Genomic DNA, 120,657 nt, shown 5'->3' with positions numbered 1-120,657 from the left:
GGAAGATGATGTCCCCTCTCTCTGGTCAGTCTCACCGGAGGAAAGGAGAGAGCAAGGACTGTGAGAGGTGGACCATCTACTGCTCTCTCCCTCCTTCCTCTGATCATTTGCAGGTACCATCAGTCCAGTAAAATAAAATACAAAATGATCAGTAAATTACTTCAATTTATGCTCAGTTGTACCTTGCAAGTGATACAACAACTGATCTAGGCCTATTTTGTTATCAAAGCTTGAGTGTTGAAGTATAATATGGTCTGAGATGAACAGAAATGTCAGGCCAAGCATAGCCAATATACTGTGATAATGTATTAGGCCTATTGCACAACCCACTGGGCACACACTGATTGAATCAAATCAAATGAAATTACGTTGTACCAACGTGGAACAGATGTTGAATTGATGTCTGTGCCCAGTGGTAAACCTCATTCCTACAGAACTGTTTGTATTACGTTAATGGGCTTACATTTTTTAATTCATGTTTTTTTGTTTTACCTGAGCGGTAGATCTCAGCTTTTGACTGAGAAAGTGATCTTGACAACACAAAGTTGGAAAGTTCTGATAGAAAATGTTGATTCTTTTGCCTACCACTGAATGCCTACATTCATAGAATGTTTTGAGACCCCAAAATGATTGTCTGGTTTGTAAGGCATACAGAAGTTGATGCATTGTTGGAACTAGCAGTTGCTCTCCAAAGTCACCAGTGGACACAAAGCCATGACTGGGGGGCATCATTAAGCTACAAAACTCAAGCCTGAGTAGGAACTGTTGTCTGAGAGCACTCTGTGGTAGCCTACATAGTCTGTGAGGGACAAGGCTGTGAGGGACAGGCTGAAGAATTACAAGAGAAAAATCTAAGTATATCAACTGTTCTGCCCACATTTTCATGATGAACAATTGGGCCCAGGTAAACACTTTGATGTACTGTATGATCCAAACCAAATTGCCCCTTTTTACCAAATGCATGCTGGATAGTGGTGCAGGGTACAATTGTCCTGGCAGCTTGTGAATGTATAGCCTATAACCAACAATATTAAGATTCTAATTAAAAAATATATTTCTGCCGTAATATCAAACAATAGGTTCAAAAGATAGGCCTATTTCTTTTGAGTAGGACTTCTGATTAATTGTTTGCCATTTCTGAATAAGAATGTGTTCATGCTAGAACACACTATTTCCCCTTGTGTCATCTCAGCACACACACACACAGAACAGAAAAATGCTGCGCTGAGCAGATGCTGCTGAGTACGTGTCTGATCTTGTGCCTTTAAATAAAGTCTGGTGAGGAAAAGTGACACCTCAGAAAGCTGCTGCAAATTGGTGGCGTGTGGCACTGTCTGGGTAGCTCCATATCAGCACGGCCTAGGAAATACATATGAGCATAGAGGACTGGAATACTAACATAATATAATACTGATGAACATAATATAATGACTGAATCAGCCTTCGAAGAAGAAAATACAATCCAGCTACACTGCAATAATGTCCTTCACACACTGTACACTGCAAAGACGCCATAATAGACCTACATTTTTCACAACCTTTAATAACAGCAACACACCTTTTTTACCACCCGTTTGCACCTTATTGATAGGATTATGGATTTGCTGTTTAAAAAGCAGACTGATAGTGAGGGGAAAAGCCTGATGCATGGACAGAAGGTGAAGCCCTGTCATTGACAACTACTGAGATTGAACAACCATCCAATACAGATGTATCTGCTATAGGCACACATTGATTTGATTTTGTCATTAACTGCAGATAAGTAGCTTGCAACAACACTTGACACGTGATGGGACACACTTGAAACAGATTTACATCAGTTTGTCTGATGTTGCTCACTCTACAGTTTACAAGAAATCCAATTAGGCTAACGCTCAAATTTCAACTACAGTCTTAGAAGAAAAGGTGCTACCTAGAACCTAAAAGGTTTGTTCGGCTGTTCCATTACGAGAACCCTTAGAATAATCTTTTTTGGTTCCAGATAGAATTTATTTTGGGTTCCATGTATATAGAACAATTCCCACGGAGGGTTCTACATGGAACCCAAAAGGGTTCTACCTGAAATCAAAAAGGGTTCTACCTGGAACCAAAAAGGGTTATCCTATAGGGACAGCCGAAGAACCCTTTTTTGTAAGAGTGTACAGCAGGATTCCACAATTGGCCCGTGGATGGTTTTATTTGCCTCCCAAATTTTGGGGGGTAAAAAAAATAAAACAAAAAAGACTAAAAAACACAGGAAATCAGCTCCAAGTGATTTTTATTCAGGAAATCTATTCCCAAGTATTCCCACGCATAATAGAAAGATACACGATCGTATACAAATGTAAGTAAGGTTTAAAATGATTATGTTTAAGTCAAACATTATATCTCTTTGGGCTTCTTGTGGTCAATTTGCAGCCTACAAATTATTAGTAAGTCTGTTCCGGCCCCCCAACCATCCGCTCAAGAAGAAGAAGAAAAAAAGACCAGCGGCTGAATCTAGTTGATGATCCCTGGTGTGTACAGTATGTGGTTTTGCCCAACATCCTGCATGTTGCCAACGTGTGACCCTTTAGGGGCTGACAATGTACAGATAAAGCATGCATCATGTTAAGATAATAATAATTACAGACAGTGAATAAGGTATACTATACAAATCCCCCTGACTGAAGAAAAAGAAGAGCCAAACAGGTGGAGGCTGGGGTGCTGGTGGGATAACAGAAAACAGACATGCATAGCGAGTAACGCATGTTAACTTCTTTGGTATAGGGGGCAGCATTTTCACTTTTGGATGAATTTCGTGCCCATAGTGAACTGCCTCCTAATCTGTCCCACATGCTAATATATGCATATTATTATTACTGTTGGATAGAAAACACTCTGAAGTTTCTAAAACTGTTTGAATGATGTATGTGAGTATAACAGAACTCATATGGCAGGCAAAAACCTGAGAAAAAATCCAAACAGGAAGTGAAAATTCTGAGAGTGGTCGATGTTAAAGTCATCGCCTATTCAATTCCCTGTAATATATGGATCTATTTGCACTTCATACGCCTTCCACTAGATGTCAACAGTCAGTAGAACGTGGAATGAAGCTTATGCTGTGTTGTGGGACTGGATGGGAGGTGAATGAGTCAGTGGTCTGGCAGATTGCCAGTTCTTGGTCGCGCGCTTTCCTCATTATATCGTCTTGCGTTCCATTACTTATAGAGACTGAAAAGAATTCTCCGGTTGGAACCTTATTGGATATAAAGGATAACAACATCCTGAAGATTGATTCTCTACTAAGTTTGACCAGTTTATTCGACCTGGAATATAACTTTTTGAAGTTTTCGTCCGACGTTTGCCTGCATCTGCGCGAGTGTTTGGACACGTGTACTACACATGCTAGCAAAATTAGCTAATTGGACATAAGTAATGGACATTATCGAACAAAACAACGATTTATTGTGGAACTAGGATTCCTGGCACTGCATTCTGATGAAGATAATCAAAGGTAAGGGAATATTTATGATGTAATTTCGTTTTTCTGTTGACTCCAACATGGCGGAGAAATGTTGTTACTATCTGAGCGCCGTCTCAGATTATTGCATGGTGTGCTTTTTACGTAAAGTTTTTTTTAAATCTGACACAGCGGTTGCATTAGGAACAAGTGTATCTTTAATTATATGTAAAACATGTATCTTTCATCAAAGTTTATGATGAGTATCTGTTATTTGACGTGGCTCTCTGTAATTACTCCGGATATTTTGGAGGCATTTCTGAACATGGCGCCAATGTAAACCGAGATTTGTGGATATAAATATGCACATTATCGAACAAAACATAAATGTATTGTGTAACATGATGTCATATGAGTGTCATCTGATGAAGATGTTCAAAGGTTACTGATAAATTTGATCTCTATTTCTGGGTTTTGTTACTACTATCTTTTGCTGGGAAAATGGCTGTGTTTTTCTGTGGCTATGTACTGAGCTAACATAATTGTTTGGTGTGCTTTCCCCGTAAATCCTTTTTTAAATCAGACATGTTGGCTGGATTCACAACATGTGTAGATTTAATTTGGTGTCTTTCATGTGTGATTTCATGAAAGATTGATTTTTATAGCAATATATTTGAATTTGGCGCGCTACATTTTTTCTGGATTTTGGCCAAGTGGGACGCTACCGTCCCACCTATCCTAGAGAAGTTAAAGCAACAGCATGGCACCAATAAACTCCAGCGCATGGCTTGCGCGCGGCAGGTAGTGAATGTAATTGGTGCAATATTAGCTGATGCTATCACTCTGGTTTCTTGCATGAACTGGCTTCTCTTGATTAACGAGTGACAAACTTCTTCATTGCTAAATGATTTGTGTGACCTAGACTAGAGTCCCTGCCTGCAACCATAAAAACCAACCAAAACTTGGAGTCTACTGGCTTGTGCCATTGCCTTAGCAACAAGAAGCCTTGTTTTTATGCATTCACGGCATGTTACTGTACGTGCATACTGGTGTGATTGGATTTCTTTCTCTTCCCCTCATGTCTGGCGTATTCTGACATTCAGGAAGTGTGCCTGGGTTGACAGGGTGCTACAGGGCCAAAGACGTGGCTTTGAACTCCTCAGAGTTTCTTCCACCACCTCCTCCTCCACCTCTCTCACTTTCTCTCTCTCGTTCCCTCCCTCCTTCTTGCTCTCTCCTGTGGAATCATCTCTGGTACAGTCACCCCGGTAGAATGCAAATGAGAGCGTGAGTGAAGCGTCCGTGCTAGTGCGGGCTCCGCCGTGGTCCCAGATCTCGTTAGGACCCGGTTTGACATTTACCCAGGGAGTGTGTTGATTTGCCATGTGTTGCACAAAAATGTGACCACAGAAAAAGCTTCTGATAGACTAGAATGGTCATATCTTTGGTTGCATTTGGCTTCCATTTCATTAATATGATTAAAATATATGCCAATCTCTCAGCCATAGTAATAACAGACAATACCTGCTCTGTTCCATTCAGAATAACTAGACGTAGCAGGCAAAGTGATCTGATCTCACCTCTGCTATTTTTGTTGTCTATGGAGCCCCTGGCCCAAGCAATTCGACAATCAAAATAAAATACACTAATTTCTCAATTCTACGGATCCCATCATCTCATTATATGCAGACAATATCTTACTAAGACAATGTCTCTCAAACCTTCCCAAAGACTTTGAAGATCATAGACAAATTCATCGCCATCTCAAGTTATGAAATAAATCTAACCAAATCTGCCCTGCTGCCTCAAGACCATGATGGAATCTACTGAATATTTGGGAATAGATATATTTCCTTCCTTAAATACAATCATTGCCAGAACCTTTAACAGAAAGCTCAAATCAATTCAATCCAACCTCAGTAGATTGACTAATATCCCAGAATGTCTATTGTCAAAATGAAAATATTGCCATGACGGAATTTCTGTAGTTTGCTTCCCCTTGTCTCTCCCTTCTGGCTATTGGGATGAAATCCATAGTGTCGATTAAAAATATATATTGCAAGGTAAGCGATCCTGGATAAAATTAACAAACTTAAAAAGAGGGAGGACTATCCGTACCAAACTTTAAATTGTATTTCCATGGACTAGCATTTCGTCCCATCTTAAATTGGTTTCGACATGATTCTTCCGCCCCCTGGCTGAGTATAGAGGGAAATATGGTGTCTTCTACTGACCTGTAAGAGGTGGGGGGTTTTTTCGGGCCCCCGAAAGGACTGATCTCTATAATATATAAACAACTTTTGGAAAGCTCATATTCTGAGCTAGCCATTAAAAAAGTATGGTCTACAGATCTAAGTGAAATGGAACAACTCTTTAAATGGAAAAGAATATGGAAAAATATTACCTTGGCATCACGTAATCCCAACCATCAATTTATACAAGTTCGTTCACAGACTGTATTTAACACAAAGGAAACGTTTTACAATGAAATTGGCCCCAACTGCTCACTGTGTCCCCTAAATCAGGTAGGCACTTTCCTTCATATGATGTGGGAGTTTCCTGCAGTTAAATGCTTCTGGGCCAAAGTAAAAAAAAAAAAAAATTGAAGTGCATGAAGGTAAATATTCAATGCGTTGCATCTACTATGTGACTTCACGATGATAGCTCCTTGAATCTCTCAATCAATCAGAGAAGATTACTGTTGGCAGTTGCCTCTTAGATGGCAATCACCCCACTCTCTCCCAATTTGCCAGTTACAATTATAAGTTAGAACATTAGAATTATCGACAGCGAGAATTAATGGAGCTAGTAAAGGAACAATTGAGGCCTGGACAAATATACTTGACTCCATAGAGAATAATCTCAGCTAAAGCCTAGCACATACAACTAGACAATCCATGAAGCCCAACACATACATGCAAACAATATACATGCAAACACTATACAGCTCTGGAAAAAATGAAGAGACCACTGGAGCACCCCCAGATCATCACTGATCCTCCACCAAATTTCACAGTGGGTTCGAGACACTGACTTGGTGAAGGATCGGTGATGATCTGGGGGTGCTTCAGCAAGGCTGGAAATCGGGCAGATTTGGCTTTGTGAAGGATGCATGAATCAAGTCACGTACAAGGTTGTCCTGCAAGAAAACTTGCTTCCTTCTGCTCTGACAATGTTCCCCAACTCTGAGGATTGGTTATTCCAGCAGGACAATGCTCCATGCCACACAGCCAGGTCAATCAAGGTATGGATGGAGGACCACCAGATAAAGACCCTGTCATGGCCAGCCCAATCTCCAGACCTGAACCCCATTGAAAACCTCTGGAATGTGATCAAGAGGAAGATGGATGGTCACAAGCCATCAAACAAAGCCGAGCTGCTTGAATTGTTGCGCCAGGATTGGCATAAAGTCACCCAACATCAATGTGAAAGACTGGTGGAGAGCATGCCAAGACGCATGAAAGCTGTAATTGAAAATCAGGGTTATTCCACCAAATATTGATTTCTGAGTTAAAGTTAAAACATTAGTATTGTGTTGTTTAAAAATGAATATGATCTTATTTTCTTTGCATTATTCGAGGTCTGACAACACTTTGGTTATTTTGACCAGTTGTTATTTTCTGCAAATAAATGCCCTTAAATGACAATATTTTTATTTGGTATTTGGGAGAAATGTTGTCATTACTTTATAGAATAAAACAAAAATGTTAATTTTACCCAAACACATACCTATAAATAGTAAAACCAGAGAAACTGAATGTTTCTCTTAATTTTTTCCAGAGCTGTATATACAAAAGTATGTGGACACCTATTTAAATTAGTGGATTCGGCTATTTCAGCCACACCTGTTGCTGACAGGTGTATAAAATCGAGCACACAGACATGTGATCTCCATAGACAAACATTGGCAGTAAAATGGCCTTACTGAAGGCTCAGTGACTTTCAACATGGCACCGTCATAGGATGCAACCTTTCCAACAAGTCAAATTTCTGCCCTGCTAACGGTCAACGGTAAGTTCTGTTATTGTGAAGTGGAAACGTCTAGGAGCACACAAGCTAACAGAATGTGACCGCCGAGTGCTGAACCGCACAGCACGTAAAAAAAATTGGCTGTCCACGGTTGCAACACTCCCTACCAAGTGCCAAACTGCATGTGAAAGCAACGTCAGCACAATAACTGTTCGTCGGGAGCTTCATGAAGTGGGTTTCCATGACCAAGCAGCCTCACACAAGCCTAAGATCACCATGAGCAATGCAAAGCGTTGGCTTGAGTGGTGTAAAGCTCGCTGCCATTGGACTCTGGAGCAGTGGAAACGCGTTCTCTTGAGTGAGGAATCACACATCACCACGGACTAATCTGGGTTTGGCGGATTCTGGGAGAACGCATAGTGCCAACTGTAAAGTTTGGCGGAGGATGAATAATGGTCTGGGGCTGTTTTCATGGTTCGGGCTAGGACCCTTAGTTACAGTGAAGGGATATCTTAACACTACAGCATACAATGACATTCTAAACAATTCTGGGCTTCCAACATTGTGGCAACAGTTTGGGGAAGGCCCTTTCCTTTTTCAGCATGACAATGCCCCCATCAACAAAGCGTGGTCCATACAGAAATGGTTTGTCGAGATTGGTGTGGAAGAACTTGACTGGCCTGTAAAGAGCCCTGACCTCAACCCCATCGAACACCTTTGGGATGAATTGGAACGTCAACTGCGAGCCAGGCCTAATCGTCCAACATCAGTGCCTGACTCAGAAGAGTGGAGGCTGTTTTAGCAGCAAAGGGGGACCAACTCCATATTAATGCCCATCATTTTGGAATGAGATGTTCAACGAGCAGGTGTCCACATACTTTTGGTCATGTAGTATATACAGTGCATTCGGAAAGTATTCAGACCACTTGACTTTTTCCACATTTTGTTACGTTAGAGCCTTAATCTGAACTGGATTAAATAAAACAAAATCCTCAACAATCTACACACAATACCCCAAATGACAATGCAAAAACAGGTTTTTATACATTTTGCAAATGTATTACAAATAAAATACATAAGTATTCAGACCCTTTGCTATGAGCCACGAAATTCAGCTCAGGTGCATCCTGTTTCCATTGATCATCCTTGAGATGTTTCTACAACTTGATTGGAATCCACCTGTGGTAAATTCAATTGATTGGACATGATTTGGAAAGGCACACACCTGTCTATATAAAGGTCCCACAGTTGACAGTGCATGTCAGAGCAAAAACTAAGCCATGAGGTCAAAGGAATTGTCTATAGAGCTACAAGACAGGATTGTGTCGAGGAAAATATCTGGGGAAGGGTACCAAAACATTTTTGCAGCATTGAAGGTCCTTAAATGGAAGAAGTTTGGAGCCACCAAGACTCTTCCTAGAGCTGGCCGCCCGGCCAAACTGAGCAATCCAGGGAGAAGGGCCTTGGTCAGGGAGGTGACCAAGAACCCAATGGACACTCTGACAGAGCTCTAGAGTTCCTCTTTGGAGATTGGAGAACCTTCCAGAAGGACAACCATCTCTGCAGCACTCCACCAATCAGGCCTTTATGGTAGAGTGGCCAGACAGAAGCCACTCCTCAGTAAAAGGCACATGACTGCTAGCTTGGAGTTTGCCAAAAGGCACATAAAGACTCTCAGACCATGAGAAGCAAGATTCTCTGGTTTGATGAAACCAAGATTAAACTCTTTGGCCTGAATACCAAGTGCCATCTCTAGAGGAAACCTGGCTCCATCCCTACGGTGAAGCATGGTGGTGGCAGCATCATGCTGTGGGGATGTTTTTAAATTGTCAGGGACTGGGAGACTATTCAGGATCAAAGTAAAGAACGGAGCAAAGTACAGAGAGATCCTTGATGAAAACCTGTTCCAGAGAGCTCAGGACCTCAGACTGGGGCGAAGTTCACCTTCCAACAGGACAACGACCCTAAGCACACAGCCAAGACAACGCAGGAGTGGCTTCGGGACAAGTCTCTGAATGCTCGAGTGGCCCAGCCAGAGCCCGGACTTCAACCCGATCAAACATCTCTGGAGAGACCTGAAAATATCTGTGCAGCAACACTCCCCATCCAACCTGACAGAGCTTGAGAGGATCTGCGGAAAAGAATGGGTAAAACTCCCCAAATACAGGTGTGCCAAGCTTGTAGCGTCATACCCAAGAAAACTCAAGGCTGTAATCGCTGCCAAAAATGCTTCAACAAAGTACTGAGTTAAAGGTCTGAATAAATGTGATATTTCCATTTTTTTTTTATATATATAAATTAGCTTCAACCTCAACCTTTTTTTGCTTAGTCATTATGGGGTATTGTGTGTAGATTGATGGGGGGAAAAAACAATTTAATCCATTTTAGAATAAGGCTGTAATTTAACAAAATGTGGAAAAAGCCAAAGGGTCTGAATACTTTCCGAAGGCACTGTATATACACCATCGTTCAAAAGATTGGGGTCACTTAGAAATGTCCATGTTTTCCATGAAAACATACATGCAATTAATTGGAAAATGATTTGGAAATATAGTCAAGACGTTGACAAGGTTATAAATAATGATTTTTAATTGAAATCATAATTGTGTCCTTCAAACTTTGCTTTCATCAAAGAATCCTCCATTTGTAGCACTTACAGCCTTGCAGACCTTTGGCATTCTAGTTGTCAGTTTGTTGAGGTAATCTGAAGAGATTTCACCCCATGCTTCCTGAAGCACCTCCCACAAGTTGGATTGGCTTGATGGGCACTTCTTACGTACCATATGGTCAAGCTGCTCCCACAACAGCTCAATAGGGTTGAGATCCAGTGCCTATAATGGAGTGGCCAGCACAGACAGAACACCAGCAGACTGCATTTCCCTAAATAGTTATTGCATAGTTTGGAGCTGTGCTTTGGGTCATTGTCCTGTTGTTGGAGGAAATTGGCTTCAATTAAGCGCCGTCCACAGGGTATGGCATGGCGTTGCAAAATGGAGTAATAGCCTTCCTTCTTCAAGATCCCTTTTAAGCTGTACAAATCTCCCACTTTACCACCACCAAAGCACCCACAGACCATCACATTGCCTCCACATTGCTTGACAGATGGCTTCAAGCACTCTTCCAGCATCTTTTCATTTTTTCTGCATCTCACGAATGTTCTTTTTTGTGATCTGAACACCTCAAACTTAGATTTGTCTGGCCATAACACTTTTTTCCAATCTTCCTCTGTTCAGTGTCTGTGTTCTTTTTCCCATCTTAATCTTTTCTTTTTATTGGCCAGTCTGAGATATGGCTTTTTCTTTGCAACTCTTCCTAGAAGGCCAGCATCCCGGAGTCGCCTCTTCACTGTTGACGTTAAGACTGGTGTTTTGCGGGTACTATTTAATGAAGCTGCCATTTGAGGACTTGTGAGGCATCTGTTTCTCAAACTAGACACTAATGTACTTGTACTCTTGCTCAGTTGTGCACCGGGGCATCCCACTCCTCTTTATATTCTTGTTAGAGCCAGTTTGCGCTGTTCTGTGAAGGGAGTAGTACACAGCACTGTACGAGATCTTCAGTTTCTCACATGGAATAGCCTTCATTTCTCAGAACAAGAATAGACTGACGAGTTTCAGAAGAAAGTACTTTGTTTCTGGCCATTTTGAGCCTGTAATCAAACCCACAAATGCTGATGCTCCAGATACTCAACTAGTCTAAAGAAGGCCAGCCATTGGTCATCCTTCTAGACCTATCGGCTGCCTTTGATACAGTGAACCATCAGATCCTCCTCTCCACCCTCTCCGAGTTGGGCATCTCCGGCGCGGCCCACGCTTGGATTGCGTCCTACCTGACAGGTCGCTCCTACCAGGTGGCGTGGCGAGAATCTGTCTCCGCACCACGTGCTCTCACCACTGGTGTCCCCCAGGGCTCTGTTCTAGGCCCTCTCCTATTCTCGCTATACACCAAGTCACTTGGCTCTGTCATATCCTCACATGGTCTCTCCTATCACTGCTATGCAGACGACACACAATTAATCTTCTCCTTTCCCCCTTCTGATAACCAGGTGGCGAATCGCATCTCTGCATGTCTGGCAGACATATCAGTGTGGATGACGGATCACCACCTCAAGCTGAACCTCGGCAAGACGGAGCTGCTCTTCCTCCCGGGGAAGGACTGCCCGTTCCATGATCTCGCCATCACGGTTGACAACTCCATTGTGTCCTCCTCCCAGAGTGCTAAGAACCTTGGCGTGATCCTGGACAACACGCTGTCGTTCTCAACTAACATCAAGGCGGTGACCCGTTCCTGTAGGTTCATGCTCTACAACATTCGCAGAGTACGACCCTGCCTCACACAGGAAGCGGCGCAGGTCCTAATCCAGGCACTTGTCATCTCCCGTCTGGACTACTGCAACTCGCTGTTGGCTGGGCTCCCTGCCTGTGCCATTAAACCCCTACAACTCATCCAGAACGCCGCAGCCCGTCTGGTGTTCAACCTTCCCAAGTTCTCTCACGTCACCCCGCTCCTCCGCTCTCTCCACTGGCTTCCAGTTGAAGCTCGCATCCGCTACAAGACCATGGTGCTTGCCTACGGAGCTGTGAGGGGAACGGCACCTCCGTACCTTCAGGCTCTGATCAGGCCCTACACCCAAACAAGGGCACTGCGTTCATCCACCTCTGGCCTGCTCGCCTCCCTACCTCTGAGGAAGTACAGCTCCCGCTCAGCCCAGTCAAAACTGTTCGCTGCTCTGGCACCCCAATGGTGGAACAAACTCCCCCACGACGCCAGGTCAGCGGAGTCAATCACCACCTTCCGGAAACACCTGAAACACCACCTCTTTAAGGAATACCTAGGATAGGATAAAGTAATCCTTCTAACCCCCCCCCCCCCTTAAAAGAGTTAGATGCACTATTGTAAAGTGGTTGTTCCACTGGATATCATAAGGTGAATGCACCAACTTGTAAGTCGCTCTGGATAAGAGCGTCTGCTAAATGACTTAAATGTAAATGTAAATGTAAATGTGTAGGCCCACCTCTATTTATTTTTCTTTAACTACCAATTTTACTAGTACAATATCCTCAATATGGTAATTTCTATATATGTATTTCTTACTATTGTTTTTCTTTTCAGTGGCAGCCAAAATATATTAATTTAAATTTATATTGTACCTGCAAAACTCAACAAATTACGACAAAACAAATTAAAAAAGTGGTCGAATTTTTTATTTTTTATAATAATACACACACAAACACATGCATGCACGGCACGCCTGCACACACACAAAACATACAAACACTTAACTGTCAATTCCATTGACGGCTATATCACAGCATTTGACTACCAGATAGTTCATGCTATTCATGCTGGCTCCCGGAACCCAAGGAACAATGTTAGTTTTAATTAATTGAATGGGGTCTCCTTATTAATATTTCGCAGCATTCCTGAGGCCAGTGTTTTCCCTTGAGGAAGACTCAACCCCCGTTTTTCTGTGGTCGTCTTATCCTGTTACTCACGCCTGACTCCATGTCAGCCTTATCTCCATCCTCACTACACTCAGCTGCCTGATAGGGCACTGGCTGTAAGCTATTAAAATGGCCTCTTCACCAGACAAGAGCAGGAAAGTGGTCAGATTGGAAGCCACAGTCTCTGAGGGTAAAGTCTTTAGGTTACAGTCCCCGGGTTAAATAGCCCTGTTTGTGTGTGTGTGTGTTGTGTGTGTGTGTGTCGCATCTTAGGGTCACCAAGTCTCCAAATCTACAATTAGACGCCACCTCCATGCCAATAGGCTAGTATTCAGACCCGTTGAATTTTTCCACATTTTGTTACGTTACAGTCTTATTCTAAAATGGATTTGAAAAAAATTATCCCTCATCAATCTACACACAATACCCCATAATGACAAAGCAAAAACAGGTTTAGACATTTTTGCAAATTTATACATTTAAAAAACGGAAATAAGTATTCAGACCTTTTACTCAGTACTTTGTTGAAGCACCTTTGGCAGTGATTACAGCCTTGAGTCTTCTTGGGTATGACGCTACAAGCTTGGCACACCTGTATTTGGGGAGTTTCTCCCAGTCTTCTCTGCTGATCCTCTCATGCTCTGTCAGGTTGGATGGGGAGCGTCGCTGCACAGCTATTTTCAGGTCATTCCAGAGATGTTTGATTGGGTTCAAGTTCGGACATTCAAAGACATGTCCTGAAGCCACTCCTGTGTTGTCTTGGCTGTGTGCTTAGGGTTTCTGTCCTGTCGGAAGGTGAACCTTTACCCCAGTCCTATTGCCTTAGTGCTCTGGAGCAGGTTTTATCAAGGACCTCTCTGTACTTTGCTTTCCCTAGGTGAAGCATGGTGGTGGCAACATCATGCTGTGGGGATGTTTTTCAGTGGGAGAGACTGGGAGACTAGTCAGAATTGAGGGAAAGACGAAGGGAGCAAAGTACAGAGAGATCCTTGATAAAAAACCTGCTCCAGAATGCGCAGGTACTAGGACTGGGGTAAAGGTTCACCTTCCAACAGGACAAAAACCCTAAGCACACAGCCAAGACAACACAGGAGTGGCTTCGGGACGTCTCTGAATGTCCGGACTTGAACTCGATCGAACATCTCTGGAATGACCTGAAAATAACTGAACACCTCCCTCTGCAATTGTATTCTGGTCTTCCTGATGGGCTTGGCCCCAGGTGGTGAGGGTAGGCAACAATACATCCCCCAAACTGACCATCTACAAGGGGGCCCCTCAGGGGTGCGTGCTTAGTTCCCTCCTGTACTCCCTGTTCACCCACGACTGCGTGGCCATACACGACTCCAACACCATTATTAAGTTTGTCGACGACACGACGGTGGTAGGCCTGATCACAGACGACGATAAGACAGCCTATAGAGAGGAGACGTCTTGCTGACGTCTCCATCAACGTCAGCAAGACAAAGGAGTTGATTGTGGACTACAGGAAATGGAAGGCTGAGCATGCCCTCATTCACATCGACAGGGCTGTAGTTCTAAACAAGGCTGCTAAACAGCTAATCAGATGGCTATCCGGACTAAACGCATTGACCCTTTTTTGCACTAACTCTCTTGCACTAACTCTATGGACACACACTGGCCACTACCCACACATTCATACATACATACAGTACTTACACTGACACCCCAAAACACACACACACACACACTCACTGCTGCTACTGTCTATTATCTATTCTGTTGCCTAGTCACTTTACAAATACCTATACTGTATGTAGAGTACATAGCTACCTCAATTACCTCGACTTACTACTTCTACTCCCTGTATATAGCCATGTTATTGTTCTACTCCCTATATATAGCCATGATATTGTTCTACTCCCTGTATATAGCCATGCTATTTTTACATGTTATTTCTATTCCTTATTCACCATGTATTATTCCTTTATCATATTTTTAACTCTGCATTGTTGGAAAAGGACCCGTAAGTAAGCATTTCCCTGTTAGTCTACACCTGTTGTCTACAAAGCATGTTACAAATTCTTTTACTTTTATTTTACTTGAACAGGAAGTAAGCCATCTGCTAAACTATTTGCACTGCCTAGTTATGTTGAAGGTATGTGTGATGCCAGACATTTGTAAAGGGCGCTAGTCTACATCTCTAGTCAGGCATTGACAGTCAGGTTGTGATGTCACCTTGCCTTTGACCTAAAGACAGCAATTGCCTCCTGGAGCTACAATCTTGGCTTTAGCTCAAAGGGTTAACACGCTGTCAATTTTGAAGAGCCAGAGACCTACTGGTAAACAACAGTTTGATGTAGCTACAGATTTGCCCCACAAACCAACAAAAAGCAATGAAAAGAGTTTTCTTCCTACTGTCAAAAGAGTATTGGTATTTGTGGAGACTTCTCTGGGCCTTGCTGGCAAGGCCGCATGTTTTTAAGCCACACGCAGAGCCCTGCTAAGACCCCGCAGGAGAGATAAAACAGCCTTGGTGGGGAAAAGGCGGACGCAGACCAGCGGTGTGAAACAGGATCACAGACGACTGGAGGACAGCCCATGAAGGAGGAGGTGGAAGAGGGGGTAGCAGAGGAAGGGGCAATTTTGGACAGGGGATGTGAGAGCCAGCGCACCAGAAGAGGATTCTGGGATAACAATGGCTGCCAGCCATCTTCGGAGACAATCACAAGTATAGAGAAAGAGAGAAGTTATAGTTATGTTCGATTGGTATGCACACATGGAGTACGCATGTAATGAGCATGGAAACCGTAACAAAGCATCCCACTGGGCACAGACGTCAATTCAACGTCTAGTTTTGATTTGCATTTGGTTGAGTTGTCAACTAACGTGAATTCAACCTGAAATCAACCAAACATGTCACCCTGTCATTAGATTTAGGTTAAAAGTTGGGTGAAAAAAATAAAAAAAGACACTGATGACTTTTTGCAAATCCAATCAGTTTTCCATGTTGATTCAATGTCATTTCATTTTTGGTTAAAAGTACGTGGAAACAACGTTGATTCAACCAGTTTTTGCCCAGTGGGCTTGGTCAACAACATGGAACTTAGAAGAGCATCAAGTTCAATAACCTACTCTTTTATAATTGTGTAATTATTGTTGTCTGTGTGTCTAAAAAGGTAGTGGCTGTCGACAACGGCAAGTACCTTCTCGGCCACCCACTTAAAACCATCACATTCCACAGTAAACAGACGATTCACAGGGCCAGTTTGATAGGCCAATATAGTACCCTTTAGTCAGTAGAACACACAAACAGGAAGTGACTCAATGCATGGTGAAATGCTCTATATTTCCCAATAGCTAATCCTACAATAAACCTCTTTCCTCCTACTAAATTGAAACCACCACTTAACAGAAGCATGTGATGCACAACACAGTGCCAAACAGCTGTGCTTCACTCAGTATTATTTGATGGTGAAATATACAATGTACCTCTCCAGAGACAAGAGGGAAAGAGAGAATGAGAGAGAGAATAAAAGAGTGAGAGCGCACAAAAGAGATGGAGGGAGGGGAAGGCAGAGAGATGAGAACATTGTCGAAAACACCACGGACAATGTGTTAAATTGGAAAAGGAACAAAGCCTTCAGCCTCTAAACAAAGACTAATGAAGGCGGACATGATGCTAATGAACGCGTCCGCACGGCATTGGCAAATGGATCCTGGGAGGACCTAGCAAAACCCTGGCACTAGAGTACCAAAGCCCATTTGATTGGATAGAGAGCAAGGCGGAGAGAGTAGGAGAGAGGGAAATAACATCTATGAGGTGTATGTTAACAGTGTGTGTGTGGGGGGGGTTGTGTTAGATAGGTGGTGGTGAGGGGCGGGACTTGCTGTTATTTTGGCATTTCTGCTCTCTTATTTATTCTGCGGCTGGTGAATTTGTTTAAACTCCAATTGGAAAAGGCTGATCAAAAAGAATGGGACAGGCAGAGAGAGAGAGTGGGAAAAAAGCCCTCGCTTCCGACTTACATCAAACGCAGGCACAGCGGGTGACAATCAACTACCAATTTTTTTCACACATTTCTATAGTTTCTGGAGAAAGGAGCGAGAGCTTGGCCTCTGAAGTCTTTTGTTTTGATCACACAGAAAATGGAGCCCAGAACAGTCGAGAGCTACAGTATAGGTTCTCTCTTTGCGGAGTAATATAAAATGTATCACATTCCAACGCCTTTCAAGTGACACCAAGGATATGTCACAATGATATTAAAAGTTGTGACAAAAGTACTTAAGGTCATAGGCTACATCTATTTAGTTTGTCTGTGTGTCCTTTTGAAGGATATTCTACCCATGTAACCTAGGCCTGATAAGAGAAATGGTCTACTAGATTATATCCACAATGTATTGATTTTTATAGAATCACCATTAGGAGTATAGGTCATGTACCTCCGTGACCCTTATCAATCTGTGACCGTAGAATTAGTTTACAACTCAGAAGTGTCAGCTGAACCACCAAAACTAAACATCGGCACGTCGTCAAAACAAACTCATGAACTAGGAAAAGGGTTTCCAAACTTTTTTGCAACAGGGACACCATTTGTGATAGCAAATATATTGGGGACCCTCTCAGAATATCAGAACACAACTCTTATTTAGAGTGAATAAAATAGCATACAAGCAGTTTTACTATGACTTCTGCAGTGCATGGCTGGACTAATCAAGTCTCGGACCCTGAGAAAGAGAAGCTTTAGACGTTTTAAAGCTAATTTATTGCAATTCTACACATTTTGCCATACGGCAGAGTGAAAGAGCTGCCGTTTTAAAGCTTAAATTACACTGCATTATGTTCAAAACATTTTGGGGGAATACAAGAAGAATTGAGTAGGAAATAAATGTGTCAATGATGGAGTACTGTGGATACAAATATCCCTGTGAGCCTCCCAGGCCCGTGTTGGGCATCTAAAAGGTTAAGAACGTAAATTGTGGATGAATAATATTACATTACACAAAAAAGTTTGGTACACTCAACTTTTTCCACGCATCTCATACAAAATGTATTAAACTGTTCTTGCTAGCAATATTCATAAAAAGGGTATTACAAAAAAAAATATAGACATATTGAGGTCTTGCCATGGACCCCCTGCAGTACCTCCTCAGACTCCACTTTGGGAACCCCTGAACTAGGACGCCTCATTGACTCTTACTGAAAGGTCAAGCCAGACATTACAGAAAAGCTCCAGAGGGACTTGAACCACAAGGGTTTATGTGTTAATATAGCAGCAGGTCAATGTAGGGTTCATAACATTTTGCTCATTTAAAAGCCTAATCTGTCATTTCAACAGCCTAACACCTGCCACTTTGTTTGATAATTTAAAGGAATGAGCTGAGAGCAATGTAACCACTCTCAGATTCATAGATGGATGGATCAATGGTAATGCCCTGAATGGGAAAGGGCACAGTACACACCAGGGATGTGACATTGGAGAATCATCATCCGGCTCTGGCCAGACAGCTGCCGACAGTTGGCACCAGGTCACCCAGCTGGAGAGGGCATTCCTCTGTGTTATGTCCCCTCACAGTGTAGCCAGTCTGCTAAGAGCCAGGGATGTGCCCATCAATTGTCTGTCTGAGGGAGTTGGGGCAGTTGTCAGTAGATGTTATTGATGTTGACTAACTACTATGCATGCACTTGTGTGTGTGTGTGCTCACTACCGTGCGTGTTCGCTCTCCTGTGAGTGCAAATTCTTCCCGTCTTTGAAATCCATATGCCCTCTCCATGAGGTGTAATATAATTGTCACTGGTGACAAATGGACAAATGCTCATGTCATCTGATTAACAATGTCAGTGTGACACAAGATGAGCAGGAGAGATACAAACATGGGATATTTTAAGAAGTAGCAGCCTGACAAACAGCTTAGATATTCTATTGACTGAGATTTATGATAACGTCATACCTGAACTCCACAATGCTCTTCAGACTCCACATTTACTTTGTATCATTTATAGTGTATCATGGTATGTATCAAGGCTGTCATTAACTTGCTCTGACTGCCAGTAGGATGAGATCACATTTTGCAGTCTATTTCATATCAAGCCTCTCAAATCTTTACTCTGCTGGTGGTGATGCAAGAACACCTCATGTGCCTCTGAATTGGTATAGGTAAGGTGCAGGCATACAGTAAAATAGAAAGAAAGAGACAACCTATTTATTGAAAACCCAGGTTTTGATCAGACCAAAACACATTTAGCTTCTCCACAGTGAGAGAGCATGTTTGTAGTATTGCATCCCTGTTGTTTTAAATGTTATCATAGATTTCAGTTGGCCTACATAAATCCCCTATGGTTTTGTTCTGGTATACTGTCTTGGGTTGAACAGCTAGTCATTAGGTTGCATGACTATCCAGAGGACACACTTGCCCTTCTGATGCATTTAGCCTGTTAATTTACAAGCCTATTTAGTATTGGACCTTGACAGTGGACCAATGTTGAAGAGGCAGCTCTATCTTGTATGGCAGCCCACTGAATAAACAATGGTTGCACTGTCGGCAGACCAATGGATGTCTGTGTATAAAATGAGTGGATGGAGAATCACCATATATGGTTTTCCCTTATTAACGGCCCCAAGACCAAATAGACTACTAACTTGACAGTTGAACCATATTTAGGGGACAAAAGATAATCTAAATAGTTACAATGATGTCAGAAATTTCAGGGGTTAAACTTTTGATCGAGAAAAAATAAATAATGAGCAGATGCAGTTGGCATAGCCTAATAAATGCAGGTCCACACATCGAGGTGCACTTTCTCGAGATGAGGGCGATTGACTGGCAATTAAACTCATGCTGTGACCTAGTCTGATCAACATCAAGTTTAAAACGAACACAGTCATTAATGCGCTAATTATTTCAGACTTGATTGGATTTTGATGAGATTCAAGTTAAGCACTTTTTGAGAAGGGCCACTGGGCAAAAAGTGGTTGAATCAACGTTGTTTCCACATAATTTCAACAATAACTAATGTGATGATGTTGAATCAACGTGGAAAACTGATTGGATTTGCAAAAAGTAATTAACTAAGGAAAGGTCCTCTTTTTTCACCCAACTTTGAACCTGTTACATTGATTATTTCACGTTGAATTCACGTTAGTTTACAACTCAATCAAATGTAAATCAAAACTAGACGTTGAAATGGCATGTACCTATTAGGTGAGCTCCTTGTAGACCAATTCTCTTGTAGCACGCAATAAAAAAAAATGGTGCTCGACTGCGCACACTTTTTTTAATAGAAATAAAAGTGTCAGTAGCGATCATTATAGGGCGCACAAAATTGACCAAGTATGCTAAAATTATGCTTTCATACCTGCTGCCCCGCTCCCTTCGCGCCCTCCAAAGGTTTTAAGGTTGCCCTTTAATCCATCGGCACTGCTACAATCCAGCGGTGCGTCTGTCCGCGGGCGACATCAGCACAGCCTAGATTTGTGTAGGACGGGTCCAATATTGCTTGACAGTGATAGATATCCGGAAATTAAATCCACGCGCACACAAATGAAACACTGCTCGTTTTCTTGGAACAAATACTTGACTGTAGATTGATAGAGCACAGAAAATTATTCAGGTGCTTTCTCGTCCTATTATGCTTTCTGATAGTCAGGCTATTTATTGTCCAATGTGTGAATACACTGTCATCATTTTTTCCCCAGTCTTAACGGAGTGTGATCACCCTTGAAGTGAGAGAAAATAAAATATAACCTAATAAAAATAGTAATAAGCTCAAAATTGAAGTTAAATTGTCCCGACTTCTGCCTCAGTTGCGGCACCAGTCTGTATTCCACGGAGTTCCATCAGAGACTGACTGTACGCACGCGGTGCGCACTAACTTATCATACAAACAAACACCTACCGACCGCTGCGCTCATCACAGACTCGGGAATAACCCATCATAGTCGCACAAGGCCACTAACACTATCCATCGCCACTGGCGTAAACACACTAATAAGCCTACATTGGTTAATCATATCAAGAGACTACACAAAAAATGTCTTTGCTCAGTTTTGCGCAAATACGATCAATGGGATTTTCGATTCATGACATTGAATTGCATCATGATATCGTTAAATATGATTTTTGAAAGTTGTAAGAGACATGACATTATAGCTTAGGGGTATTATTTGCATTGGTCTAGTAATGTGTAAGATTTAATTTAACTTTGGCAGATGTGAGCCTTAGGGGACCCAGTTTTGCATAAGTAGATATATTGTATACCTTTTAATTGTCTTATGTGAGAACAGGTGTGGTTGTATCACACACAAACTAATTAAAACCTTTTAAAGGCGCAGTGCAGTCAAAAATGTGAATTTCTAGTGTTGTATATATATTTCCACACTATGAGGATGGAATAAAAGTGTGAAATTATGAACATGATAATGAGAAATTGCTCTTTGCTAAGTTACTATTTTTGTTTATTTTTGACCATTTTAATTGAAAACAAAAATCACAGTGAGGTACTTAATTGTTACCCGGAAATGATTTGACATTGAGATAATAAAGGCTGCATTGGACTTTTAATTCCTTGTGAACTTCAATAGAGCTGGACTTGGACTACAGTGCAGTGAACTATGTTGGTTTACAGTCAAAAGTGGTGCAGCATTGCCACCATGTGGATTGTTTCAGAATAAGGTCCAAACTTGATGTTGGCAGTTATGTTAAAAAAAAAAGATTTAGAAAGTCACCATACATTTAGCCTACATATCACTTCATTCAATCGTTTCAGGAATGATTGCTAGACGTATGCTTCAGGCAATAAGGTCAGATGCATTTTAAAGAGGTCAGCCATACAAATTATTAAAAAATATTTATTCGGTGGTGAAAACATTCCAGCTACACCCTCCCATTATTTGCACAAATTGCAACATTTTCTTATACTTAATGCACACGTGGGGAAGAAAAATCAACAATATGACATGACAAGCATGAAATGATTGATTTGCTGTGGCAGTTCAGGGAAAAGGAATGTCTTATGAGATATACTTTTCACCAGGTCCTTTGAACTCCTTGAATTAAGACAGAAAACTGATAAGATTTGTCTGGAAAGAAAATCTTATAAAGTTTTAAAAGGCAGAGAGACGTCACCATCAAGTTCCTCTGAGTTTTGGGTAGAGTGAATGTCCGGGCACTCTCGGTTTGAAACGATTGTTCGAGCTGCTTTCCGAAAGGCATCAGCGGCTGTAGTAGTTAATCGCTTTAGTGGACTCCATTTCCCAGAGGCCTTAACACTCCTCTTTGATGTAGATTTGATCATCTGTGTCCGACTCTATGTGCTCCAGCCTGTCAGTTTGTCCACTCATAATCTCATCTGGGGTTTTCATGAACCTGAACCACACATACACACAGTGGTTAATCATTAACTCAAACTGGACAAGTGTGTGTGTGTGTGTGTGTGTATATATATATATATATATATACATACATACATACACATTTTTTTTTTTTTTTACTTCAAATAATAATTGGGTTTTAACTAAACCCTACCATACCTGAATAAGAGTCTCTGTCCTGGCTCTTTCCTGATAATGTTCAGTTTGTAGTAGTGTCTCAGTGCTCGTGACATCTTCTCGTACGTCATATTGGTCCTGTTCTGTTACAACCAATGGAACAAGATAGAATGTTAACACAGAACTTCAAGAAAACCAGCACTGCGGGAAAATGCCTTTTCCAATCAAACACTGGGAGGTGTAGTTCGTTACCTTGTGGTTCCCCCACAGGCGAGCCAGGCCATTGGGGTCCATGATGCGGAAGACTTTGGTCTCTGTGTCCTCCCAGCGGATGTAGTTCTCGTACCGGCTGTCTGAGAGGAGCTGGTAGACGTAGTCCCATAGCAGCCTGCAGTCTGGGAACACAAACACGTTAGAGGTGTGACACATTTCAGACAGTACCTGTTAACTTCAACTGTTTTCTAGCCACACTTCCTCCAGAGTTGGTTGAAGCCGTGACCACCCCCCTCTAAGATGAACCCTGAGTAGTTAGGAGCGTTAGTTACCTGCTATCCGTCCAATGGGCATTGCCTGCTCCTCTGGTGGCAAGACGGGCACGATGACGTGGTGGTTCCTGTAGAGCGCCTCCTCCTGCTGATGCAGAGTGTGCTGCTGGTGGTGGGCCAGTACCAGCTGGATGTGGCCCTTCCCCTCACGCCCATTTTCATGGGGGGCCTGAAGTGGTGGCCCCCCACGGCCATGCCTGAAGTCTCCAGCACCACCTCCTCGCCCTGGGCTGAGCAGCAGGGGGTGCATGGTGGCGCTGGGCATGAGCTGGATGACACGAGGGGGGGCAGTGTCCTGGCACCCGGGGCTGCCTGGGCAGGGGGCCTCGCGGGGTGTGGTGCAGCGACCATTAGGGGCAACCGGGGACACTGACAGAGTGTACAAGTCCTCGGGCAGGTGGTGGTTGCTGTCGGGCAGCTGGGAGGACGTCTGGAGGTGGTCCTCGGCACCAGGGCGTGGGTAGTTGGGGTCCAGGGGGGAGAGGCGTGGAGCGGGGTGGTGTGGCGAGCGGGAGCGATGTCGGAGCTCAATGGTGGGTGGGTGCTGGGGTTGGAGCTCTGTACTGCGTGGTGTCCGCCGTACCGTTTCTGCAATAAAGGGGATACCTAGTCAGTTGTACAGCCGGATGCCTTCAACTGAAATGTGTCTTCCGCATTTAACCCAAGCCCTCTGAATCAGACCGGTGCGGGGGGCTGCCTTAAATCGACATCCACGTCTTCGGAGCCCGGTGAACAGTGGGTTAACTGCCTTGCTCAGGGGCAGAATGACAGATTTTTACTTTGTCAGCTCGGGGATTCGATCCAGCAACCTATCGGTTACTGGCCCAATGCTCTAACCACTTGGCTACCTGCAGCCCCTAGGGTATATGTTTCAAAACATATTTACATTATGTCCAGTAGATGTCACTACACACATTTACAAACTTCATCATGTCTCAATGTATGTGGGTGGTAGATTATTAGTGATTAATTTGGACTGCCCTCTACTGGGTAGGACATTACAACATGTACAGTACACATTTACTTAGTGTTTACATGTGAATAGCTAGTATTCTTTGCCTCTAAGCAAGAAAGAAATATCTTTGCTTCTGCATACCAAAACTAGCATACCGAACAACAAGGAAGTCCTGAGCATCTTAATCGTCTAACCCAATCACTTCCCCTATTAAACATGTAGAGATGAGGAACTGTAGATATTCAACTCCTATTCAACTCCTAGATATTCAACCTCCTAGGTTGTTTAAATATAGAATAATTTCCTTGTGGAGCAGGTTTCACTGTCAACACTCCAACCCCACACCTCTCCTCCCCTCGCTCCTCCTATTTCCTTCTATCCATGCAGGGAAAGGAGTCCAAAGTGTAGCACGAAGAAGGTGAAGTCCCTCCTCTTTTCAGGTGGATAGTAAACAGACTTAAACACCTCTCTCTAGAGTAGACCATTGAACCACTTGTTACTTTTGTCAGATTCACTTAAAGCATACTTGAGAAGCTTTCTCGCAATTGTATTGCTACATGACCAACTGATTTTCGCTAATCATGTGTAATTAAATACTTGAATTGAAGCCACCGTCTAAGATTGTTGAGTAACTCCTGTGAAACAGAAGTCAGATCAGTTGGGTTCTTCAGGGGGAATTACATACGACAAATTCCCCTAGGCAAGAACAGAATTGTGAAATCCTTCTGGCAGACAAGATTGATGAATAACAAAATAATATTGTCAGGAAAGTAACGCAATGGTGATGCGTTCAATATTCCACTCCATAATGGGCCTCAAATGCTGTTGTCTTTCCCCCCATAGGCTAATAAGTTGATTTCATATTGGTCTGGAAATGCTTTCCAAGTGGACTGGCTCTCTAAGATCACATTACAATAATCAACAGCCATCCTAAGGTTATTGAACTCAACGCCACCACATTCCCCCCCATTCAATTCAACGCTTTCCTGTAATCATCGCTCTCCATTCTTCCTTCAGTAAGTGTGATCTCAAGAACACCATCAGGCTGGTGTTCAGTAGGGAGAGTGAAACGCAATGTACAACATGAACTTGTCTGAACACAGATTTTAATTTGCCATTACAAAGCCTTTTGCTACAGTGTGCCCTAATGAACATCACTGACCTTCCAGTTTGTGGTGCTGGAGAGCTCCCTCTGGCAGAGGGTGGAAGGAGTTGCCGGGGAAGTAGGTGGAGGGGTAGGAGACATGCGGCTTCCTTTGCTTCAGGATGTTCTGCAGCAGCTCGTACAGGACGTCCCCTGCAGAATACACAGGTCAGTGGTTAGAGGTCAGACGATACCGTATGAGCCCCTCAAATGAAGCAGCCCATAGACATGGCAGCAGCTGTCAATCAATGTCATCAAAAGGATTTTAAAAAGTTTTAAAATATATGTGTGGACCAAACAGATGGTAAATGATGCCAACAGATCAAGACAAGAGTCATAGTGTTGCTAATGAGTCAGCCTGCCAAGAGACCGTTTCAAGATGTGATATTATTGCCTAGCAACTTCCGTACCTCATCCGTTCTCCTACAAAGCAGCCTACTTGAGGTGGTCATGGATGTGACAGAATCCTAATGGCAAGTCTAGTCATAAACCAACCATGTGACTCACTCCTAGATTCCTGTGTTAAGGCTAGGTTGATTGTGTCAGACGATAAGAAAAAAAGCCTGTAGTATCTTCTACAACAGAGATTGCATTAGCATAACACCGTTTAAAAATTGTGTAAAAATTGCATTATTAGGCCACCCTGAAAGATTTAACTCGCTACCTGTATATGAAGGGCTCTGAGAGAGTATTTCCCTCAAAGAGAATCAAGAGAATGGAGGGAGTTTTTTCACTTCAATTTGAGAGGCTTCCCGTCAGAACATCAAGGAAATGGTTCTCATAAAGGAAGTGAAGACGCCACAGGGACACACACTTGCACACATAAACCCCTTTCAGTTCTCACTTTCTGGCCCTGCTGTTTAACACGGCACTGCAGGGGAAATTCCTGGTGTTAGCAGGTGACGGTTGAGTTCGGTTTGCACTTCCTGATCGGCCGTTTACCCAACCAGTCTCCTACTTCCTCCCCCCAACAATAAAGACAGACAGCAACTCCAATAAGGCAGCTGCTAAATCACCTGATATTGCTCTTCATCTGCTTTCTTCCAGCTGAGCAGATCTATCGACATATTTTACAAATATAGGCTAAAGGTCTATCAAAGACATTCAGTGAATGCCCTAAACACATGGCCATTATCTTAGGTCAGTGTGCCATTTCTCCAATATCATTCCCCCTTCAGTATTAATTATTGTTAAACATGAGCATGTTGTTAGAAATATGTTCTAATAACATAGCAACCGTTTGAATTAATAAGAGCCGTGGGAGGTGGGCGTACCGGAGTGGGGCGAACGGTAGCGGAAGTCCTCCTTGGTGAGGAGGAGCAGGGCCTTGCCATTCATCTGGAAACTGCCGCTGGTGTTGGGCCGCAGGGCAAACTCCCTCTCGGCCCAGCGCAACCACTGGCCCACGTCCTCCCTGCTCCAGAACACCGGCTGCAGGCCTGGGGGTGGAGGGAGCGAGGGGGGATAGGAGGGAGAGATGAGTGGTAGAAGAGAGAGAGTAAAAAGTGTTGGGGAGGAGGGAGACCGGGGGGAAGTAAAGGAAGGAGCAAAGGGAGAGAGGGAGGAAGGAGACAGAGGTGGCAGTAAAAAGGGAAATGAGGGAAGGAGATCAAAGTAAGAGGGATTGATTCGAAGATTAGCAGAGCGGGCGGGGAATAGAAGGGGGGAGGGTATGAGGTGAGATAAGCAGAGTGCAGGAATGGAGGTGTCGAACAAGAAAGATTCATCTTCAGTCATGCGTCCTCACATACAGCGCGTTCATTTCATATTTGCTTAATGTTTGTCAATATCTGTGAGTTAACCTTGGTAGATTTATTTTGCAAAGGAAAGCCTGTGGCTTTCTCTCAGTCAGTCTAAAACATAGTGTATAACTACATATGTATTAGACTAATCTAATGCATAGTGCATAAATGGCAAGGACACACTAAGGAATACCAGAGGAAACAGCTCTGACATTTTTCACCCTTCAGGCTCTGAAATATTTTTCACTGCCGTGGGAACTTACGAGAGCGAAACATCTGCACTGATGGATCGCCCAAACGCATTAGTGACTGAGCAATAGCCCAGAAATCAACGCTCAGGGACCATGACTTTGAAAATGTAACCTTGTTCCTTGTAACCTAAGCAATAACAACGTGGTTAAATCAAACCTTCAGGTGCATTCTATACATTCTTTTAGGAAATGTCATAAAAATCACATTACATTTTTCGTTATACCCACACATGAACAATAAATAGTATTCAAAGGGAAAACAATGGTGTGTGACCGCGGGAATCGGAGAGCACTAGATGTCTAGAAAGTAAACAGCTTGTAATTCATATCAGCTATAAAGCCTTACCATGGGTTTATACGGCATATGAGTCAAGTCGTATTGTTTTCCCAGTCTTGCTCATCGTTTTGCAATTGAGAGTACGAGATGTTTAGCACATAAACCATTGACGGAAAAGTCATTGTTGTTTGTCAGGAACTGTTTTCTTTCGCGTCTGTAGCAAGAGTCTCTCCCCAGGAACAGCGTTGGAGAGCCATGATCTAGATGACGTCATTGGGTACTGGGTGGCCTATATTTACATTCATACATCTATACATTTGTACTAGGCTGTAACCTGTGAACAGATTTACAGTATCGTTGTGCTTCACCACACACACAGCAAACCACCAGAGCTGCATCCATCACACCTACACCAGACAAAGAGCAGCAGTTTCTACGTCTCACTTATCGCCAGGCCTCAAACACTTCCTCTTGGAATGGGACAGCTGTTATCTTTGCCCGGCGGCGCGCGCAATGTCACTGTCACAGGAGTAATCTGAACCCGTGCGCGGTTTCAGAGCGATCGCTTCCCCCCCGCCCGTCAAACAAAGGACGTTTTATACAGGGAACAATCAATATAAAAAGAAACGTCTCTTAGACTGCCAGTTTCCCATTTCTCTCTTCCCTTCTATATTGAGATAGAGAATAGAGATTGGCAGGGTTTGTGAAGGGAAAGTTTATCTAGAATATAGTGTATGGACATAACTAAACTCAGCAAAAAAAGAAACATATATTTTCAAAAATAATTCTAAAAATCCAAATAACTTCACAGATCTTCATTGTAAAGGATTTAAACACTGTTTCCCATGCTTGTGCAATGAACAATAAACGATTAATGAACATGCACCTGTGAAACAGCTTACAGATGGTAGGCAATTAAGGTCACAGTTATGAAAACTTAGGACACTAAAAAGAGGCCTTTCTACTGACTCTGAAAAACACCAAAAGAAAGATGCCCAGGGTCCCTGCTCATCTGCGTGAACATGCCTTAGGCATTCTGCAAGGAGGCATAAGGACTGCAGATGTGGCCAGGGCAATACATTGCAATGTCCCTACTATGAGACGCCTAAGACAGTGCTACAGGGAGACAGGACGGACAGCTGATCGTCCTCGCAGTGGCAGACCACGTGTAATACCTGCACAGGATCGGTATATCTGAACATCACACCTGCCGGACAGGTACAGGATGGCAACAACAACTGCCCGAGTTACACCAGGAACGCACCATCCCTCCATCAGTGCTCAAACAGTCTGCAATAGGCTGAGAGAGGCTGGACTGAGGGCTTGTAGGCCTGTTGTAAGGCAGGTCCTCACCAGACATCACCGGCACAAACCCACCGTTGCTGGACCAGCCAGGACTGGCAAAAAGTGCTCTTCACTGACGAGTTGCGGTTGTCTCACCAGGGGTGATGGTCGGATTTGCGTTTATCGTCGAAGGAATGAGCGTTACACTGAGGCCTGTACTATGGAGCAGGATCGATTTGGAGGTGGAGGGTCCATCATGGTCTGGGACGGTGTGTCACAGCATCATAGGACTGAGCTTGTTGTCATTGCAGGCAATCTCAACGCTGTGCATTACAGGGAAGACATCCTCCTCCCTCATGTGGTACCCTTCCTGCAGGCTCATCCTGACATGACCCTCCAGCATGACAATACCACCAGCCATACTGCTCATTCTGTGCGTGATTTCCTGCAAGACAGGAATGTCAGTGTTCTGCCATGGCCAGCGAAGAGCCCGGATCTCAATCCCATTGAGCACGTCTGAGACCTGTTGGATCAGAGGGTGAGGGCTAGGGCCATTCCCCTCAGAAATGTTCGGGAACTTGCAGGTGCTTTGGTGGAAGAGTGGGGTAACATCTCACAGCAAGAACTGGCAAATCTGGTGCAGTCCATGAGGAGGAGATGCAGTACTTAATGCAGCTGGTGGCCACACCAGATACTGACTGTTACTTTTGATTTGACCCCCCCCCCCTTTGTTCAGGGACACATTATTCCATTTCTGTTAGTCACATGAACTTGTTCAGTTTATGTCTCAGTTGTTGAGTCTTGTTTTGTTCATACAAATATTTACATTTGTTAAGTTTGCTGAAAATAAAAGCAGTTGACAGCGAGAGGACATTTCTTTTTGTGCTGAGTTTATATAGCCAGTGAACAACTTGATGTGTAATGGAATGTTTTATGCAGCCTATTCCATCACTACACAGGGTCTACTTAGATAGTCTCCACAAACAGTCAAGCCAGAACCAGAGTCTGTGAAAAATATTACAGATTGTCACAGGGGCCATGCATCTGGTTATCTAGCTGAGCTGGATTTTCATTCAGGGGCCAATTGGCCCCCGATGGGTCACATATGACAAGTAAAGAGCCCTTTTATGAGTAAAGGTGTAAATCATACAACAGTTGGATACCGGTGTTCAAGAATAACATGAGGACTACATCCCATTGTTTGTAGAGATTTTAGAATGTCCCAATGAAATATGTTTTCATATCCTTTCATTCTAATGCCAGCTCTAGATTTTAGATTGAACAACCGAACAATGCCATTGACTCCCATGAACAAACACCATCAGTAAGGTAGCACCTAACAAGAGAACAGATCTAATTACCATATGCTCAGCATCCACCAGCTGTGTCGCCTACGGGTGACCCCTTAATCACATAACCTTAGTGATGCGTACGGCGTGCAGGGAGGCCCTGGTTGTGAGGTCACTGCCATGGTATGTTCTCTCCAGGGCTGGAGAGAGAGAGAGGAGAAAGAGAGGGAAGGCATAACGCTGCCAAAACTCCACTGAGATCCGGCCTGCTGGACCCAGCCATCTGAACAGGGCCCAGCGGAGGGGGGGAGGGGGCAAACACGCTTGGGCAGGAAGCGATCCAGCATGGGCTCCATTTCAGCACAGGAAACTTCCTACGGTAAGGTTAGGGAGCGACGCTGTGAGGTTTATCAACAGTCAGCAGCAACGGAGAGAGCAGACAGAGAAAAGGATAGAGCAGGGGAGGGGGGGATAGAGAGAGTGATGGGAACCAGAAACAATAACGGAGAAGTGGTAGAAAAAAGAAGACCAACAGGAAGAGAAACGGATATTAAGACTCAGCAGACAAACACATGGTGAGAAAGAGAGAGAGGAAAGAGAGACGCTGAGGTAGCCAGAAAAAGATCAGGAGGAAAGAGTGGCAGTGCCTCTTTGATTAGCCCCACATCTTACTCTGTCCCTCACAGGCTCAGAGAAGTTTCCCCTTTCGCCCAATCCTTTTCACATTTCAGTTGTGTAAGAACCTGCAGATTTACTGTTTCAGTGTTCATGACCAAATCAATTTCAGCCCCCGCTCTCGTTTCACCATCCGTGTCTTTGTTGGACACCATCTCGGGTTTCTGGTGTGCAGTCTGTTTGTGTATGGGATGAAACACTCTCGAACACGACCCGAGGATCCAACCGAAAGGCCCTTGACTAAACCGTGGGCTACTAATCCTCTCTGATGACACACAATTTTCACTCTGTGGATTTGCAGGCCCCCGCACACACACACACAGTGATGCACGCTGTTGCCGGGGAAACTCGGAAGCGCATGGGATGAATGAAGGAGAGAAGGGATGAGATCACTGGTATCTTGTTTCGTTGTTACCCTCCACAACCTCTTTAACTCCTCTCTCAGCAAAACAGAACATACATATGTGAAATATGTGTCCATTCTGTAGACCTCTAAAGGTCAGACCAGTAGTGTGTGTGTACAGTTTTACCTGGAATGAATAAGAAAATATTTTTTCTGAATGTACTGTAAATGCTGTAGAAGTTGGCAAATGCTTTTGACAGCTAAGGACTGGTCAAAAGTATGTTTCCTGAATCAATGATCTCTATAGTCATTCACCTTTGCTGCAAATGTTTTCTTTCCTTCTTGAATGAAGAGGCAGATATTGTCTTCCATTCTTGATTGAAAATAGCTTTTCTTCATGCAGGGTAGGAGGGAGAAGAGGCCTTTTGACCTTGTGAGTCAGACATGAGGGTGTAACACCTTACACATTTCCCTTACTCACACCCTCTTCTCTCACTCTCCCCGTTTCTGTCCTTCACTTTATCCCCCCTCCTTTCTCTCGCTCCAGGTCAATATGCAAACTACATACTTTACCTCATCGGAAACTGTGTGTTCCAAATCCAGCCGGATTGGACTCCATCCAGTCAAAACAAGCATAAAACAGATTACCAATCAAACGCTTGGTTTATGGGCAGGAAGTAGCGCAACCTGTTTGATAGTATGTTGTGCATTGGGGGCAAGCTGGCTCATGTACTGTAGTTTGTTTTCAACAAGTTCCTGCCTTCACTGATTCTATTTATGCGTTTTTATAAGAGAAGGCCAACCCTCTTTTAGAAAATGTAGGAACGAGTAGTACTGTACTAATGCTGTACCTAAAAAGCTACACTTGTGAATCTTAAATGCACACCTACCATGCTTTCCTTCTCTTTGGGAAAACAGACCACAGAACGTGTACATGCTAGATAGAGGTTATTGTTCAAACATTTCATTTATTCTAAGTTCTTGGTTGGTATTCTATGGCTCTAAGCTCTCATTTGTTAACCAGTGTGCTCAATAAGATTTTAAAAGGTAGTCTGTTGAACCATTTTAAGGGCATAGCTAGCTCTGTTTTGTCTGTTTGAACAATAACAGATATATATATATATATATATATATATGACATGTTGCATACGAAATTATGCAGATGTATTAGGAACAAACATCAGCCCAGCTAGACGTTTCAGAGATGTTCAAGTGAATAGCTGTTCTCAATTTGACCTCATTGTTCAATCCAGAATTATTCTGTACTAAACCACAATGTCATGGAAATTAGCATGTCATCTATGCTAATGACATCTGCAGTAGGCCCTTCACTTAAAAATGTCAACTGCCCCTTAGGCCGTTTAAAACCAGAGAAGTTGGTTATATGTTGCATCGATATGAGTTAGAAACATCAATTGTAGGGTCAACATTATCTACAACGTGTAAATAGGATAATTTTGGTCATGAAGTCAGTCTCATCCAAAACGGAGTTCTGTAAATGAGTTTGTCGCGACTTACTGGGGGGCTGGGTATGGATTACGGTCATGCCCACTAACACGAGAGAAGCAGCTGTACTGATTTGCCTCCATCAGCTGCACGCGCTCTATCCAATCGTAGCAGCCAGAACCTCCAGACAGTAAAACAGATCTGCCCATTACACAGCACCTCAGACTTGTTTACATAAGACAACTGATTCGCCAACGTTATGTTGAAGTAACCCTTGACCCTAAGCCCTTTATGGAGTGGCCACTTGATTATGTTTGATAGTGTCAATCACTCGAGTCGGACACTTTTTTGGGGCAAAATGAGACGATCAGAGAGCACTTCTCAATATTCCAAAACCCATTCCAAGCATCTTGTATCCCCCGCGATTTGTTTTGTAACATGACTCCCTATTAAACACTGCCAGACAGACTCACATTCTGGTAATAGATGGTGAGAAAGTAAAAAAATACAAATAACAGCACCGAAGCACACAACTCGCCACTGACTTAATAAGCTGATTGTGGCCTGGCTGCTCAATGTGCCTGCTAGCTTCTACTTATTAGCTTAATTCACAAACACAGAGTTGGAACTTTGCTAGCTAGCAAGTGATTTTGTACACTGATAAACAGTGTGTTGCTTGTGTTTTATTTACAATAGTTTGACAGTTTACAGATGTAAAGATATTATTGTTCTCAGAAATCAGTCCTGAGCTCGGAGCCAGACTTTCCCGGCTTGATAGACTGTATGCAGTGCACAGACTAGTTTTTCATGCAAATGTTTTTACTTAAGAATTACTGCACCAAACAGCCTAGCTAGATAGAACACGACTAAGACCTCCGCTGCAAAACCGTCTAAATTAATTAATATTTTGAGGAAGTGGTTGTTGTTGCAACAGTCACTCAGGAGGGACAAACACCTGCCAAGGTACAATAGACCCATTTCTGTGTTTGCAAACATTGCCTCACGAGAGCGATACGCACAAGTTGGTGGCAGAACACGGGGAAGTTCTTATAGAAAGCCAGCAAAAAAAGCCTCTATTTACATGTTGCTTTTGATAGCATTTCACACTCCTTTTGGATTATAATGGGACATTAAGGCTCGTATGAATGTTTGTGTCATCATCGCAAATCAACTGCATTTTACTTTAAAAACACTTGAACTTCTACCAGTAAAATTACTCTTTGGCTAGCTTTTGCTACAGACTATGTCAATGAGCATTAGCATTCTAGCTAACAACTGTGGCATCCAAAACAGTTATTTTGCAAAGATCACATCCAAATATAATCTTATTGACTATAACTATAATCAAAACATAATTGTAAGTGTATGAGAAGCCCAAAAAGTTATTTTGTTTAGAAGTAATAAAATCTAAATCTAGGCTATGTTGAATGGGCACAGATGGTGATGGCTTTCTTACTGCAGCGTGCATCTGTCAGTGTGTCGTGTACTGGAAAGGGTCTATATACAAACATAACACACCCACATCAAACCACACCCCCAAGACAACTCTGGTTTGGCTTCAGTTATGGTCTCTAGCATTTCTTATTGAGCAATCTTCAAAACAAAGCCAAAGGAACTGCAGTCGCCCTTTAAAGGCAGAATGGGCAGCATTAGCAACATAGCGATGTCTTTTAAGCATCAATCAGTCTGGTGGGCTCAGTTTTCTCCCTGCCTGGTTTAGGGTGGGGAACTATGCCCCCCACTTTCCTCTTAAACCCCCTTCCTTCCATGATGGCATGTGGAGTGTTTCAAACAGGAAGAGAAGGGGGCTGCTCTCCACTTGGCTGTTGGCATGTGAGAACAGTTTCCCTTTCAGAGGGAGAAAAGGGAACGAGGGGGGAAAAACAACAACATTTATTCAGGAAGCGCCGTCTGCCCACTCAGGAAATTCCTGAGGATGAGAACGGCTTCCAGGGGCAGGAAATTTCCCCTCTGAAAGGCACTGGCGTACACACAGTCACACATATACAATGACTGCACACACACAAGACACTCAAATACCCTTCTGTGTGTACTGTACCGTTGATATGCACGCAAACATCTTTACACATACAGAAAGACTCCACAAACTAGTATGCAGGCACACACACACAGTATACACAGTACAATTACACAGTACAATTACACAGAGTGATATGTGGACATGCACACACAAGGAGATCGATTAATACACAAGCACACACCAACTCCAACATGCATGTGCCCAAAGACAGTCTCACACACACACACACACCCACACTCTCAGCCACCCACCCACACACACACAGTAGAAACCCAGCTGTGAGAAAAGCAAACACAATCTATTGAGAAAGGTTTACAAAGAAAAACAGCAGCAAGTCAAGTATCCAAGAGGAGGCTTCTTTCTCTGTCACCCAGCAAGAGATTTCTCATGTTCAATAAGCTTCCATGTTTAATGTAAACTGTACTCTCCATACAAATTCCCATAGACACTCACTCCATATTCTTTGAACTTGTCACAGGTGTCTCAATGTTACATCCCCATCAGTGCCCACTCGACTTGTCGTGACGTCAGTAAATAGCGTGAATCCCTTATTGCAGTGAGCCTGAATGCTATGCTTCTTAGTGTCTGCTAGGCGGGTGACCTTGAGGCTGACACATTGCAAGACAATTAAGTAAACACAATTAATGTAATGGAATTGAGGGTTGAAAAGCCATCCACTTCACTCAAGCGGTGACATCTAGTGCAACCAAACAGTAGAATTAAGTGTTTTACAGCTGTGCTTATTTTCTTTTCATGTGCATGTTCTATAGTTCAACAATGAGACAGCTAACAGACAGGAAATTGGAGGATTAACGTGAAAATCCGCCAATGTGATGGAGAAATGTAACCCTAACTTCACCACTTCAAGAACATTCACCCAGACACACAGGGAGAGGCAAACCTCTCCCATTCAGAGTGGGGTGGTTTCTAACACTCCTGGCTAAAAGGGTTAAAAAGAAGAGTAGCATTCTTTGAGAGTGAGGAGAAGGCTGCAACTCTCACCCTGATCTAATCCACTTCCTCCTCAGGAAATGGAGAAGGCGGATTTCTGCCCAATGCAATTTCCTCTCCCTCTTTTTTCCCCCTCTTTCATTCTTTCTTTCAGGAAGAGCGATGGCTTTGAGCCAAAGAAGGTTCCAATAAGAGGTTTGAGTACTGAAGGCCTACAGGTGAAGGGTAGTTTATATATTTCACAGAGTTAAAGACAGAGTCAACATGTAGAATGGAGGGAAATCTTGCCTAATCTAAAGATTCAAACAAAAAGTTGAATCGAAGCCCACAGTCCAGCAGACCACATTCACCACGCCCAGATAAACGGCCCAAACAGACAACCTCAGGCCAAAACAGACATGTTAAACGTTCTTCCTTTTTCTATGGCAATACAGAAGGGGAAGTAGAAATGGGGAAATTCCTCTATATGGTCCACGTGCATGGACACTACAGGTCATTTCTATTAGATATTGAGCTTACCACAAAGTGTGTTAATATACTGGTATAATTTATGAGTACTGTACCATATCTTTGCCAAACACACCAACAAACCGCCAATATTTAGGTCAATTAGCCTCAAAAGTTCCCACGACAAATCATTGGGCACAAACTGGTAGAATTAACGCTGTTTCCACGTCATTTCAATGAAATTGCGTTGAACCAACTTGGAATAGACGTTTAATTGACGTCTGTGCCCAGTGGGAAGATTTATATCCAAACTCACTGAAGAAATACAAAGACGAATCTCACTACTTTCTAAGCCCTAAAAGTCATACATGTTAAAAGGTGCCTGGTTAAACATTAATAGTTTTTCACACAGAGCAGGCCCAGTGACTCTACAACTCTATAAACACCCAGTCTATATCCTGGCCGTGATCCAACCCCGCCTGTTGTTTTATTGGCTCAGGCAGTGGCCGGTTGAGACCTGCCATCAGCTCCACCAGACAGTACATGGTTGTCATGTTCCCTCCTCTCCTTGTCCCTCTTCCTTCCCTTCCCTACTCTCTTTTTTGAGGCACTTGGGTATTTTACTGGTCTTAAGAATAGGTAAAAAAAAAAAAAAACATGGTTTCCACCAATGCTCTCACTTTTCCAACCATGTCAGGTCAATAAACACCTCAAATCGAAGTTTATTCGTTACGTGCACAGGATACAGCGGGTGTAAATGATACAGTGAAATTCTTACTTGCTGCTCTTCCTCATCAGTGCACAATAATGTAAAGTAGCACAGTAAATCAATATACGCATCTGCCCTCTCAATACAAATCTTCTCTTTACCTTGCCTCATATTTACAGCCTTCTCCCTGCTTTCCTTCTTGTCCGTCCTGTCCTGTAATACCTCACTCTCTCTCCTATTTCTAGACTCTCCCCAGCCCAACCCATCTCCTACTTCCTTTCTTCTCCTAAACTCTTTACATGTTATACTCCTCCATTACACTGGGCTATTATTCTGTGCTGTTCTCTATTCTCTTGTACTGAGCTACGTTGTGTTGTGTGCTGTCCTTCAGTACCCTGAGGTGTTATTGTACTGAACACTGCGGTGCTGCTGTGTACTGAGTTGTGTTGGCTGTCACTGTCCTGCTGTGTTGCATTCCACTGTGTTCTACTGTGTAGTGTTCCAGTACAGTGATTCTGCTATGGTTCAGTAAAGACGTCTTGTGTTGGTCCTTGACCCTGGGTCTGCTTCAGCACCTCAGAGGAGGGATACATGAGTAGGTCTGTCTGTCTACATGCGGAGAGTGATGCCAGTTGGAGTGATGACGTGACATGCAAGTAGCTATAGTAAATCATGGCTTTCAATCTGCCATTTTCTGAGGTCAAATGCTCTCAAAACAAATGTTTATGGGATAAAGAAAATGTAGGCTGAAATGACAAAGAGATTTGTTTGTTGATTATGACTGTCATGTATTCTCTGTGTGCGCCTGTGGGTGTCATGAGTTGTGTGTGCGTGTGCGTCTGCATGTTTGTGTGAGTGACTCACGCAGGTGCACGGGCAGCCTGGCAGGCTCGTCCTCCATTCGGCTGGCTGGCCTGGCCGTGGGAGCATGGACGGGGGAGGAAGTGGAGTTTGGCAGGGGGCTCACGGAGGAAGGACTGAATGAGCGCCTCTCCTGCTATGAATAGATACACAGAGACACAAAGCATGCCTTAGTTACAAACCTCCCCGAAAACCATCCTTAAACCCAAACAGCCTGAGAATCACCACACCGAGAAACTATAACACCATTTACACCATTTACACATTCTTTATCTAAGTGATAAGGGCCAATCTTTTTATTCATAAAATCGTATTAGACTTATTTGGAAAAAAGATGCTGGTGTGTTTGCATGGTCAATGCAGCCAGTCACAGGAGGTTGAACTTACTGGTATTTGTGCACATTTACTTATACAAAATGTAACCTGTCAACCTGACAATGTATGCATGTGCTGTTGTGTACAATGGTATTCTAACATCATTAATTTGCCTCTTTCTACTCTGCACCGTCTATGGACAGCAACAGTTAACAGGTGAGTATGTATGGGCCAATCAGTGCTGCTGAATGTGATGTTTATAGGCTCTCCGTTTGCCAACAGCAGCATCTTATAACATGGATTGGTGATTCATTCAACCAGTCAATCTAAAATGGCTAGTTCCTATTAGCATACTGTACTAGGAACTCACTGTGGCATATGTAGCAATGAGCTTTTAATCTCATTTTATTATACAGACCGCCCTACTCTTCAAGAATACTTAATGCATTTTGGTAGCCTATAGCCAACAATAATACACTATATCAAGTCTTACTTTTAGAAGATTTTGCATGTGTACAGCCCAGATTTGACAAGGTTGTGTACGGTCAAAAAGGGGTTCAGGTACAGATGGGGCCGAGGGGGGGGCAAGAGAGTGAGTTTGTGTGTGAGTGTGTGTGTTTAGGGGCATACATATAGCCTACAATAACTCTGCTACTTTTCTCTGCAAAACAATATCATTCCAAAATATCTTTAGGCCTACTCTCCTAGGGTGCATCCCAACAATCCCAAATAGTTTCCCTGTCACCTGAAATTTGAAGAGACATCTTTAGACCTTTACTGTAATGTAATAACATGATAACCACCATGCATTTAATAATGATAACCACCAGCACTGCAACTGTTTTACGCCTAAAAATGTCAGGTTTACATATACAAAATGTATTCTATAGAAAATGAATTACCTGTGTATATGCTATATAATTGTGACAGATACATTTATATTACCATGAATAGTTTCAACCAATAACATTAATTGTAGGCTAATATGATCCATAAGGATAGTCACATTTCTGGTGGTTTTCAAACAAGCCATATGGCGCGTTCAAAACAACTGGGAACTCTGAAATCTCCGACTTCTGACTTCAGTGCGTTCATGACAACTGGCAACACAGAAAAAAAAACAGCCCCAGCTGGGAAAAATCTTTCAATGGTCATCCAACTCGGGATTTCCAAGTCGGAAACGGGGGCATCTTTCTATAGCTCCGACTTTCCGACCTCAAGATCACTGACGTCATGATTTGACCTCGTTTTTTCCCGAGTTCTCAGTTGTCTTGAAAGCACCAATAGCCTATGAAAACGAACGTCGTGACGAAAAACGTTTATCTCAGGTGTGCTGCGAAGTCGGTAAACTTGTAGCGCAGCATGGATGGACTTACCAGGCGCTGCTGTAGTCTACAACAGAGCGGCGAAACGTTCCCCTCAGCAACAGATGATTACCAACACACACGATGCAGTTGTCAACAACACGACTGCGTCAAGCGCATCTCACCCCGGGGTCCTAGAACTTGATTCTGCTTTATAAAATCAACAAATACCTTTGTTATGATCTGCGATGAGGATTCTGACATGTCTCGCTAAATTCAGGAAGTTCTCCTCTTCCCACTTTCCTTTTCCCGTTCTCCTCTTTGAAATAAACCAGAAAAAAACCACTCACACCCGACTCCCTGACTTGGGGAGGGTTACAGGGCCACGTAATAAATACGTTTAAGGTTTGTTATCGATCCATTATATAACCATGTTTATCATAAACGCTTGAAAGTTCTTTGTTTTCTGTTGGTGCTGTGCTCTACATTTCGGCGACGCGTTGGTTAATTCTCTTCCTGGAAGACAGGACTAAATGGCAGACATCTCGGTTGTGCTGCTCATTGACTTGGACGTGTAAACGGCGAAATGACGTGAATTTCAGTATTGAGCCCAGCCCCCTTGTTACAGAGGGTTTGATTGCAGCCTGGATAAAAAAAGGCGTTCCTTGCATATAATTATCTTATTGGCTTCCCGAGTTTCGTAGGCGTTTCTTATTGGGGAGAAAGATCTCCAAATGGTTCATTGCTAGAAAGAGACGCCTACGAGATCCAGGTAGCCAATTACATAATTATATTCAAGAAACACACTTTAGTCTAGCCTGCAGCCAGACTCTCTTCTGCAGCCACTTCTTTCTTAAAGGTGTACCCCATATCGGGATATTGCCGATTATGTTTACACACGGAGGGCTGAGTGTCTGCGTGTTATGCTCCACCCTTGTACTTGAGCGATGCATTAATTATGGCTGCAGGGGCAGTATTGAGTAGCTTGGATGAAAGTTGCACAGAGGTGCCCATAGTAAACTGCCTGCTCCTCAGTCCCAGTTGCTAATATATGCATATTATTATTCGTATTGGATAGAAAACGCTCTGAAATTTCTAAAACTGTTTGAATGATGTCTGTGAGTATGACAGAACTCATATGGCAGGCAAAAACCTGAGAAGAAACCCAAACCGGAAGTGGGAATTCTGAGGTTGGTCGATTTTCAACCAAGACCCTATTGAATACACAGTGGGATATGGATGCGTTTGCACTTCCTACGGCTTCCATTATATGTCAACAGTCTGTAGAACCTTGTCTGATGCCTCTACTGTGAAGTGGGGCCGAAGGAGACAGGAATTAGTCAGGTCTGCCATGACCTGACCATGCTCTGACTATGCGCTTTCACATGAGAGGGAGCTCTGTTCCATCGCACATCTGAAGTCAATGTAATTCTCCGGTTGGAACTATATTGAAGATTTATGTTAAAACATTCTAAAGATTGATTCAATACATCATTTGGCATGTTTCTACTGACTGTTACGAACTTTTTGACATTTCGTCTGCTTTTAGTGAACGCGCTTCCTGACTTTGGATTTGTTTACCAAACACGCTAACAAAAATAGCTATTTGGACATAAATGATGGACATTACCGAACAAAACGAACATTTCTTGTGGAAGTGGGAGTCCTGGGAGTGCATTCCGACGAAGATCAGCAAAGGTAAGTGAAGATTTATAATGCTTTTTACGAGTTTTGTTGACTGCACAATTTGGCAGGTAACTGTATGGCTTCCTTTTGTGGCTGAACGCTGTTCTCAGATTATTGAGTAGTGTGCTTTTGCCGTAAAGCTTTTTGAAATCTGACACAGCGGTTGCATTAAGAACAAGTGTATCTTTAATTCTATGTAAAACATATATCTTTCATCAAAGTTTATGATGAGTATTTATGTTATTTGACGTGGCTCTCTGCAATTTCTCTGGATATTTTGGAGGCATTTCTGAACATGGCGCCAATGTAAACTGAGGTTTTGGATATAAATATGAACTTTATCGAACAAAACATATATGTATTGTGTAACATGAAGTCCTATGAGTGTCACCTGATGAAGATCATCAAAGGTTAGTGATTCATTTTATCTCCATTTCTGCTTTTTGTGACTCCTGTCTTTGGCTGGAAAAATGACTGTGTTTGTCTGTGATTTTGCGGTGATCTAACATAATCGTTTGTGGTGCTTTCGCTGTAAAGCCTATTTGAAATCGGACACTTTGGTGGGATTAACAACAAGATTACCTTTAAAATGGTATAAGATACATGTATGTTTGAGGAATTTTGATTATGAGATTTCTGTTGTTTGAATTTGGCGCCCTGCACTTTCACTGGCTGTTGTCACATCATCCCGTTAATGGGATTGCTGCCATAAGAAGTTTTAAGGTCACTAATTAGTAAGGAACTCCCCTCACCTGGTTGTCTAGGTCTTAATTGAAAGGAAAAAACAAAAACCTGCAGACACTAGGCACTCCGTGGAATGAGTTTGAAATGAGATGTCCATTCATAGCCATCAAAAGTGGGCTCAATAAAAATGTGCCACTGGGGGCCCCTGGTGGTTCAAGAGGTCCCAGGGGGTCCTCCAAAAGGTGCATATTTTAATAAAACTCTCATAACAATATTTTCCCTCTATAACATTTGTCAATTATACTATGTATGTAGGCCCCTCAAACTCAACTCGGGACCTCGAAGCCAGTTCCATGGCATTTTGAGGGGCCGCTTTAGACCTGGGACTTAATTAATAGGTAGAACAGAAAACCAGCAGGCTCCGGACCTCGTATCCGGACCTCGTAGGGTAAGAGCTGAGTACTCCTGATGTAAGATATTATATGCCTATTATCAGCAAATTAGCCCTACTCTCCCTATGTGTACTTTTGCATGAAGCCCAACATGGCGTTCAATGGTACACTTACAACATAGGCCAGAGACAACAGGGGCTATCCCACCTCTGCCACCAATGTAATATGAGAGAGTTTCAATCTTGCTGTACAGCCGTGAGTGTAACTCCCTGGCATATGGTAACGGCAGCACAATCATCAGTGGAGGCTGCTGAGGGGAAGACGGCTCATAATAATGTCTGGAATGTCGACCGTGGAAACCACGTGTTTGATACCATTCCATTGACTCCATTCCAGACATTATTATGAGTCATCCTTCCCTCAGCAACCTCAACTGGCACTCACATAGTATGCAGCGTAACACTATAAACAATTATGCACAAATGTAAGGATGCAAATTGCAACAAATTAATGGCAATATATTGATAGTTACATGTTTAAAAAATTCTGATCACTGTAGGTGATTTGACTGACATGAATTTCCCCTGGGCCTAGAGTTTGGATGGGATGCATCTGACATCTACTGGGAATAGTTGGTATTTTTTACAGTAGACAGGCGATGGTAGACCTCCATATTTACACTCCAATGATAAAGATTCCAGGCCTATTTATATAAATACTATAACACATTGGCTAGTGTCAAGATCTTGCTAATTATTTTGTGCAATATGAACGCTTTATTGCATTGCAGAAGAAGGAATGATCAGTAAGGTTATACTAAGTTTCGTTTTCGATTCATTCACCAGCTTCCTTCTCAACACATCATTTCCTCGTCAGAGTTCCGAACCATATGGAAAGAATATAGCTGTGTTTAACGGGTTGAAGAAATGACGGAATCGACAATAACTAAACTTATTTGTGCTAATCGTGGATCAATGAACGTCGATGAATTAGATGCAAATTTTTACAGTGACTTGCAAGGCTCGGTGCGGGATGTAATTACGAATAGAGCGAAATTTTGTTTTGTTGATTTTAACGGAGAGGAAAGGGTGGTAGCCAAGACTGGAGTTCGACTGTGCAAATCCAAAGATTGCCAGGGATGCCGAAATTTACATTTTTGTAAACGATTCATGCTTGGGGATTGCCCATTCAGTCGGAGAAGGTATGGAACTTCAACGCTTCCCAATTTTGTTACTGTTGTTACCGTGACGCTATTTTAATCACAAGGCCTGCTCTGGGGAACTTTTGGCACATAGCCTTTCCCTTTGCTTCATGGCAGGGATCATAATTACAAATCTTTTGACTGCAAATTGACCGCAAGAATCCCAAACAGATATAATATTTCACTGAAACGTAATGATTTCAAATCTTGCTTACATTTGTATACGATCAAGTCTCTCTATAATTATGCTTGGGAATAATTGTAACAGATTTCTCAAATTAAAATCACTTGCAGCTGATCTCCTGGTGTTTTTAGTATTTTATGTCCAAATAAAAATTAACAAAAATATTCGGGTTTTTTTGCTCAGAAAACTTGGGGAGCAAATATAAAACAACCATTGCTGCCAGTTGTGGAACCCTGCTTTATGGCGTTATTGATGTATATTGAGAGCCACCAGGGTTGTCAGGTGAAGATCATATTTTTAACCAATGACCCCTCAAAACCCGCGCACAAGGCCGGAGAACTATTCCCCCATTTTTTTTCACACAGCAAGAGAGGAGTTGCCACATTTATCCAATAAACCCTTTTTTCCATAACGTCATCTAGCAGTTAGGAAGGAATATTGCCATAATTTGTAACGACATGGGCTGAGGTAAAATTCGGTTTTCCATCAAAATAATGATCCTTCTGAGCTTAAGAATATGTCGCAAGAGAAAAGATAATTCACCCTTGTTAAACATTTTCCATCAATGGATGTCGATTTAACTTATTTTGACTGCTATAATTAAGCAATAAGGCCCAAGGTGGAGTGGTATATGGCCAATATAGTACGGCTAAGGGCTGTTCTTAGGACACAGCCCTTAGCTGTGGTATATTGTCCTACCACAAACCCCTGAGGTGCCTTATTGCTATTATAAACTGGTTACCAGTGTAATTAGAACAGTAAAAATAAATGTTTTGTCATAACCTTGGTATACAGTCTGATATACCACAGCTGTCAGCCAATCAGCATTCAGGACTAAATAAATCCAGTTTGTGCATGTGCATAACTATAGATAAATCCGACAGGAGAGTTTGAGTGATGAAAGTTGGACAGAGGATCTCAAAATCTCTGTCCAATAAACACTATTTTCTGGCAATTGTGCCATTATTATGTGCCAGATGTTAAGTCTACGAACTGTTATAAATGGCCTATTTGCGAGCTTGACATGTTATTTCAATAGGAATAGGCTATTGACTAAAATCAGTGTTTATAATTGCAATTCAACTTTGCCTTGTTTTGCTGAACTAGATGCAGGTAGCCCATAGCCCCTGGTAGGCCAACATCTAAATTCAGGGAAAAGTCCTCAATGAAACTGACATTGAGCTGTGACCATGATTACAATTGATAACTTCCAATTTAATTAACTAAACATTGCCATTAATAATTGCATAATAACATAAGGCTACAACAACAAACTGAAGTTATAGGCTATTTATTAAATACATTTGCCAGCTCCAGGTAGGCTACACAAGTGGCACAAATTGATATCGTGATTTCAACGTATTCATTGTATCAAATGGTAGGCTACAGTAGCCTACAATGGCATAGAAATTAATAGCCTACTTGATGGCCAACATATGCAAATCTATCATTCTCCACATTTAATGTCACTTTTTCCCTATAACAGAAGCATGCGAGGGAATTCCAAAACGTCCATTTCAAATTTCCACTTGCGCAGTGCTCGAGACCCAAAAACCCTTTGCTCGATTTGATTTTCCATAAGAAAAGTTGACATTAGAATGCAGTTGACTTTAAACCAACTATCTAAAGCGCTCTAGTGTGCCTAAAGTATTTTTACAATGTTTTGTCTCCGTCATATCAGTTCTAGCACATTAATGTTTTATGGAAAAAGGTTTGGAAATAGGTGTTTCCATAATGACCAATCTAAATAGTCTACCTACAACTGGTAAAAAGTTGTCTCCATGACTCAGCTGCATGCTGCAGCGCTCTCTCAACCAGTGCTCTCAACACACACAAGCACCCCCTTCCCACCACTCACTCAGTAACAGCCTGCTCACTGCCTGATAGTCAGCAGCAGGTCACAGTGAAAGTTCCACCATACAGTTTTCCCACAGGGGATTTTAGAAACATTTAAAATAAGGGCTGTGTTCTATGTACGCTTACCCTGGTGTGACGTTTTGATAACCGTGTAAATCTCTCTAGGATGACTTTTATAAATATATTCACCTACAGTTGAAATCGGAAGTATACATATACTTAGGTTGGAGTCATTTAAACTCGTTTTTCAACCACTCCACAAATTTCTTGTAAACAAACTATAGTTTTGGCAAGTTGGTTAGGACATCTACTTTGTTCATGACACAAGTAATTTTTCCAACAATTGTTTACAGACAGATTATTTCATTTATAATTCACTGTATCACAATTCCAGAGGGTCAGAAGTTTACATACACTAAATTGACTGTGCCTTTAAACAGCTTGGAGAATTCCAGAAAATGTCATGGCTATAGAAGCTTCTGATAGGCTAGTTGACATAATTTGAGTCAATTGGAGGTGTACCTGTGGATGTATTTCAAGGCCTACCTTCAAACTCAGTGCCTCTTTGCTTGACATCATGGGAAAAGCAATTTCCAAACGCCTGAAGGTACCACGTTCATCTGTACAAACAATAGTACGCAAGTATAAACACCATGGGACCACGCAGTCGTCATACCACTCAGGAAGGAGACGCGTTCTGTCTCCTAGAGATGAACGTACTTTGGTGCGAAAAGTGCAAATCAATCCCAGAACAACAGCAAAGGACCTTGTGAATATGCTGGAGGAAACATCTCAAGACATCAGTCAGGAAGTTAAAGCTTGGTCGCAAATGGGTCTTCCAAATCGACAATGACCCCAAGCATACTTCCAAAGTTGTGGCAAAATTGCTTAAGGACAACAAAGTCAAGGTATTGGAGTGGCCATCACAAAGCCCTGGCGTCAATCCTATAGAACATTTGTGGGCAGAACTGAAAAAGCTTGTGCGAGCAAGGAGGCTTACAAACCTGACTCAGTTACACCAGCTCTGTCAGGAGGAATGGTCCAAAATGCACCCAACTTATTTTGGGAAGCTTGTGGAAGGCTACCCGAAACATTTGACCATAGTTAAACAATTTAAAGGCAATGCTACCAAATACTAATTGAGTGTATGTAAACTTCTGACCCACTGGGAATGTGATGAAAGAAATAAAAGCTGAAATAAATCATTCTCTATACTATTATTCTGACATTTTAAAATAAAGTGGTGATCCTAACTGATCTAAGACAGGGAATGTTTACAAGGATTAAATGTCAGGAATTGTGAAACTGAGTTTAAATGTATTTGGCTAAGGTGTATGTAAACTTCCGACTTCAACTGTATATTTACCCCCCCCAAAATTAATTTAATTAAATGCTAATTAGTTGCTAATGTGGCTATCATAAAGAACTACAAATGCCATGATGATCTAGACGAGACTACCGAATCGAGGCAAAGGTAGTTAATTCAGAGATTCTTATCTAATGTTAGCTAAATTTACGAAAGAATAAATTGACTACATTTCTTTAAATTTACAGTTCTATGAACTGTCTTGTCTAAGTTTTAAATGGACACAATACCTGTTCGCAAAGGCGTCAACTAGAGATGATGTGCAGGAGTTTGCTGTAATTTGTAGTCTTGCATGATGTCTACTTTGATGCTAATTAGCATTTTTGAATATGAGAGTAAATAGAGCCGAATATATTGATAGAAGTCACCTTCTCCTAGAGAGATTTACATGGTTATCAAAACACAGCCCTTATTTTAAGTGTTTCTAAAATTCCATATGGGCAAAATTTAATGTTGTTTGACCGCTGTTTGACCGCTAGGTTTTTTGGGGGAATTATGACACCTCCACTGTGGAGCTCTTATTAGGTATTTACATTTAGATAACATGTTGTGCCTAACCCAGGCAAAAAATATAATCTGTATCCTACTTTCTGTAGTCTACTTTTAGGGTAAAGTGAAGAGAAAAAAATAAATAACTGGTGATGGGTGGTGGCACTTTGATTTTGCACGGATAGTACTTTAAAAACGTACATTTTGTGAATAAAGTCAAAATTACATTTTGAGAGTAAAGTGGCAATATTTTGAGAATTGTCACATTCTGACCTTTATTTCCTTTGATTTGTCTTTATTTAGTATGGTCAGGGCGTGAGTTGGGGTGGGCAGTCTGTGTGTTTTTCTATGTTGGGGTTTTGAGTTCGGCCTGGTATTGTTCTCAATCAGAGGCAGCTATCAATCGTTGTCCCTGATTGAGAATCATACTTAGGTAGCCTGGGTTTCACTTTTGGTTTGTGGGTGTTTGTTTCCGTGTTAGTGTTTGTCGCCACACGGTACTGTTTCGGATTCGTTCGTTTCACGTTTATTGTTTTGTATTTTGTAGTGTTCAGTTTGTCTGAAAATAAACATTATGGACACTTACCACGCTGCGCATTGGTCCTCCGATCCTTCTCGTTTCTCCTCATCAGAAGAGGAGGACGACAGCCGTTACAGAAACACCCACCACAACCGAACCAAGCAGCGTGGTAAAGGACAGCAGCAGCAGCGGCAAAGAACACAGGACTCCTGGACATGGGAGGAAATTCTGGACGGTAAGGGACCCTGGGTTCAAGCTGGAGAATATCGCCGCCCTCGTGAAGAGCTGGGGGCAGCTAAAGCCGAGAGGCGGTGGTATGAGGAGGCAGCACGAAAGCGCGGCTGGAAGCCAGAGAGGCAGCCCCAAAAATGTATTGGGAGGGGGCACACGGGGTGTGTGGCTAAGCCAGGTAGGAGACCTGAGCCAACTCCCCGTGCTTACCTTGGAGAGAGAGGGACCGGACAGGCACCGTGTTATGCCGTGAGGCGCACGGTGTCCCCGGTGAGCAGGCATAGCCCGGTGCGGTACATAGCAGCACCTCGTATCGGCCGGGCTAGAGTGGGCATCGAGCCAGGTGCCATGAAGCCGGCTCAACGCATCTGGTCTCCAGTGCGTCTCCTCGGGCCGGGGTACATGGCACCAGCCCTACACATGGTGTCCCCGGTTCACCAGCACAGCCCAGTGCGGCCTATTCCATCTCGCCGCACTGGCTTGGCTACGGGGAGCATTCAGCCAGGTAGGGTTGGGCAGGCTCGGTGCTCAAGAGCTCCAGTGCGTCTGCACGGTCCGGTCTATCCACGAACCAGCCCTCCGGTGGCAGCCCCCCGCACCAGGCTGTCTCTCCGTCTTCTCCCTACAGGTGCTTCCGCCTGTCAAGTGCTGCCAGAGCCTTCCTCCTCTCCAGCGCTGTCAGAGTCTCCCGTCTGTCCTGAGCTGCCAGAATCTCCCATCTGTCCTGAGCCGCCAGAGCTGCCTGTCTGTCCAGCGCCGCCTGAGCCGCCCGTCTGTCCAGCGCCGCCTGAGCCGCCCGTCTGTCCAGCGCCGCCTGAGCCGCCCGTCTGTCCAGCGCCATCAGAGCCGCCCGCCAGTCAGGAGCCGTCAGCCGCCCGCCAGTCAGGAGCCGCCAGAGCCGCCCGCCAGTCAGGAGCCACCAGAGCCGCCCGCCAGTCAGGAGCCGCCAGAGCCGCCCGCCAGTCAGGAGCCGCCCGCCAGTCAGGAGCCGCCAGAGCCGCCCCCCAGTCAGGAGCCGCCAGAGCCGCCCCCCCAGTCAGGAGCCGCCAGAGCCGCCCCCCAGTCAGGAGCCGCCAGAGCCGCCCGCCAGTCAGGCGCCGCCAGAGCCGCCCGTCAGTCCTGAGCTACCCCTCAGTCCTGAGCTACCCCTCAGTCCTGAGCTACCCCTCAGTCATGAGCTGCCTTTCAGTCCGGAGCTGCCTTTCAGTCCGGAGCTGCCCCTCAGTCCGGAGCTGCCCCTCAGTCCGGAGCTGCCCCTCAGTCCGGAGTTGCCCCTCAGTCCGGAGGTGCCTTTCAGTCCCTCAGTCCTGTGAGCCCATTTATTGGGGTTCCCAGGCCAAGGTCGGCGGCGAGGATCGTCGCTCGTAAGAGGCCACGGGGGCGGTTAAGGAGGCGGACAAAAACTGTGGTGAAGTGGGGTCCACGTCCCCCGCCAGAGCCGCCACCGCGGACAGACGCCCACCCAGACCCTCCCCTATAGGTTCAGGTTTTGGGGCCGGAGTCCGCACCTTGGGGGGGGGGGGGGGGGGGTACTGTCACGTTCTGACCTTTATTTCCTTTGTTTTGTCTTTATTTAGTATGGTCAGGGCGTGAGTTGGGGTGGGCAGTCTGTGTGTTTTTCTATGTTGGGGCTTTGAGTTCGGCCTGGTATGGTTCTCAATCAGAGGCAGCTGCAATCGTTGTCCCTGATTGAGAATCATACTTAGGTAGCCTGGGTTTCACTTTTGGTTTGTGGGTGTTTGTTTCCGTGTTAGTGTTTGTCGCCACATGTACTGTTTCGGTTTCGTTCGTTTCACGTTTATTGTTTTGTATTTTGTAGTGTTCAGTTTGTCTGAAAATAAACATTATGGACACTTACCACGCTGCGCATTGGTCCTCCGATCCTTCTCGTTTCTCCTCATCAGAAGAGGAGGACGACAGCCGTTACAAGAATAAACTTGCAGTTGTATTAATTTCATGCCTCCATGGCTCCCTGTTGCTGTGCGTGCCACCTTAGTAGATGACTGTTAATTAAAACTATACTTTAGATGTGGCTTTAGTAACAAGGAAATACTTGCTATTTTAGTACATAATAACCTAATAATTAGGACCTGGAAGCGGTTTTGCCACAGATTGGGTCTTTTCAAAAGGAGGAACCACACAGACTAATCTGTGTGTTTACATACAGTGCCTTCAGAAAGTATTCATACCCCTTGACTTATTCCACATTTTGTTGTGTTACATCCTGAATTCAAAATTATATACAAAAATAATAATTAGCACCAATCTACACACAATACCCCATAATGACAAAGTGAAAACATGATTTTAGAAATGTATTTAAGTATTCCCACCTCGGAGTCTCTAAGAGCTTTCCACACCGGGATTGTGCAACATTTGCGTATTGTTCTTTTCAAAATTCTTAATGCTCTGTCAAATTGGTTGTTGATCATTGCTAGACAACCATTTTCAGGTCTTGCCATAGATTTTCAAGTAGATTCAAGTCAAAACTGTAACCTTGGCCTCTGCACGCCTATGTAGATATTCCATAAAAAATCTGCCATTTCCAGCTACAATAGTCATTTACAACATTAACAATGTCTACACTGTATTTCTGGTCAATTTGATGTTATTTTAATGGACAAAACATTTGCTTTTCTTTCAAAAACAAGGACATTTGTAAGTGACCCCAAACTTTTGAACGGTAGTGAACATATGAGATGAGTAGAGCAAAATATGTAAACATTATTAAAGTGACTAGTGTTCCCATTATGAAAGTGGCCAGTGATTTCAAGTCTATGTATAAAGGGCAGCAGCCTCTTAAGGTGCTAGTGATGGCTGTTTAACAGTCTGATGGCCTTGAGATAGAAGCTGTTTTTCAGTCTCTCGGTCCCAGCTTTGATGCACCTGTACTGACCTGACCTTTTGGATGATAGCGGGGTGAACAGGCAGTGGCTCAGGTGGTTGTTGTCCTTGTTGATCTTTTAGACCTTCCTGTGACATTGGGTGCTGTAGGTTTCCTGGGGGGCAGGTAGTTTGCCCCTGGTGATACACTGGGCAGACCGCATCACCCTCTGGAGAGCCCTGCGGTTGCGTTCGGTGCAGTTGCCGTACCAGGCGGTGATACAGCCCGACAGGATGCTCTCAATTGTGCATCTGTAAACATTTGTGAGGGTTTTAGGTGCTAAGCCAATTCTTTTCAGCCTCCTGAGGTTGAAGAGGCGCTGTTGCGCCTTCTTCACCACACTGTCTGTGTGGGTGGACCATTTCAGTTTGTCAGTGATGTGTATGCCAAAGAACTTGAAGCTCTCCATCTTCTCCACTGCGTTCCCGTCGATGTGGATAGGGGGGTGCTCACTCTGCTGTTTCCTGAAGTCCACGATCAGCTCCTTTGTTTTATTGATGTTGGGTGAGAGGTTACGCACCCTTGTGGGGGCCCTGTGTTGAGGATCAGCGAAGTGGAGGTATTTTTTCCTACCTTCACCCCCTGGTGGCGGCCTGTCAGGAAGTCCACGACCCAGTTGCACAGGGCAGGGTTCAGACGCAGGGCCCAAAGCTTAATGATGAGCTTGAAGGGTACTATGGTGTTGAATGCTGAGCTATAGTCAATGAACAGCATTCTTACATAGGTATTCCTCTTATCCAGATGGGATAGGGCAATGTGCAGTGCAATGGCGATTGCATCGTCTGTGGATCTATTGGGGCGGTAAGCAAATTGAAGTGGGTCTAGGGTGTCAGGTAAGGTAGAGGTGATATGATCGTTGACTAGTCTCTCAAAGCATTTCATGATGACAGAAGTGAGTGCTACGGGGTGATAGTCATTTAGTTCAGTTGCCTTTGTTTTCTTGGGTACAGGAACAATGGTGGACATCTTGAAGCGTGCGGGGACAGCAGACTGGGATAGGGAGAGATTGAATATGTCTGTAAACACTCCAACCAGCTGGTCTGCGCATGCTCTGAGGACGCGGCTAGAGATGCCGTCTGGGCCGGCAGCCTTGCGAGAGTTATCACGTTTAAATGTCTTACTCACGTCAACCACGGAGAAGGAGATCCCACAGTCCTTGGTAGCTGGTTGTGTCGGTGGCACTGTGTTATCCTCAAAGTGGGCAAAAAATGTGTTTAGCTTATCCGGAAGCAAGACGTCGGTGCTCCCGACGTGGCTGGTTTTCCCATTGTAGTCCGTGATTGTTTGTAGACCGTGCCACATACATCTCATGTCTGAGCCATTGAATTGCGACTCCACTTTGTCTATGTACTGATGTTTTGCCTGTTTGATTCCCTTGTGGAGGGAATAATTACACTGTATCTGGCCATATTCCAAGTCACCTTGCCATGGTTAAATGCGGTGGTTCGTGCGTTCATTTTTGCGCAAATGTTGCCATCTATCCACGGTTTCTGGTTTGGGTTGGTTTTAATAGTCACAGTGGGTACAACTAGGGTTGCACATTTTGGGGAATATTCAGAGGTGTAAACTTTACTTGGGAATATATGAGAAATAATGGAAATATATGCAAATGAATATTAAATCCATTTAAATGTAGATTTTTTTGCATTGGATATGTTTACCATATCATATGGAAACTGAAACATCAACCTTTTACCTTATCATAAGTCGACATAATTGCAAATGATAAAATAATTGCAATAGAAATAAAATAACTATTTAGTTATGAATTGAACTTTAATTAAATTAGTTGACTCTTCACATGGGATGATTTCACTGAACAACAAAAGAAAGGGAATTTTGAATGATCCCCAATGAGCCATCGCATCTCCCAAAAACATTTTCAACATACATCTGTAAAATGATAGCCTAGAAACTAAAGCTTTGGTTGTCATCCTCTCAAGCTTCCATGTCTTCTCCCTGGACCTCCTCAATGTCCACCTATTGAACATCAGACTCTGAGGCCTCATCTTCACTGTCACTTTCCAACCTTGTTGAGGATAGCTCGTTGTCAGGCACAAAAAGCCTCAAATTTGCCCGGATGGCCACCAATTTTTCAAGCCTGTATTGGTCAGCCTGTTGCGTGCTTTAGTGTGTGTGTTCCCAAACAAGGACCAGTTGCACTCTGAGGCGGCTGATGTTGGTGGGATTTGGAGGATGATGGAGGCAACAGGGGAAAGAGCCTCAGATCCACAAAGTATTTTCCATCAGGTGGCTGATGAGATATGTTGGCACGACTGCCATTTTGCATCTCCATCCCAAAGCCCTTGCTTGGAAGTGTACTTCGCCAGACTGCCAAGAACCTTGCCCTCATCCAGGCCAAGGTGGCGAGACACAGTAGTGATGACACCATAGGCCTTGTTGATCTCTGCACCAGACAGGATGCTCTTGCCAGCAAACTTGGGGTCCAACGTGTACGCTGCGGCATGTATGGGCTTCAGGCAGAAGTCTTCACACTTTTTGATGTATTTCAGAACTGCAAATTATTCTGCTTGGTGTAACAGTGAATTGGGCAGGACAGTATGGATTTCTTCTCTTACATCTGCAAGCAGAGTCTGAACATCAGACAGGATGGCATTGTCTCCCTCAATCTGTGCAATGGCTACTGCTGTAGGTTTCAGGAGTTTCAGACTGCTTACCACTCTCTCCCAAAATACATCATCCATGAGGATCCTCTTGATAGGGCTGTCCATATCGGCAGACTGTGATATGGCCATTTCTTGCAGAGACTCCTTCCCCTCCAGGAGACTGTCAAACATGATAACAACACCACCCCAACCGGTGTTGCTGGGCAGATTCAATGTGGTGCTCTTATTCTTCTCACTTTGCTTGGTGAGGTAGATTGCTGCTATAACTTGATGACCCTTCCCAACCTAACCATTTCCTCGGCTCTCTTGTAGAGTGTATCCATTGTTTTCAGTGCCATGATGTCCTTGAGGAGCAGATTCAATGCATGAGCAGCACAGTCAATGGGTGTGATGTGAGGGTAGGACTCCTCCACTTTAGACCAAGCAGCCTTCATGTTTGCAGCATTGTCTGTCACCAGTGCAAATACCTTCTGTGGTTCAAGGTCATTGATGACTGCCTTCAGCTCATCTGCAATGTAGAGACAGGTGTGTCAATCAATCAATGAAATGTATTTATAATGCCCTTCTTACATCAGCTGATGTCACAAAGTGCTTTACAGAAACCCAGCCTAAAACCTCAAACAGCAAGCAATGCAGGTGTAGAAGCACGGTGTCTAGGAAAAACTCCCTAGAAAGGCCGGAACCTAGGAAGAAACCTAGAGAGGAACCAGGCTATGAGGGGTGGCCAGTCCTCTTCTGGCTCTGCCGGGTGGAGATTATAACAGAACATGGCCAAGATGTTCAAATGTTCATAGATGACCAGCAGGGTCAAATAATAATAATCACAGTGGTTGTAGAGGGTGCAACAGGTCAGCACCTCAGGAGTAAATGTCAGCTGGCTTTTCATAGCCGATCATTGAGTATCTCTACCGCTCCTGCTGTCTCTAGAGAGATGAAAACAGCAGGTCTGGGACAAGGTAGCACGTCCGGTGAACAGGTCAGGGTTTCATAGCCGCAGGCAGAACAGTTGAAACTGGAACAGCAGCACGACCAGGTGGACTGGGGACAGCAAGGAGTCATCAGGCCAAGTAGTCCTGAGGCATGGTCCTAGGGTGGTCCTAGGGCTCAGGTTGCTTACCACTTGTGTCTGTGCTCTTGGAGAATACTGGTTGAGGGGGTTGAGATGATGTAGTTAATTATTCCTTGCCCACGAACATTTGACTACCCATCAGAAATTATTGCAATAGTCTGCTTTCTCTATGATTTGCTTGACCTTCACTTGAACTCTGTTGAACTCTGCATCCAGCACATGAGTAGATAAAGCATGTCTGGTTGAAGGGGTGTATGCTGGGCGAAGAACATTCAGAAATCTCTTCCAATACACATTGCCTGTGAGCATCAGAGGTGAACCAGTTGCATACACAGCTCGAGCAAGACATTCATCAGCATTTCTCTGACTACGTTCCTCTATTGAGTCAAAAAAACGTCTGATTCCAGGAGGACCGTTACCTGTTGCTATCGATAAGGTGTCTGATTCATAATTTTCACCTCAAATAGAAGTAGAGGGACTTTTGTCAGAGATTGCTTGTTGTGAGCACTGAGGGAACTTTATGCACTTGACCAGAGGATTCTGCATCTTTGTTGCATTCTTCACATATGATTTGGCACAGTATTTGCAAATGTACACAGCTTTTCCTTCTACATTAGCTGCAGTGAAATGTCTCCACACATCAGATAGTGCCCGTGTCATTTTCCTGTAAAGATTAGAAAAAATGAGTAAAAAACAACAAATACAATTACACGTACAGTTAAATAGTTAAGCAGTTAGATTAACCTGTTTGGGCTGCAGGGGCAGTATTGAGTAGCCGGATAAAAGGTGCCCATTTCAAACGGCCTCGTACTCAATTCTTGCTCGTACAATATGCATATTATTATTACTATTGGGTCGAAAACACTCTCTAGTTTCTAAAACCGTTTGAATTATATCTGTGAGTGAAACAGAACTCATTTTGCAGCAAACTTCCTGACAGGAAGTGGAAAATCTGAAATCGATGCTCTCTTCTAGGGGCTGCCTATAAATGCCCTTCATATATATCAGTATACATGCAATTCATACGTCTTCCACTAGATGTCGACAGGCAGTGAGAGAAGAAATTGAGTGTGTAACTTGATCTGGGCTCGAATAATAGCTCTCGGCATGACGTGTCACCAGTTTCCTGTTTTCTGGAGAGCTCGTGAAGGGACCTGGTATTGCCTTCTGTAAAGCTGTCGTTATGGACGACTAATATCTCCGGCTTTGATTTTATTTGATACATGTGACAATATCATCGTAAAGTATGTTTTTTCAATATAGTTTTATTAGATTATTGAAATTTTTTCGGGACGTTAGGCGTGTTGCTTTGTCTGCGTATGTTAAGGAAGGAGAGCTTAGCGCCACTTTGCTAGCTTTCCGTGCTAATTGACTGGAGAAGAGGACATTCTAAATCCAAACAACGATTGTTCCCGACAAAGGACCCCTTGTACAACATTCTGATGAAAGATCATCAAAAGTAGGACCCATTTTATGATGTTATTTCATATATCTGTCGAACATGTTGTACTAGTAGGTTGCGGCCAGGTTTTGGGCACGCTCTCGCCATAACGTAAACTGCATATCGTAATTAAGTTATTTTTAGAATTCGAACACGGCGATTGCATTAAGAACTAGTGTATCTATCATTTCCTATACAACATGTATTTTTTAGTTATGTTTATGAATAGTTATTTGGTCAGAATATGTGAGTGCCAGAAAAATATCCGGACGTTGTGGGAAAAAGATGCTACGTTAGCACAATGTATAACCACTCTGATTTCAGCTCTAAATATGCACATTTTCGAACAAAACATAAGTGTATGTATAACCTGATGTTATAGGACTGTCATCTGATGAAGCTTATCAAGGTTAGTCAAAAATTATATATCTTTTGCTGGTTTGTTACGATCGCTAACTTTTGCTGCTGGGGAATGGCTTGTGTTTCTGGCTATTGTGGTAAGCTAATATAATGCTATATTGTGTTTTCGCTGTAAAACACTTAAGAAATCGGAAATATTGGCTGGAATCACAAGATGCCTGTCTTTCATTTGCTGTACACCATGTATTTTTCAGAAATGTTTTATGATGAGTATTTAGGTATTTGACGTTGGTGTCTGTAATTACTCTGGCTGCTTCGGTGCCATTTCTGACGGTAGCTGTGATGGTAGCTGCAATGTAAAACTGATTTATAGCTCAAATATGCACATTTTTCGAACAAAACATAGATTTATTGAATAACATGTTATAAGACTGTCATCTGATGAAGTTGTTTCTTGGTTAGTTTGGTTGGTTCTTGGTTAGTTAGGTTGGCTTTGTGCATGCTACCTGTGCTGTGAAAAATGTCTGTCCTTTTTTGTATTTGGTGGTGAGCTAACATAAATATACGTGGTGTTTTCGCTGTAAAACATTTAAAAAATCGGACATGTTGGCTGGATTCACAAGATGTGTACCTTTCATATGCTGTATTGGACTTATTAATGTGTGAAAGTTAAATATTTCTAAAAAATATCTTTTGAATTTCGCGCCCTGCACTTGAGCTGGCTGTTGTCATAAGTGTACCGACGTCGGGCTTGCAGCCATAAGAAGTTAAACTCCTTTGTAAGATACATGTTTTAAAATGAAACATGTATGGAATCAGGTGAATTAACACTCCTCAGTTAGCAGGCTCAAGCAAGCTAAAACCCACATGGTAGCAAAAACTAACAAGCAGAAATTGTTAACAAGTTAGAAATGATTTAACAGAAAATCATGTATGTCATATAAAATATATTCACCGCACCCAGTATTGTAATCAAAACTTACCAGAAAGCATGTTGTCACGCCCTGGCCTTAGTTATCTTTGTTTTCTGTAATATTTTGGTTAGGTCAGGGTGTGACAGGGAGGATGTTTGTGTGTATTTGTCTCGTCTTGGGTGGTTGTATTGTATAGGGGGTTTTGTAGAGGTTATGGGGTTGTGTTTAGTGTAGGTGTCTAGGTAAGTCTATGGTTGCCTGAATGGTTCTCAATCAGAGACAGCTGTCTTTCATTGTCTCTGATTGGGAGCCATATTTAAGGCAGCCATAGGCATTAGGCTATTGTGGGTAATTGTCTATGTGTAGTGTTTAGTGTCAGCACTATTTGTTTGTATAGCTTCACGATCGTCAGTTTGTTGTTTTTGTTCGTTTGTAAGTGTTTGTTTGTCTTCATTAAAGAAGATGTATTTCTCTCACGCTGCGCCTTGGTCCACTCTTCTTCCAAGTTACGACAATCGTGACACATGTAGTCCTTGGCTCAGACAGTGTAGTAGTGTGGGCTCAATAGCATCTCATTAGTGTGTAAGATCTTGAGAATCAGCTGTTCATGTGATGGAAGAATGCACTGTGCATGCAGAAGGTTGCAATTCCATTGCATTGGGGATAGTTTAACCAAAATATGCCAGAAGACCTAGAATTGCCTTGTGTATCCCACAAAAAAAGTTCACTGTTATAAACTTACTTTTTTGATTAATCTAAGCAAAATCCCCAAAATTCCCAGGCTTAACTTCCCGTGGAAAATTTCTGGAAAAATGATGGTAATTTACTGGAACGTTTCCAACCCTTTGCAACCCTAGGTACAACATCTCCTATACATTTCCTGATAAACTCAGTCGATATTTTTGTAAAGGCTACTTGGAACATATCCCAGTCCGCATGATCAAAACAATCTTGAAGCATGGATTCCGATTGGTCAGACCAGCGTTGAATAGTCCGTAGCACAGGTACTTCCTGTTTGAGTTTCTGCCTATAAGAAGGGCTGAGTAACAGTTGTCCAATGTTTTCTCAGAGTGAGTGCTACAGTCAATGTGTTGGTAGAACTTCGGTAGAGTTTTTCTCAGATTAGCTTTGTTAAAATCCCCGGCTACAATAAATGTGGCCTCAGGATATGGTTTCCAGTTTGCATAGTGTCCTGTGTAGTTCTTTGAGGGCCATCGTAGTATCGGCTTGAGAGGGAATATACACATCTGTAACTATAACCGAAGAGACTTTTCTTGGGAGGTAATAAGGACAGCATTTGATTTTGAGGTATTCCAGGTCAGGACTTGAGTTTCTGTATGTTATCACAATCACGCCATGAGTAGTTATTGATGAAACATACACCCCCGCCCGCCCTTCTTCTTCCCGGAGAAATCTTTATTCCTGTCAGCGCGATGAACCCAACTGGCTCTATGGACTCAGACAGTATATCCAGAGAGAGCCATGTTTCCGTGAAACAGAGTATGTTACAATCCCTGATGTCTCTCTGGAAGGAAATCCTCGCACTGAGCTTGTCAACTTTATTATCCAGAGACTGAACATTAGCGAGTAATATACTCGGAAGCGATGGGTGGTGTGTTCGCCTCATAACCTAGAGCAAACAATACAATTATCACAACACAGGTTGTGATATGGATTTTTTTCTGGCTTCCCCAGTGATTTTACCCACACACCGCTGCTGTTAGCGATTGGCCGTTAGCAAGTAGGCTACTAATGACCATCAGCGTCATTAGAGCGCAGTTTAGGAGAAGCCTAGTTACCGTGACTCAACAGTCACGTGGAATTTGACTGCAGTCATGACTCGTGACTGTCGGTGCAGCGGTAAAGCCCTATCTGAAACAGCAATTTTGCATTCCATTATTATAACCTGACAGATGTAGCCACTAGTCTTTATAAGGTGAACAAGTGATAGCCTAAGCTTTATAGTTGAAACAAATAACCTATAACAGAGATGATGCCCCTGTTTTGGGATAACCTATGCATCTTTCATTCCTCCCATCCTTGAAAGGAGATATTAGCTAGGCTACCAACCAAGTCATGTCAGATCAATTATTATTTATTTATATAGGCCTAGCCTATATAGCCCTATCATCATTGATATCTAATAGGCCTATATTTAGATCAATCAATCAATCAAATGTATTTATTTATAAAGCACTTTTTACATTAGCGGATGTCACAAAGTGCTCATACAGAAACCCAGCCTAAAACCACAAACAACAAGCAATGCAGATGTAGAAGCACAGTGGCTAGGAAAAACTCCCTAGAGAGGAACCAAGCTCTCAGGGGTGGCCAGTCCTCTTCTGGCTGTGCCGGGTGGAGATTATCAGAGTACATGGCCATTTAAGGCCAGATTGTTCTTCAAAATGTTCAAACGTGACCAGCAGGGTCAAATAATAATCACAGTGGTTGTAGACGGTGCAACAGGTCAGTACCTCAGGAGTACATGTCAGTTGGCTTTTCATAGCCGAGCATTCAGAAGTCGAGACAGCAGGTGCGGTAGAGAGAGAAAGAGTCAAAATCAGCAGGTCTGAGACAAGGTAGCACGTCCGGTGCACAGGTCAGGGTTCCCTTGCCGAAGGCAGCACAGTTTAAACTGGAGCAACAGCATGACCAGGTGGATTGGGGACAGCCAGGAGTCATCAGGCCAGGTAGTCCTGAGGCATGATCCTAGGGCTCAGGTCCTACGGGAGAGAGAGAGAATTAGAGGGAGCATACTTAAATTCACACAGGACACCAGATAAGACAGACCGACCCTAGACCGCCGGCACATAAACTAGTTCAGCATAGATACTGGAGACAGAGACAGGGGTGGAGTTTGGGGGACACTGTGGCCCCGTCCAACGATACCCTCGGGCGAGAGCCAACCAGGCAGGATATAACCCCACCCACTTTGCCAAAGCACAGCCCCTACACCACTAGAGGGATATCAACAGACAACCAACTTACTACCCTGAGCCAAGGCTGAGTATACCCCACGAAGATCTCCTCCACCGCACGAGCCAGAGGGGGTGCAAAACCGGACGGGAAGATCACGTCTGTGACTCAACCCACTCAAGTGATGAACCCCTCCTAGGGACAGCATGGAAGAGCACTAGTAAGCCAGTGACTCAGCCCCAATAACAGGGTCAGAGGCAGAGAATCCCAGTGTAGAGAGGGGAGCCAGCCAGGCAGAGACAGCAAGGGCAGTTCGTCGCGCCAGTGCCTTGCCGTTCACCTTCACACCCCTGGGCCAGACTACACTCAATCATAGGACCTACTGAAGAGAGGAGTCTTCAGTAAAGACTTAAAGGTAGAGACCGAGTCTGTATCTCTCACATGGATAGGCAGACCATTCCATAAAAATGTAGTTCAATAGGAGAAAGCCCTGCCTCCAGCTGTTTGCTTAGAAATTCTAGGGACAATAAGGAGGCCTGCGTCTTGGGACTGTAGCCTACGTGTAGGTATGTACGGCAGCACCAAATCGGAGAGATTGGTAGGAGCAAGCCCTTGTAATGCTGAAATTGCCAGATGGAAACTTGGTGTGTGTGAGGGTGCGTGCGAGTTATTAGATCATTAGATTGATAAGCGTGAGTGCGCAGTGACGCCTGTTTGAACAATGTATTTGATTATTATGGCCGTTTGTTTGTTTTAACCTGCTCATCTCTACCTATTTATGTAACCACACTGACTTAAATACCTCATCCAAGTCTGTGTTGTTCCTCCTTCTGAAAAGACCCAATCTGTGGCAGTCACAACCTCTTCCAGGTCCTAATACTTGGTCCTAATACTTATAATAATTTGGTTATTATGTCGCAGCAACAGGGAGCCAGGGAGGTATGCATTTATTAACCAAATCACCTACTTTAATCTTGAAATACAACTGCAACTTTATTCTCAAAATATTGCCACTTTATTCACAAATTTAAATATTGACTTTATTTAAAAAAACTACATTTCAAATTTATGTTCGAATTGTCTCGACTTTATTCTCTAAGTTTTTAAAGTTTATAAAGTACAATCCGTGCCCCAAAAAATCCAAGTACCACCACTCAAAGTATTTTTTATTTTTTTGGTCTTCACTTAAGCCTAATAGTCTTCCATATCATGCATACCAAAAATCTGAGGGGGCACAAAGTATGTGAGGATATCTCTGGGGTGGTCTGAGGGGGGCTAGGCCCCCAAACAGCCTTTTCCTGCAATCTTGAGCCATAGTCACTATGCTTAATTCTATGTCAGAAATTTTTATTTTTATGTATTTTTAAGCATACAGTACTTAAATTCTCCCACTGTTGTTCAGTTTGGCCGGACAGTCAGCTCTAGGAAGAGTCTTGGTGGTTCCAAACGTCTTCCATTTAAGAACAATGGAGGCTACTGTGTTCTTGTGGATCTTCAATGCTGCAGAAATGTTTTGATACACTTCCCCAGATCTGTGCCTGGTTCTTTTTTTAAAGAATATAAATATGCTTCTCTGTATCTGCTAAAATCATGAATGTGGGGAATGTGAGTCTTATTCAGTACATTTAGTAATTGCTTACTTTTCTAAAGTCTACCAACCGTGCCAGCAGGCATGCCAGCTAAGATAGTTAGACAAGCTAGCTGAAATGGCTTCTTGGTGACCAGTTTTAAGGTTTGGAGATAGCCAACTTCATAAAATTGCTAGGTGGCTAGTAGTATTACAGAGAAACACCAACAAAAAATGAAACAAAAAAATAATACAACTATTTTTTAAACAGGGCAAATCTGAGGAGGCACAAATCTGAGGGGGCCTAGTTTTAATAACTTTTCGAGTAGGCCCTATCCAAAATATTTCATAATTTACGCATTGCATTCAAAAGTTTTTCCATTGTGCACTAAGCTAAACATAGTTGCAATAAATTATAAGAAACAGGCCTGGGCATATTATCATGCACTGATCAAATACCCAATGAGAACAAAAGTCTGTTCAAAGTCTATTTTTGATTTACATTTGGTTGAGTTGTCAACTAACATGAATTCAATGTGAAATCAACAAAAAATCCATCATATTGGATTTAGGTTAAAAGTTGGGTGAGAAAAATATGAAATTCCCTTACCTTGATGACATTTTGCAAATCCAATCAGTTTCCATGTTGATTCAACGTCATTAACGTTGATTCAACCATTTTTTTGCCCAGTGGGTACTGTGTAGGATCCCTATTTTTCCAATGGATTAAGTATAGGCCTATAGCCGCATCCTACTGGGCACACCACATAATTTCAATGTTGATATTTTTGTAATATTTGTTTGAGATGTTGATCAGTGAGATTTCAATATTTATTCACCCACTCAGAAAGACAGCCAAAAGTTTGTTGAATTCCCAATGTGTTATCACTATGCTCTCAATGAGAGCCACACACTCTAGGAGCTCAGATGCAAAAATGTAATGTCCAACGTCTTTAAATTAAAGATCCAGGCAGCATCTCGTTTCAACAATAAATTATGGAGGTCACCCCCTCTCCTAGGGAGGGTGACATGTTCGATGCCAATATAATGTAGAGACAAAATTGTTGTTGACCAGTTGAAAAATGATTTTATTGAAATGGATAACACGACTGAAGAGAAATGCACAGCTCTGCAAGGAGCTGTTAATGATGATGGCATATTCATTGAACTGATGAAAACTAACCAAGCGCTCCAGGACAAGTTGTCTACAGAAATTAAGGAACTTAAAATCAAGAAATTCAACCAAGACAAAAAAGACAAGGCCGAGGACAGTCTACTTCTGGAGAAACCCTGACCAAAGAGGTCCTGCTCCTCCTCTCCATGGCAGACACAGGAGGGATGCCGTTTACTTCTATCCACCCCCGTCTGACCAACGCTCTACAACCAGTGTCTCATCTGCTTCCAGTGGCAGTTTTTTATCCAACGTGAAACTGGGCCGACGGAAGTGGCCACAGGCACGCGCACCGACGAGATGCCGCACCCGACGTGGTAAGAAGAAACGACTACCAGATGCAGAGGGGACCGCTCACATGGTCCCAGAACCCACGGGACTGAGTGTCTTTAATTTATCAAGCAAGATATTGAGCCCTGTCCATGTCTCCTAGCTTAATAAAGGGTTATCTTTTGTGCCTACAACTCAGTGCAACGATTTTGATGTTAACCTCTAATTCCTCCCAAACCCGGATCCGGGAGCACCCCCATCAGTAAAAAAGCTGACTAGCATAGCCTAGCATAGCGTCACAAGTAAATACTAGCATCTAAATATCATTAAATCACAAGTCCAAGACACCAGATGAAAGATACACATCTTGTGAATCCAGCCATCATTTCTGATTTTTAAAATGTTTTACAGGGAAGACACAATATGTAACTCTATTAGCTAACCACGTTAGCAAAAGACACCACTTTTTTTACTCCACCAGTTTTTTACTCCATCAGTAGCTATCACAAATTCGACCAAATAAAGATATAAATAGCCACTAACCAAGAAACAACTTCATCAGATGACAGTCTGATAACATATTTATTGTATAGCATATGTTTTGTTAGAAAAATGTGCATATTTCAGGTATAAATCATAGTTTACCATTGCAGCCACCATCACAACTCTCACCAAAGCGACTAGAATAACTACAGAGAGCAACGTGTATTACCTAATTACTCATCATAAAACATTTCTTAAAAATACACAGCGTACAGCAATTGAAAGACACAGATCTTGTGAATCCAGACAATATTTCAGATTTTCTAAGTGTTTTACAGCGAAAACACAATATAGCGTTATATTAGCTTACCACAATAGCAAACATCACAACAGCATTGATTCAAGCCAAACATAGCGATAGCGTATAAACCACCAAAATATATTAATTTTTTCACTAACCTTCTCAGAATTCTTCAGATGACAGTCCTATAACAATTACACAATGCATATAGAGTTTGTTCGAAAATGTGCATATTTAGCGGCACAAATCGTGGTTATACAATGTGATTAGTGGCCAAAACTTCAAGTAATCTGTCCGGCGCCATCTTGGAGAGGCACCTATTCAAATCGAAAACTATTCATAAACTTGACTAAAAAATACAAGTTGGACAGCAAATGAAAGATGAATTAGTTCTTAATGCAATCGCTGTGTTAGATTTTTAAAATTAACGTTACTGCGCAATACAGCGTGCGCTAAAGCGAGACCGCACCATAATTCATGGCGGAATTATTATTTGACATTTGTCAACATAAGTACGAATTAACAGCATAAAGACTGCTTACTATTAGCTGAGCTTCCATCAGAATCTTGGGCAAGGTGTCCTTTCTCCAGAACAATCGTCTTTGGGTTGAAAGATGTCCTCTTGTCCTGTCGAAATAGCCGCTAACGTTAGCCACCCACTGGAGAGGTGTCCAACTCGTGAAAGCGCATCACAAAGAAATCCAGGAAAATCGCAATAAACTGCTATAAACTGCTATAAGTCGGTTTAAATTAACTACCTTATGATGTCTTTAACACCTATAACGAATAAAAACATGATCGGAGATATAGAACTACTAAAACGAAAGCGTTTGCAGGACGCCATTGTGATGTCTTCTTGCGCCAGGCGCACCGTTGAAAAGGACGGTACTTCCGTTCCACGGTCTTATATAGGGCCCCAGATTGCGCAATCGACTCCATTCAAATTCTCACCGCTTACTGACATCTAGAGGAAGGCGTATGCAGTGCATGTAGCCCCATAGCTTACATGGGGACTTATAAACTGACCCCAGAACAGGGACCTCGATTTCTGAAATCTCACTCCCTGACAGGAAATGTGCTGCAGAATGAGTTCTGTTTCACTTAGAGAAATAATTCAAACGGTTTTAGAAACTAGAGAGTGTTTTCTATCCAATAGTAATAATAATATGCATATTGTACGAGCAAGAATTGAGTACGAGGCAGTTTAATTTGGGAACTCATTTTTACAAAGTCGAAGGCTCAAGGTAGACATGTTTAAGTTTTTTAGAAGCATCCGTTTTAGGGAATACTTAAGCTCCCCTAATCGTGGTATTTCTACTGAACTAGTAGGTTGCTCACCTGTACATACTGCGACTCCTTTTAGAAGCAAGAGTTATTTTATACCACCAACCAATCGCAATCACTCTATCGAGACATATTGCAGACTTGTTGAAAAAGATGTTGTTCATCACCTTAAGAACAAACAGGAGTACATATCTTTCCATAATTTACCTAAGGATGAAAAACAAACTTTGCTTGATTTACAATCCGATACGTCAGTCTTTACCCGCCCTGCTGATAAGGGTGGGTCGGTTGTACTCATGGATAGGACAGCTTATGTAAATGAGTGTCTGTTAAGAGAATTATGTTCTCAATGTTCATAAACTGAACTTCTATTAACTACTCAGTCTGCAACCCAGAATTTGTAAGATACTGGTTGAAATGAAAACAGACAGAGGCCCAGCCTACAATAGTCAAATGTTTATTCACGAGAGCGCTCTGAAGTCCACAATACAAAGATTTCATCCATTTCATAGCGGCGCACATACTTCCACACAAACAGTAGATATCATACGCACATACATACACACGGACAGTAGGTATCCTACACACATACCGTATCACTACCCAGTCGACAAAGACTATGGAGACCGTGAGAAGCCCTCCCTGTCCTCCCCCAAGATTAGGGAGGCCGTGAGAAGTACTCCCTGCCCTCTCCCAAATCTCTCAGTGGCCCCTGGCCAAGGTCGGCACCGAATTTTGCTCAGACAGTCTGTGTTTAAGATACTTTAGAGACATATTGTACAGATATACTGTTTTACCCTAATTCTGACTAAAACTACACACATCATTAATAATAATTTTATGATTCTAATCAATTTCATACAATTATATGGTTTCAGGGTGGAATATTCTAATCATTCATTTAAACATATAAATTCCATCAACAGTGTCATAGACAACTGCTTGACAACACCTTTTACAAGAAACTCCCACTGCACAATTTCAGAACACGATCTTTACTGTCCTAGATGGGCCGTAATTTTGGGTGTAATAAAAAACCCTATGACGCATTCCTGCGCCTGTCTCCCGAATCTCTTCATACCAGCGGGACATCATCTAAATGTGTTATCACTGCGCTTTCAACCATTTAAAACCACAACAAATTTCAATTGGGAATACAATATCAGATATGTTGTATTTATGCATCTATTTTATGTGTTATCACCTTCACAGACCTGCAACCTTTGCATGCTATTTTGAGCACGCACACTTTCAATGATTACATAAGAAGACATTTATAGTTGATTATACAATGGGTGGGTCTAATCCTGATTGCTGATTTGGTTAAAACCGCATTCCAGCCGGTGTCTATTACACAAGTTAACACCGGCTATTTACTGTGTTCCATTTGACTGCGCAATCTGCTGTCTCATCAGCCCAGCCAGGTAATTTATAAACTTGATCTCCACTCTAAAAAGCATCTAGACATTAACTCACATTTCTTTTAGACTGACATTTAGTTTTCAACAGCAGAGATTTGTATAAACCTTGCTGTCTGTCTCCCCGTCATTTGCAACATTGTTTCAATATTTAAAAAAATCTCCAACTGTCCAATAGTAATTAATATGTCGGGACGATACAGACAGGCAGGCAGCGTTTCTCAGCCAGTCGAAATCATGAATCAGCTGGCATCATTTTTATGGATATATACAAATAAATGTAAATTGAAAAAACGTAAAACGAAACGGAGTGCAGCTAATTTGCAGACTTTTCAGCTTCAGTTTTAAGTGATTGTGTTAGCTGTGTTGTTGGCTAGCTCCTCTGAACAATAGTGTCCTGACGAGTGAGCACCTTTTCTATACCAAGGGAAATCGCTCATTGTTATGGATGTATCCAAATAAATGTCATTTAGAAAAAAGCTAAAGCAAATGCAGCTACTTTGTTGTTATTCTGGCTGCACTGTTTGACGTGACTGTAAGTTAGCCGTAGTTGGCTAGCTAGCAAGCAAGGGATAATAAAGTTGCCAGCCAGTATGGATGAAATTGTATGAATAAATGTATCTAAATAACGTTAATGAAAATATGTCAATCATTATTTGAATATGTTGGTAACCCGTTGTATAAAAGTGATAATGCCATTGAAGCCAGTGTTTGGAGGATATGTTGGCACGGTTTGCCAACATATCCCGTGCCAATATATCCTCCAAACACCGGCGTCTCGGGCATTATCACTTAAATAAATACTGTTACATTAGTTTGTAAGATAGCCTTAACTTAAGGCGATTTACTGTATGGCAAAAGTGATATTGAATTGTCAATGTAACCAAATATCAACATTTGAAGGAGATATATATTTTTTGGTGCTGACTTAGTCTGTCTTAAATTTCAGTTGGTCTACAAATAAGTTCAATGATTCAATCAAATCAAACTTTAAATGTACTTTAAATACAGTTTTATTCGATTTATATGGAGAAGGAGACAGGAATCCAACATATCCATTATGAATTTGTAGACCAACTGGAATGTAATCCAGACTAAATCAGTGGCACAAAATATACATCTGTTTCAAATGTTGATATTTGGTTGCATTGACAACCAAACACAATTCAATATGCAGTTTGTCTACAAAGGAATAATGAATATGTTGGAATCACGTCTCCATCTCAACCCAAAATCTAAGTTAAAGAATAGGACGAAATCAAACTTTAAATGTGATTTGATTTAGTCCTAATCTTTCACTTAGATTTTTCGTTGAGATGGAGACATGAATCCAACATATTAATTATTAACTTGAAGAGTATATTTGAAATCAACCAAAGCTTGAAACCCTAGGCCTATATGTGTTGTCTATTTTAGTTGAACCCTGGGTTGAATAGAAACAATAGCTGTTGATTTTGCAAATGCTACATAGGCCTATTAGATAATATATGACTTTTAAAGAATGGTAACATTTGATTTGCTCTGTTAAAACTACCCTTTGGAATGACTTCGATAGCAACAGTAAATCTATTTGGTTATTAAGAGATCTCTTAATAATAATTCTCACAATAGCACATTGGTTGTAGTCAGTGACAAATATCAAAGCTGTGCAGGGCTTGGTTAAAATCCTGTATGGGAGAGCAAAGGGTAGCTGTAGATCAGTAGAGGTAGGAGATGCTGCCAAGTCTATTGTTTTTTTTCTGATATTGGATATAACGTTCAAGATCTGACGTTGTTTCAAAGATACAAATTCAACATATTTTAGATGAGCTTTATCTATGTTGAAATGTCACCTTCAAAACTTTTTTCAAATCAAATGTACACTCAGTGTACAAAACATATTTCCATGACATAGACTGACAAGGTGAATCCAGGTGAAAGCTATGATCCCTTATTTATGTCACTTGTTAAATCCACTTCAATTTGTGTAGATGAAGGGGAGGAGACAGGTTAAAGAATAATTTTTAAGCCTCGAGACAATTGAGACATGGATTGTGTATGTGTGACATTCAGAGGGTGAATGGGCTAGACAAAATATTTGAGTGGCTTCGAACGGAGAAAGGTAGTAGGTGCCAGGTGCACCGGTTTGAATGTCTCAAGAACTGCAATGCTGCTGTGTTTTTCCCACTCAACCCTTTCCCGTGTTTATCAAGAATGGTCCACTGCCTCCCGAGTGGCGCAGCGGTCTAAGGCACTGCATCTCAATGCTTGAGGTGTCACTACAGACCCGGGTTCGATCCCAGGCTCTGTCACAACCGGCTGTGACCGAGAGTCCCATAGGGCGGCGCACAATTGGCCCAGCGTTGTCCGGGTTAGGGGAGGGTTTGGCCGGGCGCTCTAGCGACTCTTTGTGGCGGGTCGGGTGTCTGCAAAAAAAGAATGGTCCACCACCCAAAGGACATCCAGCCAACTTGACACAACTGTGGGAAGCATGGGGGTCAACATGGGCCAGCATCCCTGTGGAACGCTTTCGACACCTTGTAGAGTCCATGCCCTGACGAATTGAGGCTGTACTGAGAGCAAAAGGGGGTGCAACTCAATATTTGGAAGGTGTTCCTAATATTTTGTACACTGAGTATTTTCCACATAAATTTCACGTTACAATACATTGACAAATAACGTTGATAACAGTTTGTGCCTAGTGTGATGGAAGGTTGTATCAAGAAAATGTTTACTTTTGACTACAGAGGAGGATGTCGCTTCAACCATGACATGACCTCGGGGGAGAACAGCAGAATCCTGAAAGAACACGGACTGGAGGAACTGAACAGATCTGAGCTGTGCACCCTGCTGCTTCAGAATGATGGCTTCCTCTTACCACCAGTATGTAACACTGCAGTAGGCCCCTTTGCTAAAGTATGTTCTGTCTGGTTAAGGCCTTGTGTATGATCTAAATTAAGATCATGTTCCTCCAATCTTGTGCTGTGGTGTGCAGAAATATACATGGAATATCCCAGAATATTGTGTGTGTTTGTACTCATACATGTATGGGTGTGTGTGCATGCATGTGTGTTTGTGTGTATTGTTTTCTCGTACAAACATTTTCCTTCTGCTAGGTGTGCCACAACTACAACAACGGCGTTGGAGAGTATGGCAAATGCCAGGATGGCGAGACATGCAAGAGGCTCCACATCTGTGAGATGTATCTCAGGGGTAGCTGCAACTGTCCCAGGTGTCATGATTTCTACGAACCCCATCCATTACAAATCCTGCAGGACAGAGGGGTGCCCAACGAGCTCATTGCCTCCCTGAAGTCTGTGTACATGAACATCGAGTGGTTGCAAAAGCAAGACCGTGCCATGCAAGGCAAGGGGCAACATCAAAGAGCTAAAGCTAATGCAACCGCTAACACAAGTAACAAGTCTAACAGAGGCCCACTTACTCACGGTAAGGCCGACACTGTTATTAGCATGTTAACTCATAAGTTATTAAATAATATTGTGTTATACCTTAATATAGTTTTACTAAAGTGTGAAGATGGTAAAGTGAGTTTGTTTAATTTATGAGAACATAGCATTTAGTGGAACCTAATGCTACTTCCTAATATCTTGTAGGAGTTAGAAGAAATAGTGTGTGATTATAGATGCATTCTCATAACTGCAACCCACCTCTCACATGACCCGGGCCCACTTTGGGTCCCGACTCATGATTTAAGATACCCTGGGCTACAGTATAGGCTACTAAATAAAATGTCCAGTGACACTGGCTTACCCAATGATAAAGATGCATTCATGATAAAGCATGAATATACGTAGGCTACTCACCGGTGATGGCCGATTCTCATGAGCCAATCAAAATAACTGCTCTTTGCTTAATATTGGCAGGTGTTGAGAAACCATTTGGTAGCTTCTGCAGACAGATTAGTCTTCTCTGTTCAGCAAGAGGCATTTGCTTTTCAAAATAAGTTTTTCCCGCGATTGTGTTTCGACATTAACGAAAGGCCTATAGCTTGCTTTTCACTGACAACCGCAACAATATAATTAGAATACATAGAACGGTTGTGTCCATTGAAGTCAGGACTGGCAGGCGTCTTGAGTGTACTCATGAGTTTACCAGTCAAATTGCCAGGGTTAGAGGTTCCAAGACCCTTCCATGGATTATATTTCTATGGCCACAATGCAACAAGCAGTTCAATATTTGGCGCGCTTGCTGCCCAAATTGCGGCTCTCTGTTGTATTATTTTGAATGCTTTTATAAATCTGTACAGACAGGAGTAGGCTAATTATATAATTTTGGGAAATATATTTACATTTATCAGAGGGTGCTGCAGAAACTCCAGCACCCCTATTTCCCGCTCCTATGCTCGCCAGACTCAGGGCGCTCCACCTCCAAGAGGTTGAGCATGATACTGCTACTCCTGCTGCTGCTGCCACCGCTGCCCTTAACACAAGCCAGAGGTCCAACAGACCTAGTCAAGGTAATGGCAATACTGCACGTAGCATGGTGGTCATGCAGTCATAGGATAGCCCATCATTGATGTCAAGAATCAACATGTAGGTTAATTGTGGAATTCTAGTTTAAAATAACATTTAGCAGAAACTATTTTATGTGCTCAGTTACAGTGTATTTGTATGGTTATTAACTGGTATTAAGATCCGATGAGTGATGAACATTAAGAACAAGTTCCCAGTCACAAGCTATGAAAATGTATAGATGTTGATTCTATTGGCATGGTAAATGAAATGTCCTGTTCTCTTTTTCAGATAAAACTGAAATATGTATGTACTTCATCAAGGGCAGTTGCATACACGGTGGTAAGACAGCATTTTGCAAAGCATCATTTTATGAATAATCAATGCTTAGAGCTTAATAAACATAAGACTTCAACACCTAACTTTACTCATATTTCAGATAAGTGCTTTAAAGCCCACTCTACCATGCCCTACCAATGGGAGGTGAGGGAGGGACTAAACTGGACAGCTCTCCAAGACAACGAGGTGATTGAGAAGGACTATTGCGACCCAGAAAAGACATACAGGTGGGCTCTTAAGAAGAATGAACTTGAATGGACAGTAACACGTAGGGCTCTTGGTCCATGGTGGGAAAATGTTGCTAGTTGCTAATACAATGAGTTATTAATGCCATATACACTTCTAGTTAGTGTGATATACAGCTTCCCCTATTGTGATTGCTGATTGTTCGCTATCTTTTATTCTTTCTTGTCTAGTCGGGGAGTCCAGCCTGTGTGTTTCGATACGATGACCTGCGGTCTAAACAAAGCCCGGCGTCTCTCCACCGTCTCCTCTGTGCTACAGCCTACCTTCATCCTCACCACGGAGTGGGCCTGGTTCTGGGAGGACGAGTTTGGAAACTGGATCCAGTACGCATCAGCAGTGAGTGACGACGAGCACTGTTGAATCGTGATGGTTGAATAGGACAAAGTTCAGTACCTCTTTAAATAGAAAATTATGCAAATAATGCATAACCTCCATGTTTTCTGTCTTGCCCTACAGATCAGTGGACACAGGGCAGCTACCATCACCAGTGAAGACCTGGAGAAGAGGTTCCAGGAAGACAACAAGGCTGTGATAGAGTTCACCGCGGGGTCACAGACCTATGAACTCAGTTTCCCTGGTGAGCACAGATGACGTGATATCCAAGATAAACCAACTGCAACCTTAAAACCATATACACCAAAAATAGTATATTACGAACAGATATGCAGTGATTCTTACAGCTACTATTGTATGTGACAAATTTAGATAATTCTCGATGGAGTCACTATGGTAAAACAATGACATCTGCATGTGAAGTGAACTGTCTGTTGTTACAACAGCTCTGCTCCTTTTCAGACATGATTCAAAATAACAAGCAGTACAGCACCAAGAAGGTTGTGAGAAGACGGCCTGTGTTTGTCTCTTCAGCTGATGCACAAACTATCAAAACCAGGTAAGATGAAGCTGTGAATGTTTTTTGTATGGATCAATTTGCTCTTGAAATGACTCTCCTGGGGATTGTTCACTCACTTCACCACTAGGCTCCTCGTGTGTTCTCTTGCCTTGAAAGTAGTCTATAGAAGAGGAGTAGCTGACCAGGTGCACGTTTTGATTTTTGCCGTAGCACTATAGCCTCGTACGAACCATCCTGATGACGCAAGCTTACATTCTGTTTCGCAACACGGATACAGTCTGGCAACAACCAGATTCAAACCATTTAAGCACATCCCTCTCCCTCCACCGTACAGCCAGACCAATCAGCGTCCTCTGATAATCTGTGGGGGTGGTTTAGTTGATGATGACAACGAGAAGTGCCTGGAGGTTGGTGTTGATGCTGCTATAGCAGCAGTTATATAAGAACTGGAGGGAATAGCTTATTTGAAAGAACAGCAAAAAACTGCATTGAAGGCTTTTCTTGGGGGAGAAGATGTTTTATCGCTCTTCTCCCGACTGGATTCGGCAAGAGCTTGATTTACCAGCTAGCTCCGCTGGTAGGCTGGACAATAGAATACGTAAATATTCACCCAAGGCTGAAAAACAGCCAAAGGAACATTGGCTGAGCTGGAACACCAGCGCGAGGCCATAGCAAATGAATTGAAACAAACCTTCGCTGAGCCTCTTCTGACTGAAGTTGTCACGCCCTGATTTGTTTCACTTGTCCTTGTGATTGTCTCCACGCCTCTCCAGGTGTCGCCCATCTTCCCCATCATCCCCTGTGTATTTATACTTGTGTTCTGTGTTTGTCTGTGTCCGTTGCCAGTTTGTCAAGCCAACCAGCGTTTTTGTGTCAGCTCCTGCTTTTCCCATCCTCCTGGTTTTTGATCATTGATGTCCTGACCCCGTATGACCACTCTGCCTGACCCTGAGCCTGCCTGCTGTCCTATACCTTTGCCCCACCTCTGGATTACCAACCTCTGCCTGACCTGACCTTGAGCCTGCCTACCATTCTGTACCTTTGCCCCTGCTGCTGTAATAAACATTGTTACTTTGACACGGTCTGCATCTGGGTCTTACCATGATCCTTGATAGAAGAGATACTTAGAATTCCATTTCCCCTAAATGGCACCAAAAGAAGTATCGCTTTTTATTGTATAAATATTATTTTATAAATAACTCAGTGGTGTCAAGTGTGCTTACATCTGCGCAATGAGCAAGTATAGAAAAATTGCAACTTCTGACTTTTTCTGGTCTAGCTATCGATGACAGCAGAGCTCGCTGCCCAGACTTGCATCATTAAAAAGAGATTCTCCTGATTAAAAATGGTGTCCAACGTGAAAAAAATCTAAATATGCACATTGTGAGATATTTGGCGAAATAGACAGACATGTCCTTGTAGAATTTCCCCATAGCGAAACAATGGAGCAGCAGCCTCAACAGTAATGTGTAATTTCTGACATTTTAAAGACTAGCGTTTGATGACAGCAGAGCTCGCTACCCAACCTTACATCATTAGAGGAGATTATAGTGATTTATTATGGTGTCAGACTTGAAAATAATCAATATATACATTTTGTAGATATCTGGCGAAAAGGCCATATCCCTATTTCCCCTATAGGAAACAATGGGCCGAGCTCTGAAGTTTTAACTTCCAGCAATTGAGCACAGCATAATACTCTACCCAAATGTATGTACATCATTAGAAAGAATAGATTATCTTGATTAAAATGCTGTAGAACTTCAAAACATCAGAAGACATAAATATATTGATATTTGGTGAAATAGACAGATTTGCCCAAAACAATGGCAGTTTAAAAATTCTAAGAGCAGTCTTTTATTATTCAGGTTACTATTTATCTGCAACCATTTGCCTTTTTTATTTGTCTTTTTGTTTTGTTTTACATTTTGTGGTTGAACTAGGCCTCTGTGCTAGACAACCAAATGTCTCTTTGCATTTATCTTTAGTGTCACGGCCATTTAAAGGAGTGGACCAAGGTGCAGCGCGATTGGAATACATATTTTTATTCCACGAAGAACACTTAACGAACGAAACGTGAAGCCAACGTAGTGCTCACAGGCAACTAAACATGGACAACTACCCACAAAACAAACATGGAAAATGGCAACCTAAATAGGCTCCCCAATCAGAGACAATGATAAACAGCTGTCTCTGATTGGGAACCCACTCAGGCCACCATAAACCTACAACCCCTAGACAATACAAAATCCCCATAGATAACAAAAAACCCTAGGCAAGACAAAAAGCCAAAAAGCCAAAAACTAAACAAACCACCCCTTGTCACACCCTGACCTAACCAAATAATAAAGAAAGCAAATATAACTAAAGTCAGGGCGTGACATTTAGGAATATTTATTGTTCTTCTACATTTCAGAAAAAGGGCTCCGAGCAATCACTCAAATTTCAGAGCTTTACCAGGACACTGGGACAAGGCACAAACTCCTGAAACAGGATACAAGGTATTATATTATATACAGTACATGCAAGGATGCAAGGAACCTGCTGTTTTAGACCAATGGAGATGACTGTTTGTTTTGTTCCTGGGCAAATAACTGCTCCAATCTGTCCCTACATGGTAGGATAATGGTGTATAATGACTGTTTCTCTGTCTCCCATCATGTCCCTATCAGAGAATTGACCTTCCGTGCTCGTCAGTGGAGTTTAAGGAGATTCAAGGGCTTTTTCAGAACACCATGAGAGGCTTCAGCATCCACCAAATCGAGAGGATTCAGAACAAAGCCCTTTGGGAAGTCTTTCAGTGGTACGTTCCCTAAGACTACATACACTTTCAATTGACAATCACCTATTGATTGGTCTAGAATAGATGTTTGATTTTTGTTTTTTTTACCTTTATTTAACTAGGTAAGCCAGTTAAGAACAAATTCTTATTTACAATGACGGCCTAGCCTAGCCAAACCCGGATGACGCTGGGCCAATTGTGCGCCGCCCTATGGGACTCCCAATCACAGCCGGATGTGATACAGCCTGATGCTCACTTCCTGACTGCACCCACAATAATTGCACATTATACAATATTTCTCTCTCTCGACTAACTTTCTGTCACAAATATAATCTCAAAAGGAAATACAAATAATTTATTTTCAATACATTCTGCACACATACACTGATTGCAAGGCAAAGAGATGTATTTGTAATATTCTGATTGCAAGGCAAAGGGATTTATTTGTGTAATTCTGATTGCAAGGCAAAGGGATTTATTTGTGTAATTCTGATTGCAAGGCAAAGGGATTTATTTGTGTAATTCTGATTGCAAGGCAAAGGGATCTCATGAAGAAGAACAACAGAGGGAGGAATGTGACAGAGAAACAGCTTTTCCATGGCACAGACTCCAAATACCTCGATGCCATCTGCCTTAACAACTTTGACTGGCGGATCTGTGGACTAAACGGAACAGCCTATGGGAAAGGTGAGCCATCTCATTCTAATTATTGACATAAATTAAGATGATATATCGTTGATATAATATATTTTCCTGTGATGAATGATTACTGCTTACCCCTTCATCCCCCTAACATCCAATTTCAGGGAGTTACTTTGCCAGGGATGCCAAATACTCCAACAGCTACACTGGCCAATTAAATACGAGGTCCATGTTTGTCTGTCGTGTGTTGGTGGGAGATTACATCAAAGGGCACTCGAGCTACCTCCGGCCCCCCTCGAAGGACGGAGGGGACACCATCTTCTACGACAGCTGTGTGGATGACGTCAGCAACCCCTCCATCTTTGTGGTGTTTGAGAAGCACCAGGTGTACCCAGAGTACCTCATCCATTATGGTGAGGACGAGGCATGGCCACAAGTCTACCAGCAATACAGTCCAGCTCCTGTACCTGCTCCTGCTCCAGCACCAGCATACAGACCAGCGGCTGCCACAGCGCCTAGACCAGCACCAGCATACAGACCAGCGGCTGCCCCAGTGCCTAGACCAGCACCAGCATACAGACCAGCGCCTAGACCAGCACCAGCATACACACCAAACCTAACCCCTGCACCAACCCCTGCACCTAAACCTGACAACTCCTGTGTCATTAGTTGAGGCTGACTGCGAGGGGGGAATTGTGAACCTTTTGATATTAAACTGAGGCAAAAACATATGCTTTTGTGAATTAGAGAAATGGATTTAGCACTCTGTTAAATGTGTTTGACAAATTACAGATAATCTTGGGATGCACCTTACTATGATTACTAGATGTGCTGTTTTCTGTAATGCAAGCATTTTTTGTAGTGCTACTGACTTTATATAATGGCAAATTGCAAACCTCACAAAGTAGTTGTGTACATTATAAGCTTTATACCTTCACAGTACAGTGGTTTTACAGTATCTGCTGATGTGCATCAGTTCAATGGTTGTGCAATTATGGGTTTCATTCATTTTATTAATATAATCCATCTGTTTTCGTTGCATTGATGGGTTCTGACTTCTAAACTTCAAAATATGAAATATCCTTATTCATGTCACTGAGGGAGAGAGGGGAATGCAGAACGTTTACATTCTGTCAGAACATGTTATGGTTAGACATCAGGTATCCTATGGAAAGGAGAAGGGCCACAGTCTGGTACAAGTCAACAAGACAGCCGTGAGTTGGGGAGGAGTGAGGAATTTGGGCTGAGGTCAGATGAAGTGAGAAAGAACACTAATGTCCTGTCTAGCAACAGAGATCTATTGGCTGTCCAGATGTGTAAGGACGAGACTCAGCATAGGAGGGAGATTTAAATACCAGTGCTTGTGTAAATATGTCTTTGTCTTTCAGTTGTTTGACCCATTGGGTGAATAAACTTGATTTGAGCTTTACTAGTCGTCTATGAGTTTTTACTCCGTTTATTTAGAATCCAACAGTTGGCGCTGCGAGCAGGGTTCACCACGATTTACAGTCGAACTAGAGAGTCCGAATCAGTGAAACGAGCTGGCACAAGAAACAAGGTAGGCACAATTCCTACACCTGTTACCACCAATACTGACATCTTGGGGAGATGAGAATCGTAGGCTGAACAATTATAGGATACGGACCCAGAAAACCTGAGTTTATTCAGTAGGCCCATTGTGTAACAACCGGTCGTAAATATATGGTGTAGGGTAGGTTCCATAAGGATAGGTCCCGAGGAGCTAGTTCTCCGCGAGATCCATGAGTGACGTGTAGGATAGGTCCCTAGTGGGGTATTCCCCTGTGAGATCTGTAAGAGGGACGAAAGCCAGCCGCAGTGGCAGTGAGGCATTAGAGTGTATGTACAGTTGAAGTCGGAAGTTTACATACACTTAGGTTGGAGTCATTAAAACTCGTTTTTCAACCACTCCACAAATTTCTTGTTAAAACAAACTATAGTTTTGGCAAGTCGGGATTTTCTTTATTTTTACTATTTTCTACATTGTAGAATAATAGTGAAGACATCAAAACTATGAAATAACACATGGAATCATGTAGTAACCCAAAAAGTGTTAAACAAATCAAAATATATTTTATATTTGAGATTCTTCAAAGTAGCCACGATTTTCCTTGATGATAGCTTTGCACACTTTATATAATGGCATATTGTGAACCTCACAACATGAAGTAGTTGTGTACATTATAAGCTTTATACATTTCTAGTACAGTACAGTGCTTTTACAGTATCTGCTGATGTGCATTAGTTCAATGTTTGTACGATTAGGGGTTTCCTTCATTTTATGAATATAATCCATCTGTTTTCTTTGCATTAATCACAATTTTGTAACTATTTTGATAAGTATAATTTTGCTGATTGAAGTAGCACTTTATTCATTCTTATGAACACACCAGAATGTAAGTGTAAAGTTATGCACCAAGAATGAAATTAAACCAAGTGATTGTAATTGTAATGATGGGTCGGCTGACGTCACATAAATAATGCGCGCACATTGATGTGGCCAGAAGCCGTACTTTGTTATGATTCTGAGCGGTCAGATAGCTGGTAACAATGACAGGAAGCTGCCGTATGGGGAATTGTAGGTGGTTCGTTTCAGCTAGTTTTATCTTGTGCTTGATACTATGTCTTGTTTTGAGGTGTTTTGACTGATTTCATGTCAATGCTAATATGGCAAAAAAATCACTAGCTAGCTTATCAACAACTGTCATGATGTATTTGAGAGACAACAAGTGCTCATTGTGCAAATGTATTTAAGTTTTCAATAAACATTTGGAGACATAATAGAGTTAACATGTTGACAACAATCTAAGATAACCCCCTCTGTTTTGCCCCATAGTTGTCAGTTTTGTTGCTAAACAACCAACCCATCTATGAGGACTGCTCCATCTGAGGACTACCAATATGGCGTACGGTGGCTTCAAAACCTCTCATTGGGCAATACGAATAATCAGCAATCTAGGGTTTATATACATCATTGGTAAAAAAAATAAACAAGTGACCGGGTCCAAAGATCTGACCGGGTCCGTTCGAAGCCGGGTCTATTTGTCCTCGTTCGGGTCTGGGACCAACGTTTTGGACCTGTGAAGTAGGGCGTCAATTGGGCATGGCAGAGTATGGCTGGTCACCATACCCTACCTAGCTCAACACCAACAATTTAAAATTGGCAACTAAAGTCATTCCAATCCCAATTAAAAGGAAAATGCAGTTTAGCAGTATTAGAGGGCTGGCTTTAAGAACATGCGAAAGGCTCAGAGCAGGGCGAGAAGGCTGTTTGCCCGGCTAGCTGGCTTTAGGACTATGGACAGAGAGAACATCGACGCAGTTCTCCAGAGAACAGTGCAGATCTGGAAGACGGCTAGGCAACGTTAACTGTTTGACTTGACGTGTAACTAAACTAGAGTGTTTGACCCCTGTGCTTAGCTAGTGCGTAGTAGCTAATTGCCGTATGACATGTTTGTAGAATGTTAAGTCCCCTATCGACTGAGGTGAATGAAGCTACTGCAGCCAAGGTGATAATGGCTGGAGTGCATTTAGGTTGTTTTTGCTGTTCTCCTAAATGCATTTGAGAGTTTTTGAATTGTGTAGAAATGCAGTAAATGAGCTGCCATACCCTAGGTTTAGATGAAATGAAGACCTCAACCCCTGGGAGCTTCATCCTCATTCTCCATTGAAGAAATTACAGCTTGATCAGGTATGTCACTAGGGGGTGCCATCCAACCAACTATGTGGGTTTCATACTGTACTGCTCTGAAGGAGGGCCCCATCAATAGTTCTATATCTTGTCCCATAATAAGTCCCATATCTTCTCTTGCTGCGAAAGGTTGCCTCCATGCTGATTTAAAATAGTTGCCTACACAGCTGTCTAGAACAATGTGGACAACATTTTACATAACAGAAGTCCCATTTTTGTTAACTGTCGCTGTCAACTACTTTATAGTCCTGACATGGATTTTTACAGGCAAATGACAGTCAATGCTGTTTTAAAATACTGTATGTGGCGACCTCAACAAAGCCCAACAATAAGATAAGATAGAAATCGGTAGAAATGAATGGCACTTAGCCCAAAGGCCGACAGATGGCGATATAATGGACTCAGTTTCGTTAGTTTCGTTTTTACCTAAAGTTTGCCAGAAATAGAAATTGAAAGTGATGCTGCGGTAGTCGCGTCAAGTCGCGTCTTTTCCATATTATATTTTCCCAAGGCTGTGGATAGTCAATGAGATCGATAAAGTAAGTGAAATCTTTGCTTAAAATAAATATATATTATGATACATGCAGTGTTTTGGATTCACATAAATTGCACCCCTAATGTTAGCCGTGTTTATCAAAGTTGAGTAAACTCAGCTATGTAAAAATGTATGATGACGATCCAGTTATTAATTTGTATTTCACTCACAGGGAGGTGGACCCCTTGTACTTCTTAACTCAACAACAGTAGTCCAGCAATAGATAAGCTAAAACGATAGCCCTGATGTCACGAAGTTTCTCAATGTTCTACCGAAGTTGTAGTCTACCTATCGGGAGTAGGTCACAAGGTACGGGCTTTGACTGAATGCATATGGTGGAAAGTAGATACTGAAACAAGCCAATGGGCTGGTTATTTTTCCCTGATCACGGGACCTGTTTTACACTTTCCCTATTACTGAACCCTACTGAGCCGCTATAGGGCTTTGACTTTTCCCTCTTCCTGATCACATGGCCAGGAAGAAATTCTGACCATAATCAGCAGTAGCATCACTGCAATTTACACCACACACTTTGCATTGATCAATATGGACACAAGCACAGGAGGCTGCTGAGTGAATGGAATGGCATCAAACACACGGAAACCATATATTTACCATATATTTGATGTATTTGATACCATTCCACTAACTCTGCTCCAGCAATTACCATGAGCCGGTCCACCCCAAATTAAGGTGCCAACAACCTCCTGTGAGACATAATACATTATTATTACTTAACTGTCTGGATATAATTGAGGCATGCAGCTATGTTCTGATCATATTGATGCCCATAGGCCTAAGGGGTCTACTGAACTATGGCCTGTCATGCTGTGTGAATGCTCTGCTGCAGTCCTTCTCTGCCACCTGGGAACTGGTAGATCTTCTAGAAGGGTAAGCCAGGTGGCAGGTTACAATACTTCGCTATTAAGAATCAACATGTAACAAAGACATTAGTTAGCTTACTGGTAGTTATCAGGCTGCTTGTGGGAAAGCATTGAGTGCTGGGAATGTTGTGTTCTTAGGTGGAACCCAGTTGACAAGGAGGGTGTCCCTCTGTATCTGAGGAAGGTGCTACTAGCCATGCAGAGTGACCAATCCCAGCCTGCTCCTCATAAAGACTTCCTGCACTGCCTGGACAGAAATTACATCCGCAGTATGAGTAGTCTACGTGTCATTACATGGAAAAAAAGCAACGACAATTATGAATTACAAAGAATATAATTTTTCTGTCTGCAACTTTAACATTGACAAGAATGTGTTTCTCAGACCATGTTCAGCAGGATGCAGATGAGGTATTCCTCTCCATTTTAAACCTCATCCAACAACAGATGAGTGACAAGGCCTTGGTATGTACTACTTAAATTGACATAATATTAGATCAACTAAAAAAGAACAACAGGGACACCCAACAAAAAGCATGTTGGAGATGATACGATAGGAAGCTTCTCTGTCTGTGTTCTCCATCCCCAGGCTCAGGAGATTCAGTCTCTGTACAAGGTTACCATGGAGACATACCTTCAGTGTCTAGAATGTACATACATCGAAACTGGGACCAGCTTTCTGCTCAGCCTCCCCATGCACATAAGGGAGAGCCACAACTCCCTGGTGAGGGTTCCCTCAAACTTGGCAAAAGTTTCCTCTAATATTGGGATTCTATTCAAAGTACTTAGCACTGAATGTTACATTGCTCTATTTGATAGCTGTCAAAGGGAGGATGTGGTTTGTTAAAATTGAACATTTAGTCTGTGTCTTTCCTATTCTGTGGTCTTCCAGGAGGACTGTATGCGGTTTTTCTTCAAGCTTCAGGAGCTACGGGATGGAGATAAGTGCTACTGTGAAAGGTGTGGAGAGAAGACGCCATCCGAACAGGTCAGTTCTTTCTAACTGAAGGGATGTTCCATTGTAGAGACTGGTGTGATTTGCCTCTTCACTGAATTACTCCATTTTGTTCTTTCTTATGCAGGGCTTCAAACTCATCTCCCTGCCCCCTGTCTTGTGTCTTCACCTGAAGAGATTCCGTCATTCCCATGGTTACACCAGGAAACTACACTGCAAAGTCACCTTCCCAGAAACCCTGAACATTTCTGAGATCTTGACAGCAGAAGCACTGTCAGAAAGTTATGTACAGGTAGATAGGCATATGTTTACAATTTTTGTTTGAGGTATGCTAATATACAACATTATGCACATAAAACAATTACACATGGGCCTATATAAACACAATTACATTTTATCACACATCATTGGAGGGAAATAGTACAGCTGTACTGACAGACATCAAATTCTATTTGTTCATTCTTTCAGAGTGACAGCCAGTACAGTTTGTGTGCAGTCATAGTGCACTCCGGCGATGCCATGTTTGGACACTACACAGCATACGTTCGTCACAAGGACCAGAGCTGGTACTACGCTAATGATCGTTATGTACGGCAGGTAAGAGAAAATGAGTGGAAGAATGTTTACACCACTCAGCAAGTTTGTATTATACCTATACGTTTTTTTTGGTATCATTAAAAGTAACATAACATTTGCACAAACACAGGTTAGCTGGAAGGAAGTACAGAACACCTATGGAGGAAGTCTGGGGTAAGGTTTTAACACAAAATTACTTCTCTTTAGAATGGCGACAACTCTCAGTATTATCCTCGATCAATTCTGGGGGGGAAATGGCATCAGTTGACAGGTGTCTTATCCTTTGTTAACAGAGGAGACACAGCATATATGCTGCTCTACAGACGAACCCCAGAGGGAAAGCAACAGGAGTGGTCCTCGGGCTGACGGAGCTAAAGGAATAAAGGGTGGAGACTGGAGACCGTAGGAATCAAGGACCAAACACAAAGTGCACAACTACCTATTGGAGGGGTTGTTGTCTTCATTTAGCATTGGGGATGTCCTTTATCTTGATGATTTTCACTTTAAAATGATGGGTAATGGGTCATTGTTTATGTGCAATTACATGGATTTGTTTAAGTATATTTGGTGTGGTGTGTATATGTTTTGAGGTTTTGTTTATGCTGGATACATTGGACATTCATAGGGCATTACTGAGTTTAGCCAATAGGTGGAGGCAAAGACCCTTCACCCTGTCATTAGTACAGTCATCTTGTAAGCTCCAGAGACCACACGTTCTGAAACCGTTCTGAAACCACTATAAGACGGGTGGTTTGAAGAGAGTGCTGAGTTGAGGTATTCTGGGGGAAAACCTGAAAAAGGCCATTGACTCATTGGTGATAATATTTGCCTGACATGGAAAACATGTGACTCACCTTGTTTCAGAACAATTGGTTTATACAGTAGTTACCGGTACTCTGTTCTGTTTCGATTTCACTACAGATATAATGCTGTCAACAGAGAAATAAACAGTCATTTTCCCAGCTAGCACCTGAAAATGCATTGCGTCTTTTTCCAGTTACTGATATGAGCCCTGCAAGACCTAAAACACCCATCGTATGTGCCACAGGCTCTCTCAATACTCATACTTAAATGTGGTTTGGAATGACATGCATTGAAATTTTATGTTCTTGTATAATCTTCTCTGTTCTGTTATTTTCTTATCTTCTATTTTCTTCTATTCTCCTTTGCCTGTCATCTTTCTCTCAGAAAAGGAGAGTGATGCACAGATAGAATATCTCCAATCCACCTATTCCTTCTCAACATACTTTACAGTACATGTACAACTGGTATAGGCTGTCTGTCTGGGGAATCTCACACATAGTTAATAAAAACTGTTCCCACTACCTTAGCCAAGACACTGAGGACCAGTTGAAATGGTGTCCGTGTGCTCGCAGCCTGCCTCGCGCTGACAGAATGGAAGACGTCTGCACAGTGCCACAGGTAGTAGCCTATGTGGGCATCTCCCACCCACAGTCAGCGGACAGTAGCAGAGTAATGCATTCAGTATGTACAGTGGTGATGTACAGCGCTTTTGCTGGCGTGTCACTGTTCCTTTTAGATGTTGCATTTCTAGAGTTGACGCTCGAATCTACTCTCGACACTACAGAAATGTAACAGTTTTGTAACTAAGTCTTAAACCTCACTCTTGATTGGCAGATATATATTTTCGGGCTGCCCTCTATAAATGCTACTCTGTTTTTGAATAAAATCCAATAAAAAGTCATTTTTCACATGCTTCGTAAACAACAGGTGAAATTCTTACTTACTTTCCAACAATGCCAATAGAAAAATAATAACGTGAGGAATAAACTGAAAAATAATAGATATTTGACTTTGATAGTTGAATTAACAGTTTTGAATTTCAGTACTTACAGCAGTAAGACAATGACATAGAACAATGCGTCCAAAATAATTCTGAACTTGGAGTTAGTTGATAGACCTCTTTCTCTTCTATTATAGTTGTAAATTAATTATTGATGCCCAGTTACAATGAGGCCAACACTAACCAGCTGTTATTGCGTGAATGTCCCCTTATAGTCACAGGATGGCTGGCGTGTGCCACAATTTTCACTCAAGGAGCACACCTGCCGTAACGCACCCCTCCATACCCCACCATGTGGCTCCAGTGTACGCTTAACTTACCTTAACATAGGCGACACATTAGCTCCTATTCATACGTGTGGCACACGCTACATGTCTGCACCACCATTGTTGAGCCTCCCAGTCTGTCGTCTGTCCTTTGTACTGTCATTACCCCCTGGACAGTGGACACCTTATGGGAGGCACCTTATGAACCGTTCTTGTATTTGGAAGGTTTTCAGTCTGTCTGGATTGGTTACTGTATTGTGTTTACAGGATCTACTCTTCTAGATCTTGGCAAGGTGACTTATCTCTGCCCATAACAGTGACTGTTCTTGACACGCCAAGTGCGAGGGAAGAGACTAAACTAGCATGTGGGCCAGCTGAACTCATTGCCTGACCACAGTGTCATCTAGGTCAGAGGTTCCCAAACTTTTTCACTCAGATCCCCCTTTGTATGGGCACAAGCACTGTTCATGACACAAACTGTTCACAGCCCTCTTGTTGGCAGAGAGAACATTTTGCAGGTTTAAAGCTTATTTCCTGCAATTCTACACATTTTGTCACGGGGTTCAGAGAACATTTAGCCGTTTTAAAAGCAAATTTTGTTGCAATTCTATATATTTTGCCATGTCTAATGTGTATTGGTGGGATATTTGAGTGACTCGAACATTACTACAAAATCTATGGGCTAAAAAACCTAGCTAAAAAAACTTTAGCTGACATGGGCTAGTTGATCTGGACATTTCTGACAAGTTATAAATAGCTCTCTAAGGTATGAAATGACTGGCATGACAAGAGGAAAACTGATGATGTACTACCCAATTTTGAAAGTGTACCTTGTGCATTCTTTCTACTATTACAACTTTCAAGAGTACGTTGAGAGCCGGACTGAGTTCCCCCCAAAACTGATCTAGGTGATGATATTCTACAGGCTTTGCAGTGTGGCAGCGCTCAAGTGCTAGTGTTGTCTTTGGACAAGGTTTCCTAATGCTTTGGGTTCTTTGTTTATGTGTGTGTACCAGTTACTAGGAGAGTGTGGATGGTTTATGGTGGATTTCAGGAGCTCAGGTCAGTGGTTTGCTTGAGAATGTGAGTGAATCTTTGTGACATATCCCTACCCAACCCAGTATTCCGTCTGTCTTGCCAAAGATGGCAGTTTCAGAATTCAACATGGCTTCCTTTGGGCATTTCTCACTGCTTTCATCCACTTAGTAGCTGTGAAAGAGGGGTGTTACATCACTGGTGTCATCCGTCCAATCTTCCTTCCTCTTGAGCAATGTTTACTGCACAGTATATGCTGTTGTGCAGAGGATTCCATTCACAAAAATGGCCATTGATTTTGAGGGCTTAGTAGTCTCCTGCAACATTTTCTAATTATTCAGAGGACAATGAATGTCTTAGGATCGAGAGACAAACCATCCCTTTGTGTTGCCTTTGCAGTCACCATCTCGTATCTAAAATCAGGACATTGCCAATGGTGTTAGTTAGAATAGTTTGATTTACTGCTGAATTTTCACCTACTTCACCATGAAGAAAAGCCTGTGTTCCTCCATATGTCCAATGACAACTACTTCAATCTCTGATTTCCACCCTGTCATGACTAGGCCTACTCTTCTATTTTAATCTCAGTCAACCTATCATCTTGAAATCTCTAGCTTATCTACCGGCTGTCGTGGTTATGTAATGGGTTTTCAAAGAGGAAATGATTCTGCTTCGCTCTCCGTGTTGAGTGTGCAGACCCTGGTGACCATGGTGAAGTGAGGATGTAAATAATAACAAACAAGAGCTGAATGGGAATGTCTTTTGCATCACTTTGATATTTCCATTCGTATCAATGTAGAATAACATAATGGAATGTAGCACTGAATCACTATCCTCTTGTTGTCTCTTGAAAAGTAAAGGTGCATGATTCTGACCTGCCACGATAGGTTTATCAAAAATTCTAGCTGTGTACCGTCTAGTGGTAAATGTAGACCAACGCCTAATTCTTGTGAGATGGTCTTCCATCTCCTGAGCAGTGAGACATCCATCTGTCAGTTCATTGGGGAGGTATCCCTGTGATGTACTTTGATTAGTGGCCTGTGACACATCACCTTTGCTTCTAGGGTCATGACCCTTGACTCATATTGATGTCAACACTGACTGACTGTGAATGCAGGCATGTGTTCCTACGATACTCTGGCTAAATGGTATTCCTAATAGTCCTAGGTTCCTACCAGTAACCCTTGTCTAAGATTCACTCATAAATTAAACTGTCTGGAAAGAGTGGAATCTTTTCTCTGGTCATATATAGGCTGCCGTGCTTCAGCTTTCCCCTTCTGAGTTCATAAAATATATCCTCTCCAGAGGGAGTCTGGACCTCATGAAGTTTACCTCTCCCCTCGGTCAGCTTTGCTCCCTATGAGTCTAGTTGGCGTGAGGGTCGTAAAACTAAAACTGTACATCTGCTGTGTTTTCTAAGAGGATGTTGTATCATATGTCTGACCGCCATAACTAAAGATTCAAAGACTGAGGGAGGTGTGGTTTGGATTTGGTTCGCTTTGTGTTGTTGTCACCCAGGAAATGAACTTAGACAATCTTATCTTCTTCAGAACGTTGGCTAACAGCTAACATGATATGATGTCCCAATCTCTATTCATTCAACCTCTATTACTACCCCTCTGTTAGCACCTTATCTTCGTTAGTTGTCAAACTGGGATTCCAGGCCAGATCAGTAATCGGTCTCACTCCGTGAGATAGGCCTTCTCAGGTTACAGGGGAGAAACGGTCCTCTCTGTTGTCTTCACACAGGGCCCTTATAGCTGTCTCTGCCTGTGCATGCCATCGCAAAGCCTCTGTATTCTCTTGCTCCAACATGTACAGCGGCATTCAATGGTTCCCACGCTTACAGTGACTTTTTATTTTGGCTGGTATTGCAAATGATTGCAAATGTTTAGATTCCTCTCAAGTATACTTTGAGAATGTGGGTTTCTTTGTCCAAGCAGTTACTCATGGCTCATGTAGCCTATCTAATTTAACAACATTCATATCAGAAGAGCAGTATGCTGCCATATCATGTCAGGAAATAGGTGCATCGGTTTAGGAATTACATCACAAATTACTGTTATGCAGAGAACAGGGAGAGTCCACTTTCTGCAGGCTATGACATAACGACTTTTAATTAATTTATGCAGCGATTGTAACCCAAGCATGCAGGAACATATGGAATTAGAACCTCAGGCTAAACGGCTGCCTCATCATTCCAAGCTCTGGGCTGAAGTGATAAGTCCACAGCACAGTGTTGTATCTGCTCCTGACACATTTGGGGTGTGTCCCAAAACACCCTATTCTCTATTCCCAAAGGGATCTGGTCAAAAGTAGTGCATTATATTGAGAATAGGGTGCCATTTGGGATGCTACCCTTAGATAGTGATCGTGTTGAGTGTGCTATGTGTGCAATCAGTTCTCTCATCAGCAGAAAAGTTAATGATTTGTGCAGGGGGGCATGTGGGGGGAGGCTCTTGTGACCCGTGACACAAACTGAAACTGGCCTGCGCAAACACACTTTTTTGCCTCTCTGCTTGTGCCCCTTTACCATGTTTAAACATTGATCCAGACTGCATGTACTGTTCATTTGCTAAGGATTGTGGGCTTGGCTCCTTCGAGCCGAGGTATCAACTGTCAAACCTCTTTGACCTGTTCTCTTCTTCAGCCGCTCCTATTTCCGGACAAAGGCCCTCTAATGCAGGTAGCTGGTGTTGGCATTCCGGCTGCATTCCTACCTTGGAGAAGTTGCTGGGATCTGGAGGAAAAATGCATGAAAACAAAGGCAGACTCTCATTCACAGGGTTTAAAGTTCTGTGGGAAAATATGGGCAGGACAGGAGGTGGATGGCAGTGGAATGTGAACCATGGCATAGCTCACCAGTTACTATGACAGTGACACACACAGTCTTGCAGACTGATAGGGTGGAGGTCCATAGAGGGAGAAAGGCAGCTATATAATAGGGTGTGGTCTTAGTCAAGAGGACAGAGCAGAGTTCTTTTTTTAACATTGAGGCCTAGACTGTCGTTTTAGATCTTCCTTTGTAGTCATGTTTGGAAACATTCAACAAACCATCAATCTATCATGAGCCATGATTGACAGAGATTGGCCGAGGGGACTTCTGATTATGAGGTAATTTCCTCTTAACCCCAGACCAGACTGTCCTATGGGTCTTCTCAATGGTGTCCTCCTCCTTAAGATGAGGAGGATTTTGAACATAGCATAGCATACGAATGATCAGTCTTCTGTTGAGCTAAGTTACATTGTCTGAAGCCTTACATCGTTCTATGGTAGCCAGGCTAGTTCTACCACACACGATCACACTTTTTGAGGAGTGAGACAAGGAGAGTTCAAGGTTGAGTAAGGTTTGTTAAGGTTCTGACCTCACCTTACTCCAACTACTATGACCCTCCTCTGAGCTGTATCTGAGCAGTGGTCTGTGAAGATTAAGAGAGGAATTTCCATCAAAGTGCTCCACTCTGCTCTCAGCAGAAGAGGAGCCCAGATGCTCTCGATTTTCAACTTAAGGGGAAGTGAAATGAGTTGGACAGTGGCCAAATTTTGTCAAATGGTCGCTGTCACGTACCTTTGAATGCTTCGGCCCCCAAAAAAACATTCCCTCAGTGAAAGTTCTGTGTCAACCATGAGAAGCTTCCTACTTCTGAGGATGAGAAACGTTGGGCTTAACCTGATGTCACACAGGAAGATTGATAAACATCCTGAATGTAATCTGTTGATAAACACCCCAGTCATTTTCAAATGTAATCTTGTTTAGAACTTTCTCTTGTCTTAACCTGCCATCTGTTCATCTTGTTTTATGTATGTCTTGGTTGGTTCTTCTTACACACAGATATCATGATGTGCATTCTTGTCTTGCAGTTTCTGAGACCTTCAGGCCACTGCTATATTTAAATGAACACTCCACCCAAAAACTATATTTTGGTATTAGTTTCATTAGTCCATTCTTGACATAGTCCCAACATGTTTTGTTTGTCAGCAATCACATTTTCAAGATATGTAACTTTCAAAATACAGAAATCATCGGCGTAGGATACATTTTGCATCATATGAAGCTGTGTTTTGCATCATATGATGCAAAATCCATCATACGCGGATGATTTCTGTATTTTGAAAGTTACATATCTTGAAAATGTGATTGCTGACAAACAAAACATGTTGGGACTATGTCAAGAATGGACTAATGAAACAAATACCGGAGTTTCCCTGTCATATAAGACTACATAACAGTCATTGGAAGTCACTGCACCAGCAGTATTTTTTTTACTATTTCCATTACACGCCTAAATAGTGCAAAACAAATATTTCTTTCTTAGAGCGGGGTTATAGAAAGAGCCTATACTCCTGGTGGGGAGTGTGTGGTTGGAGAGTTCTGGATGAATTACATGGGGAAATGAAAGGAGGCCTGCTGTAACCCACAGGTCCATTCTGGGAGGGGAGACAGCCTCTGATGTGGCTTTATAACATTTCCTAAAAAGCGCAAAGCCCTCTGGGATGATACCAAAACCAGTCATCAATGGAGTGGTGTGCGCGTGTGTGTGTGCCTCACTATGCTGTATTGTTCATCCTTCCTTTGATATCTGAAGACACAGTTGGCTATCTGTGGCTTTCCACACACAAAAAATGATGTCCTCCAGAGCCCTAGAAGAAAGAGGCCAGGGGAGCACACACTATCAGTCAGTTGTTTTCTCTCCTTTACACAGTGTTGTGTCTTCAGGGGTGTGGTTCATTAGAGCTGAAGCCCTCTATAGAGGTCCTGCCTTGGAGGCATTTTGTGCTTTCTCACAGCTATGACATCAGTCATGCACACCCATCTGTAGCCTGGGTTGTTATCTGAGACAGCTGGTGCACTAATATCTACTGTCGGCGTGTTTGTAATTCAATTCTTACACAACCTTTGATTTTCCACCGCAAAGTGACACAAGCACCTTTTAACATTGAGGAAATATGAATTCTGTATTAGAAGTCTGTGTTTCTGCAGTTTGTACAGTCAAATCCTCCTTTTTTTAAGCCTTCGGTTCCTTTGCTGTGCCTGTGTGAGGCACATTCATTCGGCTTGAGACCCAGCCCTCTCTAGTCCAAACCCCCGCTCATCTGCAGTCTGTTATGGCGGACCGGGGATGACATCATGCTCGTCTTGGAGAGAGTAGTTGCTGGTAATTGGCGCGCTCTACTCCACCAGCGATGCGGGCCAAACGGAACACACACGGCGGAGCCAGGCAATGCAAGTCAGATGCACTGCTGGGTTTTTCCAGAGTGGCTGACTTGACTGGGGCCACAGAGAGAGCCAGATACAAGAGGCCTCCGAGAGGGGGCTGCTCCAACTGTAAATGTCAGAAATGAATGAAGGGGCCTCAACCTAAAATTCAATCTGATATAATGCGCCCCAGGCTAGCCCAGACGTTTGATCTGATTCACAATGCAGCGCTGTCGTCGACGTCTAAGGGGATAGAGCTGTGCCTATTCTGGATGTTATGACATGGCAGAAAGTATTTTCATGTGTTCTTGGATGCTTATGTAGAATCAGAGCTAGGCCTACATCATTGAGTGCACATCTACCCACACCGTTTTCAATTGAAGTAGCATTGAGGCTCTGTACCTCTGGAGATCTCTCTGGTCAATAGGCCTATAATGGTGTGCGATATTAAAATCAACCCTCTGTATCGCCGTTTCAAAGCGGCTGCAAACGTCTTATCGACGTGCAGGGAGCATGTTTTTGTATCTTTGGTCTTTATAATACAAAGGTCCACGAGAAGTTCATTCACCGCTTATTCTGAAACCCTTAGCGCATGTTTGGTGATGGTAGGAAGATTACACATCTGGAAATAAGACAATAACATGCAGCCATTTTTTTGTGGCAATGTGAACTGAGGCGAATTGGCTACAGTGAATATGTGAAAAAAGCATGCTTTTGCCCTCTCTTTGGCCAGCCATCCACCTCTGTCTTGCAAAGGATCCTATTTGTTTGTACAGAGAGCTTTCACCATGTTTCCTGCTATGTGGTTGTTGAAGGAAACACCAGAGGCGAGGCATGTTGATTCTGTGATATTGTTGTTTGTAGAAATGTTGCATAAGCTTCCTCCTCATCTTTGTTGTTATCTGTAGATGTTGTGAGAACATGTTCGCTGGAGTTGGCATGTATGGGAAAACCCCTAGAGTATGACAAACAAGTAAGGGCAGAGCTGAGCGTGTTGGCACGTGCCCGTCTCCCGCCTTCTCACCCACGTTTGAGAGCGCTGGTGCCCCATATATTTATACGAGACAGTCTGGGTGGTGAATGGAGGGCAGGGCGAGAGGCTCAGCGTGCCTCGCAGGTGGTGAGAAGAGATCATCACAGTTCCTGTCAAGAACAAAGTGGAACTCGGTGTGTCTGTGGGTGAAGAGCAGAGTATGCAGAACTGTCAGAGGAAGTGCCCATGCAGACTTAGCATTGGGCAGATGCCTCACTGACTATCAAACTGAGATGTGTACTGTAGAGTGGTTGTTGCAATAGCCAGGCCTTGAATTTGTTAATGCATCATATAAGTGGGTATCTTAGGCAAGATAGTGCTGTAATTTCTTTGTCTTTACAGTCACCACCTTTTTAATTAATTTCCATTAAAGTGAAGAAATCTTTGAATCACACTTCATGTAAGATACATTTTTTTTTTTTTTAATATATAAGCTATTCCTGATTATAATTTATTCTCTGTGGACTGTGTTGGGAAATACTTGCTAGTTTTAGTTTGGCTGGTGTACGCCGTTACAGTGATGACCTAGCCTCCTGACTTCCTGTGACAAGTCATCTTAGGACAGGAAGTGCAGCTTGTGAATGGTGACCCAGCTAGCTCCAGTCAAAGCCTATCTCATGACACTGCCTATTGGCTTGACTGTGAGAAAAGATGTTTCCATTACGGCTGAAGCGTCTTTCCTTTTCTTCTACAGTAACTCACTGCCGAGGCATTTCTTCCAGCACACCCTCTCCCAACTGGTGAGCTAGCTGTCGAGGCAGCAACAGTGCCTGAGGGAGGAAATTATTGTAGCATATGGGAATGCGTTATCACTCCTCTTTGCCCCAGTAGATCCCTCGTGCTTCATACTGTACGCCACACTTGGTAGAACCTTATCAGTTAGATGTGAAGAAACACATTTTACGGCTCTGACCGAATGACATGTTTTCTATCTGTCCCCCCATTTGATGTGAATTGTTCCTGACATGTAATGTCAGCCAATGTCTATTCTAAGGTCATGTATATTGAAAGGTGTTTGCCAAATGTCATGTTGGTTCTTGTTGTTAGCTGGCACACAGTGGAAAGTGGCTGTATCATGTTCCCCTTGTATGTACCATTCTCTTGAGGAAGCAGACACAGCTGGGTAGTGATACCTCTGTTGTTCTTCTTCCCATTTTAATAGTCAGATTGAAAGCAGGTCACAGTGTACACTGTCAAAGCCTGTTTGTCTACTTATATGGCTGCCTGTATGTCTGTCTGCTTACCGGTGGTGCGTTGTCACCTGACTTCCTTTGCTTGTGTCATGTTGACTTGACCTCTTAAATGCACTATAGTGCTGCATGGAAGAATGGGTCATGCTGTTCAATGCAACTTCCTACCTAAAGCTGCAGCAGCCTCCCAACTATGTGTTTGTGGGAACTGGGAAACTCCACAGGACCTTCATAGGCACCCTAGTGTGTACCTACTGGGCACAGATGTCATTTCAACATCTACTTTGATTTACATTTGGTTGGGTTGTCAACTAACGGGAATTCAATGTGAAATCAACAAAGAATGTCACCATGTCATTGGCGTATTTTCCAGCACACCCTCTCCCAACTGGTGAGCTAGCTGTCGAGGCAGCAACAGTGCCTGAGGGAGGAAATTATTGTAGCATATGGGAATGCGTTATCACTCCTCTTTCCCCCAGTAGATCCCTCGTGCTTCATACTGTACGCCACACTTGGTAGAACCTTATCAGTTAGATGTGAAGAAACACATTTTACGGCTCTGACCGAATGACATGTTTTCTTTCTGTCCGACCTCTTGATTTGAATTGTTCCTGATGTGTACTGTCAGCCAATGTCTATTTATTTTCTTTCTTTGTAGAAATAATACAATTAATACAATAATACAATTATTCATTGTAGAATAATGGTGAAGACATCAAAACTATGAAATAACACATATGGAATCATGTAGTAACCAAAAAAGTGCTAAACAAATCAACATATATTTTAGATTTTAGATTCTTCAAAGTAGCCACCCTTTGCCTTTGTGACAGCTTTACACACTGTTGACATTCTCTCAACCAGCTTCGTGAGGTAGTCACCTGGAATGCATTTCAATGAACAAGTGTGCCTTGTTAAAAGTTAATTTGTGGAATTTGTGGAATTTCTTTCCTTCTTAATCCGTTTGAGCCAATCAGTTGTGTTGTGACAAGGTATGAGTGGTATACAGAAGATAGCCCTATTTGGTAAAAGACCAAGTCCATATTATGGCAAGAACAGCTCAAATAAGCATAGAGAAACGACAGTCCATCATTACTTTAAGACATGAAGGTCAGTCAATTCGGAACATTTCAAGAAAGTTTTTTCAAGTGCAGTCACAAAAACCATCAAGCGCTATGATGAAACTGGCTCTCATGAGGACCGCCAGAGGAAAGGAAGACCCAGAGTTACCTCTGCTGCAGAGGATAAGTTCTTTAGAGTTACCAGCCTCAGAAATTGGAGCCCAAATAAATGCTTCACAGATTTCAAGTAACAGACACATCTCAACATCAACTGTTCAGAGGAGACTGTGTGAATCAGGCCTTCGTGGTCTAATTGCTGCAAAGAAACCACTACTAAAGGACACCAATAAGAAGAAGAGACTTGCTTCGACCAAGAATCACGAGCAATGGACATTAGACCGGTGGATATCTGTCCTTTGGTCTGATGAGTCCAAATTTGAGATTTTTGGTTCCAACCGCCATGTCTTCGTAAGACACAGAGTAGGTGAACGGATTATATCTGCATGTGTGGGTAGTGTGGAGGAGGTGTGATGGTGTGGAGTTGTTTTGCTGGTGACACTCTGGGATTTATTTAGAATTCAAGGCACACTTAACCAACATGGCTACCACAGCATTCTGCAGAGATACTCCCTCCCATCTGGTTTGCGCTTAGTGGGACTATTATTTGTTTTTCAACAAGACAATGACCCAACACACCTCCAGGCTGTGTAAGGGCTATTAGACCAAGACGGGGTGTGATGGAGTGCTGCATCAGATAACCTGGCCTCCACAATCATCCGTCCTCAACCCAATTGAGATGGTTTGGGATGAAGGAAAAGCAGCCAACAAGTGCTCAACATATGTGGGAACTCCTTCAAGACTGTTGGAAAAGCATTCCAGGTGAAGCTGGTTGAGAAAATGCCAAGAGTGTGCAAAGCTGTGTGTGCAAAGAATCTCACATCTCAAATATATTTTGATTTGTTTAAACACTTTTTTGGTTACTACATGATTCCATATGTGTTATTTCATAGTTGTGATGTAGAAAATAAAGAAAAACCCTTGAATGAGTAGGTGTGTCCAAACTTTTGACTGGTACTGTATATTGAAATGTGTTTGCCAAATGTCATGTTGGTTCTTGTTGTTAGCCGGCACACAGTGGAAAGTGGCAGACACAGCTGGGTAGTGATACCTCTGTTCTTCTTCCCTTTTTAACAGATTGCAAGCAGGTCACAGTGTAGACTAATAGCCTGTTTGTTTTGGGGAACTGGGAATCTCCACAGGACCCCATATTCACACTAGTGTGTACTCACTGGGCACAGACATCATTTCAACGTCTAGTTTTGATTGAGTTGTCAACTAACGTGAATTTAACGTGAAATCAACAAAAATGTTAGTTTTTCAAGACCAATCAGTTTTCCATGATGATTCAATGTCATCACATTGCAGTTGTTGTTTTTTTATGATGTGGAAACAATGTTAATTCAACCAGTTGTTATCCCAGTGGGTATACCCTGGGCCTACAAACACACACTCAGTTTACACACCCAGGAGTAGTGGTCTCATAATGAATGACTACCATGACAGCAAAGGACATGGAGAAAAGAGCCACACCTTCAATGCTCTGTCATGTCTACAAACATCTCAGTTTGGATAATCACTCCTCCCACACTGTGCATTGCAGAGATTCCTGAAAATCTTTGGTCTCTTTACCAAGACTTCAATTTGATTAGTTTGAAATGAAAATGTCCTGTTGCATTGTGGTCAGTTTCATTGCTCAATGTTTTATCCAGTTGCTCAGTTTTGTGCATTGTGCAAGATAGAATAAGTCCTCCGTTATTTTCCCCCATTGAAAGTCCTCCTCCTTCTCCCTGGGAGTATTTATGTATACCAGGGCTAACCATAAAGAGAGCCTCCCTTTGCCTTAATTTCCTCAGTGACAGTGGGAATCCTGACCAAGGGCCTGAGCTCCAGCACAGCCATCGCTCCAACCATAACATATGCCTCATTACTTCCTGTTATGGATGCTTACATAAGGCTTCGGAAACACAGACATCTAAGGTCGTCCAATTCCAAAAACAGCCAGGACACTTTCTCTGTATTTGGCATCAATGAGAGTTCCAATAGGTTTATTGTTCTGTTACCCAACCTTGCTTTTTCTTAGCAAGACATTCCCCAGATTATAGAATTACAGTATGTGCATCACTGTGTGTAAATTGATGACGGCAGGTGGATAAAGCAAGATTTTTGATTACGATTTGTTTACATGGCTTTAGTCTGACATAGAATAATGGAAAAATTCAGCTTCCAGTTTGTTTTATAAACATTGGATATGTCACATTCATCATTCCTAGAAATGAAAAGGCTACAACGATCTGAGTGCACTGTATGTCTGATGGATTTGATAGATGGGCACCATCCAACAGTGCGCTATGTAGGTCAGTGTGATGGCCTGATGGGCCGTTTTCCCAGTCCGGAAGACCACAGAGGATCCAAAGCGATGGGGGCCAAAACTGGACGAGTGATCCCCAGGGATGTGGCCTTGGTCCTGGGAAATGGTGGCCCAGGGTGAGCCTGGAGCATCGCAGCAAAGCCTCGGCAGCACTGTGAACCTCGCTTTCTCCTCTCACACAAGTGGACCGGCTGGTGTGGGGCTTGACATTGGAATAATAAGGTTTAAGGGGAAAAAGACTCTGGGCCTCTATTCTTCTTCCCAGAGTTTCGGTGGGAAGAATCAATGACTTCCTCTCGTTTGACCTCAGGGACGAGGGAGGGATATGCCTCTTCAGAGGGGTATCTGCTATTAAAATGCCCAATAGAGCGAACTGAACAGTCCTTGTGGGAATGTTTTAGTCTGATTGTATGTCACTTGTTTCTCAAAATGTTGAAATAAGGCTTGTGTGTGTGACATGTTGTGTGTATAATATACCTGCTACTCTCTTGAGTTGTCCCTTCATAATGACATTGTCATAATCCTACTCTCTGATTGGCCCCAGCCTGATTGGCCCCAGCCTTTATTAGGACATTATGATATCATCATAACATTTCTTTCTGATTGGTCCCTTCATAATGACGTCATATCCCTGCTCTCTGATTGGTCCGTCATTATGACATCATCATAACTCTGCTCTCTGATTAGTCCATCATAAGACAATGACATTATGAAAACACAAATCAGAGAGCAGGGTTATGACAATGTCATTATGATGCACTAATCAGAAAGCAGAGTTATGATGATGTAACAATAAGGGGGCAATTTTGCATTATACACATTGTCTTATACTGTGGCGTTGTTGAATACTCATTTCTGATTGGCTTGAAGGGCATTTGAGAGCTTGCATTATTTCCTTAGAACTCAGGTATTAGCACGGTAGAATTCAATGGCTATAGTTAATTCTTATATGTTTTATGTTTGTGCTGCTTTTGAAAGCAAAAGTCGAATTGAAAATATTATTGGCATTGTTGAATTCGATTATCATAATAGCAAGCTAGGACTGATGGTTTGGTTGGCTAAACTAGCAAGTCTGTTTGTTTGGTTACCAAGGAAACTACTGTAGCTATTTAGTAAACTTGCTATCTACTTCAGTGGATGTTGAACACATTTCTACCTGCAAATGGACACATTTCTAGCGGAAAATGTGTTAAATTATAGCCATGGTATAAAAGCGATAATCAACTCGAAACAATGCAACTCCGTGGAGGGTCAGTTCCACTCCGCTAGCGCGACGTGGAACACACCATCCACGGAGTTCATTATGTTCCGTAACATGCATAGCCTCTCGTTGATTAACCCTTACATAGCCCTGCTCTCTGATTGTTCGTTCATAATGACATCATCATCATCAGCCTGCTCTGATACACCTCCCATTTCTTGGGTGTCTCTAGCTTTGTATGTGACAACACCAGTATCAGGTCTTATTAGGTTTTTCATCTCCAGGTTTGTATTTAAACTGGTTTTCACTGTGGAGAAAGAAAGTGCTTATTGCCCACTTGCTAAATAAAGATCCAGCCTGTCGAACTGAATTTAGGCTCCCAGCTAAAAAAGGGCTGTGCCCAAAGTAATGTGTCATGGGAAAAAAGACATGGGAAAACAGTGACCATAATTCTGAGCGGACGGGCAGGGAATTATGGGAGAACAATTAAACATATTTTCAGTGTAATTTGGAGAAGGAGGAACAGGGAAGAAGAAGAAAAAAGACATGACTTATCACAACACCACATTATTGAGCAATCAACACTTGCTCCAATCCAGTCATGTTTAAGTCTCATATTTCTCCAATTGAGTTTTGAGATTAGATAATTTCAGTGTGCAGTTGGCAGTATGTGAAATTCCTTGGCTTGGTCCAAAGGAATGCCCTGGTGGGTACAGAGCACTGACATACCAGCCTGATGGCACAATGCTCTGATCCCAGGCAAACCACCGCAATACTGGGCCCACCCTGGTCAAGTCAGCCTCCTCTGCCCCCCTGGTCCTCAACGCCAGGAGAGAAATCACAGGATCAAATCCAGGCCGTGTCCCAGGGGATAGGGGGTAGCATGGGGAATGGTCACTGCCGGTCACACCGACCTCACCACTCTAATTCATATTATGGCATTTCCTCCAGATAAGGTGATAAGGCTGGTATGCCTGGTGCTTATCTCAGATCTTCTCTAGGCTATTTGGAATGTAAGATTATGCAATCTTGTTGGGATTTTTTTTTATTACCATGGTAATGTGAGAGTGTTTGTTTGTTTGCTTTGTTAATTGTCTGTCTTTGCTGCTGGACTGTGGTGAGCGGTTTGTGGTGAGCGGTTTGGGACCGTAGTGGCCACTGCCATCTCTGGGCAATAGGCCATACCGCCCCCACCCTATGGTCCCTGAGTGTGCTAACCAAGCCTGTGCTGCAAGATTGTACTTGACCCAGCCAAGATTCCTAGAATGGCTTTTCACTTTGAGAGAAATATGTTGGGAAATCAGTCAGAAAGACTTACTGTACCTCACAGACATGGATGGCTTTTTCCCCTTGAATTGCTTGAAGCCCAGCAGTGTCCCCAGCCATTGCTGTGTTTGAGGATAACACTCTGTGCTTGCTCCAGACCTGGGTTCAAATACTATATGACATTTTTCAAATTTGTTGAGTGTTTGCTTTAGCTTGGCTGGAGTGCCAGGTGAGCAGGGTTTGCACTTTTGGGGATTTTTCTGTTGGTCCAGTAAGCCAGGCAAGCTCAATCAAGCACAGATAAAGTATTTGAAATATTGTAATTATTTCAACCCTGGTCTGGCTGGATGGAATCCAAGTCCCACTTTGGGCTGCACGATGACTTCCATCGTCCTGTTGAATGGCTGAGTCTGGCGACAGGGGAGCCTGCGTCCTCCCTCAATCTAATCAAGCAATGAGACCAATAAGGTGAATTAAGATGTGAGCTGAGATGGCTATCCTCTCACAGAGGTCTCTTTGTGCCTGGTATAGGAATAAGAGGCCCATGGTTAGCATGCATCACACACAGGAAAGGAACAGGGCCGGGGCAGCCCCCAGAGCAGACCCAGGAGTCTACCCTTCCCAGCTAGCGATTTATAGGGAGTCGGATCACCGTGCTATAGCAGTTTTCAAAGCACTTTCTTCAGCCATGCGAGCTAGGGCCCCATTTCCTCCTTTCTCTCTGGAGGGAAATGTAAGTGTGCTGGGGAGGAAATGTTGCAAAGACGAAGGGAAGTCACAGAGACAAAGAAAGCAATGTTATTTGTAGACAAGTGGGGCCAGCGCTTTAAAATAAACTTCTCTGAAAATGTTTTACTGGAAACTGCTCGCCACTGATTAACACACCATGTTTTCAACAGGCTACAGAACAACAGCAATCATCAGTTTGTACAGAACTTTTGTTTGGGACGAGGATACTGTATGTATGACCAGCTACTCTGTTGGTCTATCTGCCCCCTGGGCCTGTCTTCCTGTTGGACATCCTGTCCCTGATGAATCAGCCTTTAAAGAGGATGCTGGTGGTCGCAAGGACACACCCCCTCAGCCCAGCACGACCAAATACAGCATCCTCCCCATTCAGAAAGCACCAGCCGACGCTGCTGCTGACAGAAGCTCCCTCACCGGAATCTTTTTTGTTTGTGTTCTTCCTTCCCCTGATCTTTGACCGCACAGACCCGGTCCACTTGTGACAGGCAGCCCACTGCCTATTGGCTCCCACTCAGACCGCTTCCCTTCTTCACTGCCTTGAGATGTCTGTGATGTGAGGAGAGGAGAGGCAACCGGAGGGGGCGAGGAAGGGAACTGACTCAGTGGAGGCTGCTGAGGGGAGGATGGCTCATAATAATGGCTGGAATGGAGCGAATGGAATGGCATCAAACACATGGAAACTGTGTTTGATGTAGTTGATACCGTTGCATTAATTCTGCTCCAGCCATTACCACAAGCCCATCCTCTCCAATTAGGGTGCCACCAACCTCCTGTGAACTCGGGCTGGTTAGTTACATAACGCAGAGTCCCTCTACCAAGTATGGCACACATCACACTCATGTATGCATACTGTATACTGTACGTACAGGTTGACATACAAAGACACAGACCCCGTCTCAGGCTGGGCGGAGTGCGCTCCTCCAGGCGTCAGAGGATGAGTTTTGTTCTCTGTTCAGAGGAGAGGATGTGATCTCACCCAGTAAAAATCCAACCTATTTCACTAGCTGCTCGTGACTTAATTCAAGCTCCCCTGTTCCTCCTTTTGCACCCTCTCTCTTTTTTTATTTAACTAGGCAAGTCAGTTAAGAACAAATCCATATTTACAATGACTGCCTAGGAACAGTGGGTTAACTGCCTTGTTCAGGGGTAGAACAACAGATTTTTACCTTGTCAGCTCGTGGATTCGATCTAGCAACCTTTCGGTTACTGGCCCAATGCTCTAACCACTAAGCTACCTGCCGCCTGACTCACTCCTGAGTGTATGGAAGGGACAGAGTAGGCCAATGTTCTCGGAGAGATGCTGGTTACAAGATAGAGACACAAGCTGATGGACGTTAGAGAGAGAGCGGGAGAGAGAGATAGAGGGATAGTTGTATATAGGAGGGGCTGAGAGAAGGTTGGATAGAGCCACTGACTCAGGTCTGTGTTCAAGACCGAAGACTGAACCCAGAAGTGCTTACTGTCTCAACGTTGTCTTCTTAAATGTTGCCATTGGGCTTTGTATAAGAGCTTTCAGTTTCACTGAGAATCTCTCAATGCACAATGTGGGAAACACCCCTCTTTTTCCTGTTCTGAATGTATAGTTTTTTCCATTCATTTCTCTCTAGCTCGTCTGAGACTAAATTTAACTGTTTATGCATGTCTGCATAGACTACGCCTGTGTGTCTGTCTATGTTTTCTATGTAAATCTTTTATTATCTTCCCTCAGTCTTCAACAGGACTCAAATTGAAAGGAATGACTTAGGCTGCAGTCAGGCCAACCCACATGCCTTTTGCTCTCTATGGTTTTTATTCTGTGCCAGGTCAGCTTTTCCGCATTCACTGGCTTCTTCATAGGTTTACTTTGCTTTGGAGAATAACCTTAGGAGTGATGGGAGTCTCTGATGTAAAATGCCGACTACCCTACACATACATAACTCTATTGAGTGTGTTAACCCCATTACCACACACAAACCTTGAAGCTGTGCTAGTCATGTCCATTACCCAATATCTGTAATGTAATTATCTCACCGCATTGGCTCCCAGTACAACTCTACAGCTCTGAGAGAGGTCCTTACCGCATTGGCTCCCAGTACTACTCTACAGCACTGAGAGAGGTTCTTACCGCATTGGCTCCCAGTACTACTCTACAGCTCTGAGAAGCTCTGAGAGAGGTCCTTACCGCATTGGCTCCCAGTACTACTCTACAGCTCTGAGAAGCTCTGAGAGAGGTTCTTACCGCATTGGCTCCCAGTACAACTCTACAGCACTGAGAGAGGTTCTTACCGCATTGGCTCCCAGTACAACTCTACAGCTCTGAGAAGCTCTGAGAGAGGTCCTTACCGCATTGGCTCCAAGTACCACTCTACAGCTCTGAGAGAGGTCCTTACCGCATTGGCTCCAAGTACAACTCTACAGCTCTGAGAAGCTCTGAGAGAGGTTCTCACCGCATTGGCTCCCAGTACCACTCTACAGCCCTGAGAAGCTCTGAGAGAGGTTCTTACCGCATTGGCTCCCAGTACAACTCTACAGCTCTGAGAAGCTCTGAGAGAGGTTCTTACCGCATTGGCTCCCAGTACAACTCTACAGCTCTGAGAGAGGTCCTTACCCTCATTGGCTCCCAGTACAACTCTACAGCTCTGAGAAGCTCTGAGAGAGGTCCTTACCCTCATTGGCTCCCAGTACAACTCTACAGCTCTGAGAGAGGTTCTTACCGCATTGGCTTCCAGTACCACTCTACAGCACTGAGAGAGGTTCTTACCCTCATTGGCTTCCAGTACAACTCTACAGCTCTGAGAGAGGTTCTTACCGCATTGGCTTCCAGTACCACTCTACAGCACTGAGAGAGGTTCTTACCCTCATTGGCTTCCAGTACAACTCTACAGCACCGAGAGAGGTTCTTACCCTCATTGGCTTCCAGTACAACTCTACAGCTCTGAGAGAGGTTCTTACCGCATTGGCTTCCAGTACAACTCTACAGCTCTGAGAGAGGTTCTTACCGCATTGGCTTCCAGTACAACTCTACAGCTCTGAGAGAGGTTCTTACCCTCATTGGCTTCCAGTACAACTCTACAGCTCTGAGAGAGGTTCTTACCGCATTGGCTTCCAGTACAACTCTACAGCTCTGAGAGAGGTTCTTACCGCATTGGCTTCCAGTACCACTCTACAGCCCTGAAAGAGGTTCTCACCACTGACTGTTCACACACAGGCATTCCTGCCTGGAATGCTCCTTTCTGCTGCAAATAAACCAAAATAGACTTTGTGCCTCTTCATGTGCCATCGTGGTGCTCCGAGTTGTCCCTGAGGGTCAGACTGTCATGAAAAACTCTGGGCCCTGGCTATGTGGGCACTCTATAATCAGGTTTGGCAGTTAACTGACACATCATGGCGGTTTTATTTACCTGTTTCGCTTGTATTACTCACTCGATCACACATCATTCTTAACATAATGACGTTGACCTTCAGGACAATTTCAGGGATTAGCTAATATCTTTCTTTACCCCACTATCTTTCTCTCCCCAGTGTGTGTGTGTGTGTGTGTGTGTGTGTGTGTGTGTGTGTGTGTGTGTGTGTGTGTGTGTGTGTGTGTCTCTTTCTCTGACTCTGGTGTCATCCTGTGATCTGTTCTGATCTGGGGGCCTGTATGTCTCGGAGCCCCTGCTCTAATGGGTTCAGTGAGCTGGTATGCAGCAGGAATCTTTGGATCAAGGTGATTTCACGCTCCTCCACGTTTTCCCAGGGCTCTGGCCAGTCTCTGTTACCTCTGTGCGACTTGGACTGTGTGATAGTAGCTGACACGTGTTATCTTTAGACACATGCACACACAGCAGCACTGACTAAAGGGAGCGTTTTCTGTCTGACACCTCCGTTTCCCCCAAAGTTTGGATTATGGCTGCCTGGTATGAGCATAGCAGCCAGGGTTCCATTTGGTCTCCAGCTGAGACTCATGCACGCCATAACTGAGTTCGTCAGCTTGTTCCCCCATAGGCCTATATTAATTGCGTATCTGTCTGACCTGAAAGTGGAATGCAAACTGAATGGTTTCAGCCTGTCCCCTTTGAAGTAAACTAATTCAACTAACCTTGGTATTCCCATAGAGACAATTCTCCCTCTCTTTCTGTGCATACAAAAACTCAGAAGATGCAGCATATTTCATTTAGTTATTTTTGGTAATGTTTGTGAAAGAGGAAATTTGTGTAATCATCCCAGTAAGATGTTGCTTTTTCAGCTCAATGGTTTTTAGTTCCTTTTTCAACAGTATAGGATACTGTTCTGTAAACATTGAGTTAGTTGAACTAAAGAAAAGCTTGCAGTTTAGTTTGCTAGATTCCAAGCGCTTGATAATTAACACATTAAGTGCCAATTAAGAATAGCCTAGATAAGAATAGCCGAGACATATTCGTTAGCCGTAGTAGAAGCAGTAGCCTGGTTAAATATGACAAACTAAGATATAAGAGATACAGAAACCTCACAATGCTACTGTGATCGATTAGGTTCATGTCTGACATTTCTTTAGCCTAATGTTCGATTTCACTGCATCAGCGCATGTGTGAGACCGGAGTTGGGGTGGGGAGAGGGACAAGTTAAACGAGTGAGGTGGCATTCATCCGGTTCCTGCTTCTAGCAACACAGCAAAAGATAGATTGTACAACAAGCTTTTGCTCTATCACTATAGCCTAGCCAACTATTGTGCAGAATGAGATATGCTTGCATCATAGCCTATAGACTACCCTGCGTTTATTCAGACTTCAATAAGCGGCAAGTAGCCTAAAGCCCAGGGCTGAGAGGAAACAGAGGCTATCGAGAGGCAGGACTACGCTGGAATAAACCCTGCAGTCTCACCCATGCTTCCTCCCGAATAGCCTACTTCTCCAGCTGTTTTACACTGTCCCCACTACTGTTTTGACGTTATTTATTTTTTCTGCAAAGGAAAGAACCGAACCATGGAACTTCTTTGCTTCGAGGACAAAGTCGTGCTTGCCCAAATTGACCCCAACATTCTCTATGACGACAGAGTATTGCAAAGTCTGCTAACCATAGAAGACAGGTTTCTACCGCAATGTTCGTATTTTAAATGTGTCCAGAAGGACATTCAGCCACATATGAGGCGAATGGTTGCAGGATGGATGCACGAGGTTTGTGAGCGTTTTTAGCCTACATGTGCATTGGTCAGGTATAGTGCTGTTTTCAAGGCATTTGTGCATTGGTCAGGTATATTGTTTGAAGGCATATCTCACTATAATAAGTGTGCTGTGTATAATACGATTTGATTTCTCTAAAACAAATGAGCCTACAGGGGTGTGTGCGTTTTGTATAAGAATGTTGCATGTTCTAATAACTCTGTAATAAGTTTGTCTATTTATTCAGATGGTTTATTAAAGTTTCATAGGATGGTTGTTTTGAGAGCTGGCATGCATGGCATGTAGCCGAATTTTTACAATTTAATTCACTGAGACATGACCCATGCAAGGCATGTGGTGCCTGGGAAGTTCCACCAGGCTAGCTAAAGTTATCACCATGCGTTTAAGTTCGCTGAATGTCAATATCTTGGATTGTATTGGTTATGGAATCAGTTAAATGAAAGAAGACATTCTAATCTTCATTTTCATGTTGAATCTATCCAATTTGTCCGTTCTAAATAATTATGACAAATTTTTGAAAAAAATCTTTCCAGTTCTTGCTGCCTCAAAATAGCAAGCACGCACAGGCTACTTTAGTTTTTGCCATTATTAACTTTAATCGAAGACAAATTACTTTCTCAATTTTCGGGAATGGTTTAGGAATGGCTTATGAACATTACGCATACAATTTTCCTGCTGTAGCTAATTTATTTATATTTGTAATTATTTTTTGAAAATATGACGGACATGGCGAAATGAGCAGCGTGGGTGTTTGGGCACGACTTCCGCTACAGGCTATAACGAATGAGAACTCTTTGATATACTTTGATATTGAAGCTTTTAATGCGGATCCACTGAATATCGACAACATAGATCACATTTGGTTTTCCCATCATGCAAATGTTGAAAAGGGATATTTTCTTGTTTCTGCAGACATTCATGTACATATTGATAGAATAATAAAAAATAGTAGGCCTAATATAATAATAATATTCTCTCCCACCAGGTTTGTGAAGAGGAGAAGAGTGAGGAAGACGTTTTCCCCTTGGCTATTAATTATTTGGACAGATTTTTAGCGGTGGCGCCCACTAGAAAGTGTTATTTGCAACTTCTAGGAGCTGTATGCATGTTCCTTGCAACAAAGTTAAAGGAGAGTCGTCCATTAACTGCAGAAAAGCTGTGCATGTACACAGACAACTCCATCACACCAAGGGATCTGCTGGTAAGAAACTATTTTTTTCTCTTAATGCATGGAAAGTATGCAATTACTTAAAACATCATACATTCATGTATAGCCCAATAATTGTACAATATTAAAGTTTTTTTCTTCTGCCATATTTGGTTAAATATGTCAGTGTACAGTTCTGGAGACTGATTCATTCCTTGGCCATACAGTGGGCCTATGCATGCATGAGGAGAGTGCCTGATCAGGTCTGAACTAAAGTGGCCTGTGTTGCCACCTAGTGGCAGTTATCCAGTTTGTCTTGTGGTAGAACGATTTCAACATTTCCAACATCGTGGATTAATCATTTGTAGAAAGGAACAGTCGTGCATACATCCGCAAAGGTTTCTATTAATATCCACTGGTTGAGGAAGTTTATATACATTCTTTTCATAATATCCAACTGTTTTCTTGACCACTTTCTGTTAATTGAATGATTGGTCTCACTCATGGGACTGTTCACATGTTATTCCACAGGGGACCCCCCCCCCCCAGTTAACCAGCCCCCCCTCTTAGCAACTGTTTAAAGTCTGTGACTCCTTAGTATCAGATAAAACATTCCTCCCTACCATTACACTACAATAAATGGCATGTCCCACCCATGTTGCTCAAGTGTCCAAATATGAATCACCATAGGAGAGCTATAGGACTGTGTCCTCTTCTCTGCTGTCCAGCTGCTGGGGTTGCGTCATCACACAACCCTTGTGCTAGAGGTTTCCTTGGAAAAAGTGAATGGAAACTTATAGGTAGAGGCTGGTCCCAGATGTGTTTGTGCTGTCTTGCCAATTCCTAAGGTCACAGTAATGCCAACTCATGCTAGACGGCACAAACAGACCTGGGACCAGGCTAAGAAGAGACATGGATGGTGAAATTGAGATTCTTTGTCAATGAGCCACTGCTGGTGCATCAGCTGGGAGAGAGCGGGGAATTCAGGGGGTTTCTAGCAAGGGCAGCTGTCCAGGAAGTCAGCGCAGCAGCGACAATAGGACAGACCTCCCTGCACATCTTCAGTCAACATTCTCCACAGGCTTACCATAGGTTAATCGTTTGCATGTGTGGCGCTGCGCTGGTAGGAAACGCATATAGATTAATGAAGTCCCGCTGTATGGCTGACGCTTGTTCTGGGCTGCCCCTATAATCTGAGAGAGCTGCTCAGAGATGTCCCTGTCCACACTAACAGAGGGGTTTCAGTAAACATGGGCGTTCCCTGCCACAGTCTCCATCTCGGGTTGGCCCATCATCTCAAAAGAGGAAACCAGTCGGGGGATCAGCTGAATTTGTCACATTGGCTGTTTTGTTCCATTCCATTTCCCCTTGGGGTGAGGCTGCTTTTAACATGAAAGCTCCCCGTAGCGTGCTAACCAACACGGGCGGTGCAGACCAAAGACGCTAGCTAAGGCTTGTGACAGGAAGGAAGCAACTGTGGCTGTGATGCTGCTGTCTCTGGCTGGAACCAGTGGCGAGGCTCGACACGTTACATGAAGAGCAATGAGAGAACCATGCAGAGAGAGAGAGTGTCAAGGAAAATGTTGCTCTGGTGTTGAATGATGTCTCCTCTGAATTGAGACAGACTTGTTGGTATGCATGGTATTTCATGGCAAACAGAAGAGTAACAGGATCAATAATCCTCAAACATACCCTATAGTGCAACAGAATAAAACCACTAATAAAAGTCCCATGATAGTGACTGCCCATTACCGCTTATCACTTATTAACCATCATTTCACATTATTTTACTTTTAATAAACTATTTCAGTTATGTATATTACACTTGTTTTATTTGAGGACTATTATTTCATTCCAAGTCATCTCATCTCTATAGAGCTGCTGCCTATTCTGTCTAACAAAATCACTATTTTAGTACTTCAAAGTAAATAAGGCATATTTTTATGACTGCTGAATACCAACAATCTATTTTCAGGTAGATTCCTCGCGAAGCAACAGCTGCTCTCTATCACCTCATGCATTTATCTCTCCTCCGTAGCAGGCGTAAAATAAACCCAGACCGGACAAGTAGATGCGCAATGGATTATGGTTATTGTAGTTAATTACTTCACTAAACTATGCAGAATATTGGCCTGTTGGAAACGACAACACCCTACTACATCGCACAGTTCAGGCTCGATATGATTTATCTCTAGAGAAACTGGACGATGTGTGCATTGAGCTCACAGAAGAAGAAACAAAAACAAAATGCAATTCTAATAATTGAACCGACGTCAGTCAATTAGTAGTTTAAAAACCAACATTTTGGTTACTCGTTTAGCACTAATACCCTATAAAGTGTTAGCAGCTTATAAACCCAGCTCATGCATTTGTTGACAGTAAGGCTGAGTAAAGTGGTGAATGCATAATAATGATCCACAAGACATTGCAATTCTTCTCAAGCTTCTGTTTTCTTCCTTCTGTCTCTGTCCTCTAGGACTGGGAGTTGGTGGTCCTAGGGAAGTTGAAGTGGAACATGGCAGCAGTCATCCCAAATGACTTTGTGGATCACATCCTACACAGACTGCCCCTGCCCAAAGATAAGCTATCTGTGGTTCGCAAGCACACACAGACATTCATCGCCCTGTGTGCCACAGGTAATAACAGGACATTACCTCAGGAGAACTTCTGCTTCCTGATAGATTGTGAACGAGAAAAAGGCGAGACTATCCTATCTGACATTGTGACTCATCGTTGATTGCACTCATCTGACCCTCTACTCAGCAGTCTAAGGACAGGGACCACAAACACACATCCATCCAATGGCTGCTCTCCACGTTTCTCTTCCCATCACTGGAACACTTCTCGTAGCCTAATGGGGTCATCTTTACATTAGAACGGCTACTAAAAGCAGATGCAAGCTGTATCGAGAGCACTTTGAGCATATAAGGCATTAATAGTATAGTTAAAGGAGGCTGGGAGAATCCTCTCAGTGCGTGTAGTGTTTAGGTTAGCCTCCCCCTGTGATGACAGTGGGTGGATGAGTCTCCTCGCCTGCTGTTTGGCTCCCCTTCCACATCCTCCTCTGTGGACTAGGATGCAGCAGCTGGATTGCTTTCTCTCTCTGCGTATTGTTTATTGACAGAGGCCCTTCCAGGTTTGATAAGTCAGAACTGGCAGCCGGCAGTCTTCCTTCCTCCCCTAGCCTCTGTACATCTCTGCTGTGGAGCAGGATGGACTCAGATGCTGCTTCAGATCCTTCCTAAACTCTAAGGATGAATCCCAATGGGTTTGTTTCCTTTATCCTATTGTATTTTTTACCTTTATTTAACTAGGCAAGTCAGTTAAGAACAAATTCTTATTCACAATGACCGCCTAGGAACAGTGCCCCTGAACTTCCTTGTTCAGGGGCAGAACGACAGATTTTTACCTTGTCAGCTCGGGGATTCGATCTAGCAACCTTTCGGTTACTGGCCCAAAGCTCTAACCACTAGGCTACCTGCCCTACCTCCTATGTCCTTGTTCTGATTGAATGGACTGCAGTAATAAGACAGTCCGATCTAGCTGACCTGTAGGCAGCTGCTGCTCTCTCTCTCCTATATATTACATCTTTCACGTCAGATAATGTTAGAGGGAGGAAATGCAACTTAGGAAAAAAGTCCACTTTGATGTATTGAGATTTACTGCCACGTGTCTCTTTGATCCGATCTGGCCCATAAGTCCTTGTTTACTACAATATGGTATTCAAGCCATAGGGTCCTTCAATGAGGTTCATGCCCTGTGGCTGTTTAGTGCCATTTTAGTGTTGCTTTTTTATTTGGGCGTGTTTCAGCGGTCTCCCCACTATTCATAAGCAGCCCGTTTATATCACAAGCGCAAAACAGCCACAATAAAAAAAGAGTCAGCTGTGGTTTAGCAGTAATGTAAATGTTTGGGGTTTTATGTGCTGCACTGAATGTTGTTCTCATGACAGGGGAGCTCTCTGGCCTCTGCACAGCTGGCCTCTTGAGGAGGAGACGAGAGTGGTTGGACTACACCCTGGGGTTGATCCAAAGCTATCAGTCGCATCCTCTTTCTATAAAGAGAGAGAAGGCCACAGCACAGAGACCAGGGTCTGTGCTTGGGCTAGAGCTGAAGCTAAACCCAGTCCACTTTAGGGCCGTTTCCTTTCCTCCAGGCCTGCTTCCTCCCTCCCCCGCCAGCAGGCAGGGCTATTGTCGCTGAGCGCTCTGGGCCTGGTTGATGGAGGACAAGAGGGAGTAGTTTCTGGAACTCATTGCTCACTGAGTAGGAGGATTCCTGCTATGTTTTCCTAATCACAGTTGAGGCAGAGTGAGGGAAAACACACAGGCTCCACCACGGCCATGTTGGACATGTGTTAGACTGTGGGAAAGTTGGGTTAAGCTCTTTAAGAACTCATATTAAGAGATTATGAAGATGTTTGAACGTCTTTAAATGCTCAGCTACTTCATTTGGACTACATCTTGACTTGATAGTGCATCTTGTGTGAATGTGTTAGTCTGTGGGAAAGTACAGTTCAACTCAGTTCGTAACTTATATTGTAGATTTTCCCCCTCTAAATGCTTCCTCACTTCCTTTGGACTACTCCTTGACTTGAATGTGCAACTATGATTCTGGTTTGTCACCCCTTGACTGTTGTGAACTCACTGATGTCCGACAGGTGACTGACGGATCACGTTGTCTCTTATCCTCAGATTTCAGCTTCGCTATGAACCCCCCCTCCATGATCGCTACGGGCAGCGTGGGGGCGGCAGTCTGCGGCCTGCAGCTGGACCAATCAGACCAGGCCCTGAGTCGAGACCATCTAACTGACCTGCTGGCCAAGATCACCAACACTGAGGTGGTAAGTAGTGTCTATAGCCTGATCCCAGGTCTGTTTTTAATGTTTGGCCAATTCCTTGTTATGTCAATGAATGACAAGGAGTTAGTGAGACAGCACAAACAGATCTGATATCAGGCTAGGTAAGTGCTACATGGCAGACATTTTGGGAGCATGGCGGGAAACGAGATGGTTGAAGAGATGGTAATATCAGTGTTGGCGAGCGTATAAATACTTAATGTGTTCCAACAATGGGCACCGACACCCTCTTTGGCTGCCTGTTAGACTTAGCTATTCACCAAAGTTCCTGGGCTTGGAGCACGGAGATCTTCCTGGTAAACAAGAGCGATGCTACAGTATGCCTGCAGTAGTCGCACATTGAAGCTATTTACTTTTCATGGAGTCAGAGCCTGTGGGTCTTGGCTCGGGACCTAGACTGCAGCTATAAAGAGCAGAGGCAAGGGAATGTCTTCTTAGAACCCAGGGCCCACATTCTTGTGGTAGGACACAGGCAGGCAGTTCCTTTGCATGGCTCCCATTTTAACTCTTCTCTTATGCCTAACAGAGGCTCCATCTTTCCAGGGGAAATGGCAGACGAGAAACTCACAGATTTCCTAACTCCTTAAGATGACATGCATTGAGAGCTCCCACACCATATATATTAGTGGAGGCTGGTGGGAGGAGCTATAGGAGGACGGGTTCATTGTAATGGCTGGAATTAAATGAATGGAACGGTATTAAACATATGGAAACCACATGTTTGACTCTGTCCCATTTATTCCATTCCAGCCATTATTATAGCTCCTCCCACCAGCCTCCACTGCTATATATATACATACACACACACACACAGTGCCTTCGGAAAGTATTCAGACCCCTTGCCCTTGACTTCTTCCACATTTTGTTAGGTTACAGCCTTATTCTAAAATTGATTCAAAAAAAAATCATCAATCTACACAAAATACCCCATAATGACAAAGCAAAAACAGGTTTTTAGAAATGTTTGCTAATTTATATATATTTTTTAAAACAGAAATATCACATTTACATAATAATTCAGCCCCTTTACTCAGTCATTTTTAAAGCACCTTTGACAGCAATTACAGCCTAGTGTATTTTTGGGTATGACGCTACAAGCTTGGCACACCTGTATTTGCGGGGTTTCTCCCATTCTTCTCTGCAGATCCTCAAGTTCTGTCAGGTTGGATGGGGAGCGTTGCTGCACAGCTATTTTCAGGTCTCTCCAGAGATATTCGATCGGGTTCAAGTCCGGGCTCTGGCTGGGCCACTCAAGAACATTCAGAGACTTGTCCCGACGCCACTCCTGCGTTGTCTTGGCTGTGTGCTTAGGGTCGTTGTCCTGTTGGAAGGTGAACCATCGCCCCAGTCTGCGGTCCTGAGCACTCTGGAGCAGGTTTTCATCAAGGATCTCTCTGTACTTTGCTCCGTTCATCTTTGCCTTGATCCTGACTAGTCTCCCAGTCCCTGCTGCTGAAAAACATCCCCACAGCATGATGCTGCCACCACCATGCTTCACTGTAGGGATGGTGCCAGGTTTCCTCCAGACGCTTGGCATTCAAGCCAAAGAGTTGACGCTTGGTTTCATCAGACCAGAGAGTCTTGTTTCTCATGGTCTGAGAGTGTTTAGGTGCCTTTTGGAAAACTCCAAGCATGCTGTCATGTGCATTTTACTGAGGAGTGGCTTCCATCTGGCCACTCTACCATAAAGGCCTGATTGGTGGAGTGCTGCAGAGAAGGTTGTCCTTTTGGAAGGTTCTCCAATCTCCACAGAGGAACTCTAGAGCTCTGTCAGAGTATCCATCGGGTTCTTGGTCACCTCCCTGACCAAGGCCCTTCTCCCCCAATTGCTCAGTTTTGCCGGGCGGTCAGCTCTAGGAAGAGTCTTGGTGGCTCCAAACTTCTTCCATTTAAGAATGATGGAGGCCAATGCTGCAGAATTGTTTTGGTAACCTTCCCCAAATCTGTGCCTCGACACAATCCTGTCTCGGAACTCTACAGACAATTAATTTGAGCTCATGACTTAGTTTTTGCTCTGTAATGCACTGTTAACTGTGGGCCCTTATATAGACAGGTGTGTGCCTTTCCAAATCATGTCCAATCAATTGGATGTACCATAGGTGGAATCCAATCAAGTTGTAGAAACATCTCAAGGATGATCAATGGAAACAGGATGCGCCTGAGCTAAATTTCGAGTCTCATAGCAAAGGGTCTGAATACTTATGTAGATAACCTGTTTTCGCTTCGTCATTATGGGGTATTGTGTGTAGAATGCTGAAGATTTTTATTTATTTAATCCATTGTAGAATAAGGCTGTAACGTAACAAAATGTGGAAAAGGTCAAGGGGTCTGAATACTTTCTGATGGCACTGTATATGTATATATACTGCAGATGAGAAAATCTATAATTTTACGTCACAGATTAAATCGCTGTTTTGTTGTCTAAGATATTTCTTTATCACTGTAAGTCTGCACTCTTGGCTTACACAAAGGAACCTGAGGCCAGTTCAGCAGCACACAGGGACTCAGGGGCCACAGTCAGTCTAAGACCAGGAACAACCCAGCAGCTCTCGATAGACCTGTGGTTATTATGTGGCCATGGCAACGCTGGCGCTCAGACTGTGGCCCATTAAGTTTGAGTTATCCGTACATTTCAAAGGAATGTTGGCCTCTTTGCGAGCTGTGTGCACTCTTTAGGGCCCGCGCTTTCGGCTCCATAGAGTCAGACCTCCCACGAGACGATGCACGGAATCAGGGAAATTACTTTTGAGATTCACCCGCTGTGTCCTGAGTGATAAGAAAGGTTTATTTGGTCTCAGGGCTGCTGTGTTCCTCTCAACAACCCAATGGGCCTTGGTCAAAAATTTTGCAGTATAAAGGGACTATGTAACCATTTGGAAGTCTAGCCCATTATTGACTTTAGGACTATTAGGAATGTTCTACCCACACCTCACGTGTGTTTAGGAGGATTCAAGGGCCCAATGAGTCGCCACTCTCTGCCTGGTGTCTGTGTGCGCTGGTACCCATTGTTCTAGTGACTGACTGGTCATGAAACAGGCACGACCACCTATCACAAGACTCATAATACCCTCCCGGTCTGGCCTGCCATGCATGTGACCAAAGCTGTTCCAATAACAGTCAGTTGTCGAACGTGTAACTGCATGACAGCGTTAACTGTTCGTCCACAGGTGTCTGGGGTCAATCAAGAGTGTGTGTACAGCACCTAAAGTAGAGGTGTTAGTGTATTGATGTCTCTTCTCTGTGTCTGTTGCAGGACTGTCTGAAGGCGTGTCAGGAGCAGATAGAGAGGGTGTTGGCCAGTAGCCTGCAGCAGGAGCAACAGCAGCAGAGGCAGATGGCCCAAGGCAGGCCAGGCAGCAAGGCCATGGAGCAGCAAGACCAGTCCAGAACCCCAACAGACGTATCCAGCACCCCAACAGACGTACGCGACGTCAACCTATGAGCTTCCCACCACCACCATCTACATGAGTGATGCCCACCAGTGAGCTCCCACCAATTACGTCGCTCTGTCAATCTATGGGATCTAACAACATTCGCAATGTCAAGCAATGAGCTGCCAGCACATACGCCAAGTCAACCAATGAACTCCCACTACTAAATGCCACACCAACCTACGAGTTCCCACCCTTGTTTGTTAAGTCAACCTTTGAGGTCCCACAAAGTTTGGGATGGCAATCTATGAGCTGTCAACAGCATCATGCTGGAATTATCAACTGAAAAGAACTTTTACAAACAATATAGAGAATAGGTAAAACATAATTCAATGGGTGGCTCCCATCTATATTTAGCTGATCACATATTGACATATGTGCCATATTAAATTAAACAAGCTTTTTTTAGACCCAATGTATTTGAAAACTTGATAGTGCCTTAGGTTTGCAGAAAGGAAACCTGAATAGATTTGCGTCATTGAATTATTAAATATAGAAATATACGTTTTTTTACTTGATAAAAATACAAAATATAGTTTTTCACTCTAAAAAAGCTATCAAAAACATTGTTATTATTCATATTATTGTATTCTAATTATTGTTATTCTAGATATTGTTATTATTTCAATATTATTTAGTTTTATGATTATTATAATAATTGTTAATCATTAGTAAGCATTTATCAATTTCACAGTGGGTGGGTGTTTCCCTCAATTTCAAATACAGGAAGCCCCTGTAGTATTGTGTTCATTACATTAAGTACTGGTTTGGTTCTGCACAGTGTTCATACACCTTTATTTAGGAGAAGCTAATGTACAGGATGAGGAGAGCTGCATCTTCTGCCTGCTAAACTGCATCTGTAGCACTGCTTCCTATTTATGCTCTTATATGCTGGCCAGGAGAGGGCTGGGCCCACTCACACAGAACACAAAGAGAGCGAGAGAGGGTAGAGAGAGACAGGTAAGGAGTCCTGAGGGTGTGTATATACTGCCCCCTAAGGGTGAGAGCGAGGACAGAACAACTATCAGCTGTTACGGTCTTGATTTCATTACCAAGTCAATACCAAGCCAATATTTACTTTCTAATTGAACAAAGCTATTTTTGTTAGTTATATATTATTGGGTTGTGTGCTCTGAGAAACTCCTGCATGTTATTAGAAAATTATTGAGGATCATGTATACATTTTATACCAGGGAGCACTGTTTAAGTCTGTCAGGAAAGTTGGCGTGAAAGCATGTTTTTGTTCTGGGTCAGCCAAAGCCAATACTAGGGAAAGGGAGACTGCATGTTGGAGGGATGGTCTTAGTCTGGAGATGAGAATGAAACTACAGTTGTTAGTGTCAGATGGCTTGTTAAAAAAGGTTTGTCGAGTTGGAGTGTGGAACATTTAGAGCAGTGGAAGTTTGGCAAAGGTGGAGTAGCCTATTGGAGAGTGAGAGGAGATGGCAAAAAAGGGAGGTTTTGAGAATGGAACTAGAGACGGCACGATTGGTGCCATGAAATGAAGGACTGCAAACAGTTCAAATGAGGGGGAAATGGATGAAGACATGGTAGGAAGCTCTCGTGGCACACCAGAACAAGCCTGTTCTTGATTGGAAGGGCTGCAGGCGGTTGTCATTCTGATAGGTCAAGAGTTGATCACGAGGGAGCAGTTTGGTGTGCTGGAACATTTCCTGTAAGGGCCTCCTGTTAAATCCAACTAGATATTTAAGTCGGTCAAAGACTTGGATCAACCTAAATGCACTTTTAAAAACATGTTCCTTAAAAGCTGAAGTGGATGGTGATCAAACGGGGTAGGTGGGTTTTCTAATGTTTTATTTTTTTATGATTTTTTAAGTTATTTGATTTTCTCTGGGCTGGATTCCCACTTAGGGTGATGCACAAGGACTAGAAGGCATTTCCTGACCAATGAGTAGGAGAAGGGTTTACCAACATGGAACCAAATCAATTGCAATGCAAACCTTGGAAAGCTTTAAAAATCACATCTAGACTTGATTCTTTGATTACATCCATTTAACTTGAATTTTATTTTTGCCTTCATATCCAAATCAATATGATGGTCCTAAGAAAGGATTACACAATGTTTTTTTCTGGTTCATAATTTTTTAGTATTTTGTTTTGCTCCACAGTTCAGCTTGTTTTTCAGAAAAAAAAAAAAAGAACATACTGACTTTGAACCTATAGGCAGAAAACTTTGCTCTTTACTTTTGGCATCCACGTTCACCAAAGCAGAAAGTACTTAAAACCTATTTGCTTTTTCTCATGAAATGCAATTTGCTATAAACTGAGAAAAGATATGGGTAAGCGTTTTAAAGTTTTGTTTGTTAATTACTTAAATTAATTTCTAAGTGATGAAAGCCAAAATGGATCGGTTTATCTTTGATATCTTTTTCTTGCTGCTATTAAGCTTTTTGTTTTTCAATCTTAGAATTGTGATATTCACTTGAGTGTGCTGCTAAATTATGAATTTAAAAGTATCATTATTTCCTTGCTTTTTCCTTGCTGTATGTAAACTGGAGAGCGGTAAAGTGGGACACGTCTTCGACTGGAAATACCTTCTGCAGTTTTCTAAAATAGCATGTTTTACTCTTTCCATTTATCTGGTGTTCTGTCGTTTCCTTGCTGCATTCTACCATTGAAATGTTGTTGTACCTCAGGTTCATTGGACAATACCTCACAACTCAGCAGTTTTTCAGGGAGTTAGTGGAATCAAATCTGACTCTGATACGTTTTTGATAGGTTCTAGATTTTTCCCTGGATGAGAGGCAGGATATTCACGTGGCACCTCCTCTCTTCAGACAACAGAAGTTCCTTGTCATCCGTCAGATTACACTGATCTGTCATTGGCCAAGTAAAGGACCATATACCAGGTATTTCATATCATACCTAGTGCTAAATAAGAGACGGCTATATAAAATGTATTTGGAAAACAATAAAAATATATTTTGTATCTTATTTTTCCTACATATGAGTTACAATTTAATTGGCACATTTAGGATCAGTGTATTGGATTAAGTGGAATGCATTTTGTGAGGTACCCATTTAGTGAGTTTTTTTTATATGATCAAAAAATGTTTGTGTAATCCTTCAGTGTGGAGAACTGGGTTTCCAGTTCGTCTTGACCCCCACCACATGTACCTCAGAAGTGTCTGATCCACAACTTCTGTTCAATAAATTTGACCCACAAAAAAGAGTGAAGCATCTTTACTGGCTAGTAATGTACTTCTGTTCTGTGCTGGTTAAGGGAAGGTTAACCTTGTCCCCAGGCTCAAATTGCTGGTGCATAGAGAGCCAGCTGGTGGATGAGATAAAGGGAAGGTGAAATGTGTAGAGTAATTGGGTTGGTGGTGGTGTACTGTGCAGTCAAGTAACTATGCAGGCCCATATGAAGGTAAGTTGAAGCTTGAAGGTGCTAAATGGCTTCTCATTTGATTGAAGATATGCTGCACCAAAAGGCTATTTTGTGTCTGCAGCTATAGGCTTATCTGACCTAGTGGCCGTGGGTTCAAACTTCTTATGGGGTGGGATCCTTACGCCAGAACCAGAGACTCCTTCAAACGTTCTCCTTTGTAATTTTGACAATGAGAGTTGCAAAAATGTATACAAAAGCACACATAAATGATATTAAACCCACAACCTCTTGGCTGTAAGTCAGTTCTATGACTATTAAACCACCAAGTCTGTACCCCTTTCCTGCAGACAAATGACCTAGTGGCCTCAAGTGGAATCATATTAATATTTTACATAATTTCATAAATAATAAACTATTTATTTTTACGCCCCAAAATCTGGTGTTTATGTAAAACTGTTTTGCTATATTTGTGTTCTGTGATGTATTTAAAGTGTAATATTGGGATGCAGACAAAAAAAATTATACATTTCAACTCTAAATCTGATATGGTACAGGTTTTTTCTTTTTTTTAATCCCATAACCATGTGTGTGAGGTGTATACTTTTGTTTCAAAGTAGATTTGTTTAAGACTACCAAGAAACACTGCGTGACCCTGATACTGCCCACTGCAGTAAAAGGTTAATGCTTCTTCTTCCTCTGTATGTTTGACGTTAAGAGTTGCAGAAATCCACACTGAAGTGTAAGAGTATAGGATAAAACATTCAACTCAGGTGCAAGGTATGGTTTTAACCTCCGAGCCACAGACTTCTTCACACTTTTTATACTCTTTGTAATTTTGACATCGAGAGTTGCAGAAACGTACACAAACACACACACAAGATGATATTTGAACCTACAAATTCTTGGCTGCATGGTATTGTTTAAACCGCAGAGCCACATACCTCTTCACACTTCTTACAATTCTCTTTGTATATTTGACATAGAGTTTTGGAAATGTACACTAAAGCACAAGTTGTTTGGGTATTATATCTTCTCACTAACAATTGCAGTATTGAATCTTCAGAGGTGAGATACTAGTAATGACTTACTATATAGCAGCTTTCTTTAGATGATAAAATATACAGAGTGGTAAACAACCTATAATGTTGAAGAAAATATATCCAACTCAAATTGAATGGTTTTGTACCTCTTCAGTTGCAAGCATCCTTAAACTCCCTCTCTTTACTTCAATGAATAGGCTACATTTATCACATACCATTACACACCAATGGCTGGTAGACAAGCAATCCAATTCGGATAATTTTCCCACTAATTCACCCCCCCCCCCCAATAGTTGTAGTTCATTGACAAATGTATTGCTTTTTTAATGCCTTGCCTATTCTCTCTGGAATTACATACAAAACGGTTATCTTCACCTCACGAAAGGCATTTAGTGTTCATGAAATTATTATTCTAGACGACAATGTTCTAAGAATTGTTCAATTGTTCAAAGAATTGTGTTTGACCAGGGAACAATCTTAATAATAACATTTGTATTTCTTTTTAACTAGAACATGTATTATTCATTTCTCACCTTCTGCAATGCCATTGGTCTGTTAGAGTAGACCTCGTGACGTTTGACGTCAAGTCCACGTGTCATAGACCTAGGAAAAAAAACGTAAACATTGAGCCAGTAAGGAGGCAGAAAATCTTTTGGCTAAGCCTAAAATGCTTACATTTAGCTTGACCGTTGTTCGACAGTAAGTAAATACCACCACCTTTCTGTTTTGTGTGCTGTATGTATAATATATTTACTAAAATGTACGTAGGCTTCTGCATTCTTGACAACCCTATTGAACCACTTCAAAGCACAGCTGTCAGTTGCCGACAATATTAGCTAGGAAGCGTGTTGCCTATTCAAATGTATCATCTAACAGTATTATTCTGTGCCAAAGCGGCTGCCTAACTAAATCCATAGGTTTCTTATTCTGCCACCATATCGAAGCAGTGTCACCCTGAGTGTCCTCTCTCCATAGACCACATATAAAGCCTATCTCCCATGCAGCCTCCTTGAAAGACATGCAAGTGATCAAAGCTATTAACGTTAACTTTTAAGCTATTTGTGCACCTCTAGAATTTATCTGATACTCTTTATCCTCAGAAAATTGCTGTGCATGTAATTTTCAAAATGATTATCTTCTCAATTTCACAGTGGGGAGACACAATACAACAAGGAGAAGTTGCTACAAGGTATGTTGTCATTTGTAAACATTCCAACCTTGACCAGTAATGACCTTCACTCGGGAATCATGTGTGATTTAAAAACAAAGGCTGTAAGAACCAGCTATAAACCTTTCCTTGTTGCTCATGTATCAGCTAGTAGAATCAAAGTTATTGATCCTCATCTGTTTCCATGTTCACTTGAGGGGGAATGTTAAAATAATGGTAATTCACACAAACACTGACTAATCCCTTATCCAACTGGTTTTCTAAGTGTGTATACAGTTGAAGTCGGAAGTTTACATACAGTTAGGTTGGAGTCATTAAAACTCGTTTTTCAGCGACTCCCCAAATTTCTTGTGAACAAACTATTTTTTTGGCAAGTCTGTTAGGACATCTACTTTGTGCATGACACAAGTCATTTTCCCACCAATTGTTTGCAGACAGATTATTTCACTTATAATTCACTGTATCACAATTCCAGTGGCTCAGAAGTTTACATACACTAAGTTGACTGTTCCTTTAAACGGCTTGGAAAATTCCAGAAAATTATGTAATGGCTTTAGAAGCTTCTAATAGGCTAATTGACATAATTTGAGTCAATTGGAGGTGTACCTGTGGATGTATTTCAAGGCCTACCTTCAAACTCAGTGCGTCTTTGCTTGACATCATGGGAAAATCAAAAGAAATCAGCCAAAACCTCCGAAAAAAAATTGTAGATCTAAACACATCTGGTTCATCCTTGGGAGCAATTTCCAAACGTCTGAAGGTACCACGTTCATCTGTACAAACAATAGTACGCAAGTATGAACACCATGGGACCACGCAGCTGTCATACCGCTCAGGAAGGAGACGTGTTCTGTCTCCTTGAGATGAACGTACTTTGGTGTTGAGAAGTGCAAATCAATCCCAGAACAACAGCAAAGGACCTTGTGAAGATGCTGGAGGAATCAGATACAAAGGTATCTATATCCACAGTAAAACGAGTCCTATATTGACTTACCCTGATAGGCCGCTCAGCAAGGAAGAAGCTACTGCTCCAAAACCTCCATTAAAAAAAGCCAGACTACGGTTTGGAACTGCACATGGGGACAAAGATCGTACTTTTTGGAGAAATGTCCTCTGGTCTGATGAAACAAAAATGGAACTGTTTGGCCATAATGACCATCGTTATGTTTG

General features: G+C 42.7%; 5 protein-coding genes across 9 annotated transcripts in view; 4 read left to right on the top strand and 1 right to left on the bottom strand.

The window, feature by feature from the left end:
• Positions 1–21,333: 21,333 nt before the first annotated feature.
• LOC120032016 (transcription factor ETV6-like) lies at positions 21,334–39,436 on the bottom strand. 4 transcript variants are annotated; one of them, XM_038977924.1, is made up of 8 exons: positions 38,932–39,436; positions 37,244–37,376; positions 26,199–26,363; positions 24,943–25,077; positions 22,826–23,413; positions 22,533–22,675; positions 22,323–22,423; positions 21,334–22,158 (listed from the first exon to the last, which is right to left on the bottom strand). In XM_038977924.1, the coding sequence occupies exons 2-8, from the start codon at positions 37,278–37,280 to the stop codon at positions 22,056–22,058; spliced, it is 1,272 nt and encodes a 423-aa protein (XP_038833852.1). In that variant the 5' UTR covers positions 37,281–37,376; positions 38,932–39,436; the 3' UTR covers positions 21,334–22,055. The 4 variants fall into 4 exon arrangements, with proteins under 4 accessions (XP_038833852.1, XP_038833855.1, XP_038833850.1 ...); XM_038977927.1 differs by having other exon boundaries at positions 37,244–37,373; XM_038977922.1 differs by having other exon boundaries at positions 39,091–39,436.
• Positions 39,437–42,299: 2,863 nt separating this feature from the next.
• Positions 42,300–76,916, top strand: LOC120032032 (protein mono-ADP-ribosyltransferase PARP12-like). Of its 2 annotated transcripts, XM_038977947.1 has the most exons (13): positions 42,300–42,822; positions 68,901–69,036; positions 69,270–69,600; positions 70,472–70,630; positions 70,917–70,967; positions 71,065–71,191; positions 71,381–71,546; positions 71,667–71,787; positions 72,006–72,102; positions 74,480–74,564; positions 74,736–74,866; positions 75,381–75,532; positions 75,652–76,916. In XM_038977947.1, the coding sequence occupies exons 1-13, from the start codon at positions 42,548–42,550 to the stop codon at positions 76,158–76,160; spliced, it is 2,340 nt and encodes a 779-aa protein (XP_038833875.1). In that variant the 5' UTR covers positions 42,300–42,547; the 3' UTR covers positions 76,161–76,916. The 2 variants fall into 2 exon arrangements, with proteins under 2 accessions (XP_038833875.1, XP_038833876.1); XM_038977948.1 differs by lacking the exon at positions 70,472–70,630.
• Positions 76,917–79,627: 2,711 nt separating this feature from the next.
• Positions 79,628–83,109, top strand: LOC120031970 (ubl carboxyl-terminal hydrolase 18-like). The gene is made up of 11 exons (XM_038977862.1): positions 79,628–79,735; positions 79,904–80,040; positions 80,526–80,622; positions 80,754–80,884; positions 80,998–81,077; positions 81,202–81,336; positions 81,505–81,600; positions 81,695–81,859; positions 82,036–82,164; positions 82,274–82,317; positions 82,437–83,109. The coding sequence occupies exons 2-11, from the start codon at positions 79,977–79,979 to the stop codon at positions 82,507–82,509; spliced, it is 1,014 nt and encodes a 337-aa protein (XP_038833790.1). The 5' UTR covers positions 79,628–79,735; positions 79,904–79,976; the 3' UTR covers positions 82,510–83,109.
• Positions 83,110–103,969: 20,860 nt separating this feature from the next.
• On the top strand, positions 103,970–117,120 carry LOC120032172 (G1/S-specific cyclin-D2-like). Its single transcript, XM_038978145.1, has 5 exons — positions 103,970–104,485; positions 105,477–105,692; positions 108,115–108,274; positions 110,333–110,481; positions 113,750–117,120. The coding sequence occupies exons 1-5, from the start codon at positions 104,294–104,296 to the stop codon at positions 113,936–113,938; spliced, it is 906 nt and encodes a 301-aa protein (XP_038834073.1). The 5' UTR covers positions 103,970–104,293; the 3' UTR covers positions 113,939–117,120.
• A 1,785-nt stretch (positions 117,121–118,905) lies between these two features.
• Positions 118,906–120,657, top strand: part of LOC120032008 (fructose-2,6-bisphosphatase TIGAR B-like) — a 5,871-nt gene continuing 4,119 nt past the window's right edge. Inside the window, exons 1-2 of the mRNA XM_038977915.1 lie at positions 118,906–119,018; positions 119,471–119,508. Coding sequence (XP_038833843.1) covers positions 118,987–119,018; positions 119,471–119,508 — 70 coding nt within the window. The 5' untranslated portion in view covers positions 118,906–118,986. The remainder of the gene's footprint in view (positions 119,019–119,470; positions 119,509–120,657) is intronic.

The sequence above is a fragment of the Salvelinus namaycush genome, chromosome 38 (genome assembly GCF_016432855.1).
Source record: "Salvelinus namaycush isolate Seneca chromosome 38, SaNama_1.0, whole genome shotgun sequence".
In the NCBI taxonomy this organism is placed as follows: domain Eukaryota; kingdom Metazoa; phylum Chordata; class Actinopteri; order Salmoniformes; family Salmonidae; genus Salvelinus; species Salvelinus namaycush.
This window is presented reverse-complemented; position numbering and strand designations above follow the sequence as displayed.

Bases quoted from the DNA above. Each gene is read 5' to 3' on its own strand.
- LOC120032016 (XM_038977922.1), bottom strand. From the start codon at position 39,123: ATGTCAGAATCCTCATCGCAGATCATAACAAAG. The intron at 23,414-24,942 runs GTCAGTGATGTT...CCTTTATTGCAG, and splicing joins CCAGCACCACAAACTGGAAG to AAACGGTACGGCGGACACCA. The intron at 22,424-22,532 runs GTAACGAACTAC...TGGTTGTAACAG, and splicing joins GCCTGTGGGGGAACCACAAG to AACAGGACCAATATGACGTA.
- LOC120032032 (XM_038977947.1), top strand. From the start codon at position 42,548: ATGACGGAATCGACAATAACTAAACTTATTTGTGCTAATCGTGGATCA. The intron at 69,037-69,269 runs GTATGTAACACT...TCCTTCTGCTAG, and splicing joins ATGGCTTCCTCTTACCACCA to GTGTGCCACAACTACAACAA. The intron at 71,547-71,666 runs GTGAGTGACGAC...CTTGCCCTACAG, and splicing joins GGATCCAGTACGCATCAGCA to ATCAGTGGACACAGGGCAGC.
- LOC120031970 (XM_038977862.1), top strand. From the start codon at position 79,977: ATGTCACGAAGTTTCTCAATGTTCTACCGAAGTTGTAGTCTACCTATC. The intron at 80,885-80,997 runs GTATGAGTAGTC...TGTGTTTCTCAG, and splicing joins GGACAGAAATTACATCCGCA to ACCATGTTCAGCAGGATGCA. The intron at 81,860-82,035 runs GTAGATAGGCAT...TCATTCTTTCAG, and splicing joins TGTCAGAAAGTTATGTACAG to AGTGACAGCCAGTACAGTTT.
- LOC120032172 (XM_038978145.1), top strand. From the start codon at position 104,294: ATGGAACTTCTTTGCTTCGAGGACAAAGTCGTGCTTGCCCAAATTGAC. The intron at 104,486-105,476 runs GTTTGTGAGCGT...CTCTCCCACCAG, and splicing joins TTGCAGGATGGATGCACGAG to GTTTGTGAAGAGGAGAAGAG. The intron at 105,693-108,114 runs GTAAGAAACTAT...TCTGTCCTCTAG, and splicing joins TCACACCAAGGGATCTGCTG to GACTGGGAGTTGGTGGTCCT.